Source organism: Leiobunum rupestre, chromosome 8 (assembly GCF_980474605.1).
Source record: "Leiobunum rupestre chromosome 8, qqLeiRupe1.1.hap1, whole genome shotgun sequence".
In the NCBI taxonomy this organism is placed as follows: domain Eukaryota; kingdom Metazoa; phylum Arthropoda; class Arachnida; order Opiliones; family Sclerosomatidae; genus Leiobunum; species Leiobunum rupestre.
This window is the reverse complement of record NC_143391.1, coordinates 50963994-51108172: the sequence shown is the minus strand read 5'-3', so window position 1 is coordinate 51108172 and position 144179 is coordinate 50963994.

Below are 144179 nucleotides of genomic sequence, written 5' to 3'. Positions count from 1 at the left end.
AATTTTCATGGTTACCTTCTCTGGTTTTATTTAAGAAAATAAGATGTTAAATGGTTGCAGATTGTTAAAATGTTAAGGTGTTGGTTGCATGAAAAATCTTTAGCGATAAAAACGAATGAATGCCCTGGACGTTCTCTTTAAAAAAAATGTCATTGTCGAAACAAATTTCAAGTCTAAGTGTACTAGTAAGTGTCACACTTATTTGTTATTTCAGGTCATACGTTGTAAGCATCGCGTATTACTCCGATAAGGTGTAAAGTTAATCTAACAATGCCTCACGTACATATATCGGTTACGTATACATTAAACTATTATAACGGAAATGTAATGTTTTACCCTTTGGGGATTTTCATGTACACTGTTTGAAAATGTATTAAAAAACATTTATTAGTTTTTGAATAAATCTTGGGGTTTTTTCATGTCATTACATTTATTAGTTTGAATAAATCTTGGTTATATTTTAAACAATTTTATATCCCTATTACAAATTGCATATCAAATAATTGTTATTAATTTTAATGCACGAGTGGAACTTAATTTCCTAAATGCAGCTAATAATTTAAGTTATTCCGATATCACTTCTACAATCATTAATAACACATTTTTAGGTGTTGATTTCTGTGAAAAAATATTATCCCATGTGATGTGTAATGGCAAGAAAATGTTATTACATGAAAATAAAAAAATTAATAACAATTATTTGATATGCAATTTGTAATAGGGATATAAAATTGTTTAAAATATTACCAAGATTTATTCAAACTAATTAATGTAATGACATGAAAAAACCCCAAGATTTATTCAAAAACTAATAAATGTTTTTTAATACATTTTCAAACAGTGTACATGAAAATCCCCAAATGGTAAAACATTACATTTCCGTTATAATAGTTTAATGTATACGTAACCGATATATGTACGTGAGGCATTGTTAGATTAATTTTACACCTTATCGGAGTAATACGCGATGCTTACAACGTATGACCTGAAATAACAAATAAGCGTGACACTTACTAGTACACTTAGACTTGAAATTTGTTTCGACAATGACATTTTTTTTAAAGAGAACGTCCAGGGCATTCATTCGTTTTTATCGCTAAAGATTCTTCGTGCAACCAACACCTTAACATTTTAACAATCTGCAACCATTTAACATCTTATTTTCTTAAATAAAATGTTGGAATAGCAATCAATTGAATACAGCCCGTTTATTGAATAGTAAAATTTATCATCTTTTGTTACACTTTATCAAAACTTTTTGCCTTATATATTTTAGGGCCTAGATAGCGAGCATGTTTTTGACCGATCGTTTTATAGGATCTTGGCTACTTCTACATATCTGTTGTCGTAAGTTTTAGTCAAGTCGATAAGTTGTTTGTGTTTGAAAGGGTATAATAAAATTTCTTTAGCAGAAAAACTTTAAATTCATCATATAGTAATTGATTTGGGTAATAATAATTTCGTACATATGCGTAGAATTTTTCTTTGTAATATTTCTAATGGTACGATTGTAGAATCATAAGTACCACCCCAGCCGATTATTCCGTATGATATAATTGATTGAATAAGGGCGTAATATACTGTTCTTAACCACGGTATTTCTAGAAAGTTTTTAATTTAACGGAATTTATACATAGTCGAATTTTATTAGTGATATAGGTCACATGTACATTAAAATTTAGATTACTGTCAATTATTACCCCCAGATATTTTAGTTTATTTACTCTTTCTAACTTTAAACATTTTGCAGTGCAGTTTCTACAATTATTATTTTCGTGAATTTTAAATTCATGTAACAAATCTATAGTCGTTCTCGAGGAGAAACAAATGTAATTAGTTTTATTTATGTTGAATGTTAATAAATTTTCCTTAAGTTTCATATAAACTCTATTTAGAGCCCTTTGTGTCCGCAGTATCATCCGCAAACGATACGAGTTTCTCATCAATTTCGTTGTTACATAAATTATTTATGTATAATAAAAACAATATCGGGCCAATTATTGTACCTTGAGGTATACCAAATTTCATTAATAGTGAGTTACTTATGGTATTATTTATTTTAACTATTGTATATCTCTCGAGTAAATAACTCCTAAACCAATCTAATACAATTCCACGTATACCAGATTTTTCTAATTTCTGTATTAATATAGGGTGGGAGACAGTATCGAATGTCTTTTTTAAGTCCAAAAACACGCCAATAGATTTTACATTTTGATCAATAGTTTTATATAGCATTTCTGTTAGCTCAAAAATAGACCTTTTCTAAAACCGTATTGATTTTTCGATAAATATTTTGAGCTCTCCAGGAAGTTAATTAACTGATTTTTTATAACTTTTTCAATATTTTAGAAATGTTACTAAGAAGGGCAATTAAATAATAATTTTTTAATGCAACGTTAAATGGTTCTTTTTAATACGCTTAGCTAATGCATCTCTTTTCCTTATCGATACAATTATTGAATTTGTTATCCAAGTTTTATTTTTTTATGAGAGAAAGAAATATGACGTTAGATCAATATGTTTTTTTAATACATCAACAAATAGTTTCGAGGCTTCATTAGGGTCGTTTTCTTCAAAAACTGAGTTCCACGTTTCTTTTCCGATATTTTTGGTTAAAATTTCATAATCAATTTCGATAACTTATTTTGAATTATTCAGTTTATTTGTTTCGCGTATGTTAGGGACACTAATATAAATTGGGTAGTCGTCTGTAATATTAACTATATGAGTAGTGGATAACACTTCATTTTTTACGTTTTGCTTAATGAAAAAGTGGTCAATACTCGTTTTTGTAGTGGAAGTAACTCGAGTAGGGTTATTTATACATGAAAAAAGCCGTTTTCGTGTAGTACGTTTAGGTACTCAGTAACTATTTTCTCGCGTGGCAATAAAAGATCTATATTTATATCTCCAGCCCAAATTACATTTTCAATATTCGTATAATAAGACAATTTGGAATTCATATCACTAATAAATTCTAAAGCACTGTTACTAGGGGATCGGTAACATCCTATAATCCTGTAAATTTTATTATTAGGTAATTTGACGTCGATACTTTTCATAGTTGCTTCGGCTATCGTAAATACATTCTCAACTAAACTTAAATCATTTATTACGGAAATAACTATGCCACCGTTTCGGTTTTAACACATTTTTGTAAAACAGTAATTATAACCATTTATTTTGAACTCATTATTTTCCATAATTTGAAAAGTTTCAGTTAGTATAATTACATCTAATGATATGTTAATTGATTCTAAATAAACACAAAATTGGTCAAAGTTTTTTCTCAAACTTCGTATATTTAAGTGGAGAACATTTAAACCATGCGAGGTTATTTGCTAAGTTTGTTGATACTCAAATAAACGTCGCGCCGATGTCACCATAGCAACGGGGGATTCTCCGCTCAACACCTGTTCTAAATAAATCACAGCGTTAAAAATGGAGATAAACGCGGAGAAAAGCATTCCTTTAAAGGAGCGCTAACGCCGCGGAGAGAGATATAGTTCGCGGTAATCAGAGAAGCGCTAACGGCTATTAACTTAACTTAATTTTAATTGACTCAATAACAAAAAGTGGATTATTCATGGCCTTTAAAAAGGTACGTTAAAACATTTTAAACTTGTATTTTTCAAACTTATATCTTTTTATTATATCTTACGTTACAATCGCCCACTAGATGGGTAGTCACCGTATTTAACAAAGAGCCGGGGATTTACATTTCTAATGGAGCCCAAAGTACGGACATTTCTTTGGAGACGTGGTACGCTAAAAAAAATGATAACAATTTGACAAACATATTTAATTTTAGGTTCAGAGTTGAACATTATTTTATAACATATTGTATTATTCATTTTTGAGATTTATATTAAAAATAAAGTTTTGTAAAAAAGTTTTATTATCAATTCAAATAAGCAACACATTGACGGTATAAGTTGGTTTTTTTAGATGTAAACTAGATTAATTGTTAAAGAACTAAAACCCAAAAATTAACATATTACCATCACAGAATGTAAAACGTAGCAGACAGTTAAAAATGTATTATAAATCAAACAAATGTTTCGTGTAATGAAATTGATTTCTTACTATTTTGTATGATCGCTTAAATGTATCGGCTGCGTTTTTTAAATTTTAATTAATTTACTTTTGTATTTAAAAATGTTAAGTTATATTTTAATAGTTATATTTATAATATGGATGAATACAGGAGGACTATAAATCGCTGTTTGACTTGGCCATCTACCGCACATTTAAAACCCTTTTACTTGGTAGCGTTATAAATTTACATAATACTATTACATTGTCCATTTGACGTAAGGGATTTGATTGATCATTGTTTAAATGACGTAATATTTTTCAAAAACATTTTCAGTTTATAAATAATTTTTTTATTAGTAACTGTTTTCTTTGTTATTCTACCAATGTAATTCTTGCTTCGAAGGATTAACCTTAAACTCGTAAGTAAGTTATTTTCGCCCGTTATTTCATATGACGCTATTAAATACCATTATTATTAAGTCACTACGCGGGAGATTATAACAAAAAGTGTAACAGTAGTTTTGACGACAAAGTATTTCTTAAATTTGTTAGGCTTAGCTATTTACTGCATTATTAACGTTTATTTAAATTTCACGAGCGCGAACCGACCTTGTTTGATTTATGTAAATATTTCGTATAGTGGCAATGTATTCAATATAAATTAGAAAGTTCCTAATACTATTATGTATATTCAATACGCGAACAAAATATTGAAACTTGATAGCGACCTAAAAAATGCATGATTGACAAATGTTATAATGTAATCTTTATGGAAGACCCCTTTCCATAATCGTAAATCAGATGATCACGTGACGCGGCTTTTTGATCGAACCATCTAGGGAAAACGTGTTACACACGCCGAAACGCGAGTTCTTGTAATGCCTAGATATGTAATGCCCCCTTTTAACACATGTTTACGCGAGATGACCCCAACGGATGACAGGATATACAATCTTTACCCCGTTATTCGCGTATTGACTATGTTTAAAAAAACTTGAAATATCCACTCCCTTATTTCTTCCCGCGCGTCGTTATTAAAGGTTAAGTGACGGTAATATATGATGCATATGTCATAATAATCACCAAGTCCAAGTCATCTAGGTACGTAACGATATAAAAATCCGTTAGGAACAACTTGTTTAAAAAGCGTAAAAAAATTGACGTAAATATGGTAAATTTCCTAAAAAAATAACAAAGATGGCCACCCTACAGAACCCGTTTGAATATGCGACATTAAAGATGGCGGTCAAATCACGTCAATTTTCCAAATTACTAAGAGTTCATATAATAACCGCTAAAAGAGAGTTACAAACTTATGTTAAGCCTTTGTCATGTTAAATTCCCGCCAAAAAATGTTTTTATTATATAGCTACAAGGTCACACATTCCCCGAGTCTCTAACAGCGCGCGGGGTAACCTTGCAACGGCGCATTCCTGGTACATTCTACACCTGCTCAATCAATCAAACCTGTCACCACTTTAACAATGGAAAACGGGGACCGAGTTTAGCGAGCCTGGGAATTCCTTTAAAGGAGTACTGACCCCTTTTCGCGCCAAAACACCAACCAATCAGCGCCATTTTGAATAATTTCGCGCCAGCCAATTAGCGCGCAGTACACGCGTTGCGCGAGCCAATGAACGCGAAGTATACTCGCCACGTGGTAACCGCGCCAGCCAATCAGCGCGCGCCACTCTGCGGAGGTCAATGACCCGAGGAAAATGTCGACCCCCGCGCCACCTGCCGGAAGGGGGAAGGAAGCGGAGACTTCCGGTGCCGACCCCCTTTCTACCTGTACATTGAAAACCCTTGATGATTGGGGTACATCCTACTATAATATAGCTAAATCCTAAACAAATTTGAAGAAATTAAAAAACTTACTACTAACTCGTACCCAATAGGTCTTCGAGCAAAAAACGCGAAACTAAATTAAAATTATATAAAATAGCCAGAAATTCCAACGGTAGACCGGTTTCGTTCTATTTGGAACTCATCAGTACCGTGCGGGAAATCTGGCTGGCGACTGTCAAATCTAAAGGAGAAACTAAGCCTAAACATTAAAAATTTCAAAATGCGTTGCATATAGCAACGGAAAGCCGAAAAGGGGGGAGTGTGGTGGAGAATAGAATATACGATAAGTTTTTTGCTCGAAAACCTATTAGGTACGAGTTAGTAGTAAGTTTTTTAATTTCTTCAAATTTGTTTAGGATTTAGCTATATTATCCCTTTTAATTATGGACTAATCTACTTTTTCGCGTATTTTATCATCCTTCTCACAGTCCATAGGTGGTTTCTTCTAACTTAAAATAAATATTAAGCCATTTATAATCAGTTCAAAAGTAATTTTAATATTATAATTACGTGACGTTGCCGATGTGCCGAAGAACGTATGGCAGTATTCGATCGTTAATCGGACTGTACAAGTTAATAAAACGCTCAAATTGAAACAAATTCATTTTATGAAAGTTGCCCTGCAAATAATTTCAAAATATTATGTTAAAAAATATTTCAAATAGGCTTCTCGCTGTTCTTGTGCAGTAGACGTAATGCTTTGAGATTATTGTCGCGAGAAAATGTTCATTTTGTTTAGTAATACGTGCGATTCAACTTCTTACTTTTATCATTGGGAGGTTGTAAGTGACCACACTTTGACCGCTAAAGTTCATTTTCCCAAAAGCACAATTTTAGTCTACGCAAATCTGGTTTTTAAAGCAAGTTACAAATATATCAGGGTTTTTCTACTTTAATAAGTTTAGATTGTTAGCCTTTATCAGTAAAACGAATGGCTGTTCCACAATTCATCCACCTTGCTGAAGGAGATGATTTTATTTTGATTTGTTAACAGCTCCCTCTATTGAAGATATAAAAAAGCTAGTCATTCCTATTCAAATAATGATTAACTGTCCACAATGGTGACATAAATTAAATGAAATGTTCAATTTAGTTTTGTCTTATATTTCCGTCAGTCATGGAGTACGTTTCTTGATTGTTTTGACCAGTTATTTTATTTTCCTCTTTACCAAACTCTCGTGAACTCAATCATTCATACCCAAAACAAACATACAAAAATATCATTCGACGGTCGTACACACAATCAGACTCACAAAAACATATAATACAAATAAAAAATACGTTTCATTAGGAAATTTTGAAATAAGTGTATTGAGCTAAACATTCGGGTTTCAACATGTGTTGTTTATTTTCAATTGTTGAAAACAAATAAAACAAGCACGAGATCAGTTGACAGTTTGTTCGTCGTCTACTCAGTTCTTTTCCTTCCCACTTACAGAAATTAGGATCGTAATCCAAACTATTAATTTCAAGCTAAGACATTGTATAGTGGTTAAATTCAAACACCTTTCACTGGTATATTTTTATATGTCGTACTGATGGTTTCTAAGCCTATAACGCCGGGTTGACTGACTCTACTCCTTATAAAACTGACTTCATCAAGATATATTTCAACCATACTAACTCAACATTCTCGAACTGAGACAACTCCAATCAAGTCACCCCGACTCAACCAAAGAGGAGTATTTTCCAATCCTGACCTAGTGAATCCTCTTCCGTCTAACATAAAAATAACAGGTTCTCGCTGTACCCTGATTGACTTACACACCCGATGGTGAGTCTTCCACCAAAACCAAGGAAGTCTACAACAAAGTAAAGCCCATTTATGGGATTGCAAAGACGCCTATGACCTTCATCGAACTTGTTCTGATATCTGGCAAAGATAGCCGTTTCAAATCGAACTGTATACGTTAAACTGGACATGATCCCAATTATGGTCAATTTTAGATACCTTGATGGCGTAAGAAGATTCCGAACTCTGTTGCCCACTCCTCTCTCCCAGCACCCTCCTTGCCTAGCTGTTCTTCCAAAGGCGCCCGCAATTTATGTCATTAATAAAATAATCCATATCAAAATCAGGGAACTCTGTGAAAAATGGATTCATTATTATTTTTTTATCGATCCGGAGATTGGAATCTCAAGTTAATCCTCAACCTCAACTTAACAGTGTTCCGTAAAATTAAAACCCTAGATTAAAAGAGTTCGTAGTTGAAGCAAAAATAAACGAGTTGTTATTCGCTCGGAAGTCGCACTATGCGCGAATATCAGCTATCTCGTTGTTGGAGCCTTCGTTCATCGCTGATATCTTCAATCGTCTATGCTTCCTCGGTGGCCAACTCTATTGAAATCTTGAAATTCCGTTTCCGAATGTGACGCATCGGTGGTCGGTACCGACCATTGTGATAAGTACAATTAAAAGTTTTACATGGCTGGCTTGGCAAATATTTTTTATCAGTTTTTACTAGTATCGTTTTAATGGTTTTGTATAGTAGTAGTCTCGGGGTTTATTTTAATTAGGGTTGGGAATGATAATGCATGTGGGTTGGGATTGTCTGGGAATTGCGACGTTATTTGTCCATGTTGATTTAAATTGTTTAAGTGCATCAAATGGAATTTGTTGAAGTGTTTAATATGTTTAAATATTGACCATTGACATGGTAATATATCGTAGTCATTCAATAATTCGTAGTTGTCGATTAAATGACAGCGGTTAACAAGGCTTACCAAGAAAGGTGAGATGAAACCGTTGCACGACGCATGCCTCTCGTCACTCCTGATATGATTTAGAGGTCATTTCGCAATTATTAATCGGGGCCGGGATCTGCATCGCAGCAGGAGGAGTTATTGAACCATAACCGTTTTTAAGTATTTGGACCTTTTCACTTTTTTAAGTGAATTTCCTTTATATCTTTTGTTGAACATGACTAGGCTTTGTACAAGGACAAAAAGCATGCCATGATGAATTTTGTAGTTCTTAAATTCCAATAGTTTGATTATTATTTGTACACTGAATAGTGGTATACTAATTATTTTATTTAGAAATGTCCCCACAACGCTAGTTTAGGTTGTACCATTTTGTTTTAGTTCATGAACTTATATCTAATTGAAAATTAACCTAAACTAAACATGACATAATAAATACATTAAACTAGTAAAAGACCACTATTGCACAATAAAAGTGTATTAAAAACTGCTACGGACGTTTCGACGCCAATACTAGCGTCGTCGTCAGGCAAGAACAAATTTTACTTGTAAATTCTGGTTAACTCTCTTTAACTTTCTCATTGAAACGATTTGTTTGACGCCTATCAGGTAAAAAATAGAAAATTCTAAACCTTTTCCGTTATTTCGGAAATTTACAACTTAAAAAATTTCATTGCCAATGAATATAAACTGAAAATTTTAGAAGTCTAGATTAAATAGGGGTTTTGAAAAATGATCTTTCCCCGTTTTTTTAATTATATTCATAAAAATCAAAAAGTTATCAGTTTTGAAAGTTTCCATTGTTACGGTTTCTGACTGTCGTAGCACAATTTGAATTTTGCTGTACTAACTTCTTCCCAATTCTCGGTTGCTTGTAGTCTGAAAGTTAATTTAATTCGTATTTTTACAAGAAATTTTGTTAATTATTTAAGTCACTACGTAAAGAAAAAATAAATCTAAAAAATTGCATAGAACATTATAAAGAATATATTTACCAAACCTTGGTAAGAATGAATATTCCACGTTTATATCAGTTCACCTCGCCAATAAAATCTTGCCATTAAAAACTAATCCCATCTCATTGATTATCTAAAACTTCTTTCCGACGCCATTGAAGCGCACGCTGGCAGGTGTTTCCTTCCGCCTCTCGTGAAGGGCAAAAACTATAGGCCATTCTACCCGCAGCTGTCAACATATTCATTCTCCTTTAGGTAAAGCATTCACGATATCGTCGAGGTATTCTGGTAACGAAAATTGGGTTTCAGAGGTATATGAAATTAAATAAAATGTGAAATCGAGTTTACCTAATCGAGACTTTTATTCTCAACATAGCTTAAACGAGCAATGAAGGGTTTTTGTTTCGTGTCAAGACACGAAATAAAAAACCCTCTTTAAAAATAAAATGATGGTAACGTAACCTGAGTGAAACCAAAACCTACGTTAACAATGATCAAAGCCTGTCTAAGACACTGACCATACCTGTTATTAACATATTAGCGTTAATCCGATAGTTGATTTTATAAAAACGAGGTGCTTCGATGAAATAAGATTACGACCGCAATCTTATGTCAGGAAAACATAATTTACTAGCTAATTAAAAAAACTGTCTCGTGACGTATAAGGGCAAAAGTGTTTTAGTTTACGTGTATTCATTTTAGTTTATCAAAAGAACTACTGCTACGAAACTTGAATCATTTTGGTCACTACTTTTTCAATAAGAAGTGATAAGCTATAAACGTGAAAAGGGATGGTGATGTGACACATAATTTTCGGCATATATATATAATTTAATTTTTTCAATTGGTTTCTTCTGAATAATTAAATAAAAAGTATGGATTTTAACACGATAAACTCGATACCAAAATCTCCTTATGCAGGTATCTTCTGTTAACGTTTGCGTTCTTGAAGGGGTTGATTCATTTACATGTTTTTTGTACGGAAAATTTCGAAAATTGCCTTTGGCCTCTCACTTATAGTGTCTCCCAGGGCCTGATCCGTGTGTTTACTTTTAAAGAAGGCTCATCAGCAAAATTCAACTACATGTACCATTATCGGAAACGTTTTATAGCGTAATTTTAGCCGTACCGCAAATTGCCTAGGTCGGTAGCTTTTATGATTGGAATGATCTTCAAACGATCTTGTAAAATTTTATAGTCGTTGACATTGCGTACGAGAGAAGGAAATTCACTTTTTTCTAATAAACCCCTTTTTAAATTTTAATGCTACAATTAATCATTCCTAGGCTGAAAGTTAAAGATACACATAATCCTTTGAAAACTCCTTCCCCTTTATCTGTTTCTAGTGATAGCAGATGCTATTGTATGCGTCAGGTTCTTCTGAGTTACAAATAGAAGAAATGCGTCCATGGTATTAGTTCTTCTAATTTATAGGTTTATCGGAGCAATTTCATAAGACGAAATTGTAAAGATAAAACGGAGTCTGGCTGTTGTTGGAACCACTTCGGCTTATGGCGAAATCACGTTTTCTACTTCGATTCAAAATGACACCAGGCAAGAGTTATGCTACATGTAAAAGAAGCCGCCAAAGAATAAAAAGGATATTTTTATTTTAAACAACTGATTCAAAATGCAATATTTTGGGAATTTGTCTCCCCATTTGTAATTTAGAGGCCCCTTATTTTAAATTTGTATATCCCTCCTTCAACTGAGGTAAGCAACATCCCCAATAGCATTGGGTTTTCATTTTATAGTCGGCCAGCAGTCGACTCAGAGTCAAAGTTTGCAATGAGTCGGTGAAAGTCTGTAGAAAGGCACGCAGTCGAAGTTGGACCGTTAGCCGACAATAAAATAACTAGTCAGATAGTTGTCGACTGAGATACGGATCGACGCTTTACCAACTTCGAGCCGACTCATTAAATGCTACTCATTCAGTAAATGGATAAAAAACGGTTTGAGAGCTCTGTTGACTCCCAACCGACTCAAAAATTATTATCGGTATAGTGGTTAGATATATGAAACTGCTTTGACGCTTTGCCTACTCTCAGCCAAATCAAAAATTACTACCTGTATAGTGGTCGAACATGATATGGATTAACTCTTTGTCGACTCCTCAAAAAATACTACCTGTATAGTTATATTTTACAAAGAGGAAACTGAATGTACCCTTTCTTTTGAATCCCACCTCCAGAAATATAGCACCTCTTATTTTATCTCAATCAGTTTAACAGAAAGAAGTTACAAAACTAGTATTTGTAGTGTTGATATATTGACTCGACTAGCGTCACTCGTTAGATTTATCCAAAGATATAAACATGCCGTTTTTATAAAAGCAACTGATAACTATCTTTAAACGTGACATAATTACTATATTTACTACAATTGTGATATATATTAATTAGGGTGATAAAATTAGCGAATAAGTAGATAAGTCCATTATAACGGACTAATCTACTTATTCGCTAATTTTTAGGGATCGGGGATTTTTAATCATTATTTATGGACAAATCAGTTAATTGTTCAGTTAATCAATGATTATACAGATAATATATCGTTTAAATTTCTTTGTCAGTTAGACTGATCATTTATTATTTAAAAAACTTTATTCCAAATTTTGTTCGAGAACTATTTTGGTATCGACTTTGTTCTTCGGAAATTAATGTTCTCCGTTAGACTGACGTTAGCTATTTCCTAAACTAGATTGTTTCCAAAACAATATCTGAAATTAAATTTAATAAAAAACGTAAGCAATATTTTTAATTCTATAGTTTTTGGAAGGAAAACTTTTGTAAAATTTGGGTACAGATATATTAAATTTAATGAACAATGAAATTCTTCTTACTGATCATGAAGTACACTGAATAAACAAAAATAAAACAACGCTCTTAGCTATAACTTATTATCCTTGATCGTTAGCTAAGTTCATTAAATTTCGTCATTAAAGCGGTAAATTTATATAAAAACGACTTTTGATAAATGTTGCTCGAATTACTCACAATGTCAGTGTACCTCGTGGTTAAAACGATGCTTAAAGGGAATACCTTTCTCGAAATTTAAACGAAAACGCTGTATGGCCCCATGCGCTTGAGAGAGAAAGAGAATTAGAGAAAAAAGAGAATTAGAGAATTAGAGAAAAAGAGAATTAGAGAAAAAGAGAGAGAGAGAGAGAGAGAAACTACCAGTGGAATGTAATAGTTACCAGTATAAAACACGATATGGTAAGACGGCCAACTAAGTTAAACTAACAGGGATTTAGGGAATACCAAGCTATATCCTAAAATACATTAAACACACTTATAAGATATCTTCTTAATTTCTTCAAGAGAAGAACCAAATAGCAACATACAGGATGGCTCAATTTGCTCTGACCAGGCATTTTTCTCAAAGCGTATTTGATATATAATTTAGAAACTTTCAGGGTATGAGTATTTAACTGGAAACGTTTCAAATTGTAAATTTGAAATAAATCGAACAGCCTTTCCATCTTTTTCAAAATTTATTTTTGACCGATAGGTGGTAGGAAAATATTTTCAATGAGAAAGTTGGAGAGCCTAGTTGAAAACCTACAAATAACGTTGGTTCAATTGAAAACGACCGATTTTATCCCAAGATAATGAAGTCAGAAAAAAACAAGTTGGCCGTAGCAGACCAAAGGTAGTTTAACAAATGAGAAAAAGATAAACAAGCTCTATCCAATCAAACAAAATATTTTTAATCACTTCTAACGAAGAAATTACAAGAATAACGCAGAAAAATGTATCGCAACAGACGGAGGAATTATTGAACCATTCTTGTGATTTCTTCGTTAGAAGTGATTAAAAATCTTTTGTTTGATTGGATAGAGCTTGTTTATCTTTCTCTCATTTTTTAAACAACCCTTTGGCCTGCTATGGACAACTTGTTTTCTGACCTCATTATCTAGTAATAAAATTGGTCGATTTCGATCAAACCAACTTTATTTGTAGGTTTCAATGTAGCCTCTTCAACTTTCTCATTGAAATATTTTCTTACCACCTATATAATAAATAAACTTTGAAAAAAAGGGAAAAGTTATACGATTTTTTTTTTCAAATTTAAAATTCGAAACGGTCCCCAACGAAATTATCATACCCTGAGTGTTTCAAAATTATATATCAAATAGTTTTTGAGAAAATTCCTGGTCAGAGCAAATTGGGCCACCCTGTATTTGTTACAAACAAAATGACATCATCTACAGTGATAGGCTAAGAAATAAGAGGCCATTCACCTTGGCTAGGACCTTGAAAATTTTATGTTTAATATAGAGAGCGTTCCTAATATCGTTGTACAAGCCAAGTTCTATAGGTGCTATGCGTCATTTCGTAGCTAAAATGTGGGATGACACTTTGTCATATGGTTCACAATTTTGGAGTAAGGAAATCATTTCTATACGTATGACCACTTATAAAACTAATGGTTGATGTTTTGCAACTTTAGTTAATAAATAGTTGTCATCCTTCTGCGTTATATCCTTACTCCAAAACCGGTGTCTCTATACGCAAATATGTGGCATAATAAATTTTAGATTAAAAAACGACCTGTACGACACACATAACTTCCATTTTACGGTCATTTAAAAAATACAGACAATACTACCTCGTCCTTAATGTGGTAAGTGATGTAATATCTTACCCAAGTTTTCGAATAAAACATACTATAGACCAGTACGTAATTTTAATTAACATTTGCAAAAATACGTCAAAAAATAATTAGTTCCATAATTTTAAAAAAGGACATTAAATTTGGATGAGAGTCTGATACTGAATTTTTAAACCATTAATCACCGACTATTACTTCCACCATAATTTTAAACACATCATAGACGATATTGACTCTGCACCTAAATTTCCTCTCTTCGCTGTTATCAGATTGGATCTCAAAGAAAATATTTGTTCAGATGGAACCGAAGTCGCTGGAATTCCAAGGTAATCTCGGGCCATTTTGGCCACACCAGGGTAAACGTCTTCATTTGCCTATGATTTAGAATTAATGTTTCTCACTACTTCTGTTTTTAATAACTAAAAATAAAATAATATTAACCTTCCACCACTGTAGAAAATTAGTTCTGCGAGGTTGAAGATCGTCACTAAGGAATTTAAGTAATTCGGATCCTTTCGCTAATCTCGTTGGGCGTTTGGGGTAATATGCTAAAATGTCAACTGCGTCTTCAGTTGTTGTATTCGCACTAGTTGATTTGCTACTTTCATAGTAATCGTTGTAGACGTTAAGTACTTGTCCTTTTATCCTTTTGACTTCAGACAAATCCATCTTTAAAGTTGGATCAACCACTAAAAAGTGTCAGTAACATGGTTAACACTTTACGCTATTGCGTGCGTCATTACGGGTTCCGTTGCTTAATCATAGACTAAAAGTAAATGTACTTACCTATGGCTACCCAAAAGGCTTCTATTTGGGACTTTTCCAAATACTTGGACCATTTTGACTTGGCTATCACGCAAGCCTCATTTATATTAGTGTCGTTGTGATCTTTTGCTAAGTTATCTCGCAAACAGAAATACGCTGGAATGACGGCCGAAATTGAGGGATACTGCGTAGATGAAAACATTTCGGTGGCAAGCTCGAAATCCTAAGTATCGTTTAAAGTATCGTTGTCCTTATTAATAGTAAAAATCGGTATGCCTATATTTAAAGGCCCTAAAATGGGGTTAGAATTTAAATCCATCAGCTTATATACAGGTGGGTCACGTGGTAGTCTCTCAGCTATTTTAAATAATTCTGTAGTAAAATTCGGGTTATATTTCTTATCGAAAATTGATAAATTTCTACTTATTCTACAAATATCTCAAATTTCAAACGCGTATGTTAACGGAGGAGAAAAATTTACCGAACCGTAAAGATTTTTCCATATTTTAGCAGAGTTATCTAGAGTAACTTCCACAGGCTTACATTTAATTGATCTGTGATAACTATTGTTATAAGCGTTTATAATATCATCTAAAACGTCGATATATTTAAGGGTGTAATTCTGCCTGAAATAGCGATATAAACGAGATTTAAAACTTCTAATGAATCTTTCAATAATGGACGCTTTCATTTCCGATCGGGTAGCGAAAAATTTAATGTTCCTTCTTTCTAATTCACTCTGCACTTCTTGACAGACAAATTCGTTTCCATGATCACTTTGAATTCTTCTCGGTTGACGACCTTTTTCAAAAACGTTACGTAACATTTCTAAAATTGTTACACCTTTCTTATTTTTAACCGCTATAGCCATAGCGTATTTGCTAAATATGTCAATAATACATAATACGTAGCGGAATCCTGAATTATATTTAGACAGCTTCTGAAAATCTGCCAAGTCCGCTTGCCACTGTTCGTCAATTCCATAAACAATAGTTCGATTTCGTTTGAATCGTCTTCTAACAGGTTTATGCAGCGTATATGTATCCTGCTTTATTAGAAATAGTTTTACTTTTTCCAATAAAACCTTTAAACCTTTATGTCGAGCTGAATTATAGAGCGCTTGAACTCCGGCGAATGACCCTGGGTCTGCGGGGTTAGTATAGATCTGCTCAAGTTCTTTCTCCATATTGGGTAATATTTTGATGTAATGGTATGTAACGCCAAAAAAGGAAATTAAATAATTCTAATATTATAATAACGATGATAATTAATTCAGCTGTGATAAGTTTCGGTGATTTTGAAAATGATTGTAATAAATAGGCTAAAAGTCCTTAAGACAGGGTTTCTGTACAACCTTCCATTGTAGGCTTATACTATGAAATGAGAACAAAATTATCAGGTTAATATATTTTATTTAGTGTGTATCCAAGGTCTTAGAGGACTAGGTGAAGATGAAGATAACGTTGAACTACTTGGCGGTGTATGAAATACGGCGAATGTTTTTAACAGTGCTAATCTTACAGGATTTTTAATCAAACGTTTTGAAATATTTGACTTATGAATACCCTCGTAAAACTCTAACTCCTATAGGATCGATTGCCGTTCCAGGTGTTTTTTCACAGCATCATACAAGAGATCGATTATATTAGATCCTCCAATCACCTGCCCTCGAATAGAAAGCTCTCCTGAGTTAGCCGATCTAATATATCTCGGATCTTCCGTAGTCGCTCGGTAAAGCGCAATTGCATCACTAACATAAGTTGCAGGTAGAGAATAAGATATTTGAGCGAACCAGGTCTTAGGCCGTCCAGAGTTTTCAATATAGGGAGTGATTTGCTCTTTACGTATGAATGTTAGACGTCGTTGAAGAGTTTGATTGTATAATGCTAATTTATCTGATTCGTTTAAATCTGGATTATCTAGAATGGATTCCATTTCATCATCGAGTGTCTTCTCTTTTTGAGATATAGGTGTTTCCACAGTTTTGGGTCGTGTAGTGTTGTTTAATCTCTCCAATACATCTTCAGGTACTAGAAGTATTTTTCGAGCCATTATCGGTTTATAGCTCGACTTATTGCACTTCCCGCGACTGAGCTAACGATAGATAACAGTGGTGCTAATAAAAATGGTAGAAAACCGCCCTTTTGTACCAGAATCTTTCGTCGTTTTGATATAACGTTCTCCTTTGACACGTTTCGTATAACTGCGCTATGTTTCTTTAGCCGCTTACGATGACGTTCTGACAGTTCAATTGTTCCGTGTAATACATTTATACAACATTCGACGAGTGCCAATATAGCTTCCTTACTGGCGTACTTAATGGCCGTCTTTTTGATTTGGATTGCAGGATGTTAGGAAACGTAGAAAGTCTATGTTTTCCCTTACCCGTTTGGAGGCATACATTTAGAGATTTTTCTTAACCTTTCTTTAAACGTAATGAACAGACTTGGAATATCTTCTAGTTATGATAATTTAGTGCAACCGATATCTTTGATGTTAGTAACTGAAACTCTTAGGAGTGTTGATAACTTTCTATAATACACTTTATTTGGGGATAAAGACCGCTGCTTCTTCACCAGGTATTAAACCCGTTCGTAGTAAATACTGATCTGAGGTGTGAGGTTTCAAGTCAACTAAAAAATACCGAAATTTCCGTCACGTGGCTTGTTGGAACGCGTCTATAACGTTTTTACTATTGGTTGGAGATATTTGTCTCGCGAGATGGTAAATTGTTGATTTGTCACGTGGTGATTTAAAAATAAACAGGTAATGTGCATTTAAATTTAAAGTTCTTATTTCTTTTGCTGGGTAATAAAGGTTTTGCATTAGAATTAGTACGGAGGTGTTTCTGTGATGAGATCCACGAATAAATAAATTAGTTACATCTTTATTATTAGATATCTCGCATAATAAATCGTCTAAAATAACTAAATTCCTAATTTGAGAATTTAATATATTAACGTTGAGTAACCCTTCGTGAAACTCGACTAAGGGTGTAGGTTCTAATATTGATTGAAAAAGTTTCGGTTGATACTCGGTATAACACCATATTATCCTCTCTGGAGGAGGGGATATGCAGGTGTCCCTATGTTGAATCAACTGCCCTACCAGGAATGACTTCCCGCATTGGGTTGACTCGGCTACAAGCCCATTCATTGGATGTTGTAAGCTTAAATCCATAATGGAAAATCAGAATCGGGGGCATTAGTGTAATCAAAATTATTAGTTTTTTATCAAGTTTTTTTAGCATTGCATATTATTATCGCGAGATAAAGACAAACAAGCCGAACCTTATCAATATCTTATCTTTCAAAAAAACTACCACAAAATAACATAAGTTGGTTTTCTACGGGTTTTAACATACACCCCAATCCCACCTTACTCCACCTCAATTCCATCTCCACCATGGGACAAAACCCCTAACATATTGTTTTAGGGAATCAACAAATTGACAGATGATTGTCTCTCCCGACGCGTCTTATATATGGGTATTATCTCGTAGTAAATACACACCCGCGATATCAAGTTCGTATCTTATAAACTTATCTCTATGGTCTCGAACTATCACCCAGCTCTATGGAAATATAACGCTCAACCATTCCTGATTTAGAACTCTCATCCAGCAAAAAATTCAAATGAAAATTTAACGTACACCTCCGCAATTCCTGATTTAGAACTCTCACCTAGCAAAACTCTATGCAAATTTAACATACACCTCTCCGCACCTCCCCCCCCACACCTCCACCACGCGATATAGTTATCTCATTGTACCATTCGCGAGATAAAGAGAAACAAGCCGAACCTTATCAATATCTTATCTTATATATCGAAAAAACTACCGCGAAATAGCATATGTTGCTTTTCTATGGGTTTTAACATACACCCCAATTCCACCTCACTCCACCTCCACCCCGTGTTCCAGGACTCTCATTGTTCCTCTTCTACAATAGCTTAATTTTCGAGCGATTTATTGCAGAAATAACAAGAGTTAGCTGGGTGGTAATTTTAAACGCGTTAAGTCAACGAAGGTGCGAAATTGTAAGACGCGTTTCGGGTACAACGTTAAAACCGTGAATACGACAGAACGATTGCTCGTATGTAAAATGTAAACCGGGCCCTAATGTTCGTTATTGGGTTTATAGCCGTACATACAATACTAACGTAGATATTCGCGATAACCCATTACTGTGCACCGGTTTCCCCCAAAACCATTGCGCGTAAAACCAATATTTCTAACAGTAACCTGTGAAAAGATATGTTTTTGTTTGAGTGATTACTCCTAAAATATTAAATTACGCAATTTTGAGCCATTCTTCAACTTTAATTAAACATAAGTCGCTTTAAAGATATAAAAAAAAACCGCGTTAGCGACGAGCTAAAGTCGGCCATTTAATCTTAGGTGGAATAGTGTCAGTTCACCAGTGCGGCACCGATGGCGTAACTTTCGTTGCCAGCCAAACGAAAAGCATGGACTCTTTAAAAGTTCTAATCGGACCACGTGACAAAATTTTAAAAATTGTTCTAGTTTGTTATCCGATTTTATATGGATATGCCTTTAGTTTCCAGTTGGGAAGTTTTGAAGCTTGTAATTTTGTAATGGAAAAACGCCTTTTTTTTCAATCGTCTTCGTTCAACTGGTAAACCTGTTCAAGAAAATAGAAGAAATGAAGTTTGTAATTAGCCTTGGAATCTTATCTCGAAAAAATAAACACGCCTCTGGAACTACAAACTCGCATAAAATCGCTATCTTTCTTGCCAATAGCTTTTTTTTGAAATCACATTTTAATGACTACTTTGGTCAAGAGATGGCACCCGCATTCAAAAATAGGACGGGTGAAAATTTTCTGATTATGCGCTTCATTTCTTCATAAAATGAAAAAACGAAAGCGAGCAAATAAAGGGTTGTAGTGTAAATTTTATTTGTCTATCTGAGCTCTTATCTACATTACGAATGAAATCAAAGTTTTGAATTCATTTTGTTTAGGTCTCATACCACAGAGTTAAACCAAGAAACCCAAAGCGGAAAAAGTGGCTGCAAGCAATTCGCCGGCGGGACTATTTATAGAAAACTACAGTGACCAATGTTTACGTATGCTCATTACACTTTCTGAGTACTGATTTTGCAAGAAACTGTGCAAGTAAACGTAAAAGGCTTCATGATAGTTCGATACCATCAAAATTTGAATGGGACTTCACGCCAGTGCTTGATATTTATCCACTTCCTTATGAAATAAACTCTGAAAATAGTATTGAAAATGCACCTGTTGATGAAAGTAGAAATCATCCGCAGAACAGTGGGTCTGAAACTATAAAAACACCAATCATCATGGATGATAGAGAACTTTTGAGTTTACCAACCGAATATCAACAATACTGATGAGACAAATAAACCACGTGCCCAACAACTAGAAGACGAAATTACAAAATTAAAGAAACTTGTTACTGATCTAAATATTAAACTTACGCTTAAAAAAACTTACTTAAGTTTTCAAATAGTCAACTGAAGGAAATGGAATTTCTCCTCAATGAAGATAAATTTAAAAACAGATGCTTGAAAAAAGAAATAGAGGAAATGGGTATAACTTAGATACCATTAAAGATAGTGATGAAGATGTGTATTTTTATACCGGACTTCCAAGTTATGAAAGACTTGGGGCAATTTACAAATTTTTAAATCCAGGGGAAAATGTTATTTGGTGGAATCCGAAAGTAGAATATAAAAAAACTCCTCCATCGCCAGCGGGACGTCCACGAAAGTTGTTTACCGAAAATCAGTTTCTTATGGTTCTTATGAGGCTTCGATTAGGGCTTTTCGTAAAAGATCTCGCTCGTTGCTTTAGAATTTCACCAAGTGTTGTTAGTGTGACCACTATTTCCTGGATAAATTTTATGTATTTTCAGTTAGGGCTAATCAATACATGGCCAACCCGAGAACAAGTTGATTATACAATGCCGGAAGAGTTTAAAGCGAAATATCCGAGTACGAGAATTTTGATGGATGCCACTGAAATCAAGTGCCAAGTTCCGCACTCTCTGGTCTTATAATCTGGAACCTATTCAACGTATAAATCATGCAATACGTTCAAGAGCTTATTTGATGTTAGTCCATCAGCTCTCTTCACGGGTAACATATCCGATAAAGAACTAACAAGGAAGAGTGGCTTCTTAAGCCTCGACTTTTCACCAAATGACTCAATAATGGTTGACAAAGGATTTTTAATTGCCGATCTATTGGATGAAATTAAAGTACCTGTTTCATTGAATATTCCACCGTTTCTCCGAGACAAAGCTCAATTCACGCTGCGTTAAGGATTCACGTTGAAAGAAGAATTGCCAGAATTAAACAATTTCACATTTTTGATAGGATCATACCGTTGACTCTTGCTCCTGTTATTAACCAGCTTTGGACAGTTGGTGCTTTACTTACGAACTTTCAAAACCCAATTATAAAACCGAAAGCTGTTGGAAGCCTTGATGAGACGTGCGAAATGGAAATGGATGTGGAAATCAACGCAGATCTGGAAATTGTAGAGATATCTTTCCAAGAAATAGTTTCGGTACTTGAAAGTTCATTCAACGAGTCAGTTTCTGAATCTGATTTGTTTTCGCAAGACAGGCCATTTGATTTGTACGAAATAATGTAATATACTAAGATTTAACTTTTTAAGCATAGTAATAAAACCATTGTAAGTAAAAAATGTTTTTATTTAGAAATTACAGCGTAAAGCACTTCATTGCGAAATTTATTACAGATACAGAATATTGCAAAAAATTATCATTAAAAAATAACAGCATTTACTGTTAAAAGTAAACATTTCTTAAAAAAATATTGTAAAAAAATTATCATTAACAATCAATTTTTTTTAAAAATATTGCAAAAAATTATTAAAAAATCACAGCATTTACTTTTACAAGTAAACATCTTTTTAAAAAAATATTGCAAAAAATCTCATAAAAAATCACAGAATTTAAAAAATAGGCAGTAAAGATAGTAACTTTTTTAACTGATAGCTATTCAATCCTTTTGCAGTAACATATTAAAATAGAACTCATCGAGTTTTAACCTCGTATCTTGCCATTTTATTTCGTCAACTTTAATTCGTTGTATAATTATTCCATTATAAAAAAAACACAAAATCACACCAAGTGAACCCTGAGATGACCATTTGACCTGTTACCTGATGGTAATATACGTGATTTGTACTTAAGGTTGGAGAGTTGTCAATCATCTTCATATAAAATCCGCTCTGCTGTAGCGCGTCTGTGGGTTTCATATTTTTCAAAGAATAAGCGCACTTAATTTCCAATTACCCGTTAGGTGGGTCAACTTGCGGATCGTTTACAATTCCATCTGGCGAAGTTGCGTACCAATGGTTTTGAGGAGAAACAATTAATCCACATTTAAAAACTAACGCTGTGGCCAATTTCATGCATAGTTTCTTCGTAAAGTCCCCATATTTTATAGCTCTTAATTGGACGATGTCATTTGGATGAAGAATATTCTTTATACCCTTTTCAGTCCATAATCCTTTTCTTTTGGGCAGGCCCGTACACAGCCGCCAAAACTCGGGGGTGCCAATACTTCGAGTAATTTTTATCTCCCCACCTATGAAATTAGTAAATATACTAATCCGGTTGTAGCCCTAAAATAAACTAATCCGGTTGTAGCCCTAAAATATCCGTCAAAACATTTTTGATAAGCTGGTTCAATATTTCTACAATTGAAAAGTTTTTCTGGTGCAGTGAGACGCGCGAAAGCAATTTTCAAAAACTTTAGTAAAATGGTTTCAAATATCTACTGATACTAGCTCTCTAGTAAAAGTAATTTTCCTTTTTGATTAATATACAAATATTTTAGTTCATATCTTTCGGTAATTAAGCAATCGATTTTTTTTGGGTCGGTCGGATTGGGGATGCTCAAGTACTCATTTGGGGGCGCTGAGCATCCCCTGGCCCCCCCCCCCCCGTGTACGGGCCTGCTTTTGGGCCTACAAATTACCCCAAAAGTGGATGAGGTCAGCCTTGTAGATCACATTTCACTCCACTCTAAACAGTCAGCTTGCTTGGTAGTTTTCCGTTCCAAATATTCATATTCAGCAATTGGACGCATATTTTTCTGAAAAATATAATTAGAAAATTTAAGAACCTAAATAACAAAAATAAATAAAGTCTCAGGAACAAATAGTGTAGCCTTCGCTAGTAAAAATTATCCCCCCTTTAAAAACTCCAAAAGGCAGGCGAGAGGTTTTCTTGTTTATTTCTGGTTCATACAACTGGCCTAAACATCCAGCCCATAGCGGTCCTCTTTCAGTTCCTGGTGTTTATATTGTAAAGGATCCAGTCACCGGATGGCGTCCGTGTCCGTTACAGTGAACCCTCCTATTTTTTATAAACATTTTTTAGTTATATTTTGGCTATCAGCCGCTAGAGGGATAGCAGTCTAGCGTGGGCAGTATAAATGTCCTGCACCAAGCGATTTCATTGTCTCTTTCTCCTTGTCTCGCCCGGAGATGGTTGCCCGTGAGGATTCCAGGTCAACGTTTTGTATCCCCTCGTTGATATGTTTTTAATCTTTGCCCCAAGAGTTCCCTTTGTATTATAAAGATTTCCCCGAGATATATTATGGCTGAACGAGATAGTTCCGATGTTATTGTAAGTGTAATTATTTTTCTAAATATTAAACACGTTTTTTTTGACCGAATCAACTCGTGTGGTGATTTTCACTTACAAGACTGGCTTAGCCCGAACCCTAACTTGTAACCGCTTACCCTAATCGTGTTACATCCTTAATGGGATACGATTTCGGTAGGCGAAACGGTTACAATATTTTTTGATTCAATAGGAATAAATACCTCAAATTTTTGGACCAAATTCCTTGGCAATGGAAAGTAGCAAGCGGTAGCGATTAAAGTGCGGTTTTCATCTACGTAACATGGTATCTTCACTTCTGGAATGGTACAGCTGTATTCTTTCTTAAACACGGGAGCGTATGTTTCTAAATTGTGGATTATATCATTACGTCCAACAACTTGTGTTAAATGGTACGCAGAGGAGATCCGTTGGGTACAGGTCCTAACTTCGTTTCCAACCAAGGCGCTGTATTTTGTTTGGGAAAATATGTGGAAAATTTAAAGAAGATTTCAGTTCCTCTACAGCTTGATCCAACTCATCTTTGTTACGAATGACTTTGCGGCCTTCTTTCAATTAACAATGCTGTGGTTTATCACCTCCATTCTGTTTCAGCGATTAACCGTTTGCTTGTTTTGAAAATTTCTTCTCCAGAATTTTATTTTTCTTTAATTGCTGACAACAGCCTGAGCAGCGCTACTACATGATTGCAAACTCCTTTGCCAATCACACACTCGCATTCCGAATCTAGAACGATACCTTCGTGTAAATGAATCGCAGCAATACATTATATAGCTTTTCCCTTGACCTTTGACTTCTATAGCACTTGCCTTTGATAATACAACTGCATTGGCCCTAAAATATTAAGTAAATGTTAAAGCAAAAATTGGAGGGAAGCTTCAGATAACAAATTTTTGACAAGGCTTACCTATCTGTGTACGTTTCCAGGCTTTTGTTATTTATATATTCTTGAAGAAAATACAAATAACTCTTCTTGTAGTGTCTCTTAGTAGACGACCTTGTGTTATAATATTCCTTTATATCATTACTACATAATTTTGGTATATTTTGCAAAAAAAATGCATACCCTTTTACTGGGAAAATTAAACCACCCGTGTAACGCTCCATTACTGAAATAGAAGCGCAAAACTCGCGACCACAAATAAACCAACGCGAGCGCCATCTATTACTAACAGGTGAAATTATTTTTTCTGTACTATAGCTTACTCCTATAGTTTTTGGCGAGATTGTTAATGTACGATTTTCGAGGTGATATTTTATCGAAAGATTTCGAGGTGGTGTCGGTCCAAGGCCTTAGACACCAATCTCTAAGGAGTTACGGCTTGGATTAATAATAGGACTACTGGATATGGCACTTGCGCGTTTGGCGTCTCTCAAATCACCCCAGCGCTCCGCGTCTAGGTGGGACAAACATCCGACGCACGGCGGCGCGATAAGCACATTGCGATTCACGGATTGTCGCGTGCGCGTTAGGCTTAAGGGTATTATTGTTGTTTGTTGTCGACGGAATTACGGTACATTTTTAGTGATAATTTATCGGTAAGTTTATTTCATTTATTTCAAGTTAATTTTAGTCAATTAATGTTTACAATTCCTAATAATTATAATGAATAACTGGAATACATATGAAGTGTTAGGGATTAAAAGCCCAAAACGGAAAGAAATCGTTCCTGAATCATCAGTATGAGTTCTACTGCAGGCAATGATATTTTCGGATAACGTTTCTAATTAAAGAAAACAAATTGATAGATTCAAACTACACTAGTAGCGATGGCTTTTCGAGTTCATCAGGTACAATACCCCTATATTTTTTGTTACTTCATTAAGTGTTAAATGTGTTATTGTTTAGATGAAAGTGAGAAGTGTTTATCAACGGATGAAAACAATAATACATTCGACGTCATACTTTATCAACTACTTTTTTCATTGGACAGATTTCGAATTTTAAATTGTCATGTGATGTTTAAAACAGCTAGCATTGGCTGTGTCGTTTTATTTACTTATAACTGACTTGTAGTTGTGTGATACTAAATATTATGAAATTTTATTGTTTTTTTTACGAATATTAGATCTTAGTTATCTAATTATCTAATTAATTAAAACTCCCAAATGTAATGGATCAATAGAAACTCGTGAAAATTTTAAGACTCGTTAAGAATTTTAAGACTCGTTGAGGGCTCGAAGCTTAGAAAAGGTGATATTTTAAAACTCGTAAACTCGATAGGTTTTTCGAACTCGAACTCGATAAGAAAATTTATAAAAACTCGAACTCGACTCGGTAGTCAAAAATTGATACTCGCACACCCCTAGTGTAGGGCATTCTTAACATTATTATTGAAATACAGGGTTTACAAGATATGGAAATGAGAGAACAGATCTGGGCAATAAATTCACTGACGAGAAGGACAACAGAAATGGGTTGTACGCAAAGAAAAAATATTCCAATTGGTTTAGAGATGGCAGCGGACGAGGCAAAAGATACATTAATGTATGTGATTGGTGCAATATTCAGGTCCATCGGAAGGAAAAATGAGAGTGGAAGAAAATTAGTGCAAATCTTGTGTTGTACAAAAGATGAAATTTCAGGAGATTTGTGTGCTTGGTTTATTTTACCCTTCAGTCGAAGCTTTTAATTTTTTTTCGAAAATCTATAAACTAGTTGTACAATATTTTGGGAAATTTGTGATAGAGAATAGAGTTTTAAAAGCCAAACAAGACATTCTAGGCGATGAAGAAATAATCAATATGTGGAAAGGTTTCTGTGATAAGGCAAATGTGCATGAAAGTGAAGAAAAATTACTGAACCATGCAATTCAGTATTTTATAAACACTATCGCAAATGGACATTTGAAAAAACTAAAAGACGATTTTAAGTCAAAGGAGCGAATAAAAGCTGCCAAATCCAAAGCTAACTCGAAAGATCGCCAGAGAAAACAACTCATGCAAATGTCTGTAGGGTTTTCGAAATAAATAATTTGTGCAATATTTTAAAATTTCAGATTAATTGCAAAGAATGGTTTTAAGTCAAAATAAATTTATTTTTAAATTCAAATATTCTTCAGTGTAAATATCCACGTAGAAGGAAGATTAGTTCCTCCGAAACCATAGTTTTGCAAATAAATTTATTATGAATTAAAAGGTTTTTTTAATCTAATAATCCTTCCTGACTGTCTATAGACGTGTTACCCAAGACATTGTGACACGGAATTTTGTAGTTTTTGAGCATAAATAATGTTTCGCGGTTGTTTCCAATGGTATCCACGGTGGGATTTTCATTTGATCCATTGGCTGCGCGTTGTCGAGTAAACTCCAACTCAAGAGGGTCTTGGTTGAAGTTGGCAGTTAGAACAAATTTGGCACCTTTGCCCAGTAGGAATTTAATGATTCCTATCATGGCTTTAGCTGAAAAAAATATTATATTAATTTTTTTTATATAGAAAAGAACTAAGTGAACTTACTGGTTTGCCTTAGTCCTGAAAGTGTTTCTTGAGACAACAACATTTTCTTTCTTGCCTCTGCGCTGTAATCTCCAGAACGCTGTTCCACTTCTTGTTCCCAATCATCTAAGTATGTGAGGAATTCTTTTTCTAGCCACTAAAATTATAAAATCATTTACAGTTTTAAATTAGAGGGCAACTTAAGTGGGGTGGCGAAATCTACATGCATACTCGGCTCAAACTGCACTGGTCTAAATCATGCCAGTTTCATTCGTGCCCCCTATGTCACTTTTGTTGTACATTAATAATTACGAATTTGACTTATTCAAAGTAATTGTTTCTTACTTTTAGACGTGAATCATTGATAGTTGAGAATGGTTTTTTATTTATTTTCCGTTTGTGGTAGGCTTCGTTGAAGTTGGTCGAATTGAAAATATCGAACCACTTGTCAAAGATTCTGATAAATTTTACAGTTTCAGAAATTCTATCTTGATCTTCGTTAAAAACAGACTCTATTGCGTTTGCTACAGATGAACTTAGCACTTGACTTGCATAACGTACTTTCATTTTGCTGTAGGATGTCAAATTGATATGGTCTATTGTCAATTTATGGGCTTTCCTTAAATTTCCTGGAGCTAGCATTTCTCTCTTGTATAATTCTTTGACCGGATACCAAGTAATGTTTTGGCCATTTTTATACATAAGCCTAACAGTGGATCCCTCTTGGCTTGAGTATAGACAATTTCTTGTTGTCTTCAGTAGATGTGGAGGATCGAACATGAAAAATATTTTCTGGGCTCGTCTAGGCTATACGGATTGTCGCAGCAATTAGGAATTTCATCCATGGCATCTGTATTAAGTGAAAATATTTTGCAGTTTGTAGCCGCTCCATCTCCAATCACAGATAAAATTTTAAAACCGATAGATTCCAGTTTCTCGGTTGCCTCCCAAATTATGGAGTTAAGGTCATCCGCTGTTAAACTGTTCGTTGCAAAATGAGCAAACGGATATTTTATACGACTAGTAGCACCTCTTAGCATGAGCATCAAAACATGGGTGGCCACTCTTTTATCAGAATACATATCCGAATTTAAATTGTTTATGTGGTTCCTAGTTTCATTTAGGTGGGTGTAGCCTATTATGTCACCAGTTTCCTTTTTGTAAATAATTTCCTCCTTGGCCTTTATTTCATCTAAAATTATACAGAAATACTGTTGGTGACGCTCTAAAGTTTCTGGCATAATTTCTGCTTTCATTTTATTTAGCACCACATCTGAAAACCCAAGAGCACGTTTGTCTTTTGGACTATGGCGAAACAGAGTACTGTACGATGGTAATAGTAAAATTTTAGAATCAGCTAGACTTCTGTAGGCACTTGGCGGTTTGTGATATTGGTAGAGGCACCATATGGTCACAAGTGAATGCTATCTACGACCGCGTTTATCAGTTTGCTTGATAAATTTTAGTTGCGTTTTTAAGAAAAGTGCAGCAAAGGAGTGATCTTCTTTAGGAATAGAATTTTCTAATATGGTCTCAATGGACGTATCATCAGTTTCGTCAAGTCGCTCGCCTTCACAGGATATATAATTCAAAGCTTTCTTTTGTAAACGTTTTACTTTTCGATGGGAAAGGATTTCCCTTGATTTTGAAGCTTTGATCAATGCAATTAGCTCCTCTTTTGATAAGGATTTATATTTCTTATTTTTTTGCTTGGCATTTGATAACTTTGTTTTCAAAGCAAAGTGGCGTAACTTCAAACAAATTCACAGGTTTTTTTTCTGATAATTGAATACACAATTCGTGATGCATTGCGTCAGAAGGGAAGATGAATTTGCCACGGGACCTTTCACGTAATAACTTGACTAAGTCTTCTTCAACAACTCCGCTACAGACATATAATTGATTGAGGTTGGCTAATGCACTGCAAAGTTCAGTTTTTGTGCGAATAATTTGCGGCAAAATTAACAGATTGTGATTTTCAAAACTCTGGTTGAAAACTGAAACTGTGAATTGAAAATCAGCATTTATGACCAAACTTATTTGAACGTTATTAGTTTCTTTATCAATCTTGTACATTTGTAGTTTGGTGCTATTCAACGCAGAAAACCAGTTTCAATCTTCCTGAATTTTAAACCAATCATCGCTGTTGAAAAAATCTTTAAATGTGGTGACAATAGACTCCATATTGGTATTTTGTAAGTTATCTTCAAGGTGACTACCACTGGTTGTGGTTATTGATACCGAGCTCTAAAAGCAAACATCAATTACCATATGTATATATTATATAAAATAGTGATTTTTTTACTTGTGATTGAAGAAGTCCAGAAAGATTTAGTGAACTGTTTTTGGGTTCGGTTTCAAGGTGCATTGGTTCAATGTGTTCTTCGTTTACTTCCAAATTTGATACAATACTCTTCAAAAGAAAACAATTACTCTTTACCTTAAAAGAAACCAAAGCGATTTACCTTATATACTTTACGCACTTGCGAATGAACAAGATCCAACTGTTGAGTAGGACAATTTTGGTTGGCGAAATGCTTCGAACACAAGTATGTCTCTTTGGTTATATTTTCCATTTTAAATTCACTTCTTACTTGTTTTAGCCAATTTAGCCATTTCTGACAAAGCTCTGGAGTTTTTTTCCCTTTAGGGAAAGCGACAAATGTTACTCCTGACACGTGAGGTTTATGGAAATACCTCGAATCGCTGTTACATTTTGGGTATGCGCAATGTTTAATTCTACCCATATTTAATCGCTCCTTAAATTAAGTTCATTAAAATAGTCGTTACTGGAAATTCGTTGAGAAAGAAATAGCCACCGAACAATTTAAATAACTCGCGCGCCAAAAACGAACCGAATTATTTAAAAAAAAAAACACTCGAATTTCGCATGCGCCAAAAAGCTTGTCCCACCGCGAGCTTGTTTTTATTTCCCGTTTCGAGAGACGCCCGATTTTGCCTTGGGGAAGGTAGAAGTGCCATATCCAGTAGTCCTATTATTAATCCAAGGTTACGGTCCATGGGAGATTGGTGTCTAGGGCCTATCCCACTAAGCTTACAAAAACCGTCATAAGGTGCCAACACGAAGCAAGGACCACGTAACTTTCTGGCGGGAATTATGAAGAACATTGAAATGGAATAATTGGAAATGTAGGCACGTGCGTTCTAATACATTATATCTTCGATAATATATGCAACGTTATTAGTTTTGCTTCATCGTTATTCGTAAATTTGACTTTAAAAATAATGATACTTACATTGAAATATAATTATTCAACGTTTGCTTTTATTTTGATTAGATATGTTAGACAACACACTTCGCTCGTCCACCTGATTAAACAGGGTGAGATATGTCTAACGGCTACGTCAACGGGACAATACGTGGGGACACCCGTGGCGGAAATATTCCGACCACCCGTTAGGGGATGCGTGGTCGTCCTCACACGGCCATAAACAAACTCTGCCACCCGGATGCTGGGAATTACCGGAGTACGCCACTAGCAGACTTGGAATTAGCGGGAGTCTTGGGGCCAATGGATCTTAATAAAAATCAGTGAGCTTTTAAAATAAATCATTCGAACGGGGGTTGCGGGCCACCGGGGCTCTCAATTTAATTAAAAAATATATATTATACATTTTACGGAAATTTCTGGAACATGATTTCATGGAAGAAGAAAGCTAAGGAATAGAATTGAGGCGCGCGATTCACACCCCATGCGAGAACTCCACCACCCCCAGGGGGGCGATTCTGCAAGAAATCGAATGGGAATTCGATCTCGATACCCTATACCATGTCGAGATCGACTTCGACAATTTGCATTGATTTATGCTTATTCGAAATCTTTACCGAATACCATTCGTCGAGATGTCGAAGTTCGAAATATTGTTTTCGATCGAAAATTGGATTTCGAATATTTACAGAATAGGCCCCCTGGTGGGAGAATTAGAGAAGTGAAAAAAGGGGTTATCGTGGTAAAATATTTGTGACGTAGCATAGAAATAGAACTGTTTGGCGTAGTCCATGTTGGCGCCCTCTTTCCATAGGAAAAAATATATTTTCAAAATTACAGTAATATTAAACACAGTACCTTCCCATTTTATCAACTTTATAGCTAAATTAGATATAAAATCATCAGCAAAAACAGTTCAAATCTTGTCATTGTGGAGATGTTGTGGTTAAGAAAATTACGCGCGCAACCGCAACGGCCAAAAATATATTAGTTATCTAGATGGCCGCATCATGGTGCGATGAAGCTAGTTTGCTGTCACGTGTCAATTTTACCTCGATGCGATCCCCATATTTTCAACCCACCCCATTCACCTGTTTGTGGGAGTGGGCATCAAACCGTGGGTAGAACTTCGGTACTCAATTCTATTCCTTAGCTTTCTTCTTCCATGATGATTTGTACGCCGTTTTTGAAACTATTTTTTCCTACCCTATACGAGAGCGGGATCTAGCGCTACAAATGATTAGGTGTGATATTATAATACACTTGCTTGTTTTAAAGTTAATAAATGTTATTTCCTATTTTCCCTACCTAATTTTAAATCCCCCCCCCGCTCGGGCCAGTGGCTCTTAATAAAAATTAACTTAAGGGGGGTCGGGTGCCCGCAGGGCCCCCGTAAAAAATATCACTATTTCCAAGTCTGGCCACTAGTCCCGGCTAGAAACGTTCTTCTGGCTTTATAATTTGTCTGTAGCAGACGCTAGATCATAGGCGCTACCCCGGAAAAGCTAACGCCGTTACGCCACCTAGACTCGTTTTGGTCGCGAATGAAAATGGCTTTTATGGAATACTCATAGGATTTAAAAGACAAAACTTTATAGTTTTACATAGAACCGTCAGGGGTTGCGTAGCAATACTAGGTCGGATCTATCTAGCACCGCCACTGGTACGATTTAGAAAATTTCATGGTTCTATATATACCAGTCTGAAGACTGGACTTCAGCGTCCATACTTCAGACCTTCTAAATAGAACCGTCAGTGGCTGCTTTTTGGTCAAATATGAATGTTACCTGTTCACTCTTCAATTTTCATCAAAATAAGCAGTAGTTTTGTAAGCTTCAAAACAAGCGATTGCAGCTTACAATTGTGGTATTATATACACTTTCCAACACAAGTTATCATTTAAATTAAAAATTTTGATTAAATGCCTAAAATGGACTTAGAGCTATCAAAATAGGTTCACGTAAGGATATTCGAGCCTTGGTCCTATATACCGTCATCGGGAAAACCAAAGGAAACTATACTTTCTCATTCATTTTCGAATTCTTAAGTAAAAAAAAACCAGGATTTTAATATAACCCTTTGTGTGGGACGCGGCTTCTATAGAAATAAACATTTAAAAAATATAGGAAAAACGTTTATCCAAAAGACGAGAAGGTTCGTAGCATTTCGACTTTCTATGTCAAATCAGAGAGTCCTGCCACCGTGGTTTCTCAGCCGGCCTGAGAAGAGAGGGGAGAGCCGGAAGAAATTACCGGGGCATATGAACCCTTCTCCCAAGCATACCCCGGAAAATGTATGGATATTTTCAGTGGCTATCGTGGGGCCCGGAAATATTATTTTACAAGGGCCCCGGGCGTGCTCTCGGCGGCCCCTTTTCCTCATTTATATAATAATAATCAACTGGACTTATACCGAAGTCACCACTACCGGCCTAAGTCAACTTGCGACTAGTCTGTCTGTCCGGGCTGCAAACGCGTACGCATTTTCGGGGCAAAGTGTAATCACTGCGTTCGCAGTGTCTTGGAATTAGGGAAAAGTTTTTTCGAAAGGAGCCCTCTTTTTGTTATTTGGTGTAGTATAAATCTTTACAATTTTCGTTAGAAACGGGCGGGATTCGAACCCAAGCCCTCCTGTATTGCATGTGAGCGTTTTTCCACAGAACCACGGTTACACGAATTCTGTCAAACCAGTTCGGCTAGTGCGTGTCCAGTTGATTATGTCTAACAATAAAATAGTTCTTGTTTAATTTACTGTGTGGTTACTTTCATCACGCTTTGCTGGACATTGAGTTTGAAAGCTCAATACTATTAGGTTCTATCAAAACCAATTCATTGTATTCTTCCGAAACCTTCATATGATTCAAATTCGAACCATATGAAGGTTGACACCATATCCCAAGGTTCTCGTGAGCACCTAACGGTTAAATTATAAATTCTAATCTGCAAATAAGAACCACTTTTGGTTCCATGAAAAATCCCACTGTTCGCAATAAAACCCTAGGGTTCTATGAAACCAGAAGATTCTTTAAAGCACCCAGAATTGCTTAATGCGGGCGAGTAAGTGTTCGAAATTGGGTATTTACTTTTGTAAATTTTATCTTCAATGTGGTCATGCAAAAACTTTACTTTGGGGGCTGGAATGAAGCCCATTGGAGGCTCTTTGTCAGCCGCTGTAGTGAAAATTAATAACTCCTCGAACGAAGTTATAGATTGATCTCTTTCTATATCAATTAAATAGTTGAACCAATAACTCACAACCACAGTTTCCACCTGATATCGATTGGAGCCTTTCTCAGAAAATCTTATGTCATTGAATATTTTTACAATTTCTTGACGAGTAAGTTTATTTTTTTTTTCACATCCCGGAATTTATCCGGACATAAAACAATAGCCTTTAGAACTCCTAACGTATCTAAACCCTTTTTAAAGTTTTAAAAATTTTCAATACAGCGTTCCAATTCTAAATAATGAGCCAATTCTTGGCATAATTTGTTTAGGTCAGAAAGTTTGGTAATAGGGCTGGCAGTACCCGAGAGGTAACGAATTTCGAAAACTTTATCTTCATTTATTAACAGATCTTCAAGCGTTTCGCTGTTTTCAATGGCTTGCATTCTTTCCTTAAAATCTAACTCACCAATATTGTCAATTAGCACCTTTACCAATTTCGGATCCTTGTACAAAGATTCAAAAATTGTGGAGCTTAAACATTGTGGCCCAGGTCCTCGATGGACTAATGAAAGTGCGATACTTAGTCCGCATAAAAACTTTCTTTCTTCGCACTGTCATTCATTAAGAGTGTTCTGGGCCAATAAAAGCTTTTGCCATCACTTCTTTCTGAAGCAACAGAAGGAATTCCCGCGTGGGTTCACCCATATCCACTGTCCCTTCCGCATTAATGCAATTATCAGTAAAAATTAAACTTATAATGGCGGTTGAATCGTAATCTTTCATATTGAACGTTATTTTCGCGCTTTCGAAAACCATCGATCGTGGAATATTGAAAATTCAAATTTAGAATTTAATTTACTCTTTAAATCAGTCAAAATGTCTTTCAGAGATTTTGTTGGGTCCAGGTTTGCACTTTCTACTATTTGCTCTGGATAATCTATTATCAATCGTAACCGCAGTTCTTCCGGAAAAAGCCCAAAGTAGTCTCTGTAGACATCCGTGTCCACCTGCCCATTATGAAGTTGAGGGAAACTGCCTGATGATGATAATAATAATAATATACATTATATCAACATTTTATATATACATTATATCAACATTTTATATGGAATCTGTTGACTGGTTGCCGGTTCTTAGCGGCACCGATGTAGATGTTGCGACTGCATATATCACCGATACAATTACAATTGGAATGGATCTTTACATTCGAAAACGTAACCTAGGTAACAGATCAAAATTCAAGACAAACAAACCCTCCTATCCCGATTGGTTTTCAAGCGATTTACTCAAGGCATTGAAGCGAAAAAAGTATCTTCACCGGAAATATAAAATAATACCGACAATCGAGTACTGGACTGCGTACAGTGAGCACCGATCTGTGACAAAACGCTTAATTTTATGAGACAAAACAGTCTATCTGTCAAATGTCGCTAATTCAATCAAATCAAACTCAAAATCGTTATGGTCGTTTATAAATAAACAAAGAAAACCTACCAATCATTCAATCGATCTTGTATGTGACAACAAAATTTTAACGGACAACGCCTCAATAGCAAATGAATTTAAAATAGTATTTTGGTCCATCGCTGTCGATGACTCCGATCCGTCATCCGTTACAGTTTTAGAGAACTTTTTGCCAAATGAATTTTTCGCTTGTACTATCTTGGAAGCAGATGTTATTCGCGCAATTAAAAAATTAAAACCTACGACAACCTGTGGTTTTGATAACATACCAAACTTTATTCTTAAGGGCTGTTTAGAAACATTATTAATTCCATTAACATATTTGTTTAACTTGTCATTTAGAACGGGCATTTTTCCACAAAATTTTAAGTCTGCAGTGATTTCACCAATTTTTAAAAAGGGATTTATGGGCGATCCCGCCAACTATCGGCCGGTCTCCGTACTCCGCTAGCCATGGTATTTGACTATATCATGCAGGAGTACTTATATAATTGGTTTAGGCACTTTACCCAACACAGTTTTGTTAAAGGTAGATAAGTTGAAACAAACCTGCTATTCTTTGTAAATTACGTTGAACCTAATATTGCCAATCGAGGTCAAGTCGACACGATATATATTGATTTATCAAAAGCATTTGATCGGGTTTCTCATCTACGTTTCATTGGAAAATTATCAACATATGGGTTATCCGGTACCGTTCTTGACTGGTGTTGTGACTATCTCAAGGAACGCCACAACCATATTAAGTGTAATGGTGTCATATCGAAAGACTCCTTTCCGGTAATTTGCGGGGTTCCGCAAGGCTCTTCCCTCGGACCCTTGTTATTTAAAATTTATGTATCCGACATTCCCTCCGTAGTCAAGAACTCTAAACTCTTACAACTAGCTGATGATCATAAGCTAATGAAAAATACCCGTTCACCATCAGATTGCATCGCTCTTCAAAACGACATAGACAACATAAATTCTTGGTTTAACGCTAACAACTTGCCAATAAATGAAGGCAAAACCGTGGTCGTAAATTACACTCGTAAAACAAATAAAAATCTATAACACTATAAAATTAATTCTAATATTTTAAACCGTGACAATTTAACGAAAGATTTAGGTTTTTACTTCGACAGTAAACTTTATTATTCTAATCATATTCAACAAGTCATATTAAAATGTCAAAGGCATTTAGGTATTAGCTTTAAAATCTCCAAACAATTGCAGTCTAGCTCTTGTTTTTTAACCCTGTGTAACTCTTTCGTAATGGCCTCCATCTTATACTGCTCCATAATATATAGCAATACATGTAACTCGAATATTTTAAAATTAGAGAAGGTTTTTAACAAGTTTACTTATCTTTATAAAAACTGTTTTTTAAACATTGCAAAACATAATACTATAGACTCCATAGTAAGTTGTCTAATAAAAAATGATATAAAATTTTTTCACCGATTGATAAACAAGAAAATTGAATGTGGCGAAATCTTAAATGTAATTGGATTTAACTGTTGTACACATATTTCAAGGAAAATAAATTTATTTTACTTCACTACAAACACACCTCCTGCTATAAAACGAATGATGTCAAACTTTAATTATTATGGTGCTGAAAATGATTTATTTTGCAAAAACTTCCTTTCTTCAAATTCTGTAAAAATTACAAATATCCAGTAGCTATATTTTTATAATAATTCATACTTCTTAAAGAGGTTTTTATTTAACTTAAGTTTTTTGTATATATATGTATTTTTCAACGATAACTCTATCCTATGTCTTAAATTTTAATATTAATATAATAATAATAATAATTTTTCGTAACGAACGTAATTCATACCAATTTCGACACTGTATTTCAACCCGCATGACTTGTGTTCGCCAACTGGTTGGTGCTTTTGTACTGTTTTGGTGAACAAAAAACTCTATTCTATTTACAATATATCAACATTTTATATATGCATTATATCAACATTTTATATATTATTATTATTATTATTATTAATGAAGGGGTGAAGGGCTAAGGACATGCCCGTTCGCGCACGTCGACGAGAGGTCCATTGTGAAAACCCGAACCTTAATACTTAAACAGTCCAATATCCGACACAAAACGGAGAATCCTTTTGGCCGGCATATTATAGAAATCAGAAGTTTCCAGCTGATGCATACCAAGATGCTCGAATCTTTTGGGCCGCGTAGTAATCGCACCTACAAAGCACATGAGAGGCGGTTTCCTCCTCAGCCTGACATGCCCTACAGATTAGATCATCACTGATTCCAATCAGGTAAAGATGTCTGTTAAGGAGACAGTGACCTGTTAGTAGGCCAATGACCAACCTGATATTAGATTTGGAAAGCGAGAGCAGCTCCTTAGCTCTCTGCCTAGAGGGGCCCGAGATAAACTCTTTAGCCTGCTTTTGACCATCCATCTCAAGCCTTATCTCATGGAGTTAGAGATAAGGCCGCGAACTATGCTAGACGGGATAGGAACGGCAGGTTCAGGACCAAAGCACCCAGCCTCTGACCCCTTCTTGGCTTAGACATCGGCCCTCTCATTACCATAGTACCCCCGATGGCCAGGAACCCAATGGAGCTGAACTTTATTGTTGGTGCCTAGCTCCGAGAGGAGGTTCAAACAGCTGTAAACCAGTTAAGAAGAGACCTGAAACTGGTTGAGAGCCTTGAGGGCTGCTTGACTATCCGAAAAAATGTGGATAACCTTGCAATGAAGCTTCTTTTTAAGACCAAAGTCAACACAGAAGCAGATAGCGGCAATTTCCGCCTGAAAAACACTAGCATAGGCACCAAGGTTTTCAAAGAAGCCGAGATTGCTAGTAAGACAATACATCCCCGAACCAGAGCCAGAGCGGGTCTTAGACCCATCGGTAAACCAGACGATTTTTCCTCTGGCCCCGATGGTACTATGATTGGCCCACTCTGTACGGCTTGGAAAATAAGTATTGAAAGACTTACTAAAATGTAGCTTCGTAGTCATATCAGAGCCCATTAGGTAGACAGGTAACTGACTTGAAATTCCCCGAAAGATCTTGGTGTGGCTATTATCCCAAGTAATCGCCTTCCACCAACCATTCTGGTTGAGCCTATAGGCTCCCATAGCAGCAGCTTCCTCTATGAAAAGATGAAGAGGAAGAATGTTCAGGAGAATTTCTAGAGGAGCACTTGGGGCTTTTCTCATAGCTCCTGTGATGCTGACACAAGATAGCCTTTGTAGGGTGCGCAGATCGCTCTGAACATTCTTAATTAGGACTCTTGGCCAAATGACCACTGCGGCATAAGAGAGCAATGGCCTGATGATCATGGTGTACAGCCAGAAGACCACTTTAGGGCTAAGCCCCCATGACCTGCTAACTTCACTTCTGGTCCTCCAAAGTAACATCTTAGCCGTCTTAACTATAGAGTCAAGGTGAGGCTTCCACGTTAGTTTTTTGTCAAGAGTAACACCAAGGTGCTTCACCTCCGTGCTTTCGCTCAAAATAGTCCCAAATAAGGAGATATAATTAAAAGTGTTTTGCAACCTCTTACGAGTAAAAGGAACGAGTACCGTTTTATTAGGATTAACCGTAAGACCAACTTCCCTGCACCAGTTTTCCACTGATGCAAGAGCCCTTCTCACTAAATTGCTAATAGTGTTGGGGAACTTTCCCGTAAAGATGATGGTGATATCGTCGGCATAGCCGAAGCAGCGGCACCCATCCCTGTCTAGCCTCACCAAAAGTTCATCCACAACCAGGCACCACAGCCGAGGTGATAAAACACCACCTTGCGGGCAACCACGGCTGGTGGTGACCATAAGGGATTCACCGAGCAGGGAGGATTCAACCACACGATTCATCAGCATAGCTTTGATCCAGAGACACAGAGTGTCATTAATGCCAAAACGCTTTGCAGCCTTCATGACGACTGCGCTGGACACCTTATCAAAAGCGCCCTCAATATCAAGGAACACTGCTAACTCTATTTCCTTAAAGTTAGTAACCTTTTCAATGAAATTAGTTATGCCATGAAGGGCAGTCTCAGTAGATTTGCCTTTTTGGTCGAGAGAGATATATGATAAATAACATCCCCCCTAATATAGTTGTCTACCAATTTCTCCAAAATCTTTAGAAAAAAGGAAGTCAAACTGATTGGCCTAAAGGCCTTAGCCTCGTTAGATTTCCCAGGCTTCGGTATAAAGATCACCCTAGAAAGTTTCCCGGTGCTAGGAATATAACCAAGGGCAATAGAAGCCCTATAGATTCTACTTAACATTGGGCAGATATCAATGCCCTCCTGCAACAGAATGGGAATTATCCCATCCGGCCCCGGAGACTTATAGGACTTAAAAGACTTTATTGCCCAAATAAGTCTGGAGTGCGTGACAATTTTATTCGCCACCGCCCAATCCTCCCTTTTGGTACGTGCAATCCTAATAGGAAGGGGGTCAGAATCAGTACTGTTCGTAATTCTGGAGTCAGGAAAGTGTACATCTAACATATGAGTTAGTCTCCTTACCCGACGAAGAATGACTGCCATCTTTCAACTTAATAGTGTTAAGATCTTTAGTCTTATCGTTGGCCATAATTTTCATTAACTTTGCCGTACTGGGAATATCAGAGATATTATCACAGAAATTCCTCCACGAGTCCCTGTTGGCCTCGCGGATGGCCTTATGGTAGGCAGTGAGGGTTTGCTTGTAGGCAACCCAGTCACCCGACCTCTTAGCTTTGTCCAAAAGCCTCCTAGATTCTTTGCGAAGCCTGCCAATCTCATGGTTCCACCAAGGAACTACAGTACTGCCTAGAACAAAGTTCACTTAGCGAGCGCTCGCTTAAAAAGCACTTATGGGGGGGGGGAAACGTGAGCTAGGGCTGCTGCCAGACCCCCGCTTCGCTTTAAGCGAGCGCTCGCTTAGTGAACTTTGTTCTAGGCGGTATTGTAGCCTTGGTTGGTTGGTAGACTTCATCGGACAGTTACGGTGATAGGAGTCGATAATGGCATGTTGCATGCGATCAACAGCCAAATCAAAATCCAGCACCGATGACAGCCTAGGCTTATCATCCTTCAGATGAAAATTTAAATCTTCCCTAAAACCAGGCCAATTAGTTCGCCTGGGATAACGAAGTTCGGTATAAACCTGAACCACTTTCATCCTGACTTTATAGCAAATGTGTCTGTGATCCGACAGTGCTGGTTCACTGGACACATGCCAGTCATTAATTAGAGCTGCGACATTTTCTGTGCACAGCGTGAGATCAATGACCTCACTTCTGTTGGTTCATTGTTCTTATTAAGAATATGAAGTTTCGTACTGACCACGTATTCCATTAGCTTATCACCACGATCGTTGCAGTTGCTGCTGCCCCAGATAACATGGTGAGCGTTCGCATCACAACCTATAATGAGTTTCTTTCCCGACCGCTCACAGTGGTTGACCAGATTGGTCACCTCCTAAGATGGTGGGGGCAGAGCATCATCGTAAGGAAAGTAAGCAGATGCCAGCGTGAGTTCATCGTTCCCATCAGCGGTAGGGGAAATGATTTTAACCACGGCAGTATCTCTAGAGTGATAGATTGAGAGCGGAAGGGCATGAATATCCTTGCGTACCAATACACAAGCTCTAGGTGAAACGGAATTATAGTCATAATAGACATAACCTGCACTATTAAGACCAAGGATTTTACCCTTGGCAATCCAAGGCTCCTGAATAAGAGCAACATCAATTTGCTCCTTAGCAAGCCTTCGACAGAGTACAGCGGAGGCTGCCTTGCAGTGATGAAGATTTATCTGCACCACCTTTATGCTCATGGCGACGGGCCTAGATTGGAGGTTGACTGGTGACACCCCCCTCCCCCCAGTGGTGGGTGTGGAGACCACACCACTCCCGCTGGTTAGGTTAGTACCACCAGACTCCCCCCTTATGCTCCATCTGGCTGAGCCACCATGCCTTAGACCTCTTCACCGTCCAAGACACTGAGGTTTTTGATGTCCTCTGTCAGCGTATCCCCTTCCGAGTAATCGCTGAGCAGAGGCTCTAGGTCCTCTAGTCCGGAAATGACCGAGTCGTTAGACTTGGATTCATTAATAGGTGTAGGATTAACCACACCCTCTACAGCACTTACGACTAAGGTTTGATTTGGGTGACTGAGTATCTTAAAGATACCCCTATCCAAACCTGTCTGAGCAGCAAATCCTTCCGCTTTGATGGCGTTGACCGACTCACCATCCATTAGAAAAATCCAACGGATGGCAGTCGGTTCCTCGGATTTGCCCAGCACCTTCCAACAGCTGGTGTTCAGTGCACCGTTGAAAGTTTGAAGTCGCCTGAGAATAATTTTAGGGTCCTTCGTCCAGACGTCTCTCGTTCGGAGAGCGACCTTAAAGGGTTTCGGCAGGTCACTGACCTTTGTTACCAAAAACCTTGTTCCCTGGAGAACCTGTTCGTTACGGTCGAACTCCTGACTTAAACATTTACCTGTGAAGTCATCCTTGCACAAAGGAAACCAGGGCACCTCCTTTCAGCTGGAATTGCAGGAATTGAGGAAGAGGGTAACCCGAAGGTATCACGTCTATCCTCTCCAGAACTCCAAGCTGGATGGTTCCCATTTCTGCCTCGGTTAAGCAGTTCGAGGGAAAGCCTTCTTTTATGATGGTCATCCGCATAGAACCCACAGCTTCACTGAAGGTCAGTGGCTTAGACTTTTTGGCAGCCTGTTGTTGCGAGCTTGGAGAGTCTTGGTCTGAATCCCTTGTTCTCTTGTTTGAAGTGGAATTACCCTTTTCAGAGTCTTCAGCCGACTTCCTGAGTGTCTTTCGACGCTTGTTCCTCTTGCGAGTACGAGCATTCGAAGGACTTACCTTGCTTCCCTCCGTCGGGGTACTGTATTTGGTAGACCCTTGTTTCTGATGCTGGGTACTGCCGGAGGCAGACCCTTGCAACATGGGCTCGGTTTCTTCCAATACAGAATCACGACCTGAACTTGTTGAAGGGAGGGTAGTATCCTGAGATACACTCATCCCCTGGCTAGAGCCAGGTACTGTCAAAGACAGACCCTTGCCCGATGGTTTTTTGGTTTGTTTTCGGTTTTTGGAATTCATAAAAGATCCCACGAGTAAAGAGGAAAGTAGAAGGTCACCGCCCTTAATCCTCTGTCCGGGCGGAAGGCTAAAATACAACGGGGTGTCGCCTGGTGCCCCGAGGGGATCGTTCACGATACCGTATTTACGCTTCCCTGGTACCACTCAGCCCTCAGAACGATACCTTACACCTTAGCTTAAGGAAGAAGCAGAGCCTTAGTTGGCCAGCATGAAGGGTTGCCCCTCCACCTGTTACTCCATTCCACCACGAAGAGGTACAAGGTTGCATTTTATGGAATAGACATTTTATATATACATTATATCAACATTTTATATATAAATTATATCAATTTTTTATATATACATTATATCAACATTTTATATATACATTATATCAACATTTTATATATACATTATATCATCATTATATCAACATTTTATAAATACATATTATATCAACATTTTATATATACATTATATATATACATTATATCAACATTTATATATATACATTATATTAACATTTTATATATACACAGGGTGACCACTTAAAAACCCCAATAAATTTATAGGCAAATAGGAAATTCAACAGTCGATTTATAGGAGTATTTTCTTTTGATAATATAGCAATATATAGGAAAATTCGCAGAAATAAAATTTAAATTTGTTTTAATATAAAAGGAACTATTTTTAAGCAGACGACGATATTCCTAATTCCGTTTAGTGCAGTTTTTTGGAGAAGCAGTTAAGTGGGCGCGCTCTGCGCTCCAAAGAGTGCGAGAGTTATTTTGAGCTTCACTCTCGGGAAAAAAAGCGAGTGCGATCTCCACTCTCGGGCAAAAAAAAGCGAGCGCGAGCGACGCCATCTAGCTGAATATTAAAGAGCGCGAGCTCGGAAAATTCAGTTTTTGCCCATCTCTGAGCAGGTTCCATTTTATCTGCATGCACGATTTTTAAAAACCTTGATATTTTACCAAAGGCATTTAGTACGCGAACTAGGCACGCGCGAAATTCGTAAAAACCGCGCGAAATACAAAATAATATCTAATTTCAGGAAAATATGAGTAAAATGGTTATATTATAGGAAATTAAAGGAAAGCATTGAAATATAGGAAACATTATAAATTGAAGGAAGAATGGTCAACCTGTATACATTATATATACGGTTTTATACACATTATAGTATATATACACTCTGTTCAAAAAGTCTTTGCCCGTGGGAGATTTCGAACATTTTCGAACGTCATTTCTTGTATAGTTGCATCAAGTCGAAGCGGACATCGGTAATAGATTAATAAAATGTTTCGCTACAAATTGGCCAAAATCATTTTCTGGATAGACTTATAATTTGGCCTATTTTGGCCTAAAAGAGGGGGTGTCAACTTTTTTATTTTTGATCTCAGGTCATTTTAAACCCCATTTTCGTGTTCTCTGGGGTTGATTTATATTTAGAAAGTGTTAGAATTATTCAAATCGACGCATTGGTTCAAAAGATATTCACCAAAAACTTTTTCACAGAAATTGAGAAATATCTAAACATCTCACCAAGCCATTTAAAATAATAATTGTTGTCGGGTTTGGTCGCCATCTATAGTTCCTAGAAGTAATCGTTTTTGTTTAATTCTAAATATGTAACAAATTGAAGGTTTACATAAATATTTTCATGTGCTCATTTGAAAAACGAACAGGGGCGACGCCAGATAATATTTATGTTAACCTTCATTTTGTTACATATTTAGAGTTAAACAAAAACGATTACTTCAAGGAACTATAGATGGAGACAAAACCCGTTAACATTTATTATTTTAAATGGCTTGGTGAGATGTTTAGATATTTCTCAATTTCCGTGAAAACGTTTTTGGTGAATATCTTTTGAACCAATGCGTCGATTTGAATAATTTTAACACTTTCTAAATATAAATCAACCCCGGAGAACACGAAAATGGAATTTTAAAATGACCTGAGATCAAAAATAAAAAAGTTGACACCCCCTCTTTTAGGCCAAAATAGGCCAAACTATAAGTCTATCCAGAAAATGATTTTGGCCAATTTGTAGCTAAACATTTTATTAATCTATTACCGATGTCCACTTCGACTTGATGCAACTTTACAAGAAATTACGGGCGATAATGTTCGAAATCTCCCACGGGCAAAGACTTTTTGAACAGAGTGTACATTATATATATATACATTATATATACACATTATATATTCATTATTTATAAACATTATATATATACATTATATGTGTGATACTATGAAAAGTACAATTTTTTGTATGTTGTTTTGCACAAAAAACAATATTTCTATTCTATTCTATAAACATTATATATATACATTACATATACACATTATATATACATATACATTATATACACATATACTTATATATAATTTGATTTTTTTGGTCGAGCGTTCCACAAGCTTTTGCCTCCTCACAGCAAAATTTCTGCGTGCGCCTCTGTTTTTTTTTAGCTTACCAAAATCAGCTGTTAGAGCTGAACTAGTATATTGTATATATTCATCGGTTTGGACACCTGATCACTCTAAAACTAATGTTGTTAACTGAATATCTGGAAGCTCATCTGCGCTCTCCTCATTGGCGGAGTTTTCATTTGTTGAGTCATCCAATAGGTTCATCTTTTTTGAATTTCCGGGATTTGACATGGGTATTGGTTTATGTGGGCTTACATAAATTGGGGACCCTATCCAATTTAAATAGATGTTGGTTCCAGAATATCCATCAACATCAAGAATTTTAACAGGTGACAGGTAGTGCTCCGCATGGCTCCGGCACCAGGTCCAGCTCCAGCTCCAGCTCCGACTTTAACCCTATCGGCTCCACTCGGCTCCGGCTTTAGTACCGGTGAAAGCCGGAGCCGGATCTGGAGCCACGGCTCCGGCTCCAAGTGTTTTAAACCGGCTCCATGAGCCGGCTCCGAATTAAAGGAGCCGGCTCCAATACTTTTATGGTAATTTCTTATGTCTAAGCTTTGGGAGTGTCCATAAATTACGTGAGGCATTTAAGGGAGGGATGTGATCGAGCTGAATCTCACCCAATCTCACGTGGAGGAGAGGGGGGGTTTCGGCAAATATCACGTAATTTTTTCTGCAAGAAACAATGTAAAATTGCGATAAAACTGGGTTCAATTAAGTAATTCAACCCTTGCACACCTTCATCAGCATGCCCTATTACCTCAATTGCCCAAGTGTACGTGGTGATCAGAAAAAGAGATGCTGCAATACATGTGGTATCTACTTTTCATCCCTCACAAGAGCTGCAGAGCACCACCTGCACCAGCGCGCAAAGTGTGACCTTCACGGATTGTCACACACCGAGTTACTGAGCTTCTGTGTGCAAGCGAATTGAAAAAGGGTTTTTTTACTTCTTTGCCTAACGGGCTTGCAGGTGGCTGCATCGCCAGAATGACGGGCGTGCGTCATACGGAATTTCCCAGAAGAGAGCATTTTGAGGTTTGTCCAGGGAGCGAGGAGGGATTAAATTAGCAGTAAAATATACAAAAATGCATTCTTTACTGTTTACAATATTTAGGGTAAAATTTTTAGGTTAGGTTACAGATTTTAGGTTTATTTTTTTTAAGTTTACATATAAATTAATTTTAGATTGACATTTAATTTTACATTGGTTTGAAACGCGCAGTAAATTATTCATAACATATATTGGTCATTTTAATTGATAATGAGCTACTCAATAGCGAGAAAATATCATTACACACAGGGCCGTGCAGAGGTATCTTGGGGCCCGGGGCAAACTTACTCGCGGGCCCCTTTGAATTGCACCCCCCCCCCCCTTGAGCCCTGAAAACGTTTCCCAACAAGCTATCTTGATTTGCACCCCCCCCCCTTGAGCTTCTTCCATGGGCCCTACAGCTACGGCCCCCTCTACTAGTCCCTCGTGGGCCCTTTTCGCCCGGACCCCGGGGATTCCCCCCCCCCTCTGCATGGCCCTGATTACACACTCGACGTAAAATAAACAATTTTATTTCACTTTTTTCTTCTTCGAGACGCAGCCAGCAGACTCGACGTCCTTTTTCTCGACTTTACTTTAATTTCGCCTGTTCTTGGGCGATTTTAATGTACGGAGGATCTCGACACTTTTTATGTAAAGGCACTTGAGGATACATTATTTCCGGTAACACGCAATCCATATAAGATGCCCTCAGTTTTGGCCACATAGTTTGGGCCCACAATCGTTCATCTTTCTCTATTTCTTGGACGAATAACTCAGTGTCTCCATCAACATACAAAAAAAAGAAGCATTTGTTTTTCCCAGTAATATTCAATTGACCTTGAGCCTGGAAGTAGTACACGTGGTTTCTTTTTAACTTTAATTTCTCGTTAACCAATTCCAAGCAAAAGCTCCTGTTTTTTGGGCATGATCGTCGAGTTTTCGCCCTTTGGTGGCATTTCTAGCCGAAGGCACCGTTTTTATTTCTACAATCGCGTCGTTGTTTGTGAAAACCGCGTCGGGGCTAGCACCCAAGAACCCGTTTTGTAAATCCACATATAGGCCGCTCATTCGAGTTAGTACTTCGTTTTCATTCATTTTGAATTCCTTTTTATATTTTTCCTCGAACTTCAGAAGTGCTAAGGATTAATTTTTCCCCATACTCGGTATTAGGGTTGCTAAACCCTTGAGGGTAAAGCAATTGCTTTACCAAAGCATGGCAAGAGGTTTTTGGCAATCGTTTTATTACCTTCCCAAAATTAGACGCTGTAAGTCTATTTTTCTTGTTGTTGTCGTAAACCTGGTTCGCACGTTGACCACGGGACATTATTTCAATGTTGTTTCTCTGCTCCTTGGACACTTGCAAGCTAAGTCTCTTCGTAGATCGTCAGCTGTTCGTTTGTGTTTTGACACGTACCGAACAGTGCTTCTGGCCGCCATGGTCAGTCGGGGAATTAGAGGTCTAAGAGTTTTTCGAGCGTTGCAAGGGTATTTGGTATCCGTCGCAATTTTGTGCAGGTGACTCGTGTAGTTTTTCACGCAGTGGTTGGCGCATTCCAATTTTGTGACCTTTGCTCCGTACGTGACTTCTTTCTTGATTTTGCTATACACGCTCTAGTCGCCATCGTCTATGAAGTGGGTTGGCGGAGTGGTTAGCACTTTCGCCTCGCAGCAAGAGGAGCCGGGTTCGATCCCAGCTTGTGGCACTGGGTGAAAACTCGGAACAACTCCTTCTGCGTTGAGTTTGCAAGTTCTCTCCCCACTGGTTTAAGGGGTTTTCCCCCGAGTTCTTCGGTTTCCCCTTCCATAAAAACTTGTCGAGGTTAACGGTAATAGTTAGTGTAGGGAGCTGTTGGCTCGATCTCGTGGCATGCAGGGCTTGCCACCACCCTCCTACGCATTGTAACCAGGCCACCTGAATTAATGGCTTCAAAAGTCGCTTGATGACTTAGGCCTAAGGTGGTGCCTTGGGTATTAGCCTAGAAAAATAATTAAAAAAAAACGCAATCCGTGCACTTCTTCACTGCGATTGAAGCATTTGACAATAATATCAGCCTCCATCGCCGACGTTGAAGCAGACCAATTTTTTTAAGCAGACATGGTCCTTATCTGGTTGCCCACCCAGTGCGCATTTGTAACAGTATTTGTTACCAGTGTCTCGGTCTAATATCTTCTTAGTTCTATGACCAATGACCACCGACGTTCCAGATTTGGCATTGAAGTTATGACCGTAAGAACGTTTGCTATAGCCACCGTCGCAAATGACAGGTACGCACGGCCTACCCTCTTCATAGACTTCATTATTTTCAATCGCCAAGCGTCTCTCTTCCTCTCCAGCTCGTTTCATTTCTTAAATCAACGGGTCTCTCCAAATACCCTCTAGCGATTTCTCGATTATATTATATTTATTAAAATTTATGGTTGGGATGTTCATCGTGGATAGAATACCAGAAAGTAAGGTATGTCCTGCTCCGGCTGTTACGGTGCCCCAGACTGCATTTGCATTTACTCCGGGCTTCGAATTTTCAGAATACCGTTTTACAGAACGTCCACACGACGAACATTTGAAAATGAAACTAATCCGAAGACCTTCTTTTAGCTCGTCCACCCATTCCAATTTACCCATTGTGCAAATATGCCTATGCTCTTGTTGGAGTTTCAAACACCACTTAATAACAAACTTGATTTCTATGATCCGATAGCCTTCCAGAGTTGACTTTGGGTTTATCGGTAAAAGCAGACCTAAAACCATCGTTGATACAAAAATAGTGGTTATAATAATTATTTAGGCTTAGCAGAGGTTTTTAACGTCCAGTGTGTGATAAATATGATTATGATAAAATAAAATAAAACTTCGTTAAATTTGCACATTAATTTGTTTTATAAAAATCACACCGTTTCGTGGTTCTTATTCTCTGATAATGTGGAGCTAAGCATCTAGACGTTTATTATAACTATCATATTTTGATATTTATAGCAAAAATTTAATTTGCAAATTTCACGAAGTTTTATTTTATTATAGTCATATAATAATTATTATAACGTACCAACAAGATACCCCCCCCCCCGCCAAAAAAGTATCAAAATAAATAACTTCTACCAACCAGATTTACTTAAGGAATTGACAATAGACAGTTTCAGCAAACCAATTTCTTGGCGGTTACGAGAACGTCTACCAATCACCAGAACGTTGCCTAACTTATACGCGAATGCGTGGTTTTAGATTCCATTAATAATAAACGGCGAAAATTTAACACATTCCTTAATTGGTACATTACAGCTAATAAAAATATTATATTTTACACGTACTGTTTTAAAACGTAAGAACCAATAGTTTTACCTGAATTCCAATTGTCCTAAATCAAACTGGGTTCGTTCGGGAGTCAAAGCCAAATTTTGCGCCGAAGTGGACGGCACAAACAGATCGTATTCGGGATTCTCCAAATTTGACGCAATGGTCTGCTCCGCGTTGTTCAAAACGGAATAAGAGTGAACGACTGGCGAAAACACGGGCTTCTCAGAGTTATTATAAAGAGCGATAGTAGATTCACCTTCTACAGATTGAGCGTCAACCTCTGTGTCATCAGATCGATTCGGTACGGAATGAGATTCAACTACTGTATACTCAACATTTATTTTCTTTAGATCTCTAAGTCTACACGCTTTCGCACGAGTCGTTCTACTCCGGATACCAGAACGAGCAATTCTCCTATTACCCATAGATCTAATTACTTGATAAATTAAAAATCCCTAAAAAATTAAAAATAATTTTTGATATACCCTTTTGTACCGAAAGAGAAAACTAGCCGAATAGGCGAATATGTTTCTTTGCAGAAAACACCGAACAGAGTGAGGCCGATATTTGTCCCCCTATAATTGACCACTGACATTCTTGACGATTATGCCTATTGTTAGTCCCCCCGAGCGGTCAAATTCCTTAGGGGGTCAAACAGCTTGCTCTTCTGCGTGAAAAACTCCGCTCTTCGACGTTTTTGGAACCCTATGCCCCTCTAGCGGTACTAGCTTGAAGCTCTTTGCAATGTTTTTCAATGGAGACCTCGCTTGTCTTGACTCGGAACAGTTAGACACGAAAACTAATTAACCAAATATTTTGCCCGATACTTGTAAAAATAGCCCACTTTGCACCGCATATGCTAACGTATTTTTTTAAGGATGAATTCAAAATAAATGACAGTTTCAAGCGTTTTAGAATAGGGTAAGATCGACCAAAAATTTAACTTTTGACTTTTAACTTAAATATTTTTAAAACTAATTATAATAACGGAAAAAGAAATATTTTAGCATCTGGTCAATACTGTTCTTAGTCAGCAAAGACATTTTACCACCGTTTCAGATGGACGCTTTTCTCTTGTAGTTGTTCCGAGTGTTAGCAAGTCGAGGGAAAAATTAAGAAACTTTAAATTAAAATAACAAGTAAGCCTTAAACCCCAGAGAAACATATGTAACATATTCCTATAGAGCGAACATTTGTTTCTAATATATTTGAAAACTATTTCGCTAAACTATATGAACAAAACGTTATACTGATTTTGGAAAAGCGTGAAATACGTTTTTTTGCTAAGGAAGGGCCTTAAAGTGGCTAAATCAGAGCGAGGTTGAAGGAAAAGATGATTTTACTGAAAATCACATGGACATGTTGGTTCCAGTAGTCACTCTTGAGACCACACATGAGTCCCCGTGGACTGAACTAGAATGAATATTCTTTTACGAATTTTAATGTTTCCTCAATACTTAAAATTTAAGTATTTTATTGTTCGATTTTCTCACTGTGATTCTAGCCTACGTTCTGTCTATAATACTAGTCTTAACTAGCCTTAAATATAAATAATTAAGCAAATTATGTTTTTTTTTAAATAAATCCAACGCAATCAAACACAGATTAACGTATTTACACTAAAAATACGCTTTTTGAAAAATATCAGGTGATATTAAGAGGGAGGGAGGGGGGCGAGCCAAATCTCACGACATCTCACCAAGGGGAGAGGGGGTCGAAAAATCACCAAAATCGCCTCCCGTAATTAATGGGCCCTCCCTTTTTTGTTGTGAATTTACGAGTCGTAGCAGTGGTACACTCCACTGGTAATTTTGTTTTCTATCTTGTGTAAAAATAAAATAAATTATTATTATTAGTATTGATGAATGATGATGCTGTGAAGTTTATTTGGCGCTTTGATTAGCTTTTGAAACACAATAGTGTATTCTTTCACAGAAATATTAGTGTTATCTTAATATTTACATGCGCTTAAAAATAATTGGTGCAATCGGAGCCGGCTCCTGGCTCGTGCTCCGGTTCTAGGATTTTGCATCCGACTCCGGCTCCGTCTTTTTAGGGGAGCCGAGTTTTGGCTCCGGCTCCGACCATGGATCCGGATCTGCGGAGCACTAGTGACAGGTAAGAAATTTGCTTTTAGGAAATCAAATCTGAAAAAGCCAACATCAAATATATTTGATATTATTAGAAAAATTTATCTTGTTAATAAAGCTTTACTCACTCCAGTGGTCCTCCCAATTTATCCACAAATAGTATGAAAATTAGTCCAGTCTTTTCGAACTTTTTTTTGTTTTTATCTGGTAAAAAATAACCGTCGAAGGAAAGGTTCGATATTGCTCATCACTGAAAAACCCAAACGTGTAAAGAAATTAATACATAATTAGAATTTAAATAAAAGAGCTATATGCTACTTTATCATAATGCGGGGGTGTTAAGCTTATTGTCACCCTCGGGGGAAAAAGGGGGAATAAAATCTTAACCCTAACAAGTTTCAAGAATATATCTAAATAAAACTATAATCGGTACTATAGGCCTTTGATAATAAATTTAATTTAAATTGAATTTCCAAATTAAAAACGCAATAATAAATACTTTAATTTAGAGGATGTAAAGCATGTTGTAAAGTTTGTTAGCAGAGGCCTTTTTCAAAATTTAAGGGGAGGGGTTGCAAAATCCCTGGGATCCGGGGTGGGGGAAATAGCCCATCAAGGGGCCCACCTCTTTAAATTTTAAATCAAAAGGGCCCACGACTAGGTAATTTGACCCACCCCAGTATTCGCAAAAGTAAATATTGAGATTAAGTCTAATACTATCACCTCGACCTGTGACATCTTATTTGAGGGGGAAAAGAATCTTGGCTTTTGTGATGCCTTTGTTGCGAAAAAGATTTAATTAATTGAATATTAAAATTGTGTTGTATTATAATTTTTTGTAAAATTGGAACCATCCTCGAAAATCGCGAAAATCGGGTATATATATTTCACCACATTTTTAGCGTCTTTTTAGAAAGTGATTGTAGGGACGGTTTCTTGGGCCGATTTAGTGGTGCCATAGTTTGAAGGTCGAGCATTGAAAAGGTATTCGGGATTATTTCGGGTTTTTTTTTAGGGGAAGGTATAACCTTTATGGTCAGAGAGTGTCACCCCTTTCTTTCAGGGTAAAAGGGGGTGAAGTTCAGTGAGAAAAAATCTGTACTTATTCATTTGCATATCTGTGCTGTCGAAATAAACATTGTTTGAATTTTGTCCGTTTACTTCGTAGTCAATAGTTTTTAACTTAAGCCACTTGGGGTCTAAGTTTTGGGCTGCGGATTTTTAAGGTCGCGAATTAAACTGACTATCGGTTCGCAACAGCCTTCCCCCTCGCCACTTTTCAGGAACATTAAGTGTATCGATGTACTCCACCACGGTAAAAATAGTTCGCTTTAAAATACGTGGATATTAAACTTTCGCTTGCGATAATTTGATAATTTATTTTCCAAAATGAAGTATATAAAGTAGTAGTATTATTGACTAGCTGAGGAAGGACCGCGGTCCGAAAGGTTCAAATTGTAAATAAAATGTTTTTAATTCCATGAAGTATCAGTCTTTTATAAAACTTTTAATTATTGAAAAATAACCGTGGAACGTAATTTTAAAATTTATAACTATATGAAGTAGATATGATTGAACCTAAAATACGACATTTTAAAATAGATACACATGTAACTTAAATCAGTGCTTTTAGTAAGACTAATGTGACGTGATATCGCGCTAGCCACAAATTTATGTCATGTGTAGTATATTCCAAGAAAAAAAATATTTAAACGGATTTAAAACTTAAAAAGGTAAGAATTTTGAATGACATTAAAATTAGACTTTTTTCGTGGTTTTCCATTAGTTGACATTCAATTCTATAGCCAGAAAAGGAACATATTAATTGATTTCGTAAAAATTACTAGCCAAGGGTTAAGTATTGAAGCATTGTTGAAGAATTATGAAGATGATTTTTTCCAACTGGATGTAACCTATAAAGCTATTTGCGAGTCGTTGTTGCAAATACTAGATAAACTATGCTTAAAATACAACAGAGGATGGAAACATAACACCTAAAATTTCCGTTTGGGTTTGTTTACTGACTGAAGCCTTTGCTCTCATTTCAAATTCATCCCTCAAATAAAAATTACACTGTGTAGATTGAACTTTCGGGGCGTTTAAAACTGCAATCGGCGGCAAAGGTTGCTTACGTGGCAGTTTTATTCACTGTATTAAACTAATCACTGAATTAAACTCATTAAACGAGGTCCAAACAAAACCGAGCGCGAAGTAAAATACTAGGCTAACGTTTCTGTAAAAGAAGCGGACGATTCGAGACGTTGAAAGCGAGGACCGAAACAATGTATCCCAAAATTCCCCGGAATGCACTACTTTTTGCGGGACAATATGTCGAATAAAGTGTTTTTCTATTGGTGGAAAAAACACGCGATCGATAGCTCTTTAAAAAGGATGTCAAGCATGGTGGAAGGTAAAATCTGAAGGCACTATTAGTCTTTATCTTAATATTTACTTTTGGTATTGGGTAATTTTTAAAATACTGTTTCATTACCTTGTATTTTATTTTAAAAACATTGTTAAAAACTAGTTTGTGTTTTATTTTAAATACTATAAAGATAAATTACTTTTATCTTAATTAATATTAATCAAAAATCTACTTATCGTGATGGTTTTCTAAAGTTTCGTTTGTAAGTACACTGCAAATTAGGGACTGTTCACAAATTACGTAACGCGGTTGGGGGGAGGTGAATTTGTCCAAGCGTTACGAATTGTTATGTGAGGAGGGGAGGGAGGTTTTTAATACCGGAAAATAAAATTTTTATTACTTTCAGAAACAGTCGCAATTATTAGAAACATACTTATTTTCATTAACTTTCCCACATTTTAGAGAATTTCATACGACCTTCAATATTATACTTTTTCTCCAGCGTATTAGTTGTTCTGTGCTATTAATATATAAGGGGGTTTGACATTTGTTATGTAATTTAGGAAGAGGGGTCTTTCCTTGAGTTACTTTTCGTTAAGAGGGGGAGGGGGGAGATGTTCAGATTATAGCCCGGTGTACCGGTGTACGGAGACCACACCACCGGAGGACTCATCATTATGCCCTACGCCAGCGTCCACAGCCCGGACAGGTGACAAAACCACCAAGGCAGCGAGAGAACCCTACAGTCGCACCGTTGACGCAAGCCGCTCAACCCAGCAGAAGGTACAACAATGGGACGACCAACCCCTCACTTCACTCACAGCAGTGGGAATGAGAGCGGATGCTCTTATAAGTATAAAGTAACACCCTTGAGAAAGAGCTCCTAAAGGGGAATGACGGGTACACAGCGGCCCACGTAACCCAACACAGCTTGCACCGGATAACCCGGTGGTAACCCAAAAGTTCGGGAAACGGGACTACTGCGCCTCATATGGAGACCTGCCGCCCCACAGCAGGCTCCCCAATCCGCCGAGACGGCCAGTTTGCCTGCACACGCTCCGTTAGCCTGACCCGATACTCAGTTTCCAGCCCCTACCTGACCAAAGTTGGAGGTTAAGATAGGACCATTTGATCACAGCTTACATCTCGCACTGCGCCACCACCCTAATGGGTTACAAGTGCCGGACCCCGACTCCCCGGTAAAGCCACAAGGGGGAGTTCAAAAATTAAATTTTTTTAGCGTTACGTAATTAGTGAACAGCCCCTTACGCGAGAACAAGCGCGTAATTCGCGAAAGCTGCATATGCCTATCGTACCGAAAAGTAAGCGAGTGCCCAGTTTCTGCGCATGATTGTGACTCTCCGAAATGTATATGTTATTGGTGGGTGAATAGTTAATTCCTGTATCGAATCAAATAGTAATTCCCAATACGAATCTACCTTATCCAAAACGTTCAAAAATCTAGAAATATGTAGTACTTTTCGAGGTCAAAATCGTTGGAAAGTTAGTTTTTATATTAATCATATCTTTTTCAATAATTAATAGCGGTAAAATTATTTTGCATTACTGTAATCATCGACGAATAGTGAATGAAAAACAACAAATAAAAAAAACCAAAGTACCTACATGTATTGTTAAAAATAGCCATAACGTATTTTATTTTAAATACTTTTTCTAAATAGTATATAGTATTTTATTTTAAATACCGAGAATCAATTATTATACCCAACACTGTCATATCTATAGCCTACTCAGCCTACCCCTGACTAAAAAAAAGGATAAATTACCTTTTAGTTTTCTTCCTTTTATTCGGATTTGAAGTTCCGCAATATTTTTGAGGATTTCCGAATCGTCTCGATGAGTTGTGCGAATTTCGATGAAAAAGATGCCGCATTTCATCGCATACTGATGTAAAATTACGTGTAGATTGAGTGGTGGTCAGAGTGGTGGTGGCCTGGAGTAGCAATATTATATAAAACGCTTAGTAGCCGGCGGTTTGCTAGGGCTGCTAATAGTTCCCTTACATCAGTAGTGTTCACATTATCTGTGCGGAAATGAGAATCTTCGGGCATAATTTTAGTATCACAATTTCACAATCTAAAAGTTTGCGATTCAGCGTAGGAAAACATTTGCTAGGGGGTATTATCTCCGATCTTTTAACAATAATTAAATTATCTGCTGTAAAACCGAAATTATCAATAACCGCCTACTTTTCGTGTTGAAAGGAGAGTGAATAATAGTTTCCGAAATTTCTGCACTCCGAGTCTCCGACCTTTTGCGTTTTAGACTAGAGTTTCTAATTTTCAATTAAGCGTGGTTCTGTGGTAGAACGCTCACCTATAGTGCAAAAGGGCTCGGGTTCGAATCCCGCCCGATACTAACGCAAACTGGAAAGTATTTATACTACACCCAAAAACCTACTGACAATTAAATTGTAAATAAAACGTGATTGATAATATATATTACGGATTTATTATAAAAGGATAAAAGGAATCAATAACTCAGCGGCAGAATATCCAAGTCCTAAAACCTCGCTCACAATTCAATTCTCCATGAATTAAAAACAAGTTCACAAAAATAAAAAAACTCGCCTTATCATAATGGTTCCTTTACCAATTTTACTTCAATATTTGGCCTGTGATGTCTTTTGTTTTCAGGGAAGTCAATGGCTCGGCGGTAAAACATCCGCTTAGTAACCCTACGATTCTTGAACAAGGTCGTATTTTGCATTTAAATTATCAATTAATTATAATTATAAATTTAAAATAAATTTAATTCATAAATGTTTAAAATGTTTAAAACAGCGTAAAGGACTTCCGCCAAAGCAGTTTTTGAAAAACATCGCAGCTATACAAGCGTCGGTAGCTCACTTACTATATTTTTGTGTTCTTTAAGCCTTTGATTAAATGGGCGACGGCATCGTAAGCCTTGCAATGCCTTATCTTATTTAAACGTGAAATCATGCCACCATCCTTCCCAAAAAATAAGTGCTCTATCAACATTAATTCAACGCGCTTTCACCATTTCCTCCAATTCCTCCTTCCTCTCCGCCGAATTAAAATTAGTTAAATCCACAGCTTTAAATCATTCTTTTCAGAATCTCAAATAGATCACATAATAATAAAAATATCAATGAAATTTTCTAATACCGTCAGTTTCCACACAACTCTAGCTCATGTAGTTTCAGAACGTAAATAATCTTTAATCTCAACATGTATCCCCTTTTATCCTGGCTTCTCTCAAAAAATAGCCAAAAATCTTAAATCAGTAGGTCTCGATCCTATTTATCTCCCACCACCCTAATTGTCAGCTTTATTATGTAATAACAAAGAACCAACTGCCCTCCTCGACAAGGCCATCTTTTATAAAATCTCCTGTGAATGTGGTGATTATTACATTGGGCAGTGCCGTCGCCCATTCCATCAAACGCTTAAAGAACACAAAAATATAAACAATCCGTACAATAATTCTCCCCTTAGCGAACACCTTCGTGTTTTTGGCCATAATGCTACGTGTGACTCAATAGACATACAAGCTCAACCAAAATTACATAAAACTCATTTTAATGTCCGCGAATCCATCGAAATTAAAAATAAAAATCTGCGCAATGTTTCAACCGTGACGATGGTCCCTTTAACTTATCCACGTTTTCTCCACTTTTTAAATGTTTTTATGGTCCTCACCCTCTCCCACACAACAGACCAATTCCTCCTCTCGCAGAATCCCCCGTTCCGACAATAGTAGCCTCAGAGAGGAGTGTTTACGTCTGGTGATTGGAATAATCAGTCTGATTCTTATTCCAATCACCAGATGGTAACAGCAAGATCCTCTCTGCTTCCTTCAGCCCCCTCTCCCCCCTCTCAAACACCAGAATATCCAATCACCAGATTCTATCTGCTCTCCCATCCCCAATCGCTTTTTCTTAATGTTTCCATTCACCAGAATTTCCAATCACCAGATTCTCTCTCTCTGCTTACCCCTCCCCCTTACACCCACCATAAACTCCATAAATGTATGGCTATATTTTCTAATATCTAATCACCAGATTATCTCTGCTCTTCCCGTTTTCCAGAATTAGTTTTTCCTAACACAGTTTTTTTTGGAGAATGGATTTCACCCCCTCTTTACCCCTCCCCCTGATCACCGGAATTCTTTAACGCTTCCATTCCCTATATCTCCCCAAGCCCTCTTTGTTCACCCCGTTAACCATAATTTCTAATCTCTAGGCAATAAAAACCAAGTTATTTAAATTTCATTTTTTATTTTAGAACTTTGTTTACATGTTAGTAGGTACTATCAGATATTCCATTAGATGGTTATATTGTACATACACAATGAAAACAAATTAAAGTAGCTAAGTTTACAGGTTAATTGATTATCTACGAGTAAATTGGTAAAATCTTGTAGTACTTCCGAGGGTGATTTAAAACAGCCAAAATAAGATTTTACTTTATGGTACGAATTAAATTGATCGGGGTACAAAAATAAACCCTCGAAAGGTTAACGATAATAATTCGTGAATTTGTTTAAGGTTTTTAACAATAGCTAAGTACATGCATTCGATAACATTTTTATGCTCATTTAAAAAATCTATTTGAAACTGAATAAAATCAATTTTTTTTGGAACTCACCGATTTCGCGAGCTCCCAGATCCAGAACATGGCTGAGTTCAATTTGATGTTGTTGGACGTGGCGACGATGGAAACGTTGTTGCCGTGATAGTCGTTGATGTTGTGGGTTAGCGACGATGCTCCGATTTGCGTAGCAGCGAAAAGTTCTTCCCAAAGAGAGAGTAGATTGTTGAAAGCTTCGGAGGTCAGGAACAGAATATTTTCGTTCAATTTTTTGAACAAAAGAACTTGTAATTTTGATCCGTCGAAACCAAAAGAAATGTAGACTGATCCTCCTAACGTGATTTTTATGCTGATACGTCTTTCTTGGGCCCTCCGTTTGGATACGGTATGCGTCTCGGCTATAGAAAATGAAAAAAAAAATGTTAAGCCTTTGTCTATTGAAATAGTAATAGTATTAATAAAATTAGTCTTACCAATAGATCGTTTTTCCATGTTTACGGTAGACGACGGGAGCAAAGCGGATGCACTTCTTTTCAGTTCAGCGTCTCGGAGAGAAATGATGCGTGGGAGATTAATCAGTTCCTATCTTGTTGAGATTAATTCATCACGTGATCTAAACTTCAAATAACCCTCAAATTCTATTGGCTGTCTCTCTCTCTGAGATAACAGTTCTAGACAATCGAAATTAAACCGTCTCGTGCTCGAAACTGCATCTAATTATACCCATTGTCGTCATATAATTTTATCCACTTGAAAAAACCCATTGTTGACGTCACACAATTAACCCAGTTTAATATCTAAAGTAGAACCCATAGTTTGACGTCACATAATTAACCCACTTGAAAAAAAAACCAATGTAGATTCCTCTCGAGAGCTTTTGATGCAATCATATCCTAGAAAACAATGTAATTAATAGAAATTTACATTAAATTAGTATACGATTAATACCATTTTGCGAACTACAGTGAAAAAGTTACAATTTTACGGTAGAAACGTTTTCAAAATACCACAAAATGAACTCAAATAAGAAAATTGTAATTAAAATAATCACTACGGCTATAATTTTAGATGGTTGTTTCAGGACGGCGATTATAGCCGATGTTTGTACTTCAGAGTCCATATCGGAAATTAAGTTAAATGGAATATTTTCGTAAATAAGTAAATTTTAGCCTAACCCTAACATAATCTAATATATTCTCGGGAGTGGAACAAGTTCTTTGGAAATAAGAGATAAGCTTACTATCTTCCCCTCGCCCCTATGTAAGGCGGCCCTTCAACCGGGGGAACGTCACTCTATTGTTGTTCTTTGTGCGTCTAGTACCAAGATTTTTGAAGCGCTCTCTCTCTCTTCTACGTAAGTTTATTTTGATATATTTTTGCAAAATTTTTGAAATTAGGTTTCATTTTCAAAGTAAATTGGCATTAAAATGAAAGGTTAACAATACCCAGAAATTAATTTAGTTGATACCCCGGAAATGATTTCAATCGACCACCTGAATTGATTGATATAACTGATAACGATCTCCCGGCAGTACCCATAATTACTTTACCCGATTCTCCAGAAATGGAAATAATAGATTTAACTGATACCCAAGATCCTACCCCTCCCTTAACTACAGTAACTGATTCGCAAATGGAACGTTTAAAAGAAATGACAATGGTACGAGAATATCTTAGCGAATATAAACTAACTCGTCAAATCAGTACACCCCCTATCGTTAATTTACCTTCACCCCTTTTAAGTTCTAGTTCTATTCCACCTGTCGCAGTACGTAATTCGCTTTCGTATACGCCTACGGATGCTCCCTCACCCTTTCTAGAATCAGAGGACAAGTGCCACTCTTTATCTTTGGAAGATAATTTTATCATGTCGTCGCCCAGTACGGACAGCCTTCAGCGCTTTGCGGAGATCGTAGAAGTTGCCCGATGGGACGCGGAGGAACTTGCCGCCGCTGCCGCAAGGGCGACCGAAATGTTCGAGGAAGCTAAAGCATTGTTAGCTGCCCGTACGGCTAGTAGTAGACCTTCTTGTAATATTTCCCCTCAGCATAATAACGACCCCATAGCTGTCGCTGGTCCCTCACGAGCTCAACAGTATTCGCCACCCTTGTCTCAGTCTACGGAAATTAGTAACGCGAACCCCGAGAACGCGCATTTGGCCGCCCCCGCTTCGTCTCTTCCTCAAGTTGGAGGTGGGCTAGCTGACGTTCCAATAACGCCTCCGTCCTTTCCTAATTTACCAGGTTCAGTAAAAATATTGAATAATAATGTCCAAAATCTCCCAAATTTTGGACTATTGGGACGGACTTTAAATGTAAGACTAGAAAATAATATCGAAAATAGTATTTATACGTTGATGGAAACCCTAGTGGAAGACTGTTTGCCTTCCGATATGGTTTCGGTTTCATATGTGAATGTCAACAAACCCGGCATCCAAATTCACGTCAGTTTCCGGCGAAGGGACCAATTAGATTTGCAATGGTTGATGACGTATATCGATGAAAAAAGCTATAGATCCGAGAACGATGGTAGTTTCTTTGAAGGAATCATTACGGTCACTTTTAATCGAGTCAGGCTACCCCAGGGAGGAACTAGACCTGCTGGGTTAGGTATTTCCCTCGAGAAAGAGTTTTCTTTTTATAAAAAATGCACGATAACGATAGACAATAAGGATAAAATTTCTTTAGCTAGAGCTCTTGTTGTAGCTATAGCTCACCGAGAGCATATAATTAATGAAGATGATTTAGATCTTAAAAGAAAATATACTACTATCAGACAGTGTAGAGGTAAAAACATTGAAGCTTTGCTTCAGACCTTGAAAGCTAGAGAACTTTTAGCTTACGCCGCGTTATCCGATGACGATTGCTTGGGGCCGGACGCGTTAACTCGGTTCCAAGAAATCTTGCCCGAATACAGTATTATCGTTTTTAGATTACGCGATCCGGCTCCTGTAATTGTTTTCGGTGACGTAGATGAAGAGAGGGAATGCCAAGGACCTCTCCGCAAACGGCTTAAACCTTTTAAATATTGACAATCATTTCAACGTAATTACTAACTCCAAGCCCCTTTTCGCCTTTAATAGATTTTGCGAGAAATGTTTGGTAGGTTATAATCATCTCACTGACTATAAATGCTCTCTTTTCTGTCACGCTTGTTCTAGAAAACAAGATTGCATAAAGGGAGTGACTAAAATAACTTGTCAAACATGTTTAATAGTTTTCCCTAATCAAAATTGTTACGATTATCATTTATCAGGACCCGAACCCTTATGTAATAAAATTTACGTTTGTAATCTTTGTGGGAAATATGTCAGTATGTTTAAGCGTAAGGCAGTAGATGTTTGCGGAGAGACTTATTGTCTTTGATGTAGTGAGTTTAATCCCGCTGGTCATTTATGTTACATGCAACCTTTAAAGACCGACCGTTAAGATTCTGCCGAAAAAACTACTCGTTCTCGAAAAAATAGCAATAATAAACGGGTCCACGACTCCGACAATGAGCAATCACCACCGACCAAGAGAAGTACTCCAAAAACGGAAGTCTTTGTTTTTTATGACTTTGAATGTATACAAACAAAGCGTACTGATGCCGATGCTTTGATTCACGAACCAATTTTATGCGTCTCCCAAAAAGCGTGTAAATTCTGTTTCGAAAGAAAAGATAATCGGTACGCATGCGCTAAATGTGGTGGAGGTCCTCGGGAGAAAATATTTATCTCAAAAGACCCCGTCGGCGACTTTCTGGAGTATCTTCGTACACTGAACAGAGTGGCTGATAAGATAATATGTATCGCCCATAACGCTAAAGGTTACGATGCGCAATTTATAGTACGTAAAATGATCGATTTAAAGTGGACTCCTAAAGTCTTGACTGACGGGACCAAATTCATGAATGTACAGTATAAAAAATTAAATTTCTTAGATTCCCTAAATTTTATGCCTTTCGCGCTTTCTCAATTCGTTTCCACATTCGGTTTAGATAATAAGGGACATTTCCCGCATTTATTGTTTAATACAGTAGATAATGAATTTGATCCAGCCCGTTCGAACGAAACCAATTACGTACTACATAATGACATTACTCCGATCGAAGCGTACGACGCTAATCGTTTAAGCGTTAAGGCCTACGATGAATTTATCCAGTGGTATAACGATTCCCTGTCCGAAGCTTGCGGTAATTCGGACCCCAACTTTAATTATTTTGATTATAAAAGAGATTTAATCCGGTACTGCCGCCAGGACGTATACATTCTGTTGCAAGGATGTATATCTTATCGTTCTATTTTCATGGATAAATTCGAAATAGACCCATTCTTAACCACGATAACGATTGCGGGAGGATGTAGTTTTATCTTTAGGAAACACTTTTTACAGCCTGATACGATTGGTGTAGTGACCCCTTTCGGCTATCGTATGAACTGTAACCAGAGTTTTGGCGCAATTGAATGGCTTGAATGAATGTCTCACTTACGAGGGAAGGAAATACAGACCGCTTTTAATGGATTTGAACCTAGAATTCTTAACATTAAAGTGGACGGACTTCTTGGCAACGAAGTGTTTCAATATCACGGTTGTTATTATCACGGCTGTAAAAAGTGTTTTCCGATCAATAGAGACTTAGCGTTATACGGCGATCACACACAGACCCATAATTCACGATACGCGTCAACTGTTGCTACCACAAACCGCTTGAAACAATTAGGATACACTGCCCATGAGAAATTCAAAACCGAGAGGCGTACTAGCCCCGCGATCGACGCCTATCTTTCTACTCAAAATTAGAAATTAAAAATTAAAGAGCCAATCCATCCCCGCGAAGCCTCTTTCGGAGGACGTACGTCAGCCTTGAAATTACATCACAAGTGTAAAGAGGGGGAGGAAATTAAATACATTGATATTTGTTCACTCTATCCGTGGTGTAACAAGTATTGCAAGTTACCCGTGGGACACCCTAAAATACACGTAAAAGCTCCTTTCCCTGACATTTCTACCGTAAACGGTTTAATAAAAGCCACAATGTTACCGCCTCAATCTCTCTATCATCCCGTTTTACCCCAAAGAATAGGATCGAAACTAGTGTTTGCCAACTGTCAAAAATGTAGCGAGTCTCGAAACCAGCAGGATTGCCCCCACGAAGACTCTGAACGATAAATAACTGGTACTTGGGTCACCGACGAGGTACAGTTGGCAATCGAAATGGGTTACAAGGTCATTTCTATTCACGAAATTTGGGAATACGAGGTAGTAAAATACGATCCGTTATCGAAAGAGGGCGGTCTATTCTCCGAATACTTCAACGCTTTTCTTAAACTCAAACAGAAATCCAGCGGCTTATCCTAGGGAATAGAGACCGATGAAGAGATTAAGAAATACGTTGACGAATATTACGATAAGGAAGTAGTAAAACTTGATCCTACCAATATCAAAAAGAACCCTGGACTTCGTACCATCGCGAAGCTTTGCCTTAACTCTTTTTGGGGACGGTTCGGTCTTAACCCGCGCAAAGAGCTATTATTAGCGAACCCAAAAGGTTTTTCAGTTTATTCTTAGACCCCGACATAGAAGTTAAATCGGTTATTCCCTTAAGTCAAACGCATTGCGTGGTCAAGTGGGCGTTTTTGAAAGATATCGATCTTGTTTACCCAAACACGAACGTAGTAATTGCCGCCTATACGACCGCAATGGCTAGGATCAAGTTATACTCTTATTTAAGGAGATTAGGCCCGCTTTCGTATTATTATGATACGGACAGCCGCATTTATCTACGGAGAAACGAACGAGCCAGTAATCGTGCCCCAGCCGCGGCAGATTTTACGGCTTCCCGACCATACGGTCGTTTCCGTCGACCGTACTAAAATCTATAGATCCGTCGTAGACAAGGTACGATTACTGGACGACTTCCCTACGGTACCCTAATGCTATAAAAAGCGAATCTAATTGGTCCTGAGGAAGGGGACGTAGCGGCTGCCAATCGCTAATTCTCGCTAAAAATTAAGCTTCTAGTCTCACTACTCTAAAGTGAATATAGGTTTCAGTCTTGCGACTTTAAAGTGAGTATAAAACCTATACGGGGTAAGGGACGAAATAGGTTATTCGATTATATTTTTCCTCCGCTAAAGAGTCCCATAAATTTAACCGAATTTTAATTTACATTTTCATTTGTACGTTAGTACTCGAAGGGAGATAACCATGCAAATTTATTTATCCGTTTAATTGCGTAACGGCGGGCCCGAGTCAGAGTGGTAAAAGCTATTACATTGAATCTATAATTAATCACGAAGAGGAAATGTTTGTTCCGCGTTTCAAAGAAATCCATTGATATTACGGAGAGTGGCAGCCTTTATACGATAAAATGAAACATCGTGAAATTTTTAAAGAAGGATTGCCGGTTTTATCTGATTATGACGGAAAAGATCCTATATTATTAGTTATCGACGACCAGATGAGTGAGAGTAAAGGTCAAATTGGTGATTTATTCGTGAAAGGGACGCATCACCGTTCTCTAAGCGTTATTTTTATTACTCAGAACTTATTCCATCAATCAAAAGATAGCCGATGCGCAATTTATAGTACGTAAAATGATCGATTTAAAGTGGACTCCTTAAGTCTTGACTGACGGGACCAAATTCATGAATGTACAGTATAAAAAATTAAATTTCTTAGATTCCCTAAATTTTATGCCTTTCGCGCTTTCTCAATTCGTTTCCACATTCGGTTTAGATAATAAGGGACATTTCCCGCATTTATTGTTTAATACAGTAGATAATGAATTTGATCCAGCCCGTTCGAACGAAACCAATTACGTACTACATAATGACATTACTCCGATCGAAGCGTACGACGCTAATCGTTTAAGCGTTAAGGCCTACGATGAATTTATCCAGTGGTATAACGATTCCCTGTCCGAAGCTTGCGGTAATTCGGACCCCAACTTTAATTATTTTGATTATAAAAGAGATTTAATCCGGTACTGCCGCCAGGACGTATACATTCTGTTGCAAGGATGTATATCTTATCGTTCTATTTTCATGGATAAATTCGAAATAGACCCATTCTTAACCACGATAACGATTGCGGGAGTATGTAGTTTTATCTTTAGGAAACACTTTTTACAGCCTGATACGTTGACGAATATTACGATAAGGAAGTAGTAAAACTTGATCCTACCAATATCAAAAAGAACCCTGGACTTCGTACCATCGCGAAGCTTTGCCTTAACTCTTTTTGGGGACGGTTCGGTCTTAACCCGCGCAAAGAGCTATTATTAGCGAACCCAAAAGGTTTTTCAGTTTATTCTTAGACCCCGACATAGAAGTTAAATCGGTTATTCCCTTAAGTCAAACGCATTGCGTGGTCAAGTGGGCGTTTTTGAAAGATATCGTAGACAAGGTACGATTACTGGACGACTTCCCTACGGTACCCTAATGCTATAAAAAGCGAATCTAATTGGTCCTGAGGAAGGGGACGTAGCGGCTGCCAATCGCTAATTCTCGCTAAAAATTAAGCTTCTAGTCTCACTACTCTAAAGTGAATATAGGTTTCAGTCTTGCGACTTTAAAGTGAATATAGATAGTCTTGCGACTTTAAAGTGAGTATAAAACCTATACGTGGTAAGGGACGAAATAGGTTATTCGATTATATTTTTCCTCCGCTAAAGAGTCCCATAAATTTAACCGAATTTTAATTTACATTTTCATTTGTACGTTAGTACTCGAAGGGAGATAACCATGCAAATTTATTTATCCGTTTAATTGCGTAACGGCGGGCCCGAGTCAGAGTGGTAAAAGCTATTACATTGAATCTATAATTAATCACGAAGAGGAAATGTTTGTTCCGCGTTTCAAAGAAATCCATTGATATTACGGAGAGTGGCAGCCTTTATACGATAAAATGAAACATCGTGAAATTTTTAAAGAAGGATTGCCGGTTTTATCTGATTATGACGGAAAAGATCCTATATTATTAGTTATCGACGACCAGATGAGCGAGAGTAAAGGTCAAATTGGTGATTTATTCGTGAAAGGGACGCATCACCGTTCTCTAAGCGTTATTTTTATTACTCAGAACTTATTCCATCAATCAAAAGATAGCCGAACAGTTTCCTTGAATTCGCATTATATTATTTTATTGAAAAGCCCCCGAGACCGTCAACAAGTGGCTTATCTCGCTAGACAAATGTTCCCTGATAAATGGCGTTTTGTAGTAGACGCCTACGAAGACGCTACTTCCAAACCTCACGGTTATCTAGTATTCAATTTAACTCAAACGTGTCCCGAAGATCAAAGAGTCTTAACTAATATTTTACCAGGTGAAACGTGCTACGCGTATCTCCCCAAATAAGTAGAACTAACATTTCGTAATCTCAATCAGTTATGAATCATGTCTCGTAGAGTGCGAATCGAGAGAGACGCTCTCTGTTATCTCGGTCGTTGCAAACCCGTTCAACGAAAAGCCATTTTAGCTAAAGCAGACAAATCCCTAATAGAAGCCATCAGTGAATGTATTCATAACACTTTAATTGGTAACGTTAAACTATCAAATTCCCAAAAAACCAGGTTATCTCGTCATAAATTTACCCTTAGAAAATTATCCAGTAAACGTGTAGCTTGGAAAAGTAAAAAGAAATTGTTAGTACAGTCTGGAGGCGGATTTTTCTCGTTTCTTCTACCCGTCGTTTCAACCCTACTTGGTTCTATATTCGGAAGTAAACAATGAAACACGCCAGAAAAATGATTCTCGTCCCTAGCGACGTTTTAAAGCCCGACCCGTTCCCGCACCCCCTCGCTCTGACCGTCTCTGAATTAGACGCTAAGATGGACCAAATATTATAAATGAAAGATTTAGACGACGCCTCGAAATAGATTTTATACGAACAAGCTTTAATGAGACACGGAAATCTACGTAAACAGGCCTTGGCTCCTAAAGAAATCGAAATTGCTCCCGCGCTCGACTCGCTAAGTAGGGACTGGATAGATGATTTGCCTTTGATATATTACCATAAAGCGCAAAACAAGATGGATCAGTTGGAAACTGTACCTGATAGAATACGGTGGGATGAAAACGGGGAGCTCGTAATAAACGGTCGACCAATTAAAGGTTCCAATATTAGCGAAATTGCCAAAGCGTATTTAAATCCTAAAACCTACCCAAAACCTATCGGATATTTCACGTTTATTTCCCATTTAACCCAATTTAGCTCTTCACCGACGATCCTCGGCTTTCCCGTCCCGCTAGCTCCGAGCGCCCGACAGCAAACTAGACGTTTTCCCGTTAAACCAAATGTGAAGTGCGAGTATCCGGTTCCTCAAAGAGGGCGCGCGCGTAGGACAGATAAGCCCCACTCCACTCGTAGCCTCGACCGAGATCACTCAGCGTCAGACGGAGACTCTTCTCATCACTCGTTTAAACAAACAAGGAGTCGCGCGCGAAAGTCGAAAGTATGGGAGAAGCTATTTTAGAAAAAATATATTTTGACCCAAAGCATCCGGCGTCTTTCGGAGGCGCTGAAAGGTTATTTCAGTCCGTAAAGTCTCGAAGCCTAAGTAGGGAAACTGTAGAAAAATGGTTAAGAGGAATCGACGCTTTTACGATGCATAGACCGAAATATAAAAAGTTTAAACGAAATAAAAAAGTAATTAGTAATATAAGGGAACAATACCAGGCGGATATGAACGATATGCGTTCGTTAGAGGCTGATAATGACGGATACAAATATATTTTAACAATTATAGACTGTTTCAGTAGAAAAGCGTGGGGGTTACCTCTTAAAACTAAATCGGGGAAAGAGGTTTTGGAAAATATAAAAATGGTTTTTAAAGACGGAATTCCGGATAAATTCCAATCGGACAAGGGCACGGAATTTAGGAATAAAGAAGTACAAGGATATTTCAAAAATAATAAAGTTAAATTTTTTAGTACCGAAAATGACGAGATAAAAGCCTCTATCGTAGAAAGGTTTAATAGAACGTTAAAAACAAAAATGTATAGTTATTTTAATAATCACTCCACAAATAGATATTTGGAAGTCTTACAGGACTTGGTCGAAGCGTACAATTCCTCTTACCATAGCTCAATTAAATTGGCCCCTAATGACGTTTCGGAAACTAACGTATTACGTGTGTACAATATTATTTACTCTAAATATTATGCCGAGAAACTGAAAATGACCCCTAAATTCCAAGTCGAGGATTTGGTTAGAATTAATACAACTAAAATGATATTTCAAAAGGGATTCGAAGCTAATTATACCGAAGAAATATTTAAAGTCGTAGCTATAGTTAAAAGACATCGTCCCGTTTATAAAATAAAATACCTATCAGAAATCGATATAAAAGGGACGTTCTATTCGAGAGAGCTTCAAAGGTCAGTGCGCCTCGTTCGTGCAGGTTAAACAAGGTTTTACGGCAGAGAGCTAAAAACGGAGTAAAACAATTGTACGTTAGTTGGCTAGGATATCCTCCATCGTTTAATAGTTGGGTTAATCAAGATGGCGTCTGGGATTTACATAACTCTTCCTAGTAATACTAGAGATAAGAATAAAAACAAACCCGAAAATACTCTAGCCTCGTATTCTACAACGTTGGCCAAACCCATTAGTTTACGCGGAGATTGGGAAATTGCCCTGGTAGAAATTATTTATCCTTTATCTTTTTATAACGTAAGCGAACCAATGGGATGCGGAATAGAAATTAAGGAATTACTATCGAACCCTCCAGCCCACATAGTAGATTACAAATATACATACGACTTCCGCGAGATACCTCAGGGCTACTACAAAAATCCTCATGTACTTTTGGCTGTACTTAATGAAAGTATTAAAAGTTTGAACCTTGTTTTACCGGAAAGTGCTAATTCAGAGTTCGATAATGATTCATTAGGAAAATTTGAATATAGTTTAGAAAGTGGACACGTACAATTCACTTCCTATTGTAAACATTATTGCAAACTCGAGATAACGTCGGAGTTGAAGAAAATTTTAGGATTTAGAGATAATTTTACTAATATTTCACCCACGATTTGGTTGGAAATGAAATGGTGGGGGATACATTAGCCCCCCTTTTGCGAACAATTGTTGTAGACCAAAACGCGCCCCATGGATCAACCGTTTCAAAAACTTTCGATTCTCCGCATTACCTTAAACTGAGTAGAAATTATTTTGACAGTATCGACAATAATATAAGAACTAGTTTAGGTGAATTCGTGCCATTTCAGTTTGGTACAGTCACGTGTAAAGTAAATTTATGACGAGCTCCGTAAAAATGGCTTATCAGTACGCTGATAGAAATTGTCCCTACATGCAATATTATTTAAATCAGGCGGGGGGAGGAGTAGATTTACCTTATTTCTCTGGGTTTGCGGGACAAAAAGGACACGAAATTGGTCTCTTTTTTTCAGGGCTAGCTAGGTTTGTATTCCCATTCCTAAAACAGTCTGCCAAATACGTGGGAAAAAGGGCTCTTTCTACAGGAAAGAAAGTACTCGGATACGTCTTGCAAGATCAGGACTTAAAAACGTCAGCCAATAAACGAATGACAGAAACTGTGGACGAAATGGCTGCGCAAGAAGGTTCGGGTCGTCGCAAGAGAAGAAAAACTACTAAAAAAGCATTGAAGAAGCCCCGCTCTAAGAAAAGGGTTTAGTTAAACGCCGCAAGTTCACGCGTACGGTTCGCGATATTTTTGCTCTATAAAAATGGAAGTACTTAAAAGCGAATTAAATATTTTCAACGAACTACCGACTCAACTCAGCGTTGAAAAAGGTGAAACGGTATGGTGTAAGCCAATTTCATCTATCGACAGCAGTTCTATCGTCGAATTCGTGGTACCTGGTACGGGAGACTCTTACACAGATTTGGCCATGACAATGATATATTGTAAAGTCAAGATCGTCAAGACCAACGGTGACAACTTGGATGCCGGGTCTAACGTTTCACTCGTTAACAATTCTCTGCATTCGCTATTCAAACAATGCGAAGTCAAACTCAATGATACGACGGTTTCACCATCGGCCGCGAATTACCCTTATCGGGCGTATATCGAAACCTTGCTCAACTTTGGGAACGATGCGAAAAACACTCACCTAGTGACATCTGGATGGTACAATGACACGGCCGGAAGTATGGACCTCCTGACGAACGCCGGATTCACCAAGCGTCAAACCATAGCCGCGGATTCGAAAGAAATTGAACTTTACGGGAACATTTTTTGTGACATTTTTAATTTCAACAAATATTTAATTAATGGCGTACAACTTAAGGTTTCACTAACTAGAAATACCGATAATTTTACCCTTTTTAGCGACACTGTCGACGCGTATAAAGTCGAATTTATAGACGCAGCTCTAATTGTACGTAAAGTTAAAATTATGCCTAAAATTTTATTAGCCCATCAGCAATTATAATTACGTAGCAATGCCAAATATCCCTTTACTCGTACCGAAATTAAAGCTAAAACATTTGCTAGTTCGATTCAGAACGAAGTTTTGACAATATATTCTTCGGTCCGATGCCCAACAGAGTCATTATTGGTTTAGCCACCAACAAAGCGTATAAGAGTTCTGTTAAGTCTAATCCTTATAATTTTGAAAATTTCGACCTAAATTATTTGGCTCTATAAGTCGATAACGAACAAATCCCTTCGAAAGCGTTGACCCCTAATTTTAATAGTAAACAATTTACGCTAGCCTATCATTCGCTATTCTCTGTAACTGGGATACACTACAAAGACGAGGGAAACCACATCGCGTTGGCTCATTTTCCTCTAGGCTTTGCCTTATATGCTTTTGATTTAACCCCTGACAATTCGGCCAGTGACGTCACGTTTTGGATCCCCGTAAAGAGAGGGCAACTACGTTTAGATTTAGGATTTGGTACCCCTTTAAAAGATTCTACGGTCGTTATCGTGTACCCCGAATTTCAATCTTGTTTACAGATAGATAAAAATGGAACATTATTCGAGACTATTAAAATGACTACGACAAACGTAGACTTATCTCAGGCACTGTATAAAACACCGAACATTTTAGGCGTTTTTTCTTCCGATAATTTAAAACCCGTCGCGAAATATCCACAATCGCTTATCGTTAATTTTGATAAAAGGGGCGAAACAGGTTCTCATTGGATTTGCGTCTACGTCGATGGCCGTAAACGAGGATTCTACTTTGATTCAATGGGGCTTCCCCCGTTTTTACCCTCAATCAGAAAATATGTAAATTCAATGTGTAAGACGTGGACGTTTAGTAAAAGACGATTGCAAGGACTAACTAGTTACGTTTGCGGCAAATATTGCGTAATGTATATTTTGCATAGAACTAAAGGACAGAGTACAAAAACGTACTACCAAAAGTTTTCCAAAAATTGGGAAAAAAACGAGCACAAGATATTTTTATCTTTCGCAAATCATGCTAGAATTTTGCGATTCCATTAGCTAGAGAAAGAGGTATGGTGACTGACTGGAAAAAATCCGGTTCCAGAGGATATAACAATATATTCCCACGCCATCTGGTATCTTTTAGAGAGAAGACTCGACCTCTCTCGAAAACAGGCGCGCTTCTACGAGCGCCAAACCATTTACTTTCAAATAAAATAAACCATCCAAAACAAAAAAATGCAAATAGAATCGGGAAGTATTGGTATAATAGTTAGGACAACGGGGTGGTTTACGCAATCTAGCATGAAAACAAAACTTGGTAGAAATATATTATTGCATTATTATCGCACGTTCTATTTAAAGTACTTTCTAAAAGTCATTGAAATCTGTTACCGTCATGAACCATTGAAAGATGTTTTCTACCCGTCATTAACAAAATATCTTTAGTACACGCAAAATAAGATTGGTGAAAAAAATAATGCCTTAGATAATTTAACTGAGATTTAGTTAGCTTTGGGCCTTGTAATGATAAAAAAGATTGAAATTTGACTCGGCCATTTTATTTAATAATATAAACTTTTGTACGCGAAAAAACAATTGTAAACAATTTTTCCTATATAACTTTTTTCACTCTTAATAAATACTTTAATATGTAAAAAAAAGACTCTTTATTGAAAAAACATAACACTTACCCATTTTTTAGCAATCTTCTACGTCGCTCAATATTTCAAGATGATTGTTTTCTGTAAACATTTTCAAGTGAGAGCTCGATTTTGATATCGTCAACGTGGTATTTCCAAAACTCTCGTTCGAGTAGCAAAGGGTTTTTTCCAAATACTCAAGTGGATTAATATGTGACGTCAATCATTAGAGGCAGTTTAAACTCTCAGAGAGAGAGAGGGGCAATAGAATTTGAGGGTTATTTGAAGTTTAGATCACGTGATGAATTAATCTCAACAAGATAGGAACTGATTAATCTCCCACGTGTCATTTCTCTTCGGAGAATTGACGAGTAAAGACCTGCTGTCGGATCGTTCAGTCTTTTTTACAGCTCGACAAAGGATTTCCAACCGTAAAGTAAGTAACTATTTTTTCTTTGTAATAGACTTTATTTTTAGACATATTTAAAACAATTTGCATATTGAAAAAAGCGTTTTATATTGAGAATTTTAGCGTAGAAATTTAACCATATTGATAAAATTAGGTTTAGTAGGCTTAGTGAGACACTTAGGCTTAGTGATTTAGGTTTAGTAGGCTTAGCATGTTGTAGTATAGAATGTATCATTTGAAACTATAGAACATATTGTACCTAGATCAACTATGGAAATCGAAGCGTATCGACTTGAAACGTTTCCAAAGAGAAACTAGCAGAGACCGGATTCTACTATATTCAACGCGGAGATGAAGTACGATGTTACAAGTGCCATGGAATCTTAGGAACCTGGGAATCAGGAGACGTACCAGAACTTAAACACGCCATTTCCTTCCCACGCTGTCCGTCAAGGGATAATTCAGCATCAGAAAAAAAAATCATCTCACCAGAATGGGAGATCCCGGCACCACCAAGGTCAGCGGCACTGGAGGAGGACGATTTCATCTCTATTCCGGTCAGACGTGGTGAGGTAGAACTTTTAATTAAATTATTTATACAAGCTGCACTCGCAGAAGGTAGTTCGTTTCAACCCTTTAAATGAAATTGTTTATATCCCTTACGAAGATCGAATTAATTACAATTATATAGATAAATTACGATTGAAACGAATTATATATAATATCGGATTAGTTGTAGAACCAATTTTACGTAATCATGTAAACAAAGTTCTAAAATAAAATAATTAAATTTAAATAACTTGTTTTTATTGCCTAGAGATTAGAAATTATGGTTAATGGGGTGAACAAAGAGTGCTTGGGGAGATATAGGGAATGGAAGCGTTAAAGAATTCTGGTGATCAGGGGGAGGGGTTAAGAGGGGGTGAAATCCATTCTCCAAAAAAACTGTGTTAGGAAAAACTAATTCTGGAGAACGGGAAGAGCAGAGAGAGAATCTGGTGATTAGATATTCTGGTGATTAGATATTAGAAAATATAGCCATAAATTTTTGGAGTTTAGGGTGGGTGTAAGGGGGAGGGGTAAGCAGAGAGAGAGAATCTGGTGATTGGAAATTCTGGTGAATGGAAACGATAAGAAAAACCGATTAGGGATGGGAGAGCACATATAATCTGGTGATTGGATATTCTGGTGATTGGATATTCTGGTGATTGGATATTCTGGTGATTGGATATTCTGCTGACTGAGGAGGGGAGAGGGGGGGATAAGCAGAGAGGTTCTTGCTGTTACCATCTGGTGATTGGAATAAGATATCAGACTGATTATTCCAATCACCATACGTTAACACTCCTCTCTAGCCTCGCGCGCGAACGTGGATATCGAGCCCGTTGCTCCTATAACCCTTCGACGGTCGACTCGCCTTCGGGAAAAAACGCTCGCGGCTATAGAACAGTAGCCACTATATGTATAAAGCGCATAAAAAAATTTTCGTCCCAAATATTTACCATTATACTGTTGGATTTTTTTAAATAAATTGTGAATTTTAAAACCGTTTTAAGTCTCTTTTCATTTAGGGTTCCTAAAACTACAAAATTCATTATTTACTTACATGAAAAGTTCGCAAGGAAAATAAAGCTCTATTTTGGTCTTTGACAGGTGCATCTACTTCAGTACTGCATTGCATGGAGTGGGATATTATACAGTCAAATTCCAGATCAACACGTCATCCTGTAGTGGTGGTTCATTTTCAGTGCTGGGCTCTTTGGAGTAGGAAGTATTGGATGCGTCAAACACTGATTCATTATCTACTGCACCAAATTCCTGTGGTGGTGACTCGGTGATGCATGTGGAATTGTATGCCATGAAGTAAGATAAATTTGATGAGTTTTCGTATGACTCATGGTCAATATCAATATCCTGCGGTGGATATTCCTCCTCTGTGATTATCTCTGATGAAAGTGAAGATATGCCTACTTGTAAGTTACACTGACTGTAAGTTTTCTGTAAATAATTTTAAATTGACTAAAATTGGAACTTTTTATTTATAATTACAGAAATTTTACAATTCCTTCCAAGTCAGGTTCGTCTGGATTAGGCAAGTGTAAAGTAGGAACCTCATTTTTCGTAAGTGAGCATGTTTTTGAGTCTTTCTGAAAGTCCGATTGATCAAAATGATCCCCGCAGATAGCATCTTTTGGTTGTGGAGAACCCTCAACATTACCAATAGCCAAAACCCATTTCTTAAGAAAATCTGGCTTTTTAACTGGGAATCTTGATTTTAAACATTATTTTAACAATTTGCCTAACCTATGTACTAAGATAATCAAATAAATCTTTAGTTATATCCTTACTTATGCCACGAAACCTTTTTATTTCTACCTGTATTTACAGTTTTCAACGAAACATTTTCGTCCCATTGTTTTATAATTGTTAAAAACATTTGATTCAAAACAATATTTAACATTAAAATAACTTATACACCAATAGGTTTCCAAAAAAATATTTTTCTTCAAAGTACCTTTCAAAACGCGCGGTTCGTTCAAATAAGACGCGTTTTCCGGAAAAATGTTTTTTTTTTTCAAAAATAATGGATGGTGCCACGGGTCATATGATAACGTTTACTCGTCATTTTAGAGGAGACGACACATTTGTAATTTTCAAAAACTTGTTTCACGGGGAGCAAATTTGATCTCTAGATTAATATTCCCAACTCAATGGTTCTACGTCGACGAATGTTGAATATACCCATAAAATCTTTTCATTTCCGAGCGCAGCTCCCGGGCCGTACCCACCTGTGAATTTAATATGGCGGCGATCATTTGGAGTTTTTAAAACGTTTTTTCAATTAATTTAGGATATGGGAAAGAGTTGCGTTCCCGTGTGTAAGAATTATGTCAAGTCACGCGATAAATTAGTAAAATTCAAAGATCGTTGACGCTCTCGAAATAGTAATATTTAGATGAAATTTATAGTTAGACTAACTCACTAAAAACGATAGTGTGTCTCAAATTATGATGAACCTCAAGATATCCAGAAGTATTTTCGAACAAAACTTTAAGAACAAATTCTTGCCATGGAGTGTTAGGAACTTCGTAACTCATAAAAAATATAATATAAGAATAATTTTGTATTAAGACTACAAAGACTTTTTAAGCGATGACCTAACCACTTACAAACAATTTGTACACCGCATATAGGCCTTTGGTAATGCTACATCTATAATCAGTTACCTATAATACGTAATCACCAAAAATATTAAGTACAGCCGTAATAATTCAAGCTATAGTTTTGCACACCGATCAGCCGTCGGTTTTGATATCGATTCTCCTAAAATTTAAATGGAGAGGAGCACTGAATTACGTTCTTAAATGAGGGGAGGGCTGATCCAGCCAGGCGCGTAGGAACGTTTTGGATATAGTGGGATACAGTTTGGATGCTGAATTTGGCGCCCCCCTCATCGATAGGCTTGTGGTGCCCCTTCTAAAACCATTTGGCGCTCCTTTCCAATATCAAGGGGGTACATTGAACCCATTTAACCCCCGTTCCTACGTCACTGGATCCAGCCTCTCAAAAAAAGAGCGGAATGAGAGGAGCGCCAATTGCTGCTCTCAAACTTTCGCGAGCGTGAGCGGATGCCACTCGCGGGACCGTAAGTGGTGTGTGTGCTGACCGATTCTTCATGGAAAGTGCTTATCACTGCCCCCGTTAGTTCCCAATTTTAATTTCGGGGGTTGAACCTCTAAAATCTCCTTTAATTCGCACATGTGCTTTTACATAAATCTATTTATACGAAGCTTCATTTTCTCGATACGTGGCAAATTGGCAATTGAAATGACGAGAACATACGTGTGTAATCGAAACCGCTGGGATGCCAGATATCACCGTACAAATTAGCCGCGTTCACAATGATTTCAAACGGTTTGAAGGGTCAGTCAATTGGATTAATAGGCACACGATAAATACAGTTAACCCAAAAATTTTACAATTTTACTTTTTGTAACCGTTTAAAAATGTTTCCTAAGTGACTAGAGAAATTTTGAGGCTTTATGTCGAAATGGAAGTGGCTCATATATTACACTAAATAATCGAATCAGACCAATGAAAAACGCCATTAATATTCAACTAATAAATTTAACTGATAAATTTATAACTTTTTTAATAATACAATTTTTTAAAGATTTAATTACCTGGATGTTGTAATTATTAATTTACAAGTTTTAATTTTTAATTTTTGACGGAATTAAAAACTTAAAAGCAGTGGTTTTCGTGAACGCCCAGATTCACATTGATTTCTTTAAAAAAAAAATTGAACGGAGCCTTTCACAAGCCTTCGGGCCCTTCTTGGAATAATTTGGGCGCACCACTGCTTAAAAGTACCACTAACTAGTATTAATAATTAAATTTATAGTGCTTTATCATTTCTTAAGCCTGCATGACATTGTGGTGCTATCTTTGTATTTGAAAACCATTTGCCGAAATAAACTATTTTGACAAGTAGATAAGTTTCTGGATTTACCAAATGATGATTTCACAAACATTGATATTAAAATTAAATATTAAAAATACTAATCATTAATTTCATTTTGGTCTAAGTTTATTTAAAAACGTCTTAAAAACTATTATTTCTTATAACTTTTCTAGTTTTAAACAAGAACATTTGAGTACACACAATCCTGCCAATGTGTTATGTATATCTTACATTTTATGGCTAAATTTCAACAATATTAACTCCCCTGTACATTACGCTCCTCCAAGTGTTAAATAAATCTTGCATATTAAATTAAATCTGCGGTAAAAATTTCAATAACACTGTACAATTGCAAAAAAAATCCTTACAACACGTTCTTATTCACCCTGTATATTAATAACGAAGACGATTTTAATAACCTTGTGCATAAACTACGAGCCATATTTTAATAACCCTGTACATTAGTTACGAACTAAATTTTTATCACCCTGTATACTAATGTAGTAACACTATAACAACGTTTGAGAAACGTTTATCTCAAAATCCCCATTCTAAATTACCCTGACATTAAGACATGGATATTTTCAACTGCACTATAAGGGCTATAAAACTAATTGATTAACACCTGGACCATTGGTACCCGAATTCCCTTTATAACATAACAGCCTAGTCAAATTGGTAAAATTAACCCTTTGGTACAAACTTAAATATTATTACCTAATCGATTTCGTGTAAAGTTTATACAAAAACATAAATCAATTTGTGATAAATTGCACATCAGTAACTAAAATCATTAAATGTAATATTTAAATATATGTAAAATGCCGTGCGCCAAACCATGTGTAGCAACCTGCTGATACGACAATGTATTGTTTTGTTACACCATAAAAACCTCTTTCATTTCATTTCATTTCATAAACTACGAAAAATATTTTAGTAATACTCAGTGGCGGCGCTAGATACTTTTTCGGGGTAAGCGGTGATTTGTGAATGGGATGAAAAAAGGCGTTTCTACCACATAAGAAAATTCAATCATAATAAACTCAATTTTCTTATTATTTGCTTTAAATCAGTTTTCAGTTTTAGCATATAAATGATAATCTTCTATTTTGAGATTTGGCAAATTCGTCAACAACGGATATTGCATTATCTCGTACAACGTTACAGATTTCTCTGTTTATCGCGAGCAGAGCTAGGTTTGATGACCTATTCTCCTTCATGGTTGTTCGCGAGAAGACTTTTATTCGGTTTAGTGCACTAAAACGTCTTTCACAAGAGGCACTCGACACAGGAATACACAACACTAGATCGAAGTATTTCAGTAAATTTAAAAACTGGTCTTTCGTTTTAATCAAGTAGTTATAGCATTCGTCAAGAGAAGATATTTGGCGATTCTTAACAATACTTTTAACTAAAAGTAGTTCAGATTTTAAAAAAATCAAATCAAATTCAAATCTTTCAAAGACTTTGCAAAAACTATTCACGTCATCAGTGTTTAGAAAATTGGCATTCTTAGGCCCTGAGGCCGATAACAACTTGTATAGACTAGCATTATTTGTCAACCTTCTGTTTAATTCATGGTTAAATTTATCCAAAACTTCGTAGAAAATTAATTTTAATTTTAATTTAATTGATAACGGATCATCAGACCTATTACCCAGAGTACTGTAAACTAAACTGCCCGCGAGCCTTTTGCTACTACTTCGCTTTCTTTTTAAACATATCGCTGGTTTGCTGTGTGGATCTGGAACTACAACTGATATTTTATCTGCTAATTTTGATGCTTCTTTCCAAATTTCGTCGAAAGTCTCCTCGTTTCTCATTTCAAATATTCTTCGCATATGTCTACAGCTCGGGAGTAAACTAACTTAGAATTTTGAAGAAACTCCGATAAAACATTTGTTCTTTCAAGAACTTCATCTAAAATAATTAGTAATAACAAATTATCGAAATTTTTTAACTGGCTAATATATCTTCTGCATTCAGCGGATTCTTCTGGTTTTCCGTTTTCTACAATATTTTCCAAAGCAATTAACACCGAATCAATTTTATTTCTAAAATAATGCAATCTTTTTTTTCGTCGGCATTTTTAAAATTTCTTTGTACTCCGAGTTCTTTTTGGGATTCTTGAAAATACTCGCTTCGTAATACGGAGTTACTTTGAAAATTATAGATAGCTTGGAGTAAACCGAGTAACTCTTTTACCTGCTGTATTTCCGAGCAGCAATCTATCAAAACTAAATTTAGACGGTGGGCGTAACAATGTATAAAGGGACAAGCCCCACCTACCGCGTCTTGCATACGAATGTTCATGCCATTTGCATTTCCTGACATAACACTAGCACCGTCGTAACTCTGTGCAACACCTTTAGTAATGTCTAACCCACTATCCGATAAAATATTTATTATTCCTGAAGTAATAGCTTCAGCGTTGAATACGTGTAAATCCAAAACCCTAAAAAACGTTCTTTTAATTTACCTTCAAGTGGCTATCGCACACAAACACTTAGTTGCTCTATTCCACCATTATCTTTTGATTCGTCTGATATTACAGAATAATATCCACCAGAGTTGATAATTTCATCAACTATTTTTGTTTGAACTAATTTAGCACGAATATCAATTACTTCGTTCTGTATCGAGTGATGTGTGTATTTGGCGTAGTTGGGCATTTTTTCAGAATGTGTTTTGAATTCTGGACATTTCCGCTATAACATCTACAAAAGGCGCTGTTGAAATGGACGCCCAACGTAGGCAAACTGAACCGTCGCCCGGAAATTAAGCCGCTCCTGGGATCGAACCCCGCTCCTCTTATTGTCTTTAGAAGGCTCTGATACTGCTATTTCTTATTGTGGAATTACGGATAAGTGAAAGTCTATGGTAAAGTGCCGTACCATATAATTAATTTAGAACGATGCTATATTTTGATGGGCGCAAAGCAGAATCACTTCGACGTGCGTTTTCAACACTTTTCTGTTTAAATTCACGTTATATCGGTGATTGTAATCAATTTTGCAAGCAACTGAACCGTTATTTTTCGCGTGAACGTAATCTAAATATTTTGCACGAGTTTCTTGGTGGAATGATTTTTCGGACGTTAAGTGATCTTTCAGCACTTTGCTTAATTTCCCCCAGGAAACTAGCATTGTATCAGTAGATCTAGCAAAATGCCGACAGCAAAAGCAATACGTTTTGTTCAATTTTACTGAATACTCCAACATTTCATATTTATACCAAAAGGTACTGAAGCTTCTATTTTCTTCGTTTCTTGGGTAAATTGATAAAATTGGACGAACTGGCAAAGAATCTTGGTCTAAACTTATGTCTAAGCTGTCTATTGTAGAAATACTTGTACTAGTTAATATCCTCAGTGTTATGATCAGAATTTATTTGGTTTTTCTCTGTACTCTGTTCTCCAGTCAAAATGACTTCGTTGCTTATGCAAGCGGCACCCTCTGTTATCATTAATTCTGCTTCAGATTCAGCGGCAAAATTTGGTTTCCCAGTTGAGGAACTTATGTCTTGCAAAGCAGGGGCTGAGTGGCATAAGAAACGTTTCATCGACTGTTTCTGGTTCTCAATGCGTTTGTTATTTTTCTTCATTTTATCGCGTTTTTTGGAACCCGATTCATGTTTTTTCTTTAAAATCACTTCCATATTCCAATAAGATGCCTTTTACATGTTATTATAAAACTACAAAATCACGATTATACAGTACCAGCAAACGATTCCGAAGGACCGTACTGTCTCTTTACAAATACGCTAAGGAACTGGTGATTTCATTCTACTGACATACCCACCCCGACCGTCAGTCGACTCTACTCAATCGTCATACGACGTCATTTTCTTAGAATCTGTATATACTATTTCGAAATAAGAAGTAACACAAGCGCCGAGTCACTGAGTCAGCAGCGTTGACTATTTATATCACCAAACAATAGACCACCGGTCGAAGTGCTCGTTTTGGTTTTAGTTACCTCTCTCGCTAGGCGGCCTACACCCCCAATAAATTCCTATCAGCGGGTGGTTGGGATAAAGTGAAAGTATTTTCGGCTTTCACTTCTAGGCCCGGTGGGTCTAAACGTCCCCCATCCCAAATCCCCTTTTTTATAAACCTGCCCCATCCCTCTATTGATAGCGACGGTCTACAACTGTTATAGAAACCGCTATAAAACAGTAAATAATAATTAAAAAGAAACGTTTTGAAAATGTTCTTTCAATCTTACTAAATATTTTCAGTAAAATTTTATTTTGAAATAAAATTCTTCCTCCAAATTTAGGCACCCTTCAAAATTTGAAGTAAGCAGTTGCTTACCTCGATTACTGGTAATACTGTACATATAACTTTGAGGGAGTATATCCTTTAATTCGGAATGTAAATACGCGGTCATTAAACTAATTATAAATCCCTAATTGCAGAATTTCGAAAAAATTAACATCGGTGTTTTATAGAGGAGCAAAATTGTTTAATTCAATGAGCCCAGAATTTCAAATGGTAAACGTGGCTAACAAATTTAAAAGAATTGTTAAATTAAAAATTATTAACGATGAAACTCAATCTTTTTAACTTGTTTAGTTATCTTATAAGTGTATTTAAGTTTTGTGTATAGTTGTTCTATGTTGACCAGTTTAATTTAATTAATTATAATTTATTTATTTTCTTCTTATATTATATTCAAACTCATAATGAAAAATTTTAAACACCTTCCAACAGAGGGCTTACAAGTCGCCAATTGATTTAGCCATCTAATCCCTTCGAAATTGTAAAACCAGTGAAATCAAACAATTAAAATTGAAATCGCCGTTTTGCCCCGCGCGTGGGACAGAGGAGCGCGCGACGAGTGTAGAAGATTCACATGCACTGGTGTAACTAGAAGGGGGTGGTCAGCCCCGGGTGGCTCGTTTTGCGGGCAGCATTTTCATGTGACTTATCCCCCAAAATAGTTTGAGAAAAGAGACTGATATAGCATGTGTATTGAGAGGAGATGCAAATTCAGGAAACGGCTACGGGCGCCAAATGGTCTAGCTACGAAACTGTTTACATGCAAATCAGTGCCGCAGCAGCCGAAGTGGATATTTTAGAAGCTTGAACTTCCCTACCAGGGAAAGTAGGGGGTGCAAAGTATATATTTGTACCCCCAATAACGTTATTTATTTAAAATAACTTTATTCTTGATATTATCTTCTCCATTATATGAATTGATAAATCGACGTGTGAAGTGTTCATTCTTAAGGACATTTAGTCTTTTCGTTAGTATCGTCCAAGCTAGTTTTGTCAGCGTCGTATGCCCTGTTCCTAAGAAGTACGATGACACAATGCCGCTTAAATTGTATCTGCGTAGTACACGCGTATCAAGATGAACTAGATCAAATTGATATGAATGAGGTAGTTAAAAATGTCATTAATAAACATAGTAAAGGTAAAATACAATTTTTTTTAATATTCTGTGTAATTATTTTTGCCTAGTTAATTTCTGTTAACCGATTTAGTCGGACTTCCTAGCTTGTTTGATTCTAACTTAGTTAATAAACCAGCTGGTTAATTCGGGTAAAATCGGTGCCTTATAAGTTAAAGAAAATCTGGAAATATGCATTAAATATCTCGCTAACGGCTCCCACCCAGACACCCATTTTCGATTTTTTGTACTGCCCAAAAAAAAACCTTCCGCCGCTGTTCCCTGCAATAATAAGCAAAAGTACTGAAAAGTACGTTTTCAAATTCTCCAAAGGTACTTTCAGAAACTATTTATCGGCAGCACTGCTCCTGTTCCGTATCTCGTGATAACAAATACAGCGAATCGACTTGGGGTTTTTCCAGAGCTGGCGCAGAAAAAAATCGAACCCTGATGTGGCTCTGTTTTCGGCGGTAGTGTATGCTAATTTCCCAAGTTATATTATATTCGATTCTTTAGAAAATGGTTTAATTGTGGTTTTTAGCTTAGTGCTCCAAAAATTAGGTCTCGAAATATCATATCTTTTCTTTTGGTATTTATTACTTTGAACGCTATACATCATCCTAGTGAATGTGACGACGTCGAAGATTACCTTCGCTACTTAGTGATTTTAGTGAATGTTCCAGAAATAGATATTCTGGCGATGTGAATGTACTCGAAAGACATCAAAGAAGACTTCAAGGTCATTGTGAAATACTCGAAGCATTTTTAACATCGTTGCGGAATAATTACCATGCTGACCATATAGGTTATATATATAACTTACGGTTTGATTTGTACAGTATTATTTCAACCCGTGCCAATGAATTAGAAGACACGTTGCCAAGCCAAGTAGAAATCAATGATCGGTACTTTTCTCCTATGGTCCATACTGGAGCTGTAGGAAGGCCTAGGTTTGATATTTCCTCTGATAAAATTAGGTTTTGTAGGGCAAGACTTAGTTTATCTTGGACACGAACAGCGTCGTTCTTGGGAATATCATTGGGTACCTTAAATAGACATAGACAATACCTTGAATTCAATTAAAATGATTTTCCGATAACAGATAATGACTTGGATACCTCCATATTAAATAGACACCCCAACATCGGTGAAACTTGCGTAATTGTGGCGCTAAGAAGTTCAGGAATTCGAGCTGAAAGATGGAAAATAAGAGAGCGTTTAAACATTCTAGATCCAGTTGGCAGGGCATTGAGGAGACGTACTTCCATTATAGGAGGAGGATATACAGAGTTCGTGGAGCAAACGCACTATGGTACGATTATATTAAAGGGAATATAACCTCATGAGATATTTGGTTTAGATAATTTCCCGAGTAATTTCGTCTACCCAGTCAGGCCGTAATTTTAGGTCGGCAATTAGTAGGACCTATTTCAGATTTTATTCATATTGAGTAGGTGTTCTACCGGCATAATAAAGGCGAGGCTCAGGCCCTTAACTACGGGATTACTCGCAGTCCTACCGAGTCTGACAGACGGCTGTATAGCTTCAGATTGTATTAATTGTTAAAATTGTGAAGTCTGTATTAATTGTGGTGATGGGTGGAAGGTCTGATAAAAAAGTGAATAAGTTTCACTTATTTCAGACGTTGGGCCGCGTCACGTTTTTAAGGGAATATAACCTTAGGTTTTTTGGTGTGGAACACCAACACTTCGTTCATTTCCCGCTCCCTCCTATGGCTTCAGATACTTTTGGAGCTGGTTAGTGATTTCCCGCCAAAATGTTTAACATAAAAACATAAAAACACCTTAAAAAAACTTGAGGTTATATTCCCTTTAAAAACCGAGGGGCAGATCACTCCTTCGCAGAAGGCAGAAGTAATCAAGGTTAAAAAATTTATAGGATTAAATTCAATACAGCTAAAGCTACAGATATTATATTTAATCGGATTAAATTGAATACAGCCAAAGCTACAGACATCAAAATTAATCAGATTTAATGAACCAAGAGTGCAGATTTTATCATGAGAGTGAACTGCCCTTCGTTAAAAATCAAATTTTTATATAAGAAAATATGCCCCTTACATAAAGCTACTGACCCCCTCAATAAATATCGTCTGGCTATGGGCCTGGACCGCTTGGTGAGGCTTGTCAACGGTATCTAGGCGAAAAAATATATATTTTGATGTTCACAAGGAAATTTTGTTTTTTACGTTTTTTGGCATCGTTCTAAATTAATTATATGGTACGGCACTTTACCATAGACTTTCACTTATCCGTAATCCCACAATAAGAAATAGCAGTATCAGAGCCTTCTAAAGGCAATAAGAGGAGCGGGGTTCGATCCCAGGAGCGGCTTAATTTCCGGGCATCTGTTCAGGTCGCCTACGTTGGGCGTCCATTTCAAAAGCGCCTTTTGTAGATGTTAAGCGTAAATGTCCAGAATTCAAAACACATTCTGAAAAAATCCCCAACTACGCCAAATACACACATCACTCGATACAGAACGAACTAATTGATATTGGTGCTAAATTAGTTCAAACAAAAATAGTTGATGAAATTATCAACTCTGGTGGATATTATTCCGTAATATCAGACGAATCAAAAGATAATGGTGGAATAGAGCAACATTTGCAGCTCTGGCCGCTCTTGTTTTGGCTTCAGAAATGTTTGGCGTCTCTGTAGTTTTATAACTGAACTGTCAGTGCGCAATCAGAGAATAGAAAGGTTGTGGATGGATGTCAACCGATTCGTGTCATCGCATTTTCGAGTAATATTTCTTTTCCTGGAAGAAAACCAACTTTTAGCTAGCAACAACGATATGCATGCATTTTAATTGCACTTTGTTTATATTCCAAGAATATCTGCTTCTCTGGATTCTTTTAGAGACGCTTGGAACCACCATTCGCTTCGTTCTGAGCATTGCAGAACACCTATTCAATTATGCACTATTTCCCGTATGTCCGCAATTCAGGAAGAAGCGGAGGACATTGAATATGACAATAATCCGATTATTTACGGAGTTGAAAATGTTGAAAACAGCCAAATAGAAACGGATAACAATGTTTCTATTCCCGAGTGTCGTTTTCTTTCAGCCATTGCGTTATACGACGCACTGTTAACCTTAATAACACCAACGATCGATGATGGTAACCATGGAATTGAGCACTATTGTAGAGCCATTAAATTTTTTTTGAATAATGGTTTCGATAATCAACACACTTGAAGAAGTTGAAATAACGAATATTAAACATGCAGTTCGTTGTTTAAAACAATCTAATAATTCAGTGAATGTCCAAATGCCAGGAACATTTTTTGACTTTCTCAAATCATTCGCGTTTATATGGCTCCTATGTCAATCATTATTTTAAAAACCACAACATATACATCATCTTTTGGATTAACGTTTTCCAATATTTTTTAAATGTGTATTTCTATAGAAGCCGCGCCCCACACAAAGGGTTATTTTAAATTCTTGTTTTTTATACTTAAGCATTCGAAAATGAATGAGAAAGTATGGTTTCCTTTGGTTTCCTCGATGACTGTATATAGGACCAAGGCTCGAATATCCCAACGTAGACCTATTTCGATAGCTCTAAGGCCATTTTAGGTATTTAAAAAAAAATTATTTAAATAAGAACTTGTGTTTGAAGGTGTATATAATACCACAAAGCTGAAATCGCTGGTTTTGAAGCTTACTAAACTACTGCTTATTTTGATGAAAATTGAAGAGGGAACGGGTAGCATTCATATGTGACCAAAAAGCAGCCACTGACGGTTCTATTTAGAAGATCTGAGGTATGGACGCTGAAGTCCAGTCTCCAGACTGGTATATATGGAACCATGAAATTTTCTAAATCGTACCCGTGGCGGTGCTAGATAGATCCGACTAAGTATTTCCACGCAACCCCTGGCGGTTCTATGCAAATTTGATAAAGTTTTGTCATTTAAATCCTTGAGGGTTCCATAAAAACCATTTTCATTCGCGACGGAAACGAGTCTAGGTGGCGTAACGGCGCTAGCTTCTCCGAGGTAGTGCCTATGATATAGCGTCAGTTTTTAGGTGGTTCCATTTTTTTAAAATCAGTTAAGGGGCTAGCAAAGCAGATTAACCACAATTGCTAAGTGAAAAGGAACTACCTATGGACTGTAATGCAGATGATGATAAAAGTAGCGATTAAGTTGATTAGTCCATTAAAAGAAGGGATCAAAAAGCTAAACCCTAAACAAATTTGAATAAATTTAAATACTTACAAATAGCGCGTACCGATAGGTCTTCGAGCAAAGAAAAAGACGCAAAACTCAGACCAAATAGATCTTCGAGGGATAAATTAAATAAAATAGCCAGAATTTCCAACGGTAGACCGGTTTCGTTCATTTGTTTAGGGTTTAGCTTATTGATCCCTTCCTTTAATGGACTAATCTACTTATTCGCTACTTTTATTAACCACAAGTGCAACTGTTTCAAATCGATTATTCTGCTTTTAGTTATGGGCACTGCTTTTACGCAGCTGAAGCTCTTCACATTTGGGTTCCTTAAGATGGGAAATAGAGGCTTCCACTTCCTCCGAACAATATAAAGGGTCTTCATCACCCATTTTTCATTTTTGGCTTCATAATAATAACAAAGCATAACTAAACAATTGTTAAGTGCTTATGAAAATATTTCACAAAACCGAATTGAGTCAAATATTTATTAAACAAATTTCTACACATTATCGAAACACCACCCTCCTACGCATTGTAACCCGGCCACCTGGATTAATGGCTTTAAAAGTCGCTTGATGACTTAGGCCTAAGGTGGTGCCTTGGGTATTAGCCTAGCGGATTATTATTATTCTTATTATTAATACTGAAAAAAGTTTTTTATATTATGAAAAAAAAATTGTGATTGGGGGTAAAATCCTGTAGGGATGGCGAATGGGTGAGCAGTTTTCATTTCCAAAAGTGTCTTTAAGAGCCCTTGGCGAATACAGGCAATTATAGCAACATAAAAGGTGTAATTATCACCACCGCCTACAGGTGGCTGTTGGGACAGAGCTCTAGCAGCTTAGTAGCTACTGATAATACAATCACCCGTTCGCTACTCCTATAGGTGCATAATTTTATATGGCCTACAGGTTCATATTTCTTGCTAGAATTTAATTCCATAAAGTAAACGAACTAAAGAATATTCGTCACTTGTTGGTAACTTGACGAAGCTCTTCTTCCGTTTTCCCGCGCAATTGAGTGGTCAAAGTTGGCTGTTGTTTTATGCCAATTCATTTCAATTTCTAAAGCTGAATATATAAAAAAGATATTGTAAAAAGCAATTCTATTTTAATTTCAAACAAGATTCAGATACTATGGAAGGCTATTTTTAATTATTATTTATTTATATGCGATTGTTCCACACGTTGCAATTTGTAACGTGTGGAACATCATTTAGTCCACTCGTCCATTTGATTAATCAGGGCGAGATATGTGTAACGGCTACGCCAACGGGGGAATACGTGGGGACCGGGGTGGGGACACCCGTGGCGGAAGTATTCCGGCCACCCGTTGGGGGATTGGTGATCACCCTCACACGGCCATCCACAAAATCTGCCTCTCAGATGCTTGGGATTACAGGAGTACGCCACTACTCCCGGCTATGTTTAATTATTGTTATTAACATAAAAGATGTTGTTCTAAAGTTAATGTAATGGAAAGTAGATGGCACTGTTTCAGGGCTATTACTTTTTGGTTTGAAAGAAGATTGCGTTAGAAAAGTTAAGATTAAAAAAGGAAAATAGATTGCTTTGCAAATTATCTTCCCTAAAATAACACTAGATGACACTGTACGCTTAATTTAAGAGTAGGGGGCGATTTAACGTTATTTTCGGAACATGGGTCATCACTAGTGACGTCGCTGAAGCCCTTCAATTGGCCAAGCAAGAGGGGAAAGAAGAGGGATCTCAGTGAGCTCTCGTCGAATGGTGGCGCCGAAGTAAGAAGGCGTTTCTCTTCTTACTTGCAGGGTCATGCACAATATGGTCGAATAAATGACCTATTACACTTAAAAAGTAAATACCGATAGACCAAAACCGAATTATGTAGACCACCCAGGGATTCGACCCTTTAACCACGCAAAAGCAAGATTTGACCTTTATAATTTCATACTAAAAAAATTAAAACTTTTTTAATATACTCTTCCACTTAAACTGAGTTTCTAATTTTCAGTGAAGCGTAACATGTATCGATGGTTCTGTGGTAGAACGTTCACTTGTCGTGCAGGAAGGCTTCGGTTCGAATTCCGCTCGATACAATCGCAAAATGACAATAAGACATATACCGTAAACATTTGGTAAAACCTCTGCCATTTGGACGTTAAGAAGTTTACCGTAGCCCTCAGCACTTGGTCCGTCCCAAAAGTCAATATGCAGTAGAAGTATGTACAAAACACAATCACACTTATCATTCAAGAACACAATACGAACAAACACGCCGCAACACGATAAACCACACGACACAATACAAAAGATTGTCATACGCAATGAAAAAAATTCTTCCGTATTTCCGAAACCACGTAACCGCATAACTATCTACACAAACCGCAAAAAAAGAGATGTGTGGTTTTGTAAATAAAGGCATTTTAGAAAACCTTTTACCAAATCCTAAAAACTTGCGAGCGCGGTGATTGCACTTTGCCCAGAAACTGTGACAGACAGACACGGTGATTGTAATATCCCTCCGAGGTTATAGTCTCTTTGGAGAGGTAAAAAGTAGGCATTCCTCGAAATCCAACGTTTGGCTAAATATACAAAAGTCGAAATTTCCGCCAGAGATTCCATCAATAACCGGTTCGGTGTAGGAACTACAGGTATAAATAGAACTAAAATACAATAATTTTTCCCTATATTTGCGTTCCCTTGAATATTTTTACTTATCTGAACATCGAATATCAACTGATGCCCGAACATAAAGGTTGCTCGATGAATATGGAAACTATACGCAATAATTGTGAAAATTTCCCTATAAATTGCACAGGTTCGTTCAGAAAATACTGTTTATTAGTTCTACTGATATCGCCCGTTTTCGAAAATAGCCAGAGTTCTAAATCGTACTGTTGAGCCCCTTGAGGGCAAAAACCGATCTATAGTTGGAATATCTGTCTGAATTTGTGTCTTTGGTGTCATACCAACTCAAATAAAATCATGAAAAATTAATGTTTTATTGTGAAAACACAGAATACAAGTAGAAATAAGAACACCAAAATTCTAAATTCTAAAGCCTTGATAAAGAGCAAAGTGAACGTTTAGTTGAAACACTGAAACACGTCATTAAAGTTAAAAGAATCTTAGCTTAACGATATACCTGTAAATCTTACTGAATTTATCAGCCATCATGAACTGTTAGAAAATCTCGGTAATTTTGATAGTTTTTGTCTCTCAGTGAAAAACAGGAAAATGTACAGATGTTTCTGTAAAAACCACATATTAGAAATACAGATGACAACTGTATTTCTGTAAAAACCACATGACACCTGTAGAAGGTACAGAAATGGGTATGTTTTTTGACAATTTGATATGTAAATTTTACAGAAAGGTTTTGTAGTACCGAAAGACAGATTTTTCTGTGAAATATGCACGGGTTTCTGGCATGAGGGGTTTCCAGTAAATTTCTATAATTTTTACAGCCCATTTTTTATTTTTTATGAGAACGCTGGAGTTCCCTTTATCAAGCCCAAAATTGAGGGGAACAAATAATATTTTATAAAATGTAGAAAATATTTGCACACGAGCTAGTGCAAAGATTTAAACCATGGATAGTAGATTTTAGAGGATCGGTAAAAAGCCTGGTTTTTAACCCCCGTAAACCAATCACACTAAGGGAGTCGGCCAAGGTTATTTGAAAAAAAAAAAACAAGTATCGCTAAGAGTTGACGATACTATTCGAAAAAAGAAAAAAGATAAACACGAAGTACATTTTTACGCCAAAAGGTAATTTTTCACGTTTTTATAGATTAAATATGATATACTAAATATCAGTTGATAGTTTTTATTGAATTAAAAAATCAAAATTAAAAATTACTAAAATATAAAGCGCAGAAAATTACTTAACAATATCAACCGCATTAGATTGCCATTTTGAAATTTTAAGATAACGTGGTACAAACGACCTTGCAAGACTCCCTCGGAGTCTCGAGCTGATTGATACGCGGGGAGAAATAAAATGCACCGAGGAAGGGTATCGAAAACCTGTCCTCTTAATTTACTGTCCATGTTTAAAGGCCCAGTTTTTCTTCTGCCTGTCCGCCTTGAATTTTTCTTACCTGCAGCACTCCCCTTGCATTTATACTTCCCGCAAAACACGATTTTGGCTAAGATTGAGCGTCGTGCCTGCTTCTGCGACCGGGACATTGTCTTCCTGCCTGTTGGCACCCCGCTGAGTTTGGGACGGGGTTGCTCGGGGATGCTCGCTTGTCTATTCTTTTCCACCTCTCCATCTTCGCCGGACAGCCACCGATTATAATACTACTACCTTCGCCTTACTGCCAAGTGTAAAACACCAAATTCGTAGAATTTAAGTTATTGAACTCCTACCTCCTGTCACAATGGGATAAACCTTCACTACCCTCGCCTTCGCTATATGTGTGACTTGTGTGTATGCAGTAGCGGCGTTAAGGTTTTTCACAGGTGGGCTATTTATTTGGTGGCCTCTTACAACTTTACTACTTTAGTGACCCCTTATAAATTTTCCGGGAAGCGAGAAGAGCCAGGTCGTTTTATTGTTTGGAAATATACTTATAACATTAGCTTTTTAATATGGCGTTGTGTGGTATTTAAAATACTATATAGTATAAATTGTGTGCGGAAAAGGCTCTCGGATGGAAGTGTTAAAACCTACAAGTAACAAACTAAAGCCAGAAAAACTCTTTCGATATCTTTTGCTAACCAATTTAGCAAGATTTGTTTTAAGAAAAATGGAACAAAGCAAAAATAAAACAAAAAAATCCTCGTCTGAAATCATTGACAAATCGATAGATTTGATTATTGCGAGGGGCTAACCACTCTTAGAAAATTACCACTGCCAAAGGCAGGGACTTCAAAGATTACGCGTTATCCCATTAGTACAGTTAAAGGTACGGCTCTGTACACCGATTACGCGGAGTGATCAGCCCCTCGGATTATTGAAAAGGAAAATTGCGATTCTGAAAATCAACGCCTTCCAAAAGTAGGAAACAGCAGAATTCGAAACAATGGAACCTCAATTGAAAATAGATAACCCTTACGTTCCAATCCAAATTCGCTAAAAAACAAGCTGTCCCTGCTGACTTTTGACGCGAGTTAGGCAATGAAATATCTATAAATTAATCAATGGCACTTTGCAATAACGCAAAGGTAGTATTACTCCCCGCCATTACCTGCGGGGAGGGGGGGCTAGCCTTGGCCAAAACGGCGGCGCCCAGCGAAATTCCTCAGAAAAGAGTGAGCAAGCAATCTCCTTCAAAGCCAGCGGGATGCCAACAGTCCGGCAGAAACGTCACTAGACCCTCTCCAAAAATAAACTGTTTTGCGGAAAGTGTTGAGGGTAAGATAATTTCAAGGGGGACAGGCTGAAGAAAAAATCTTTACCTGCCCAGTTGATGATGGCGCTACCAAGTTGTCGTGTGGTTTTTACACGTTTGCTTATTTTCTGCGACAGTTTAAAACTGTAGCGTGATTGACGCGGAGAAGAGCGGGAGAGATAATCCGATTAGTGGCGAGAGCGGGACGGTCAGCGCGAGCCCAACATGAATAGAGGGGTCGGAAGGGGTAGGCACACACCCGTCTGAACCCTTTTTTCGGGATTCGAAGTTAATCTAGGCCTGTAATAAACTGGATTTCAAAGAAAAGTTATTGTAATTAATCATTTTCATCAGGCATATCAGAAAGTCATTTTATAAGAACAAACCGTACAAATTTATTTTGTAAGTAGTATCCTCCGGTAGAACAAAAACCGTACTTATAATTAAAAAACACGTTTCAAACGAAGAAACCTTCACCAGTTTATTTCCAGAGGTAGAGGCAGAATAAAACATGGGCCTTTAAAAATATTACCCACGATATCACCATCTTTACTTAAAAATATAGTGTAAAACCAAAGGTATTAGCGCGTCTAACTCTTCGTCCGACATTTGAATTCTATCATATTTGTTTCCTGTAAGGGTTTCCCTGTCGAAATAGTAGGTTAATTATAAGCCAAATACGGGCGCATGTTACCTAGTAGCGACGTCGAGGGTAGTAAAGCTTTATCCCATTGTGACAGGACTCAGGAGGTACGAGTTCAATAACTAAAATTCTACGAATTCGGTGTTTTACACTTGGCAGTAAGGCGAAGGTAGTAGTATTATAATCGGTGTCTGTCCGGCGAAGATGGAGAGGTGGAAAAGAATAGACGAGCGAGCATCCCCGAGCAACCCCGTCCCCAACAGGCTGGCAGAAAACGTCCCGGTCGCAGAAGCAGGCACGACGCTCAATCTTAGACAAAATTGTGTTTTGCGGGAAGTATAAATGCAAGGGGAGTGTTGCAGGTAAGAAAAATTCAAGGCGGACAGGCAGAAGAAAAACTGGGCCTTTAAACCAATACTTTCGATAGACCTTAATTTATTAAAAATGACCCATATTACACTGCATTGAATCGGTAATATATGGCGCAAGTAAACCTTAAAGAATCAACAATATTTACATAGATAATTTTTCAATTATTGAAATGTATAATTCTAATTATAATTCGTCCTAGATTGAAAAATGTGGATATAAAAATAAATATTTTGCCGTTCGTTATTTGCGAAAGACCCTCCACAAGTTTTTCGCGAGTTAATGAATAGTCGCAATGCATTTTGCCCCGTCGCCGCACGTGTTCGTGAAATACACTAATGGTGCCTTTCTTTACCACTACGAAAAATATCAAAACGTTAATCAAAAACACACCAAAAATGGTAACCCATAGAGTTTTCCATTGGGCTGCTCCGAGCAGTCCCGGATCACCCCAAAAAATGAAACGTCTTCCATTGGGGGAAAAGGAGCGGCTCCAAGACGTATTCCCGTTTTCCATTGTCCCTGTTGCTCCTTCGCTGATGGATCTGAGCTGCCCCGTCATTTTCAGAACGCGCGGATCCCCAATGGAATACGAACTTCATTCACTTTTGATTGACTTTCGGAAAGTTAAAATAACCGCACGTGTAAGGTCGAAAGCAGCCTCTTTATGGTATTTATTTTTATTGTAATATTTTATTATATTTTGAAGGTCAAGATCGCCAATTATTGACATAAGGTTCCCGTTTACCCTGTTTAACAAAATAGCCATTAATAATATTTTATTATTGAAAAAATATAACCAAGAAAAAAATTACACGCATTAATAACACTACACTAGCTTTTTAATTTCGATAAAACCTTCATCTAAAGCACGGGATTTGCAACTCCCATTATAGTTGATTAAATGTGTAGGTTAATTATAAATTGGCATGTAAGTAATTATTCACTTCTCATTCTGTTTCCAAATGCGGTTGTATTCTCACGCAACGAAAGGCAATACACGATATTTATGCCGGGATTTGTCTGAACGTGAGTCTATATTCTACTTTGTATCAAGAGTTACATTCGCAATTTGATAAATTGATCTATTTAATATAAATTATTCTGAGTCTAATGCATTTAAGAAACAGAAAATATATTTAGACTAGGTAGAAGGTTGGATTTCAAAAAGGTTTATTTCATGTTCGTCCAAGTGGTTGCTAAGGCAACAAAAGTTCCTTGAGAACCCAAAATTTTGGGCGAGGTCCGGATAAAGAAACGGTATGTTTCTTCAAAAGTCTACAATTGTGTATATGGCGATTTTTGAGAAAAACACTGGATAAAAAAGGTGAAGTCTGTTTTATCATCTTCAAAATTATATTCACAAAGCTTCTTAGAAATAGAAATAGACCTAATGGACATTACCTTGAGACGCGTGTCACGCTCTAATAGGATTTTCAATTAATCATTATTAAAAAATTCATCATTTTTAATCAGTATTGAATTTGTTTATGCTGCCAAAGCTACAATTTTTATTTAAAAATTAAATAATATTTAATCTTAATTCAATCATTTGTCGGTGTCGCTGGACTTATTACTAAAAATAGAATCATTTTTAATGTTCATTTAATTTGCAAATTCTTTGGTATCTTAATGAATTGAACGATTTTATTCGTTAAAACACTTTTTAACGAGGTTTTAAAGGTCTATTTCGTTAGTATCCTAAAAAGGCTATTTCATATGCAGTTAAAATTTAAAAAAATTAGGAACCTTTTTATTACACTACGTTATTTTTAAATTTATTATAAACAATTTAATAATTCTAAATATTTTCTTTTTGTACCATGGTTAAATTTCGTTTGTTAAAAATCAATTATAACAGATCTGCTGCTAATTTAATTATTTAAGGGACAGAAAGTTAGGTAATTAAACCATATTTATGTACAGGGTGTTCCAAATGATTATGCAAAAAGTTTAAAAAGTTGTAGGGGGTGAGTTGAGAAGTATGCCTGTTTTTTGTTTCATTTTCCTACGATGAGTGAAAAGAGCGCCAGAAAGCTTCAAAGAGTAGCCTACTAGCCCCTGGAAGTAGGCTGCAACAAGCGCCAAACCAAGTAATTATTCTTTGCGCTCACTTGCTAATGGTTCGTCTTCCAATAACTCGAGTTAGATGTATTGAAAAACAAGTTGGTAAGCCAAAATATACCTCTCCTCGGAAGAATTGTCCCTAGTGGTATTAATTTCTCGAGAGTTACAGCAGTGAGTTAGACGTACTATAACAATGCACAATTGAATTAAACCCTTTTTACAGTCTAAGTTTATCAGTTGAATATAATACAAAACAAATTTTAATGAAAAAATATCTACAGAGTATTATAACGACCGTATGCTTTTTAGTTTATAATTTTAACGGAATCGGGCCGATTTTAATTAAACGTTAGTTTATCGAAATTGTGTTAAAAGAATATTCCCTAAGGCCGCGCGATAAATTTACGAGAATAATTTCCCGTCGCCGTTAAATTGAAAATTCATTTGATTCGGGATTGCCAGAACTCTAATGTTGTGGGCGAGTGATTAGAAAATAAAATGGCAACCAGAATTATGCAAAATTATAAATGTTTATTTTTATTCAGAACAGTCTATGGAACGTTCTAGATTTAACTTTCATCAATAACCCAACAATATATATCCCTCCTACGTAATTGTACAGAACTGGTACTCAAGTGTCGAAGACTAGATTTGTCTTAGTTCATCGTGATTGAAAAATAAACCAAAACACACACTTAAATTATACTGAGGTACTTTGAATTTAGTTAAAATTACTAACTATAAACTGTCTTAATTAACTGCCGAGAGCTGTTCGCTACTAATTACTTCAAATCTACTAGCCGAGTTAAGGCTAGTTCCCACAACGAAAAAAGACGCGTTTTTTCGGTCGCTGGGGAAGCGGTTCTCACTTTAGCGCGAAAATTTAAAAACGCTGAAAACCACTCGTGCGGGTTTTTAGTAATTTTTTAGGCCTAACATAAAACATCAGTTCCAAATGAACCAAATGGATGTTCCTGTTGATAATTTCAATAAATAAACGATTCTATTCGTGAGATAATTACATTTACTTCAGTATCTTGGTCAAGTTGGCCGAGCCGCTTTTCTAAAGACCTAGGCTTAATAAGTGACGGACGGGAGCGGAATAGATCGAGGGAACGCGTTTTCTGATTGGCTGAAGCTTTTTATCGCCAAGGTGTGGACGTCAAAAAATAGAACATTCGCTAGTTACCGCGGAGACGCGACTTTAGCGGCGAATTTGAAAAAAATCGCAAATTTTATTCGCGAGCGTCAATTTTCAGCGCGAAAATTGTTTTTTTCGCTAAGTGGGAACTAGGCTTAAGGTCCAAATAAATGGTCGCCCACAATGCCACACCAGACATAAACGTTAAATTGCTCTTGGCCTCGTCAGCTGATAAGACAAATTAAATTTCTTGAATAAAATATGTATATAGGCCTATTTAAAATTTTTATGTGTTAATTTCTTTTGAAAATTAAACTTTCATATTTTATATTTAGTATTGTAATAGCTAAGATGGAAAAATACGCTGGAAACGATCTTTTAACTGCGAAGGTTGGACTGGTTTCTGTAAGTTGTAGATTTTGTCCTTCAAATTCCAAAAATACTAGAACATTCCCTCTGAAATAAATTTGGGTCTTTACTTAAATAGGCAAAGCACAATTTAAAATTTCCAATGCCGCATTGCATTTCCTAGTTCTAATTAATAATTTAAAAATGTATTATGAAAAAATAATATTTATACTGTGTAATCCAGAGTGTGTTTATTTTCGCTTAAGAAGATTATGGAGACGATTGAATTTTTAGCCGCCAACGGATGGGAGAGGATGAATCACTTTAAATTTGTCGTATTTGAAAGAATAACAACGTAGCTAAAATTAACTAAATTCCACAACTGGTGTATTTACATTAATTTCAACCTTAATGCGAGTCACAATTTTAAGCGAACAGTCTGTACGCGCGATTACAACTGATTTTCTTGTTTTTCCTCTTCGAGTTTTCCAAATATATTTTTTTGAGGTTTTAACCTTTATAATACGACTAGAGTAGACATTTCAACTTTCGAGAGGTTGTATTATGTAATTTTATTTAATAACTCGACGCAATTTTATATTTTAATTTAAGAAACGATTATTTGTTGTACATTTTTTGGATAACGAATTTTAACTTCATAATTTTTTTTACAAGTTCGTAACAACAACGTCATTAAAGTGTCCTTTAAACGCGTCAGGAGACGAAAGCTTTAGGGAACCAATAAGATAGCGGGGTTATTTAAGTTTTGTTTATGCGAAAGGAGCTTATTAATAAGGGGTTCATTTATAATATTCCATAATTTTAATAATTTCAATAATATTCAGGTTGTAAGTCAATTTGAAATTGTAAAAAAAGCAGATTCTTAAAAGTCCTACAGATAGCACATTATTTACACTGATTGCGATTGAATGTCACTTAGTTTGGACATTTTATTTAAGGAAACATTTTTCGTTCCGGCGTCAAAGGAATATGTAGACACGGTTCAGAAAGCTTTTGAACATCAATCAAATATCAGTGGTATATTTTTCTACCTCTTCATGATTTTTTATGTTTCATGTAATAGTTTATATAGCTATGAATTAAATGGGATCAAAATGAATGTGTGACATTTTGAATGAAATCAGGCTTTTTAATATACTGTACCTTGAACATTGAAATCATCTTATTGCACATTGAAATGATCTTATTGAAAACTGCAATTAAACGAACAGCTTATTGTGGTAACAGTGCTGCTTTCGTTTGTTCGTAAAGGCTGCTGCACACATGAGGTGCGAAGCGAAATTAGGAAAATTGCTTGTTTCGAACACGCTTCGTTGGCTCTTGCGCAAACTTGTTTTTTGAAACTACCCATGCGTGGCACTCGAAATTCGCGAGTGTGAAAAACATATTATAAAGTAGTTGAAAACTCGCTTCAAAATAGATTTCATTTCCACCTCTGAAACAAGCCTAATTCGGAAGGTTTAAAACTCACTTTCGAAAAGTTTTCGTTTTACTTCAACCGAACGCCGTTTCCGGAAAAGATTCATGTTCAAGCCATTTTATAAAGAAGTCTAACTCATGTCTAAGTAGTTTTAATTATCCCCAAATGATTTTGGGGTTTAAAATTTGCGTATCGGCAGTTTACAGAGTACGGTATAATTCCAAACATTTAGTTATTTTTAAACTGCGCCATTAATCTGTTTATTTCTTTCTTTATTTGCTTCCTGATAACTATATACTAACAGTTAGTTTTGTTAGATTAGCATCTTGTTGGTTTTAATTCCTTTGGACGAAGTGTTTGAAAAAGGACTTGATATTGATGTATCCCTGACTTGGGTAAGTTTAACTGTATTTTAATTTGAGAAATGACGCAACTTCACTATCAACTTCATAAACACCGTAATAACTTAACTGGCAAACATGCATTGCACAATTTCACGCGTTTACTCACTTCGTAGAATTTTTTAGATAACTTTCGGTTCTTCCCTTTTGAGAAAATTTGGTCGATTACCTTTGGAACTTGTATATCTACTATTTTGCAGGGCCTTGACATGTTCTTTTATCTTTGCGAGTTTTCCTATTTTACTCCTCACCGCTATATGGGTAAATCCGTTTTTTCGCGGGTTTTGCAAGAATCCTATGTAACGATATTGTCTTCGCCTCCGAGGACCATCACTGTGTCGACCACCGAATTCTTGAAGATGGACATGAAGGTAAGACGAACAAACGATTTGTCATTTGCTTTAAGGGTTGTATTTCAAAGATGTCCTTTTTGCAGAGCTTTACTTGTTTCGTTGTCGGTATAATGTCCGTATCACTGTTTATGAGCTTTTATGCGCAATTGAAGTTGAACTCGGATCGCAAAAAGAAGGTTCTTCAAATTGATAAAATGATACTAAATTTCTTGCACCATATCTGGATAAATATTTGCATTTTTCTCAACGAAGGTAAGTTGGATCCTTTAAAGCCGCGATATGCATCAATTTCGACTCAGATTAAGACATGTCGATGTTGTGTTATAAACATTTTATGAAGAATGGATAGTTGGACTGTGTAGATTTTCTAATTTTACATGTTCCAACTTCTTGAAATATAAATTAAAATAAATATGCTGAAACATTTTAGAAAGGTAATTAATGTCCTTAGTAACATTAATCTTCATTGATTACTGTTTATTACTACGCTGTCTTCTAAAGACGAAATAATCAATTACTTACAACACTATCTTATTCGAAAAATGTACGGAATAGCTATAGGATATTTCTAACTCTATCCATTTATTAGCGTCTGTCCTAATTATTAAAAAACATTTGGAATAACCCCTTAAATGGAATCGAAGTTCTGTACTCCACGGCCTTTCAAAACTTAAATTCAATATTAAAAATTGTGCGATGTGGAATTTATACCAAATGGCAACCAAAGATTCCAATGACAGGCCGGTTTCGCTGTTTTGCAGTTCAACAGGACGGTTTGGAAATTCTGACCTCAGTCGGAAAGCTGTCAATATCAGGAACTCAAATTACCAACTAATTGGCTCTGTACGAGAGCAGCTCTATTAAATTTTAAGTTAAATTCTTGATAGAGCTAGGGCCCCTTAAGTACAACACGGATATTAACATATAGCCAATGATTCCATATTTTTTTATTGATATCAAAGGGTATCCCGAAACAAACACCTCACACTCGCTGAAATGGAGGCTAGTAGCCGGCGCTTGGCTATTTTCTGTCGTCATGATTGTCATTCAAGTCACGAGTAATATGAGTTCCGAGTTTTCAAGCATCGAATTTTTCGAAGTGAACTCCGTGGAAGAACTGATGAAGGAACCTTTCCAAAAATTAGGTCTAATAGAAGATGGCCCGGAAGAAAAATTTATCAAAATGATGGTATTTAAATTTTTTTAATTGATCATATCACATCGGTTCGAGGCAACTGAGATAAAGCAAAAGAAAGGTTTCCCTTCTTTTTAATTATCTACTCTTCTTCAAATTCTGTGTGCTCAGTTAAATTAAGTTATGTTTAAAGCTGATAGATGGCGCTGCGGTTATGGAAACTCGCTTATTGCACGCTTTCACTGTTTAAATAGAGCTGTCTTCATTTTTCTAACTACTATTAGATGGTGTTTCACAGGCTCCAGATGCCTAAGGTATGTTTCTGGTTCTTAGTTGCCTCGAAACTTAAATTTTTTAGTTTTATTTACTGATTTCCATTTTAAATTTGCAGTCGAAGGAGCTTAAAATATACAACGACTTAGAGAAGAAAATAATAAATTCGAACGGCGATTTTTATATTAAAATTGAGGAGTTCTTGACGGGGCTGTTATTTGAGGACTTCGTCAAAGGAGGTACTCATTTGATCACTTCGACTTTCGTTCTTTTGGTTGCTTGCGCTCAAGCTTACGATGATTTAAAGGAAAATGTCGGCCGCTTTTATTTGTCGAAACCGATTCACAACGAATACTCCATCATGCCCGTCTCCAGAAACTGCTCCAAAAACAAGATCAAACGACTTAATTTTGTGTGAGTATAGCTGTGCTGATGAATATATCCAATTGTTCGAAAAAAAGCGACTTTAGTGGAGAGCGTGGTGCCATCTACTAATGGTAAAGGAAGTTAAATTCAAAATAGCCAAATGATAACGTCGTAGGAGAGCCTTTGTGGAGTATTATATTTAGACAACTTATACCTTATTTAGTGGGTTTTAACCTAAACTGTAAAAAAATATTGTTTAAAATTACTGTAATTTATGTCATTGACCAATTTACAAACATATACGTACCCCCCTTTCGGGTAAAAATGTAGCTTAAGTAACTTGTTTTGCTTACGACGATAGCGGCATCTGTTGAAGAAAGAGCTACTTGACGTCGGACCGACACTTGCTATAAAAGAGGTAGTCTACTAACGTGGATTTGTTTTGTTACGTATATTTAGTAGATATTTCACTTTCCATGTTTTTTTGTTTGGTCTTTCCGCGGGATATTCTTTTCATAAATACTAAAAGGTATCAACTTACTTGAAAATGTGCATCTGATGGCAATGACAATGCCGATAAATTCACTGATTGCTTTGTCTGGCCCCAAATGGGTCGGAGTGTGCAATAACTGTTGGCTTTACCGGGGAGTCGGGGTCCGGCTCTTGTAACCCATAAGGGCGGTGGCGCACTGGGAGATGTTAGCTTCGATCAAATGGTCCTATCTCCACCTCCGACTTCGGTCAGGTTTGGGCTGGATACTGAGCTTCGGCTCAGGCTAACGGAGAGGGTCCGTGCAAACTAGCCGCTTCGGCGGATTGGGTAGCCTTCTGTCGGGCGGCGGGCCTCCGTATGAGGGCACGGCGGTCCTGTTACCCGGCCTTTTGGAGCCACACCGGGATCTCCGGTGCCAGCTGTGCCGGGTTACTTGGGCTGCTGTGTGCCCGTCGTTCCCCTTTAGGAGCTCTCTCCAAAGGGTTTGACTCCTTACCTACGTAGGTAGGTTGTCGGCTGGAGTTGCTACAGCATCCACTCTTAATCCCACTGCTGTGTGCGAAAAGGGGATTGGTCCACCCATTGCTGCACCTTCTGCTGGGTTGGGTGGCTTGCGTCAAAGGTGCGACCATCAGTAGTAGGGTTCTGCTACCCATGCTGGATTTGTCACCTGTCCGGGCTAGGGGGACACTGGCGTAGGGCACTACGATGATAGGCCTCCGGTGATATGGTCTTTGTTACTAGGTACACCGGGCTATAAATTCTGACACACTGATTGCTTGGTCTCAGCGGCGGCATAGCTCTCTCCAATACAGATATTTTTACATGGATATTTTTCACGGATATTTTTACACAAAAATGTTTACAAGGATATTTTTACACCGATAATTTTACGTCGATAATTTTAAACAGATGTTTTTTCACGGATATTTTTACACGAAAAGTTTTACACGAATATTTTTAAACGGATATTTTTAAAAGGATATTTTTATACGGATAATTTTTTGGGGACCAATTACTCGGAAGCAAAGCATTTTGAGACCCATGTTCATTAGATATTTGTCACTCATAATCACCCAAAGAACACGTTGTTTAATTTTTGACATGCACTTAGTCATAGAAATTACTATAGATATTTATATTCAGATCATAGAGTAACCCACTCACATAGAGTGGAAGGCTATCAGCTGAACTTGTTTAACAGTTTTCGTACGCAATGTCTTGTTTCCGAGGAGGGAAATTATCAAGTTAACCTAAAGTTAATGTACATATCTGGATAAAAAAGTAAGTTTATACTCTATAAGATATAATAACCACACCATCGCTCTTTGGACTGTATTTATTCACGCCTCGAAAACAAGTTGACCCATAAGGATTATTGTTTCATGCGCTTCCATAGGGCCTTCCACTCTATGTGAGCATGGACACTGTATCTCTAACCGGACGGGAAAAGCAGCATAAAAGAGGTACCCCCTCACTGTCCGTTTGCGGCCTACTTCGTATTAGCTGAAATAGTCGGCCGTACTCGATTTGCAGGGCCGTCAAGGTCATTCGAAAGAATATAAACCTTATTTCTTTATCGATTGAAATGCGCCATCTACTGGGGATTCGCTAGGTATTATGGGTATCAACATTTTCGTGATTTCTGTCTGCTTAGCTAGGACTGTATAAATCGTCTGCTACTTAAGTTATCGGTAAGGCTTAATAAGTTTAGGTGTAAAATACGATTTTCAAACGAGATCGAGAGACAAAACAGGTAATTTATAATAAATAATTTCGCTTATTTTATTGAATGTTCAATTTTTAATGATAGTATATTATTTACAGTTCTTCAGAAACTCCCAAAAGGGGAGGAACAAGATGTTGTGTTATCGGTTGTGGGAAAAACAGCTACAAGAGTAAAGCTAGCTTTCATTTGTTTCCAAGGGACAAGACTTTGAAAGAGGAATGGATTAGTAGGATTCAATCAGCTTCTCATTATTTCTAAACCATGCACAAGTTCAAAAGCAAATTTTGAAACTGGATTCCTTCAGCAACTAGCAAAATCTGCAGATACCATTTCAACCCAGCTGGAGTCAAACATTACAATGATTTTCTCCCTTGTTACTTTCCTTGGAAATCTTTTGAACATATTGTTTTAAAGCCTTTCAAAGGTTGGAAATTAACTTATAATTATTTATTTATAATAAATTATAACATTTTTACCTTGTTTTTATTCACAGTACGGTTAGGTTATAACTATCTGGTTCTTCCTCCGGATGAAACGTTGTCGCTAAGAGCAGATGTTGTTATTAACAACGAGGAAAGTACGTTACCAGTACCACAAATGAGCATGAAGAATGAGTTTACCATCAGCCACTGTGAACATTTGTGTATAATAAAATACCATTACTCATCAATTATTAATGAAAAGGATGCTCTGATTAACCAGTTGATATTTGAAAATAAGGAGCTTAAAGAGAAGTCTTCAACCCTAGAAAAAAATAACGAAGACACCTTAAATGAATTAACGAATAAATGTAAACAATTAATAAATCTTGAGATGCAATTTAAGGTTTCCAACGCCACTAATAAGTCATTCAGCGTAACCACTAATCTACAAATAAAAACATGGTCATATTAAAAACTACATAGCAATAGCAACGGTAACTATATTTACACCACAGTCTATCCACTATAGACTCTGTTTACACTGTAAATGCAACTTACTTGTTTTGGTTTTCCATATTTGAAATATGTATAAGAGATTTCTATTCCTCACATTACCACCTTGGCTTAAATTTCAACTTTAACTATAAAAATTTAATATTTTGTATAATTTTAGGTACGAAAACTATAAAGAATAGTTTAGGAATAAATTGCTTACCTGTTTAAAGTATTCAATTTTTTCATTATCATTAAATAACCCTTTAAATTACGAAGATAATGCAGGAACGATTTAAAAAAAAACTATTCCTAAGCAGACGATCTTTCTGAAAAAATTTCAAAGAACTCTTGGGAAAATTCGATTTCCCATAATTCTCAGAATAATTTGAATTTATTTCACCAGGTGTCGTATTCAAACGATAAAGAACGTTTTTTCGACCACGTGACGAATTATATGGCCTTGACAGCCCCGAAACTTTAAAAATTCTTGAACCTCCCCCCCCCCCTTTACAGAGAGACGGTGGCGGCGGCAGGTGATTTTGTATGGTGGAAGCTACAGCTTTTCCCGTACGGTTAGAGATACAGTGTCCATGATGTGAGTGGTTTACTCTATGATTCAAATATTTCTTTATCTTTGAATGGTGTAATTATTTTTTCTGTAATTTTTTTATGATTAGATAAAAATTAAATTATTATTTTAAAATAAAAAGTAAATCTCCTGAGTTTCTGGGCGGCTGGAAGAAATCCACGGCGGGTGTCGCCTGCCGTTTGCAGCATGCAAATTCCTTTCATAAAAGCGGCTTGACCGCTAAAATTAGTTCATGCAGTGGCGTACAAAGAGTGTGCGGCACCCGGGTGCGTGCATCGAAATAACTGCCTGTAACAAGCAACTCTCATTTATGTAAAAAATATTCAAATCTAAGCAAACGACTTTGAGATACTTTTAAAATTTTCTGCCTGTAATTCGCTACCGATACGAGCCTGCTTGACGCTTTGGCTCATTAACCTTGGCTGAAGCATTCGAGGGTGCCCCGTGTATTAATTATTCTGATAAAACGCCTTTGGCAGCATTGTCTTTACTACGTTTTTCTGCTCTATCGATGTTTTCGATGTTCACCGGAAGGGGCATAACGATAGTTTACGGTGGCGAATTAAAACTAGATTTTTAGTCACGAGGCTACCGAAATGAGCCTAGGTGGCGAAATGGTTCTAACACATTAATCGCCTACTAAACCTTCTGCTTCTGCAGATTTTACTGTAATCACTGCGTTCGATTTAGTACCATCTCGCTGGTTTCGACGATTGCCGAAAGGAGCCTACTGTTACCGTGGGAAATCACTTGTTTGTGGGGGTATTTTTGGGCCTCCTCCTGTCTCTCCATCTCTTGGCGTTTTCCGAGAACTGTCAGGGACGGATCATCGCGCCTGGTCTTTTGTACGACATGGGATTTCGGACCGTTGTGAAAGAGCCAGGGAACGAGGCAAGGCTGGGCGATTCCACGGGGGTCAACTGGGTTTCGCAAAGAGAGAGAGAGGGACGGAGGATTTGTGGGAGTCGATTTTGGAGAGACGAACGAGAAAGGTGGTTATTTTTGTACTGCGAATTCGGACGGAAAATAAACGAACGAGTTAGTTTTCTTATCTTTAAACGTCTTTCAAATTATTTCGATCAAACCCATTTTCGCGATAACAATACTGATAGTTTTCGGTAGCTTATTATATGTAAAGCTTAGTTTAAGGTTTTGTCTACCCAATTTACTAAATTTTTACTGAATTTAGATGACAGAATTCTAATAAGCCAATCATAGAATAGAAGAGATTCATCTTAAGATTGATTAATGGTATCCTCAGATTAGTTTCTAAACTAATATTTAGCAGTCTCTAGTAGTCCAAATTCTAAGGAACTATATCATTAATACATGTAGTTCATCAATGAACCAAGGATAGTGTAACAGACTCACAGTTGCGGCTAGTCTAGCCCATGACACGGTGAGTAAAGTATATCCTCACTTCTTCAATTGTGTACCGAAACGAGTCTAGGTGGCACATCGGCGTTAAAATGTAAAAGGGCACACTTATGAGTTGGGAATAAGATAGAGCACCAGCGCCTGTTTCAGAAACGGTACCCACTTCACTAGCGACATCGTGTGCATAGGACTTCAATCCCGAACGTCTGCTACTTCATTGCGCTGCAATGCGCTCTCGCTAAAAATATTGACTATGAAATTTTAACATGACGGGAATAGGGAGTTTAGTCTCTGTATAGCGAAGCGACTTTACTCTCTCTGGTAACTGAAAGCAGTTGAATTTTCTAGCTAAAACTACAGCTACACCTTTATAAAAAACAACAACTATATTTAATAAGAAAACAAGCACTCTTGGAAGCTAAAAACGATTTAGTTGAAAAAATTAATAAAACGTATGTTAAATATTTTCTGTAGCGACAACCCCTGTTCAAATCTAAAAAATCAAGTAAGTGTATGGGATGATTTATGAGAGCACTGTTTCCAGTTCACAACTCTCCAGAAAACACTGTCCACTTACTCACTGGCCCCTCCCATCTTGTTCTATTCGAACTGACGGGCACAGCAGCTAAACGACAGGCACAGGAGCTTTATATACAAGATAAAATATTTATTTTATGGGAAGATTTTGTGTGCGCGAATGGTTTGATTAATTATTTTCTGATCACAAGTTTAAATAGTAACGCCCAAGCACCCACTTAAAATTTAACCGCCAAACCCCCCTCAAAATATACGCCCTCACGTTCACACTCTCACTAATATATATTCCTCCCGATTGTCAGATCTTCCATAACTTCGGTTTATTAGCTTTCGCTCACCTTGACGTCGAATGAGGTTTTTCGCGTAATTTCTTTACTTCTGATAATCCCTACATAGAGCAGCCTGACGACTATTTGGACATATTAACATAACTTCGATTCATTTATTTTTGTCAACAACTACGTAAAGCGATTGGATGTTTATTTGGGTACATTTCCATAAGTTTTTTATTTACTCCTGATCACACGTTAAAATATTATCGCCAAAGCACCGTTTTAAAATAGAAACGCTCAGATATCCCTTAAAGAAGTATAGCCCAAACACCTGCTCAAACACCGAAAATACGAATAGTAACATGACATAATTAATATAAAATTTCGACTTTTATAGACAAACCATAATTTTATCTCTAAAAATTGTATACAACAGACAGACAGACAATGAATAATCAAGGAAATTGAGATTACTACTATTTAGCGTTATAATTAAAAGTATCGTTTTGGAATTTATTGACTACCCCTTTTTATCTCTTTATAAAGGTAAAATCCCAGACAGACAATCAAATAATTACAGATGATGAAGTTTCTTCTCTTGAATGTAATAACCATAATTAATTTCAATTCTAATAACAATTATAATGAAAAGATTCGACCTTAATAGAATTCCCCTGATAATTGGCCAAAATCATCACGGAAAATGAAAGCGCCAACTTTCGGGGGTAAAAAGCATGAAACGCGCGGTGAAGGCTATTTCCCACCGCCGTTATTGCATTTTGAAAAAAAAAATTAGGAAAGAAAGTTGACACGCTATTACTTGAGTATGAATTGTAGGTGGCTTTTTTGGCTAGCCAGCTGAATTTGGTAAACGACCAACCGCAAATATTTTATTCGGCGATCCCCTTTTCGCCACGTAAGGGGGTCTTTTATTGAACCACCTGTTATATACCTTGAGGATTTTGTCACTTTTTATTGGACTAGAATTAAGGTGTTTTTCATAAGTTGTTTCCATTAAAGTGTTTGACGAATTAAAAGCAACAACCTTTATAATAATAAGAATGCTTGGTATGAAACCAAAATTTTCGAGAACACCCCTTCAGTATTTATTTTGGTGTCATCTACGGCAGTTTTTTTTAAAGTATGATACTAATTAAGTTTTGTAGAAACGAAAGAAAAACATTGAAATTTGATAATAGCAGCTGGTGACTCGATCACTACAATATATCACATTACTGAAGTGGTGTATTCAACAGGATTGGCAAAATGCAATTGTTTTAAACCGGTTAAAACCACCCGACAAGTTTCCCTTTCCATAAAAAACTTGTTGAGGTTAACGGTAATAGTTAGTGTAGGGATCTGTTGGCTCGCGTGGCATGAAGGGCTTGCCACCAGCTTCCTACGCATTGTAACCCGGCCACCTGAACTAATGGCTTCAAAAGTCACTTGATGACTCAGGCCTAAGGTATTAGCTGATTATTTATTTATTTATTTTATGTTTTTAGGAGACGACCCCAAGGTTTTAATTTCGATTTAGAATGACTTTTGTAGCCCTGTTCACGTTTCATACTAGTTTTGAGTATTTTTTGGTTCAGAAATTATTATTAGCTAATTATGGTAGATAATATAAAAAATCATTTAAAACCCAAAATTTAACTGACGGTTAAAAACAGTTGGTTAAAGCAGGTCTGGTTTGTTCTTGTCAACCACGTTCCAGAGCTTTTTCTCACCGGTGTAAATGACTAAAAATAATGTTGGCCCCTTCAATATTAAACTACTAATGTTTGAATTCAAAGAGTGCTTGTTATCCAATTTTGGCCCGTTGACCTAATGGGCAATAAGTTAATTCCAGGAGACATGATAGGAGTTCGCAGCCGGGTGCTTTTCCCAACGCGCGCTGTCAACGAAACACGCGTCTTTCCTTTCTCTAACTTTTACCCCCCAAACTGTGGTACCTCCAGTCTCGGAGACGCACCCGAGATGAAATATTATAGTTATGCTCTCTAGCGAGGATTGTGGGAACTACCGCTGAAAAAAAAACAGTTCTGATCCGCCTCAGCGTGAGCCCGCGAGAAGGGTTTTTTTTTCTCCCAGAGGGCGCAATGTTGATAGTATAGTATCTCACGCGACGGCCGAGAAAAAAAAAGAACATCAGAGAGAAAATTCGAGGGGTGGGTAGAAAGCGTGAATTATTGGGAACAATGGGATTTATGTTCACGGCGCCGGGGCCCATTCACCGCGGCAACCGCTGTCAACTCCTAGTCATGTCTCCTGTTAATTCTTATTGTTAATTGTAATGAAGTTAACGACAAAAAGAACCTTGCTGTAACATAACAACCGAAAATGCATTACGTTACGCGCGTTGTGCGTTAGTTTTTTTCTACGATTTCAAATTGTGCATTAGATAAATTTCATTAAAAATATTTTAAATTCTACAAAGATTTACGATGATAAAAAGTCCCTCAACAAACGTCGTACATGACATAATTTAATGATAGTTCCAAGTTTTATGGTTTTCTGTCATAAATGAATTAAATTTCATTAACAGCTATGCACTGAAATAAGAATAATTAATAATTCATGAAGACAATTCCAAAGAAAATTAAATAATGTTAATCTTAATTTTTTAGGATTCAAGCTCATATGGAAAATCACATATTTCACGAGTTTTATTCGAAATTTGATCATCTGATGAACCAAATTCTCTGGCAAAAAACAGAAAGCGAGATTCCGGTTTTAAATATGGAAAATACCGCTAGTGTATTTAAAATTTACGCAATGGGAATAACCATTTCTGTCATTGGATTTAGTGTGGAAATTGTATCGATCATGTTCGTGACGCGAGGCCGAAAACGAAAACCTGTACCTTCAAAAATAGATTCGAAGAGGAAACGACGACGATTTCAGCAGCATCATACAATCAATCTTTGGGAATGAAACACATCATTTCATCGAATAAATAATAAATTAAATTAATTGTCAATGATTTTAATGTTTCCGAACACAGCAGTTAAAACATTTTACAGACAAATTTCTTTCAATCTCTAATTAAAAACTTGATTTTAAAAATTTTAAATATTTCAAATTTAACAATTTAAAGTAGAACTAAAATAAACCAAATTTTTTACAATTAATAAATGGCAGTTTTTGTAAGCTTTTTTTGACAAATGGCTGGAATAATATTTTAAATAAAAATTGAAATTGCTTACAAAAGTATCTAAATTTAATTTCAAAAATGATGATAGGAGTGAAAGCCTACGGATTCTTGTTATTTTATGATATTTGAGCCAACAGATGTGAAACATTTCCTCTACTTAATTTAAAGAAAGTTATTAACGGTTTATTGGTTATAGTGTTTTAGGTATAGGCAAGTAACAAATAATACTTGATTAATTTGGCTTTTATGTTAAACGTTATGATTGGGACGTCAACGAAGTTGATGAGTTATAAGCCGTTATGATATTGGCATCGCCTTAAATGTCCTTTTGCGTTTTCTAAGCGTTTTACTGAAAAGCATAAACCAATTAATTCGCCGTTTGACCCGAAAACGTTAAATGCATCATTTATCCTTTCGCGAAGAGGGTCTTCGCTAGGCTCTAAAGTCACGTAAGCCAAATATTTCACGGGTCTCACAAAGAAATAGTCGGGTAAAGTCCGGGGACCTGGCTAGCCATGACGTCTGTACTGCTGGACCGATTCATATCTTCCCAAAGGTATCGTCAAGATGTCCTTACGTTTGGAGACCAGAGTCAAGCGTCGTTCTATATTGCTGAAACCACGCATTCAGAACCATCGAGCATTTTGAAACTTCAAGACAGCATCGCTCAATTGAACGCCAAGAAAATCAGAATCAAGGAGTTAAATCAAAAAATCCTCCACTTGATTACGTTGGAAGCGGATGACGAGCTGGCGGAGATGGAGGTCGTGAACGAAAAGTTGGTACACTGGTGAAGTCGAGCCCAACGGTTCATCGATGATGGCCCAGCGCAGCGCCATCACCGCCGCAGCGGCAGCAACATATCGTCTAGCAAGCCGTCGCGGGACCGTCTATTAGCTTCCCAATTGGAGCTTCGAAAGTTCGACGGATATGAAGAGCAATGGGTAGCATTTTGGGGACAATTCGAAACGGTTATTCACAAGAATACAGCGTTTGGGAGCAAGAAAGATAAGTTACAATATTTAAAATCCCTTTTAAGACGAAAGGCCGAAAGGGCCATCGAAGGTTTAGCTATAATTGAAGAGAACTATGACGAAGCAATCAAAATTATAAGCGACCGTTTTTGTAGTAATGCTTTACAAGTTAGATTGAATAAGTTTTTATATGTGCAACCAATTGATAGTGCAAGTAACCTAGAAGCTCTCAGAGATTTGCATGACACTTGTAGAATTGAAATTTGTAGTTCAGTTTCGAATAATTATGGAGAATTATTAGCGCACATTATTGCAGGCTTAAGGCCAATGGATTTGTCTTTAGCTTGGAATAAGGGTAAAAATTTAAGATAACTATGGGATATAAAAGAAATGTTAAAATTTCTAAATGACGAAAATCAATGTCGGGAGAGAGTTTAGAGGAGCGCCGCCACAAAGGCAAAGAATTGAAAGGAATAGTAATTCTAATAACAATCATTTTAGTGGGAACAATTGAAATCGATCCACATTTAGTAAGAATAATTTTTCGAACATAACCCAATTTCCGCCTTCGACCGCTTCTCTGAACACTGGCGTCACTCCCAAAGACAATACCTTTCCATGTTTATTTTGTAATAGTTTAGAGCATCCGTTTTACTCATGCAGTGTTAAAACCGCTACTAATAAGAGAGGTATTGCTTTGCAAAAACAATTTTGTTTTTTATGTCTTAAGGTGGATGCACACATAGCCTTCGCACGCGAAATTTCGCTAGCAAATCGCGTCGCGTCGCGTGACTTAAATAGAATGGAAGTCATGGTGCATGGGCGCGTGCGCGAACCGTATGTGTGTTTGGGCCTTTAGAACTAATCACAAAGCTGATAGATGTCGCAATAGAATACAGCAATGTAGAGTTTGTAAAGGGAAACACCATCAAGTATTGTGTAATAACGATATCCCTAAAGAAAATACAATCGCTAAAACCCTCTCTATTAGTGAAGAAAGTGATAAAAATTGTGAAAGTTCAGACCAAAGCGTAGTAGCGGTGGGTACAATGGCCCACGATTCCAATTCTGGGGTGGTCTTATTGCAAACAGCTGTAGCTAACGTAGAAAATACGAAAGGGTTAAAAATAAGAGCTCGAGTTCTATTAGATGGGGGAAGCCACCGATGCTTCATTAAAGGGAATATAACCTGCAAAGCAATCTTTATGGAAGACCCCTTCAATTTTTCAAATTTCACTGTACAGTGGCGCCAAACCAAATACCTGAGGTTATATTCCCTTTAAAGAAAAATTATCGTAAGAGCTGGGGTTACAAGTTGTAGGTTCTGAATCCTTAAGCATACATCCCTTTGTAAGCAATCCCATTACTTCCCCTAGAAGAAAGGTAAGGGTGGTTTTAAGCAATGTGCGCAGTGAGGTAAAGATAGAGATTGTTGCGTTAGAAATACCAGAAATTTGCGGAGCCGTTTTCTCTGTTCCCGGCGCTGATTATTTTTGGAAGGTGGTGAATTCACATATTGAACGGTTAGGAGGGGCCCTAGTCGCGATTGAAACTAACGTCGTAAGTTATGGTGAACAGTGCAAGGTACAGCGTCAATGACTTCTTCTTCGGTCGGGGTCAATTCAATTGCGGGAATGCATGTAGGAGTTAGATCGGAGGAAGATCTTTTATCAGAAAAGTTAGAATCCTTTTGGAATCTGGAGTCCATCGGAATCCAAGATAACCCAAACGAAGCTAGTGCTGGCCAAGATAGCGTAATTAAATCTTTTGAGAGTAATATTAAATTCAAAGACGGTGCTTACGAAGTTGCGCTTCCGTGGAAGCCAAATAAAGACAAATTATAGGGGATAATCGTTTAGTTGCGGAGAAGCGAACAAGGAATTTAATTGGGAAACTAAAATCTGAGCCTACCAAATTTTTAGCCTACGATGGAGTAATCAGAGAGCAAAAAGACAGCGGCATTATTGAAGAAGTCGATTTAACCAAGGGAGTAACAAGGCCATGCTATTACATTCCCCATCGCGCGGTAATAAGAAAGGACAGTTTGACCACAAAATTGCGAATTGTTTACGATGCGTCCTCGCAGTCGGCGAATTGTCCTTCCTTAAATGACTGTTTGGAGGCGGGCCAAACTTGACACCCCAACTTTTCAAAATTTTAGTTCGTTTTCGAAGTTATGAAATTGCCATTGCGGGGGATGTGGAAAAAGCCTTCCACCAGATAGGAATTCGGCCAGAGGATAGAGACGCGTTGCGTTTTTGTGGGTAGAAAACCCAGATAAGGTAATTTTAAAGTGTTCAGATTTAAGCGAGCAGTTTTTGGGGTAACATCTAGCCCACTTTTGCTCTCTGCAACTGTGAAACACCACGTGCGTAAGTTTGAGGAAGAATATCCCGAGGCCTACAAATCGTTGATGCATAATTTATATGTCGATGACAACATTTCTAGAGCCAGCGCAGTAAAAAAGAATCATACATTAATAAAAGATTCCATAGAAATTATGTCAAAAGCCGGCATGAAGGTACGTAAATGGCGTAGCAATTCTCAGGAAATAAGAGAACGTTGGGGAGACCAAGTTAATGGGTTAAATTCAAATTCCTCAGTCGTTAACTCTCCTCTAAAAGTTTTGGGAATGGCTTGGGATGAGGTTAAAGATGTTTTAAATTTTGACGTAACCGAGCTATTACAATTTATAATTAACAAAAAAGATACAAAGCGTTGGGTTTTGCAAGCCGTGGCTAGATTATACGATCGCTTAGGGCTTATTTCACCTTTTTGATTCGAACAAAAATGTTATTTCGGGAAATGTGGGTATGGGGAGAATACGATAAGTCGAAGAAACTAGATTGGGATACCAAGTTTCCACGTGAGCTGTCACTCAAATTTGATAGTTGGAGCGCGGAGCTACCAGAACTTGGTAAAATAGAAATCACCAGGTATTATTATGAAAATTTGCAAGAGTAGAAGGCTCGCTAGTAGAATTACACGGGTTTGTAGATAGCTCAATTAAGGCTTATGCGGCCGTCATTTATGTGCGAAGAAAATATTCAAATGGAAAGGTTAGAACCGCTCTGGTAGCGTCAAAAACTCGCGTTGCGGCATTGGATAAAACCAAAAAGAAAGGGACCAAAATCAAACTAAATCAAACACTTTCCCTGCCCCATTTGGAATTAATGGGTGCTCTGTTGGGTGCTAGGCTCATCAGCTGTATTTTAGAAACCTTAAATTACGCTTCAACCGTATTACACATGTGGACTGACTCCACATTAGTTTTAGATATAAAAATGAATTACGCGCCAAATTTGAAAGCGTTAGTTTAATGTTAGGTGCCACCCAGGAGTTGGGAACGCCTGTGTTGGATTTAGCCAGATACAGCTCTGCTACGTTGGTTTGGCGATTGACCGCAAGAATCAAAAGGTTTATTGATATTACCAAGTCCCAGAATAAAAATTGTGAACCCCTTAGTACTTCAAAGTTGATAATTGCCGAAAAATATTGGATAAAAGTTACTCAGTTAGAAAGCTTCCCCGAGCAAGTAAAATGTTTAATTCGAAAAACCTCCCTTCCAAAACGATAAAATTTGGTAATCTTGAACCCATTCCTCGATGAGGATGGGCTAATGTGTGTGGGGGGCCGAATCAATGAAGCCGACCATAGCTACCGTCAGAGGCATCCCTGGATTTTGTCAGCTAAACACAGACTGACAGAACTCATCATTGACGACACCCACATCCGATTAAAACACGCCGGTGTAGATCAGACGCTCGTGGAAATCAGAGAAAAGTTCTGGATTCCGAAAATCAGACCGTTAGTGAAAAGAGAAGTACACGCGTGCCCCAGGTGCAAACGATTTCGTGCAAAAAATTCAACACCACACCAGCAGCACAAAATCGTCGGGCCATTGTCCTAAAAAGAAGCTTGGCCCGTTTGTTGGCGTATTGTCGGGGCGACCAGGTTAAATGTCACAGCGGCTGACGTTCGGCAACATAAGTCGGTCCGGTAGCTTTTTAAATGTTAGGACAAACTTGTTGCCGACTATTGGGTTAGTTGATGGGTGGACGTTTCATTTACCTTTAATATAAAAGTAGGCCCAACGTATGCTTATGGTGGGCCTACTAGTATATAAATGTAATTGCAACAGTCGGCAGCACGTTGGCCCTAACATTTAAAAAGCTACCGGGACGACTTACATTTCACCTGGTCACCCCGACACCACGCCGACAATCGGGCGAACCTTTTTAAGGGTCATTGGCCCGACGATTTTGTGCTACTGGGGTTATATGTTGGGCCTATTATTATAAATGGTAAATGCAAAGTCGTTTCATCGACTTAAATAGCGGTCGGCAAAAGGTTGGCCCTAACGTTTAAAATGCTCTCCGGCCGACTTACATGAAAATATAAATACATAAATTACGATTTTATATCAGTTTCAATTTTATTTCAATACTCGTGTTTTAAACATTTTTGCAGTAACTAACTTTATTACGTTTTTAATGAACGTTTTAACAAAAATTTATTATTGAATTTGCTTAAGTAGAATACATTAGGAACTTTATTTAATAATGTTTTTCAAATGTAGATTATAGCAAGTATTTTAAGTTGTAATTCCTTTCCACTTAAAAGAATAAAATATTATAAAATATATGTTCGGATTTTTAAATGTGCTTACAAAACTTGAGAGTGGCGTAATTTGCGCTAAAACTGAAATATTTCATTTGAAATTTAGGAGTTAAGGACAAGGTCCATTTAAGTCAAGAATAAATTTCAAAATAATTCAAATAAACAAAAATGGGAAGTTACTGTAACATTTTTTTAAATTATAGGAGGTACTTAAATTGCATAGCTCTTTAAACTTAATTACTGGAATATAGTGAAGAATTCTCCACCCACTTACATAATCCAACATTATTTGTTTCATAGAAACCTATGCCTTTTTTAAAGGAACTTACAAAAAGTAATAGTTCAGTTTTTTTCGTTATTCGGAATATGATCATTTATTTCCGCATTCTGGATATGCTGGTCTTTCTTCGGATTTGCACTTAAAAATCTTAATCTGCGGCTGCCTTCACGATCTTTCGCATGTTTAAACCAAGCTTTTATTACATCTTCAACATCTGCTTATTTTACCAATGTAAGACTAGTTGACTTCTTAACAGCATCTGGTTAAAAAAATATTAATTGCGTAAACACACTTTTAATCGAAATAAATTATTTTCTTATGATGCGTAAAAAATACGTGCACTTTGCTCTCGTTTAATCAGTGTTTCCACGAAATAATGAAATATTTGCTAGCAGTACAACAAAAACAAACGCTTACCAATAACTAAGTCTTTAACAATGAGACTGGAAAAGCTTTTCTTCTGGAATTTTCCGGACCAGTTGAATTGAAGGGTCAGATCATGAGTCATCAATTTCTTTAGAATTCTTCTCGTCGAATTGATAACTGTTTTTCCACCGAATGATAAAAGTTTTAGCACCTAAAAGATATTTAGAAATAGTGATCAATAACTTTACTGTAAAACGCGTTCGGAGTAGTTGATTTTATGAAAGGGGAGGAGCTTATAGATAAAATATTGCCTTTACTCATATCTTAGTTTAAACAAGTCTACAAGCACGAACTAAAGTCGCGAGACACTTGGGATTTTCAGGCTCGTGGAAATCGCGCGCGTCATGATTATTCTAATAAATCTCTATCGCCTGATATCGAAGGCACCATTTTCGACTTGTACATTTTAACCATTTTATAAAAAGAACCCTTTCAGGGGTGTGACTAAAACGCAGTTGAGTCTGGACAGTCTGGACTGGCGTGAATGGTAGGAATCTACTTTCCTACTAACGTAAAATTACTATGTCACGGGGACAAGTTCACATTAGCTAAACGGTGTCCAATATTCTGGACGAAGTGACTAAAATGCAGTAATGCAGTAGTCTGGACAAATATTATTTTTCAAATCTAGTCTGGACGAAGTGACTAGAATGCAGTGATGCAGTAGTCTGGACAAATATTATTTTTCAAATCTAGTCTGGACGAAGTGACTACAATGCAGTGATGCAGTAGTCTGGACAAATATTATTTTTCAAATCTAGTCTGGACGAAGCGACTAAAATGCAGTGTTGCAGTAGTCTGGACAAATATTATTTTTCAAATCTAGTCTGGACAAAGTGACTAAAATGCAGTGATGCAGTAGTCTGGATAAATATTATTTTTCAAATCTAGTCTGGACGAAGTGACTAAAATGCAGTGATGCAGTAGTCTGGACAAATATTATTTTTCAAATCTAGTCTGGACGAAGTGAAGAAAATGCAGTGGTCTGGACGAAGTGACTAAAATGCAGTGATGCAGTAGTCTGGACTTATATATATTTTTTCAAATCTAGTCTGGACGAAGTGACTAGAATGCAGTGATGCAGTAGTCTGGACACATATTATTTTTCAAATATATTATGGACGATGTGACTAAAATGCAGTGATGCAATAGTCTGGACGAAGTGACTAAAATTCAGTGATGCAGTAGTCTGTACATATATTATTTTTCAAATCTAGTCTGGACGAAGTGACTAAATTGCAGTGATGCAGTAGTCTGGACATATTATTTTTCAGATCTAGTCTGGACGAAGTGACTAAAATGCAGTAATGCAGTAGTCTGGGCAAATATTTTTTTTCAAATCTATACTGGACGAAGTGACTTAGATGCTGTGATGCAGTAGTCTGGACAAATATTATTTTTCAAATCTAGTCTGGACGAAGTGACTAGAATGCAGTGATGTAGTAGTCTGGACAAATATTATTTTTCAAATCTAGTCTGGACGAAGTGACTAAAATGCAGTGATGCAGTAGTCTGGACAAATATTATTTTTCAAATATATTATGGACGATGTGACTAAAATGAAGTGATGCAGTAGTCTGGACGAAGTGACTAAAATGCAGTGATGCAGTAGTCTGTACATATATTATTTTTCAAATCTAGTCTGGACGAAGTGACTAAATTGCAGTGATGCAGTAGTCTGGACATATTATTTTTCAGATCTAGTCTGGACGAAGTGACTAAAATGCAGTAATGCAGTAGTCTGGGCAAATATTTTTTTTCAAATCTATACTGGACGAAGTGACTTAGATGCTGTGATGCAGTAGTCTGGACAAATATTATTTTTCAAATCTTTTCTGGACGAAGTGACTAAATTGCAGTGATGCAGTAGTCTGGAGAAATATTATTTTTCAAATCTAGTCTGGACGAAGTGACTAGAATGCAGTGATGCAGTAGTCTGGACAAATATTATTTTTCAAATCTAGTCTGGACGAAGTGACTAAAATGCAGTGATGCAGTAGTCTGGACAAATATTATTTTTCAAATATATTATGGACGATGTGACTAAAATGAAGTGGTGCAGTAGTCTGGACGAAGTGACTAAAATGCAGTGATGCAGTAGTCTGGACAAATATTATTTTTCAAATCTAGTCTGGACGAAGTGACTAGAATGCAGTGATGTAGTAGTCTGGACAAATATTATTTTTCAAATCTAGTCTGGACGAAGTGACTAAAATGCAGTGATGCAGTAGTCTGGACAAATATTATTTTTCAAATATATTATAGACGATGTGACTAAAATGCAGTGATGCAGTAGTCTGGACGAAGTGACTAAAATGCAGTGATGCAGTAGTCTGTACATATATTATTTTTCAAATCTAGTCTGGACGAAGTGACTAAATTGCAGTGATGCAGTAGTCTGGACATATTATTTTTCAGATCTAGTCTGGACGAAGTGACTAAAATGCAGTAATGCAGTAGTCTGGACAAATATTATTTTTCAAATCTAGTCTGGACGAAGTGACTTAGATGCTTTGATGCAGTAGTCTGGACAAATATTATTTTTCAAATCAGGTCTGGACGAAGTGACTAGAATGCAGTGATGTAGTAGTCTGGACAAATATTATTTTTCAAATCTAGTCTGTACGAAGTGACTAAAATGCAGTGATGCAGTAGTCTGGACAAATATTATTTTTCAAATATATTATGGACGATGTGACTAAAATGAAGTGATGCAGTAGTCTGGACGAAGTGACTAAAATGCAGTGATGCAGTAGTCTGTACATATATTATTTTTCAAATCTAGTCTGGACGAAGTGACTAAATTGCAGTGATGCAGTAGTCTGGACATATTATTTTTCAGATCTAGTCTGGACGAAGTGACTAAAATGCAGTAATGCAGTAGTCTGGACGAAGTGACTAAAATTCAGTGATGCAGTAGTCTGTACATATATTATTTTTCAAATCTAGTCTGGACGAAGTGACTAAAATGCAGTGATGCAGTAGTCTGGACAAATATTATTTTTCAAATCTAGTCTGGACGAAGTGACTAGAATGCAGTGATGTAGTAGTCTGGACAAATATTATTTTTCAAATCTAGTCTGGACGAAGTGACTAAAATGCAGTGATGCAGTAGTCTGGACAAATATTATTTTTCAAATATATTATGGACGATGTGACTAAAATGAAGTGATGCAGTAGTCTGGACGAAGTGACTAAAATGCAGTGATGCAGTAGTCTGTACATATATTATTTTTCAAATCTAGTCTGGACGAAGTGACTAAATTGCAGTGATGCAGTAGTCTGGACATATTATTTTTCAGATCTAGTCGGGACGAAGTGACTAAAATGCAGTAATGCAGTAGTCTGGGCAAACATTTTTTTTTCAAATCTATACTGGACGAAGTGACTTAGATGCTGTGATGCAGTAGTCTGGACAAATATTATTTTTCAAATCTTTTCTGGACGAAGTGACTAAATTGCAGTGAAGCAGTAGTCTGGACAAATATTATTTTTCAAATCTAGTCTGGATGAAGTGACTAGAATGCAGTGATGCAGTAGTCTGGACAAATATTATTTTTCAAATCTAGTCTGGACGAAGTGACTAAAATGCAGTGATGCAGTAGTCTGGACAAATATTATTTTTCAAATATATTATGGACGATGTGACTAAAATGAAGTGGTGCAGTAGTCTGGACGAAGTGACTAAAATGCAGTGATGCAGTAGTCTGTACATATATTATTTTTCAAATCTAGTCTGGACGAAGTGACTAAATTGCAGTGATGCAGTAGTCTGGACATATTATTTTTCAGATCTAGTCTGGACGAAGTGACTAAAATGCAGTAATGCAGAAGTATGGACAAATATTATTTTTCAAATCTAGTCTGGACGAAGTGACTAAAATGCAGTGATGCAGTAGTCTGGACAAATATTATTTTTCAAATCTAGTCTGGACGAAGTGACTAAAAGGCAGTGATGCAGTAGTCTAGACAAATATTATTTTTCAAATCTAGTCTGGACGAAGTGACTAGAATGCAGTGATGTAGTAGTCTGGACAAATATTATTTTTCAAATCTAGTCTGGACGAAGTGACTAAAATGCAGTGATGCAGTAGTCTGGACAAATATTATTTTTCAAATATATTATGGACGATGTGACTAAAATGCAGTGATGCAGTAGTCTGGACGAAGTGACTAAAATGCAGTGATGCAGTAGTCTGTACATATATTATTTTTCAAATCTAGTCTGGACGAAGTGACTAAATTGCAGTGATGCAGTAGTCTGGACAAATATTATTTTCAAATCTAGTCTGGACGAAGTGACTTAGATGCTGTGATGCAGTAGTCTGGACAAATATTATTTTTCAAATCAGGTCTGGACGAAGTGACTAGAATGCAGTGATGCAGTAGTCTGGACAAATATTATTTTTGAAATCTAGTCTGGACGAAGTGACTAAAATGCAGTGATGCAGTAGTCTGGACAAATATTATTTTTCAAATATATTATGGACGATGTGACTAAAATGAAGTGATGCAGTAGTCTGGACGAAGTGACTAAAATGCAGTGATGCAGTAGTCTGTACATATAATATTTTTCAAATCTAGTCTCGACGAAGTGACTAAATTGAAGTGATGCAGTAGTCTGGACATATTATTTTTCAAATCTAGTCTGGACGAAGTGACTAAAATTCAGTGATGCAGTAGTCTGGACAAATATTATTTTTCAAATCTAAACTGGACGAAGTGACTAAAATGCAGTGATGCAGTAGTCTGGACAAATTTTTTTTCAGATCTAGTCTGGACGAAGTGACTAAAATGCAGTAATGCAGTAGTCTGGACAAATATTATTTTTCAAATCTAGTCTGGACGAAGTGACTTAGATGCTGTGATGCAGTAGTCTGGACAAATATTATTTTTCAAATCAGGTCTGGACGAAGTGACTAGAATGCAGTGATGCAGTAGTCTGGACAAATATTATTTTTCAAATCTAGTCTGGACGAAGTGACTAAAATGCAGTGATGCAGTAGTCTGGACAAATATTATTTTTCAAATATATTATGGACGATGTGACTAAAATGCAGTGATGCAGTAGTCTGGACAAATATTATTTTTCAAATCTAGTCTGGTCGAAGTGACTAAAATGCAGTGATGCAGTAGTCTGGACAAATATTATTTTTCAAATCTAGTCTGGACGAAGTGACTAAAATTCAGTGATGCAGTAGTCTGTACATATATTATTTTTCAAATCTATTCTGGACGAAGTGACTAAAATGCAGTGATGCAGTTGTCTGGACAAATATTATTTTTCAAATATATTATGGACGATGTGACTAAAATTCAGTGATGCAGTAGTCTGGACGAAGTGACTTAAATTCAGTGTTGCAGTAGTCTGTACATATATTATTTTTCAAATCTAGTCTGGACGAAGTGACTAAAATGCAGTGATGCAGTAGTCTGGACAAATATTATTTTTCAAATCTAGTCTGGACGAAGTGACTAGAATTCAGTGATGTAGTAGTCTGGACAAATATTATTTTTCAAATCTAGTCTGGACGAAGTGACTAAAATGCAGTGATGCAGTAGTCTGGACAAATATTATTTTTCAAATATATTATGGACGATGTGACTAAAATGAAGTGATGCAGTAGTCTGGACGAAGTGACTAAAATGCAGTGATGCAGTAGTCTGTACATATATTATTTTTCAAATCTAGTCTGGACGAAGTGACTAAATTGCAGTGATGCAGTAGTCTGGACATAATATTTTTCAGATCTAGTCTGGACGAAGTGACTAAAATGCAGTAATGCAGTAGTCTGGGCAAATATTTTTTTCAAATCTATACTGGACGAAGTGACTTAGATGCTGTGATGCAGTAGTCTGGACAAATATTATTTTTCAAATCTTTTCTGGACGAAGTGACTTAATTGCAGTGATGCAGTAGTCTGGACAAATATTATTTTTCAAATCTAGTCTGGACGAAGTGACTAGAATGCAGTGATGCAGTAGTCTGGACAAATATTATTTTTCAAATCTAGTCTGGACGAAGTGACTAAAATGCAGTGATGCAGTAGTCTGGACAAATATTATTTTTCAAATATATTATGGACGATGTGACTAAAATGAAGTGGTGCAGTAGTCTGGACGAAGTGACTAAAATGCAGTGATGCAGTAGTCTGTACATATATTATTTTTCAAATCTAGTCTGGACGAAGTGACTAAAATGCAGTGATGCAGTAGTCTGGACAAATATTATTTTTCAAATCTAAACTGGATGAAGTGACTAAAATGCAGTGATGCAGTAGTCTGGACAAATTTTTTTTCAGATCTAGTCTGGACGAAGTGACTAAAATGCAGTAATGCAGTAGTCTGGACAAATATTATTTTTGAAATCTAGTCTGGACGAAGTGACTAAAATGCAGTGATGCAGTAGTCTGGACAAATATTATTTTTCAAATATATTATGGACGATGTGACTAAAATGAAGTGATGCAGTAGTCTGGACGAAGTGACTAAAATGCAGTGATGCAGTAGTCTGTACATATATTATTTTTCAAATCTAGTCTGGACGAAGTGACTAAATTGCAGTGATGCAGTAGTCTGGACATATTATTTTTCAGATCTAGTCTGGACGAAGTGACTAAAATGCAGTAATGCAGTAGTATGGACAAATATTATTTTTCAAATCTAGTCTGGACGAAGTGACTAAAATGCAGTGATGCAGTAGTCTGGACAAATATTATTTTTCAAATCTAGTCTGGACGAAGTGACTAAAATGCAGTGATGCAGTAGTCTGGACAAATATTATTTTTCAAATCTTTTCTGGACGAAGTGACTTAATTGCAGTGATGCAGTAGTCTGGACAAATATTATTTTTCAAATCTAGTCTGGACGAAGTGACTAGAATGCAGTGATGCAGTAGTCTGGACAAATATTATTTTTCAAATCTAGTCTGGACGAAGTGACTAAAATGCAGTGATGCAGTAGTCTGGACAAATATTATTTTTCAAATATATTATGGACGATGTGACTAAAATGAAGTGATGCAGTAGTCTGGACGAAGTGACTAAAATGCAGTGATGCAGTAGTCTGTACATATAATATTTTTCAAATCTAGTCTCGACGAAGTGACTTAATTGCAGTGATGCAGTAGTCTGGACATATTATTTTTCAAATCTAGTCTGGACGAAGTGACTAAAATGCAGTGATGCAGTAGTCTGGACAAATATTATTTTTCAAATCTAAACTGGATGAAGTAACTAAAATGCAGTGATGCAGTAGTCTGGACAATTTTTTTTTCAGATCTAGTCTGGACGAAGTGACTAAAATGCAGTAATGCAGTAGTCTGGACAAATATTATTTTTCAAATCTAGTCTGGACGAAGTGACTTAAATGCTGTGATGCAGTAGTCTGGACAAATATTATTTTTCAAATCAGGTCTGGACGAAGTGACTAGAATGCAGTATGCAGTAGTCTGGACAAATATTATTTTTGAAATCTAGTCTGGACGAAGTGACTAAAATGCAGTGATGCAGTAGTCTGGACAAATATTATTTTTCAAATATATTATGGACGATGTGACTAAAATGAAGTGATGCAGTAGTCTGGACGAAGTGACTAAAATGCAGTGATGCAGTAGTCTGTACATATAATATTTTTCAAATCTAGTCTCGACGAAGTGACTAAATTGCAGTGATGCAGTAGTCTGGACATATTATTTTTCAAATCTAGTCTGGACGAAGTGACTAAAATGCAGTGATGCAGTAGTCTGGACAAATATTATTTTTCAGATCTAGTCTGGACGAAGTGACTAAAATGCAGTAATGCAGTAGTATGGACAAATATTATTTTTCAAATCTAGTCTGGACGAAGTGACTAAAATGCAGTGATGCAGTAGTCTGGACAAATATTATTTTTCAAATCTAGTCTGGTCGAAGTGACTAAAATGCAGTGATGCAGTAGTCTGGACAAATATTATTTTTCAAATCTAGTCTGGACGAAGTGACTAGAATGCAGTGATGCAGTAGTCTGGACAAATATTATTTTTCAAATCTAGTCTGGACGAAGTGACTAAAATGCAGTGATGCAGTAGTCTGGACAAATATTATTTTTCAAATATATTATGGACGATGTGACTAAAATGAAGTGGTGCAGTAGTCTGGACGAAGTGACTAAAATGCAGTGATGCAGTAGTCTGGACAAATATTATTTTTCAAATCTAGTCTGGACGAAGTGACTAAATTGCAGTGATGCAGTAGTCTGGACATATTATTTTTCAAATCTAGTCTGGACGAAGTGACTAAATTGCAGTGATGCAGTAGTCTGGACATATTATTTTTCAGATCTAGTCTGGACGAAGTGACTAAAATGCAGTAATGCAGTAGTCTGGGCAAATATTTTTTTTTTCAAATCTATACTGGACGAAGTGACTTAGAGCTGTGATGCAGTAGTCTGGACAAATATTATTTTTCAAATCTTTTCTGGACGAAGCGACTAAAATGCAGTGATGCAGTAGTCTGGACAAATATTATTTTTCAAATCTAGTCTGGACGAAGTGACTAGAATGCAGTGATGCAGTAGTCTGGACAAATATTATTTTTCAAATCTAGTCTGGACGAAGTGACTAAAATGCAGTGATGCAGTAGTCTGGACAAATATTATTTTTCAAATATATTATGGACGATGTGACTAAAATGAAGTGATGCAGTAGTCTGGACGAAGTGACTAAAATGCAGTGATGCAGTAGTCTGTACATATATTATTTTTCAAATCTAGTCTGGACGAAGTGACTAAATTGCAGTGATGCAGTAGTCTGGACATATTATTTTTCAGATCTAGTCTGGACGAAGTGACTAAAATGCAGTAATGCAGTAGTATGGACAAATATTATTTTTCAAATCTAGTCTGGACGAAGTGACTAAAATGCAGTGATGCAGTAGTCTGGACAAATATTATTTTTCAAATCTAGTCTGGACGAAGTGACTAAAATGCAGTGATGCAGTAGTCTGGACAAATATTATTTTTCAAATCTAGTCTGGACGAAGTGACTAAAATGCAGTGATGCAGTAGTCTGGACAAATATTATTTTTCAAATATATTATGGACGATGTGACTAAAATGAAGTGGCGCAGTAGTCTGGACGATGTGACTAAAATGCAGTGATGCAGTAGTCTGTACATATATTATTTTTCAAATCTAGTCTGGACGAAGTGACTAAATTGCAGTGATGCAGTAGTCTGGACATATTATTTTTCAAATCTAGTCTGGACGAAGTGACTAAATTGCAGTGATGCAAAGTCTGGACATATTATTTTTCAGATCTAGTCTGGACGAAGTGACTAAAATGCAGTAATGCAGTAGTCTGGGCAAATATTTTTTTTCAAATCTATACTGGACGAAGTGACTTAGATGCTGTGATGCAGTAGTCTGGACAAATATTATTTTTCAAATCTTTTCTGGACGAAGTGACTAAATTGCAGTGATGCAGTAGTCTGGACAAATATTATTTTTCAAATCTAGTCTGGACGAAGTGACTAGAATGCAGTGATGCAGTAGTCTGGACAAATATTATTTTTCAAATCTAGTCTGGACGAAGTGACTAAAATGCAGTGATGCAGTAGTCTGGGCAAATATTATTTTTCAAATATATTATGGACGATGTGACTAAAATGAAGTGATGCAGAAGTCTGGACGAAGTGACTAAAATGCAGTGATGCAGTAGTCTGTACATATATTATTTTTCAAATCTAGTCTGGACGAAGTGACTAAATTGCAGTGATGCAGTAGTCTGGACATATTATTTTTCAGATCTAGTCTGGACGAAGTGACTAAAATGCAGTAATGCAGTAGTATGGACAAATATTATTTTTCAAATCTAGTCTGGACGAAGTGACTAAAATGCAGTGATGCAGTAGTCTGGACAAATATTATTTTTCAAATCTAGTCTGGACGAAGTGACTAAAATGCAGTGATGCAGTAGTCTGGACAAATATTATTTTTCATATCTGGTCTGGACGAAGTGACTAGAATGCAGTGATGTAGTAGTCTGGACAAATATTATTTTTCAAATCTAGTCTGGACGAAGTGACTAAAATGCAGTGATGCAGTAGTCTGGACAAATATTATTTTTCAAATATATTATGGACGATGTGACTAAAATGAAGTGATGCAGTAGTCTGGACGAAGTGACTAAATTGCAGTGATGCAGTAGTCTGGACATATTATTTTTCAGATCTAGTCTGGACGAAGTGACTAAAATGCAGTAATGCAGTAGTCTGGACAAATATTATTTTTCAAATCTAGTCTGGACGAAGTGACTTAGATGCTGTGATGCAGTAGTCTGGACAAATATTATTTTTCAAATCAGGTCTGGACGAAGTGACTAAAATGCAGTGATGCAGTAGTCTGGACAAATATTATTTTTCAAATCTAGTCTGGACGAAGTGACTAAAATGCAGTGATGCAGTAGTATGGACAAATATTATTTTTCAAATATATTATGGACGATGTGACTAAAATGAAGTGATGCAGTAGTCTGGACGAAGTGACTAAAATGCAGTGATGCAGAGGTCTGTACATATAATATTTTTCAAATCTAGTCTCGACGAAGTGACTAAATTGCAGTGTTGCAGTAGTCTGGACATATTATTTTTCAGATCTAGTCTGGACGAAGTGACTAAAATGCAGTAATGCAGTAGTATGGTAATATTATTTTTCAAATCTAGTCTGGACGAAGTGACTAAAATGCAGTGATGCAGTAGTCTGGACAAATATTATTTTTCAAATCTAGTCTGGACGAAGTGACTAAAATGCAGTGATGCAGTAGTCTGGACAATTTTTTTTTCAAATCTATACTGGACGAAGTGACTTAGATGCAATGATGCAGTAGTCTGGACAAATATTATTTTTCAAATCTAGTCTGGACGAAGTGACTAAAATGCAGTGATGCAGTAGTCTGGACAAATATTATTTTTCAAAACTAGTCTGGACGAAGTGACTAGAATGCAGTGATGCAGTAGTCTGGACAAATATTATTGTTCAAATTTAGTCTGGACGAAGTGACTAAAATGCAGTGATGTAGTAGTCTGGACAAATATTATTTTTCAAATATATTATGGACGATGTGACTAAAATGAAGTGATGCAGTAGTCTGGACGAAGTGACTAAAAATCAGTGATGCAGTAGTCTGTACATATATTATTTTTCAAATATAGTCTGGACGAAGTGACTAAATTGCAGTGATGCAGTAGTCTGGACATATTATTTTTCAGATCTAGTCTGGATGAAGTGACTAAAATGCAGTAATGCAGTAGTATGGACAAATATTATTTTTCAAATCTAGTCTGGACGAAGTGACTAAAATGCAGTGATGCAGTAGTCTGGACAAATGTTATTTTTCAAATCTAGTCTGGACGAAGTGACTAAAATGCAGTGATGCAGTAGTCTGGACAAATATTATTTTTCAAATATATTATGGACGATGTGACTAAAATGAAGTGGTGCAGTAGTCTGGACGAAGTGACTAAAATGCAGTGATGCAGTAGTCTGTACATATATTATTTTTCTAATCTAGTCTGGACGAAGTGACTAAATTGCAGTGATGCAGTAGTCTGGACATATTATTTTTCAGATCTAGTCTGGACGAAGTGACTAAAATGCAGTAATGCAGTAGTCTGGACAAATATTATTTTTCAAATCTAGTCTGGACGAAGTGACTTAGATGCTGTGATGCAGTAGTCTGGACAAATATTATTTTTCAAATCTAGTCTGGACGAAGTGACTAGAATGCAGTGATGCAGTAGTCTGGACAAATATTATTTTTCAAATCTAGTCTGGACGAAGTGACTAAAATGCAGTGATGCAGTAGTCTGGACAAATATTATTTTTCAAATATATTATGGACGATGTGACTAAAATGTAGTGATGCAGTAGTCTGGACGAAGTGACTAAAATGCAGTGATGCAGTAGTCTGTACATATATTATTTTTCAAATCTAGTCTGGACGAAGTGACTAAATTGCAGTGATGCAGTAGTCTGGACATATTATTTTTCAGATCTAGTCTGGACGAAGTGACTAAAATGCAGTAATGCAGTAGTATGGACAAATATTATTTTTCAAATCTAGTCTGGACGAAGTGACTAAAATGCAGTGATGCAGTAGTCTGGACAAATATTATTTTTCAAATCTAGTCTGGACGAAGTAACTAAAATGCAGGGATGCAGTAGTCTGGAATTTTTTTATTTTTTTTCAAATCTATACTGGACGAAGTGACTTAGATGCTGTGATGCAGTAGTCTGGACAAATATTATTTTTCAAATCTAGTCTGGACGAAGTGACTAGAATGCAGTGATGCAGTAGTCTGGACAAATATTATTTTTCAAATCTAGTCTGGACGAAGTGACTAAAATGCAGTGATGCAGTAGTCTGGACAAATATTATTTTTCAAATATATTATGGACGATGTGACTAAAATGAAGTGATGCAGTAGTCTGGACGAAGTGACTAAAATGCAGTGATGCAGTAGTCTGTACATATATTATTTTTTAAATCTAGTCTGGACGAAGTGACTAAATTGCAGTGATGCAGTAGTCTGGACATATTATTTTTCAGATCTAGTCTGGACGAAGTGACTAAAATGCAGTAATGCAGTAGTCTGGACAAATATTATTTTTCAAATCTAGTCTGGACGAAGTGACTTAGATGCTGTGATGCAGTAGTCTGGACAAATATTATTTTTCAAATCTAGTCTGGACGAAGTGACTAGAATGCAGTGATGCAGTAGTCTGGACAAATATTATTTTTCAAATCTAGTCTGGACAAAGTGACTAAAATGCAGTGATGCAGTAGTCTGGACAGATATTATTTTTCAAATATATTATGGACGATGTGACTAAAATGTAGTGATGCAGTAGTCTGGACGAAGTGACTAAAATGCAGTGATGCAGTAGTCTGTACATATATTATTTTTCAAATCTAGTCTGGACGAAGTGACTAAATTGCAGTGATGCAGTAGTCTGGACATATTATTTTTCAGATCTAGTCTGGACGAAGTGACTAAAATGCAGTAATGCAGTAGTATGGACAAATATTATTTTTCAAATCTATACTGGACAAAGTGACTAAAATGCAGTGATGCAGTAGTCTGGACAAATATTATTTTTCAAATCTAGTCTGCACGAAGTGACTAAAATGCAGGGATGCAGTAGTCTGGAAATTTTTTTTTTTCAAATCTATACTGGACGAAGTGACTTAGATGCTGTGATGCAGTAGTCTGGACAAATATTATTTTTCAAATCTAGTCTGAACGAAGTGACTAGAATGCAGTGATGCAGCAGTCTAAACAAATATTATTTTTCAAATCTAGTCTGGACGAAGTGACTAAAATGCAGTGATGCAGTAGTCTGGACAAATATTATTTTTCAAATATATTATGGACGATGTGACTAAAATGAAGTGATGCAGTAGTCTGGACGAAGTGACTAAAATGCAGTGATGCAGTAGTCTGTACATATATTATTTTTCAAATCTAGTCTGGACGAAGTGACTAAATTGCAGTGATGCAGTAGTCTGGACATATTATTTTTCAGATCTAGTCTGGACGAAGTGACTAAAATGCAGTAATGCAGTAGTTTGGACAAATATTATTTTTCAAATCTAGTCTGGACGAAGTGACTTAGATGCTGTGATGCAGTAGTCTGGACAAATATTATTTTTCAAATCTAGTCTGGACGAAGTGACTAAATTGCAGTGATGCAGTAGTCTGGACATATTATTTTTCAGATCTAGTCTGGACGAAGTGACTAAAATGCAGTAATGCAGTAGTCTGGGCAAATATTTTTTTTCAAATCTATACTGGACGAAGTGACTTAGATGCTGTGATGCAGTAGTCTGGACAAATATTATTTTTCAAATCTTTTCTGGACGAATTGACTAAATTGCAGTGATGCAGTAGTCTGGACAAATATTATTTTTCAAATCTAGTCCCGACGAATTGACTAGAATGCAGTGATGCAGTAGTCTGGACAAATATTATTTTTCAAATCTAGTCTGGACGAAGTGACTAAAATGCAGTGATGCAGTAGTCTGGACAAATATTATTTTTCAAATATATTATGGACGATGTGACTAAAATGAAGTGATGCAGTAGTCTGGACGAAGTGATTAAAATGCAGTGATGCAGTAGTCTGTACATATATTATTTTTCAAATCTAGTCTGGACGAAGTGACTAAATTGCAGTGATGCAGTAGTCTGGACATATTATTTTTCAAATCTAGTCTGGACGAAGTGACTAAAATGCAGTGATGCAGTAGTCTGGACAAATATTATTTTTCAGATCTAGTCTGGACGAAGTGACTAAAATGCAGTAATGCAGTAGTATGGACAAATATTATTTTTCAAATCTAGTCTGGACGAAGTGACTAAAATGCAGTGATGCAGTAGTCTGGACAAATATTATTTTTCAAATCTAGTCTGGTCGAAGTGACTAAAATGCAGTGATGCAGTAGTCTGGACAAATATTATTTTTCAAATCTAGTCTGGACGAAGTGACTAGAATGCAGTGATGCAGTAGTCTGGACAAATATTATTTTTCAAATCTAGTCTGGACGAAGTGACTAAAATGCAGTGATGCAGTAGTCTGGACAAATATTATTTTTCAAATATATTATGGACGATGTGACTAAAATGAAGTGGTGCAGTAGTCTGGACGAAGTGACTAAAATGCAGTGATGCAGTAGTCTGTACATATATTATTTTTCAAATCTAGTCTGGACGAAGTGACTAAATTGCAGTGATGCAGTAGTCTGGACATATTATTTTTCAAATCTAGTCTGGACGAATTGACTAAATTGCAGTGATGCAGTAGTCTGGACATATTATTTTTCAGATCTAGTCTGGACGAAGTGACTAAAATGCAGTAATGCAGTAGTCTGGGCAAATATTTTTTTTTTCAAATCTATACTGGACGAAGTGACTTAGATGCTGTGATGCAGTAGTCTGGACAAATATTATTTTTCAAATCTTTTCTGGACGAAGCGACTAAAATGCAGTGATGCAGTAGTCTGGACAAATATTATTTTTCAAATCTAGTCTGGACGAAGTGACTAGAATGCAGTGATGCAGTAGTCTGGACAAATATTATTTTTCAAATCTAGTCTGGACGAAGTGACTAAAATGCAGTGATGCAGTAGTCTGGACAAATATTATTTTTCAAATATATTATGGACGATGTGACTAAAATGAAGTGATGCAGTAGTCTGGACGAAGTGACTAAAATGCAGTGATGCAGTAGTCTGTACATATATTATTTTTCAAATCTAGTCTGGACGAAGTGACTAAATTGCAGTGATGCAGTAGTCTGGACATATTATTTTTCAGATCTAGTCTGGACGAAGTGACTAAAATGCAGTAATGCAGTAGTATGGACAAATATTATTTTTCAAATCTTGTCTGGACGAAGTGACTAAAATGCAGTGATGCAGTAGTCTGGACAAATATTATTTTTCAAATCTAGTCTGGACGAAGTGACTAAAATGCAGTGATGCAGTAGTCTGGACAAATATTATTTTTCAAATCTAGTCTGGACGAAGTGACTAAAATGCAGTGATGCAGTAGTCTGGACAAATATTATTTTTCAAATATATTATGGACGATGTGACTAAAATGAAGTGGCGCAGTAGTCTGGACGAAGTGACTAAAATGCAGTGATGCAGTAGTCTGTACATATATTATTTTTCAAATCTAGTCTGGACGAAGTGACTAAATTGCAGTGATGCAGTAGTCTGGACATATTATTTTTCAAATCTAGTCTGGACGAAGTGACTAAATTGCAGTGATGCAAAGTCTGGACATATTATTTTTCAGATCTAGTCTGGACGAAGTGAAAAATGCAGTAATGCAGTAGTCTGGGCAAATATTTTTTTTCAAATCTATACTGGACGAAGTGACTTAGATGCTGTGATGCAGTAGTCTGGACAAATATTATTTTTCAAATCTTTTCTGGACGAAGTGACTAAATTGCAGTGATGCAGTAGTCTGGACAAATATTATTTTTCAAATCTAGTCTGGACGAAGTGACTAGAATGCAGTGATGCAGTAGTCTGGACAAATATTATTTTTCAAATCTAGTCTGGACGAAGTGACTAAAATGCAGTGATGCAGTAGTCTGGGCAAATATTATTTTTCAAATATATTATGGACGATGTGACTAAAATGAAGTGATGCAGAAGTCTGGACGAAGTGACTAAAATGCAGTGATGCAGTAGTCTGTACATATATTATTTTTCAAATCTAGTCTGGACGAAGTGACTAAATTGCAGTGATGCAGTAGTCTGGGCAAATATTTTTTTTTTCAAATCTATACTGGACGAAGTGACTTAGATGCTGTGATGCAGTAGTCTGGACAAATATTATTTTTCAAATCTTTTCTGGACGAAGCGACTAAAATGCAGTGATGCAGTAGTCTGGACAAATATTATTTTTCAAATCTAGTCTGGACGAAGTGACTAGAATGCAGTGATGCAGTAGTCTGGACAAATATTATTTTTCAAATCTAGTCTGGACGAAGTGACTAAAATGCATTGATGCAGTAGTCTGGACAAATATTATTTTTCAAATATATTATGGACGATGTGACTAAAATGAAGTGATGCAGTAGTCTGGACGAAGTGACTAAAATGCAGTGATGCAGTAGTCTGTACATATATTATTTTTCAAATCTAGTCTGGACGAAGTGACTAAATTGCAGTGATGCAGTAGTCTGGACATATTATTTTTCAGATATAGTCTGGACGAAGTGACTAAAATGCAGTAATGCAGTAGTATGGACAAATATTATTTTTCAAATCTTGTCTGGACGAAGTGACTAAAATGCAGTGATGCAGTAGTCTGGACAAATATTATTTTTCAAATCTAGTCTGGACGAAGTGACTAAAATGCAGTGATGCAGTAGTCTGGACAAATATTATTTTTCAAATCTAGTCTGGACGAAGTGACTAAAATGCAGTGATGCAGTAGTCTGGACAAATATTATTTTTCAAATATATTATGGACGATGTGACTAAAATGAAGTGGCGCAGTAGTCTGGACGAAGTGACTAAAATGCAGTGATGCAGTAGTCTGTACATATATTATTTTTCAAATCTAGTCTGGACGAAGTGACTAAATTGCAGTGATGCAGTAGTCTGGACATATTATTTTTCAAATCTAGTCTGGACGAAGTGACTAAATTGCAGTGATGCAAAGTCTGGACATATTATTTTTCAGATCTAGTCTGGACGAAGTGAAAAATGCAGTAATGCAGTAGTCTGGGCAAATATTTTTTTTCAAATCTATACTGGACGAAGTGACTTAGATGCTGTGATGCAGTAGTCTGGACAAATATTATTTTTCAAATCTTTTCTGGACGAAGTGACTAAATTGCAGTGATGCAGTAGTCTGGACAAATATTATTTTTCAAATCTAGTCTGGACGAAGTGACTAGAATGCAGTGATGCAGTAGTCTGGACAAATATTATTTTTCAAATCTAGTCTGGACGAAGTGACTAAAATGCAGTGATGCAGTAGTCTGGGCAAATATTATTTTTCAAATATATTATGGACGATGTGACTAAAATGAAGTGATGCAGAAGTCTGGACGAAGTGACTAAAATGCAGTGATGCAGTAGTCTGTACATATATTATTTTTCAAATCTAGTCTGGACGAAGTGACTAAATTGCAGTGATGCAGTAGTCTGGACATATTATTTTTCAGATCTAGTCTGGACGAAGTGACTAAAATGCAGTAATGCAGTAGTATGGACAAATATTATTTTTCAAATCTAGTCTGGACGAAGTGACTAAAATGCAGTGATGCAGTAGTCTGGACAAATATTATTTTTCAAATATATTATGGACGATGTGACTAAAATGAAGTGATGCAGTAGTCTGGACGAAGTGACTAAATTGCAGTGATGCAGTAGTCTGGACATATTATTTTTCAGATCTAGTCTGGACGAAGTGACTAAAATGCAGTAATGCAGTAGTCTGGACAAATATTATTTTTCAAATCTAGTCTGGACGAAGTGACTTAGATGCTGTGATGCAGTAGTCTGGACAAATATTATTTTTCAAATCAGGTCTGGACGAAGTGACTAAAATGCAGTGATGCAGTAGTCTGGACAAATATTATTTTTCAAATCTAGTCTGGACGAAGTGACTAAAATGCAGTGATGCAGTAGTATGGACAAATATTATTTTTCAAATATATTATGGACGATGTGACTAAAATGAAGTGATGCAGTAGTCTGGACGAAGTGACTAAAATGCAGTGATGCAGAGGTCTGTACATATAATATTTTTCAAATCTAGTCTCGACGAAGTGACTAAATTGCAGTGTTGCAGTAGTCTGGACATATTATTTTTCAGATCTAGTCTGGACGAAGTGACTAAAATGCAGTAATGCAGTAGTATGGACAAATATTATTTTTCAAATCTAGTCTGGACGAAGTGACTAAAATGCAGTGATGCAGTAGTCTGGACAAATATTATTTTTCAAATCTAGTCTGGACGAAGTGACTAAAATGCAGTGATGCAGTAGTCTGGACAATTTTTTTTTCAAATCTATACTGGACGAAGTGACTTAGATGCAATGATGCAGTAGTCTGGACAAATATTATTTTTCAAATCTAGTCTGGACGAAGTGACTAAAATGCAGTGATGCAGTAGTCTGGACAAATATTATTTTTCAAAACTAGTCTGGACGAAGTGACTAGAATGCAGTGATGCAGTAGTCTGGACAAATATTATTGTTCAAATTTAGTCTGGACGAAGTGACTAAAATGCAGTGATGCAGTAGTCTGGACAAATATTATTTTTCAAATATATTATGGACGATGTGACTAAAATGAAGTGATGCAGTAGTCTGGACGAAGTGACTAAAAATCAGTGATGCAGTAGTCTGTACATATATTATTTTTCAAATATAGTCTGGACGAAGTGACTAAATTGCAGTGATGCAGTAGTCTGGACATATTATTTTTCAGATCTAGTCTGGACGAAGTGACTAAAATGCAGTAATGCAGTAGTATGGACAAATATTATTTTTCAAATCTAGTCTGGACGAAGTGACTAAAATGCAGTGATGCAGTAGTCTGGACAAATATTATTTTTCAAATCTAGTCTGGACGAAGTGACTAAAATGCAGTGATGCAGTAGTCTGGACAAATATTATTTTTCAAATATATTATGGACGATGTGACTAAAATGAAGTGGTGCAGTAGTCTGGACGAAGTGACTAAAATGCAGTGATGCAGTAGTCTGTACATATATTATTTTTCTAATCTAGTCTGGACGAAGTGACTAAATTGCAGTGATGCAGTAGTCTGGACATATTATTTTTCAGATCTAGTCTGGACGAAGTGACTAAAATGCAGTAATGCAGTAGTCTGGACAAATATTATTTTTCAAATCTAGTCTGGACGAAGTGACTTAGATGCTGTGATGCAGTAGTCTGGACAAATATTATTTTTCAAATCTAGTCTGGACGAAGTGACTAGAATGCAGTGATGCAGTAGTCTGGACAAATATTATTTTTCAAATCTAGTCTGGACGAAGTGACTAAAATGCAGTGATGCAGTAGTCTGGACAAATATTATTTTTCAAATATATTATGGACGATGTGACTAAAATGTAGTGATGCAGTAGTCTGGACGAAGTGACTAAAATGCAGTGATGCAGTAGTCTGTACATATATTATTTTTCAAATCTAGTCTGGACGAAGTGACTAAATTGCAGTGATGCAGTAGTCTGGACATATTATTTTTCAGATCTAGTCTGGACGAAGTGACTAAAATGCAGTAATGCAGTAGTATGGACAAATATTATTTTTCAAATCTAGTCTGGACGAAGTGACTAAAATGCAGTGATGCAGTAGTCTGGACAAATATTATTTTTCAAATCTAGTCTGGACGAAGTAACTAAAATGCAGGGATGCAGTAGTCTGGAATTTTTTTTTTTTTCAAATCTATACTGGACGAAGTGACTTAGATGCTGTGATGCAGTAGTCTGGACAAATATTATTTTTCAAATCTAGTCTGGACGAAGTGACTAGAATGCAGTGATGCAGTAGTCTGGACAAATATTATTTTTCAAATCTAGTCTGGACGAAGTGACTAAAATGCAGTGATGCAGTAGTCTGGACAAATATTATTTTTCAAATATATTATGGACGATGTGACTAAAATGAAGTGATGCAGTAGTCTGGACGAAGTGACTAAAATGCAGTGATGCAGTAGTCTGTACATATATTATTTTTTAAATCTAGTCTGGACGAAGTGACTAAATTGCAGTGATGCAGTAGTCTGGACATATTATTTTTCAGATCTAGTCTGGACGAAGTGACTAAAATGCAGTAATGCAGTAGTCTGGACAAATATTATTTTTCAAATCTAGTCTGGACGAAGTGACTTAGATGCTGTGATGCAGTAGTCTGGACAAATATTATTTTTCAAATCTAGTCTGGACGAAGTGACTAGAATGCAGTGATGCAGTAGTCTGGACAAATATTATTTTTCAAATCTAGTCTGGACAAAGTGACTAAAATGCAGTGATGCAGTAGTCTGGACAAATATTATTTTTCAAATATATTATGGACGATGTGACTAAAATGTAGTGATGCAGTAGTCTGGACGAAGTGACTAAAATGCAGTGATGCAGTAGTCTGTACATATATTATTTTTCAAATCTAGTCTGGACGAAGTGACTAAATTGCAGTGATGCAGTAGTCTGGACATATTATTTTTCAGATCTAGTCTGGACGAAGTGACTAAAATGCAGTAATGCAGTAGTATGGACAAATATTATTTTTCAAATCTATACTGGACAAAATGACTAAAATGCAGTGATGCAGTAGTCTGGACAAATATTATTTTTCAAATCTAGTCTGCACGAAGTGACTAAAATGCAGGGATGCAGTAGTCTGGAAATTTTTTTTTTTCAAATCTATACTGGACGAAGTGACTTAGATGCTGTGATGCAGTAGTCTGGACAAATATTATTTTTCAAATCTAGTCTGGACGAAGTGACTAGAATGCAGTGATGCAGCAGTCTAAACAAATATTATTTTTCAAATCTAGTCTGGACGAAGTGACTAAAATGCAGTGATGCAGTAGTCTGGACAAATATTATTTTTCAAATATATTATGGACGATGTGACTAAAATGAAGTGATGCAGTAGTCTGGACGAAGTGACTAAAATGCAGTGATGCAGTAGTCTGTACATATATTATTTTTCAAATCTAGTCTGGACGAAGTGACTAAATTGCAGTGATGCAGTAGTCTGGACATATTATTTTTCAGATCTAGTCTGGACGAAGTGACTAAAATGCAGTAATGCAGTAGTTTGGACAAATATTATTTTTCAAATCTAGTCTGGACGAAGTGACTTAGATGCTGTGATGCAGTAGTCTGGACAAATATTATTTTTCAAATCTAGTCTGGACGAAGTGACTAAATTGCAGTGATGCAGTAGTCTGGACATATTATTTTTCAGATCTAGTCTGGACGAAGTGACTAAAATGCCGTAATGCAGTAGTCTGGGCAAATATTTTTTTTCAAATCTATACTGGACGAAGTGACTTAGATGCTGTGATGCAGTAGTCTGGACAAATATTATTTTTCAAATCTTTTCTGGACGAATTGACTAAATTGCAGTGATGCAGTAGTCTGGACAAATATTATTTTTCAAATCTAGTCCCGACGAAGTGACTAGAATGCAGTGATGCAGTAGTCTGGACAAATATTATTTTTCAAATCTAGTCTGGACGAAGTGACTAAAATGCAGTGATGCAGTAGTCTGGACAAATATTATTTTTCAAATACATTATGGACGATGTGACTAAAATGAAGTGATGCAGTAGTCTGGACGAAGTGATTAAAATGCAGTGATGCAGTAGTCTGTACATATATTATTTTTCAAATATAGTCTGGACGAAGTGACTTAATTGCAGTGATGCAGTAGTCTGGACATATTATTTTTCAGATCCAGTCTGGACGAAGTGACTAAAATGCAGTAATGCAGTAGTTTGGACAAATATTATTTTTCAAATCTAGTCTGGACGAAGTGACTTAGATGCTGTGATGCAGTAGTCTGGACAAATATTATTTTTCAAATCTAGTCTGGACGAAGTGACTAAAATGCAGTGATGCAGTAGTCTGGACAAATATTATTTTTCAAATCTAGTCTGGACGAAGTGACTAAATTGCAGTGATGCAGTAGTCTGGACATATTATTTTTCAGATCTAGTCTGGACGAAGTGACTAAAATGCAGTAATGCAGTAGTCTGGGCAAATATTTTTTTTCAAATCTATACTGGATGAAGTGACTTAGATGCTGTGATGCAGTAGTCTGGACAAATATTATTTTTCAAATCTTTTCTGGACGAAGTGACTAAATTGCAGTGATGCAGTAGTCTGGACAAATATTATTTTTCAAATCTAGTCTGGACGAAGTGACTAGAATGCAGTGATGCAGTAGTCTGGACAAATATTATTTTTCAAATCTAGTCTGGACGAAGTGACTAAAATGCAGTGATGCAGTAGTCTGGACAAATATTATTTTTCAAATCTAGTCTGGACGAAGTGACTAAATTGCAGTGATGCAGTAGTCTGGACATATTATTTTTCAGATCTAGTCTGGACGAAGTGACTAAAATGCAGTAATGCAGTAGTCTGGGCAAATATTTTTTTTCAAATCTATACTGGATGAAGTGACTTAGATGCTGTGATGCAGTAGTCTGGACAAATATTATTTTTCAAATCTTTTCTGGACGAAGTGACTAAATTGCAGTGATGCAGTAGTCTGGACAAATATTATTTTTCAAATCTTTTCTGGACGAAGTGACTAAATTGCAGTGATGCAGTAGTCTGGACAAATATTATTTTTCAAATCTAGTCTGGACGAAGTGACTAGAATGCAGTGATGCAGTAGTCTGGACAAATATTATTTTTCAAATCTAGTCTGGACGAAGTGACTTAGATGTTGTGATGCAGTAGTCTGGACAAATATTATTTTTCAAATCTAGTCTGGACGAAGTGACTAAAATGCAGTGATGCAGTAGTCTGGACAAATATTATTTTTCAAATATTTTATGGACGATGTGACTAAAATGAAGTGGTGCAGTAGTCTGGACGAAGTGACTAAAATGCAGTGATGCAGTAGTCTGTACATATATTATTTTTCAAATCTAGTCTGGACGAAGTGACTAAAATGCAGTGATGCAGTAGTCTGTACATATATTATTTTTCAAATCTAGTCTGGACGAAGTGACTAAATTGCAGTGATGCAGTAGTCTGGACATATTATTTTTCAAATCTAGTCTGGACGAAGTGACTAAATTGCAGTGATGCAGTAGTCTGGACATATTATTTTTCAGATCTAGTCTGGACGAAGTGACTAAAATGCAGTAATGCAGTAGTCTGGGCAAATATTTTTTTTCAAATCTATACTGGACGAAGTGACTTAGATGCTGTGATGCAGTAGTCTGGACAAATATTATTTTTCAAATCTTTTCTGGACGAAGTGACTAAATTGCAGTGATGCAGTAGTCTGGACAAATATTATTTTTCAAATCTAGTCTGGACGAAGTGACTAGAATGCAGTGATGCAGTAGTCTGGACAAATATTATTTTTCAAATCTAGTCTGGACGAAGTGACTAAATTGCAGTGATGCAGTAGTCTGGACATATTATTTTTCAGATCTAGTCTGGACGAAGTGACTAAAATGCAGTAATGCAGTAGTATGGACAAATATTATTTTTCAAATCTAGTCTGGACGAAGTGACTAAAATGCAGTGATGCAGTAGTCTGGACAAATATTATTTTTCAAATCTAGTCTGGACGAAGTGACTAGAATGCAGTGATGCAGTAGTCTGGACAAATATTATTTTTCAAATCTAGTCTGGACGAAGTGACTAAAATGCAGTGATGCAGTAGTCTGGACAAATATTATTTTTCAAATATATTATGGACGATCTGACTAAAATGAAGTGATGCAGTAGTCTAGACGAAGTGACTAAAATGCAGTGATGCAGTAGTCTGTACATATATTATTTTTCAAATCTAGTCTGGACGAAGTGACTAAATTGCAGTGATGCAGTAGTCTGGACATATTATTTTTCAGATCTAGTCTGGACGAAGTGACTAAAATGCAGTAATGCAGTAGTATGGACAAATATTATTTTTCAAATCTAGTCTGGACGAAGTGACTAAAATGCAGTGATGCAGTAGTCTGGACAAATATTATTTTTCAAATCTAGTCTGGACGAAGTGACTAAAATGCAGTGATGCAGTAGTCTGGACAAATATTATTTTTCAAATATATTATGGACGATGTGACTAAAATGAAGTGATGCAGTAGTCTGGACGAAGTGACTTAAATGCAGTGATGCAGTAGTCTGTACATATATTATTTTTCAAAACTAGTCTGGACGAAGTGACTAAATTGCAGTGATGCAGTAGTCTGGACATATTATTTTTCAGATCTAGTCTGGACGAAGTGACTAAAATGCAGTAATGCAGTAGTCTGGACAAATATTATTTTTCAAATCTAGTCTGGACGAAGTGACTTAGATGCAGTGATGCAGTAGTCTGGACAAATATTATTTTTCAAATCAGGTCTGGACGAAGTGACTAGAATGCAGTGATGCAGTAGTCTGGACAAATATTATTTTTCAAATCTAGTCTGGACGAAGTGACTAAAATTCAGTGATGCAGTAGTCTGGACAAATATTATTTTTCAAATATATTATGCACGATGTGACTAAAATGAAGTGATGCAGTAGTCTGGACGAAGTGACTAAAATGCAGTGATGCAGTAGTCTGTACATATAATATTTTTCAAATCTAGTCTCGACGAAGTGACTAAATTGCTGTGATGCAGTAGTCTGGACATATTATTTTTCAGATCTAGTCTGGACGAAGTGACTAAAATGCAGTAATGCAGTAGTATGGACAAATATTATTTTTCAAATCTAGTCTGGACGAAGTGACTAAAATGCAGTGATGCAGTAGTCTGGACAAATATTATTTTTCAAATCTAGTCTGGACGAAGTGACTAAAATGCAGTGATGCAGTAGTCTGGACAAATATTATTTTTCAAATCTAGTCTGGACGAAGTGACTAGAATGCAGTGATGCAGTAGTCTGGACAAATATTATTTTTCAAATCTAGTCTGGACGAAGTGACTAAAATGCAGTGATGCAGTAGTCTGGACAAATATTATTTTTCAAATATATTATGGACGATGTGACTAAAATGAAGTGGTGCAGTAGTCTGGACGAAGTGACTAAAATGCAGTGATGCAGTAGTCTGTACATATATTATTTTTCAAATCTAGTCTGGACGAAGTGACTAAATTGCAGTGATGCATTAGTCTGGACATATTATTTTTCAGATCTAGTCTGGACGAAGTGACTAAAATGCAGTAATGCAGTAGTCTGGACAAATATTATTTTTCAAATCTAGTCTGGACGAAGTGACTTAGATGCTGTGATGCAGTAGTCTGGACAAATATTATTTTTCAAATCTAGTCTGGACAAAGTGACTAGAATGCAGTGATGCAGTAGTCTGGACAAATATTATTTTTCAAATCTAGTCTGGACGAAGTGACTAAAATGCAGTGATGCAGTAGTCTGGACAAATATTATTTTTCAAATATATTATGGACGATGTGACTAAAATGAAGTGATGCAGTAGTCTGGACGAAGTGACTAAAATGCAGTGATGCAGTAGTCTGTACATATATTATTTTTCAGATCTAGTCTGGACGAAGTGACTAAAATGCAGTAATGCAGTAGTATGAACAAATATTATTTTTCAAATCTAGTCTGGACGAAGTGACTAAAATGCAGTGATGCAGTAGTCTGGAAATTTTTTTTTCAAATCTATACTGGACGAAGTGACTTAGATGCTGTGATGCAGTAGTCTGGACAAATATTATTTTTCAAATCTAGTCTGGACGAAGTGACTAGAATGCAGTGATGCAGTAGTCTGGACAAATATTATTTTTCAAATCTAGTCTGGACGAAGTGACTAAAATGCAGTGATGCAGTAGTCTGGACAAATATTATTTTTCAAATATATTATGGACGATGTGACTAAAATGAAGTGATGCAGTAGTCTGGACGAAGTGACTAAAATGCAGTGATGCAGTAGTCTGTACATATATTATTTTTCAAATCTAGTCTGGACGAAGTGACTAAATTGCAGTGATGCAGTAGTCTGGACATATTATTTTTCAGATCTAGTCTGGACGAAGTGACTAAAATGCAGTAATGCAGTAGTTTGGACAAATATTATTTTTCAAATCTAGTCTGGACGAAGTGACTTAGATGCTGTGATGCAGTAGTCTGGACAAATATAATTTTTTAAATCTAGTCTGGACGAAGTGACTAAAATGCAGTGATGCAGTAGTCTGGACAAATATTATTTTTCAAATCTAGTCTGGACGAAGTGACTAAATTGCAGTGATGCAGTAGTCTGGACATATTATTTTTCAGATCTAGTCTGGACGAAGTGACTAAAATGCAGTTATGCAGTAGTCTGGACAAATATTATTTTTCAAATCTAGTCTGGACGAAGTGACTTAGATGTTGTGATGCAGTAGTCTGGACAAATATTATTTTTCAAATCTAGTCTGGACGAAGTGACTAAAATGCAGTGATGCAGTAGTCTGGACAAATATTATTTTTCAAATCTAGTCTGGACGAAGTGACTAAATTGCAGTGATGCAGTAGTCTGGACATATTATTTTTCAGATCTAGTCTGGACGAAGTGACTAAAATGCAGTAATGCAGTAGTCTGGACAAATATTATTTTTCAAATCTAGTCTGGACGAAGTGACTAAAATGCAGTGATGCAGTAGTCTGGACATATATTATTTTTCAAACCTATTCTGGACGAAGTGACTAAAATGCAGTGATGCAGTAGTCTGGACAAATATTATTTTTCAAATCTAGTCTGGACGAACTGACTAAAATACAGTGATGCAGTAGTCTGGACAAATATTATTTTTCAAATCTAGTCTGGACGAAGTGATTAAAATGCAGTGTTGCAGTAGTCTGGACAAATATTATTTTTCAAATCTAGTCTGGACGAAGTGATTAAAATGCAGTGTTGCAGTAGTCTGGACAAATATTATTTTTCAAATCTAGTCTGGACGAAGTGACTAAAATGCAGTGATGCAGTAGTCTGGACAAATATTATTTTTCAAATATATTATGGACGATGTGACTAAAATGAAGTGATGCCGTAGTCTGGACGAAGTGACTAAAATGCAGTGATGCAGTAGTCTGTGCATATATTATTTTTCAAATCTAGTCTGGACGAAGTGACTTAGATGCTGTGATGCAGTAGTCTGGACAAATATTATTTTTTAAATCTAGTCTGGACGAAGTGACTAAAATGCAGTGATGCAGTAGTCTGGACAAATATTATTTTTCAAATCTAGTCTCGACGAAGTGACTAAATTACAGTGATGCAGTAGTCTGGACATATTATTTTTCAGATCTAGTCTGGACGAAGTGACTAAAATGCAGTTATGCAGTAGTCTGGACAAATATTATTTTTCAAATCTAGTCTGGACGAAGTGACTAAAATGCAGTGATGCAGTAGTCTGGACATATATTATTTTTCAAACCTATTCTGGACGAAGTGACTAAAATGCAGTGATGCAGTAGTCTGGACAAATATTATTTTTCAAATCTAGTCTGGACGAAGTGACTTAGATGCTGTGATGCAGTAGTCTGGACAAATATTATTTTTCAAATCTAGTCTGGACGAAGTGACTAGAATGCAGTGATGCAGTAGTCTGGAAAAATATTATTTTTCAAATATATTATGGACGATGTGACTAAAATGAAGTGATGCAGTAGTCTGGACGAAGTGACTAAAATGCAGTGATGCAGTAGTCTGTACATATATTATTTTTCAAATCTAGTCTGGACGAAGTGACTAAAATGCAGTAATGCAGTAGTCTGGACAAATATTATTTTTCAAATCTAGTCTGGACGAAGTGACTTAGATGCTGTGATGCAGTAGTCTGGACAAATATTATTTTTCAAATCTAGTCTGGACGAAGTGACTAGAATGCAGTGATGCAGTAGTCTGGAAAAATATTATTTTTCAAATCTAGTCTGGACGAAGTGACTAAAATGCAGTGATGCAGTAGTCTGGACAAATATTATTTTGCAAATATATTATGGACGATGTGACTAAAATGAAGTGATGCAGTAGTCTGGACGAAGTGACTAAAATGCAGTGATGCAGTAGTCTGTACATATATTATTTTTCAAATCTAGTCTCGACGAAGTGACTAAATTGCAGTGATGCAGTAGTCTGGACATATTATTTTTCAGATCTAGTCTGGACGAAGTGCTTAAAATGCAGTAATGCAGTAGTATGAACAAATATTATTTTTCAAATCTAGTCTGGACGAAGTGACTAAATTGCAGTGATGCAGTAGTCTGGACATATTATTTTTCAGATCTAGTCTCGACGAAGTGACTAAAATGCAGTAATGCAGTAGTATGGACAAATATTATTTTTCAAATCTAGTCTGGACGAAGTGACTAAAATGCAGTGATGCAGTAGTCTGGACAAATATTATTTTTCAAATCTAGTATGGACGAAGTGACTAAAATGCAGTGATGCAGTAGTCTGGACAAATATTATTTTTCAAATCTAGTCTGGACGAAGTGACTAGAATGCAGTGATGCAGTAGTCTGGACA